Source organism: Dermochelys coriacea, chromosome 1, assembly GCF_009764565.3.
Source record: "Dermochelys coriacea isolate rDerCor1 chromosome 1, rDerCor1.pri.v4, whole genome shotgun sequence".
Classification (NCBI taxonomy): domain Eukaryota; kingdom Metazoa; phylum Chordata; order Testudines; family Dermochelyidae; genus Dermochelys; species Dermochelys coriacea.
This window is the reverse complement of record NC_050068.2, coordinates 259,280,313-259,414,298: the sequence shown is the minus strand read 5'-3', so window position 1 is coordinate 259,414,298 and position 133,986 is coordinate 259,280,313. Positions and strand designations below refer to the sequence as shown.

At 47.4% G+C, this 133,986-nt stretch overlaps 3 protein-coding genes across 5 annotated transcripts; all 3 read left to right on the top strand.

The window, feature by feature from the left end:
- The first annotated feature begins 28,736 nt into the window (after nucleotides 1-28,736).
- Nucleotides 28,737-81,394, top strand: NPTXR (neuronal pentraxin receptor). Its single transcript, XM_038389513.2, has 9 exons — nucleotides 28,737-28,880; nucleotides 29,009-29,150; nucleotides 30,075-30,274; nucleotides 30,362-30,659; nucleotides 53,374-54,365; nucleotides 73,129-73,351; nucleotides 74,003-74,256; nucleotides 74,834-75,013; nucleotides 75,826-81,394. The coding sequence occupies exons 1-9, from the start codon at nucleotides 28,737-28,739 to the stop codon at nucleotides 76,048-76,050; spliced, it is 2,658 nt and encodes an 885-aa protein (XP_038245441.2). The 3' UTR covers nucleotides 76,051-81,394.
- A 15,602-nt stretch (nucleotides 81,395-96,996) lies between these two features.
- DNAL4 (dynein axonemal light chain 4) lies at nucleotides 96,997-103,399 on the top strand. 3 transcript variants are annotated; one of them, XM_038411113.2, is made up of 4 exons: nucleotides 96,997-97,107; nucleotides 99,184-99,406; nucleotides 100,995-101,078; nucleotides 102,148-103,399. In XM_038411113.2, exons 2-4 carry the CDS (start codon nucleotides 99,335-99,337, stop codon nucleotides 102,310-102,312), a joined length of 321 nt encoding a protein of 106 aa, XP_038267041.1. In that variant the 5' UTR covers nucleotides 96,997-97,107; nucleotides 99,184-99,334; the 3' UTR covers nucleotides 102,313-103,399. The 3 variants fall into 3 exon arrangements, with proteins under 3 accessions (XP_038267041.1, XP_043357724.1, XP_043357732.1); XM_043501789.1 differs by lacking the exon at nucleotides 96,997-97,107 and having other exon boundaries at nucleotides 99,143-99,406; XM_043501797.1 differs by lacking the exons at nucleotides 96,997-97,107; nucleotides 99,184-99,406 and adding an exon at nucleotides 99,413-100,593.
- A 3,521-nt stretch (nucleotides 103,400-106,920) lies between these two features.
- LOC119862879 (extracellular serine/threonine protein kinase FAM20C-like) lies at nucleotides 106,921-126,507 on the top strand. Its single transcript, XM_038420341.2, has 10 exons — nucleotides 106,921-108,837; nucleotides 111,711-111,886; nucleotides 112,036-112,114; nucleotides 114,228-114,320; nucleotides 115,901-116,016; nucleotides 116,680-116,860; nucleotides 118,366-118,475; nucleotides 124,494-124,575; nucleotides 124,820-124,879; nucleotides 125,246-126,507. Exons 1-10 carry the CDS (start codon nucleotides 108,341-108,343, stop codon nucleotides 125,517-125,519), a joined length of 1,668 nt encoding a protein of 555 aa, XP_038276269.1. The 5' UTR covers nucleotides 106,921-108,340; the 3' UTR covers nucleotides 125,520-126,507.
- Nucleotides 126,508-133,986: the final 7,479 nt, after the last annotated feature.

Below are 133,986 nucleotides of genomic sequence, written 5' to 3'. Positions count from 1 at the left end.
TCAGTATAGCTTTTGCCAGCCCAGAGGTTGGGCAGCCAATGTCTTATGTTTTCACAATGTTTTGTCCAACTTTCATACACGGTTAATATGAGTTAAAAAGGCCAGGGACACTTCCTTGTGAAGAATCTGTGCAGCAGATCATGCTAGAGCTGTGAAAATGTAAGTTTTTGATGGAACTTTAGAGGCAGTGATTTATCATGTATTTCTGGCCGTGCCCAAAATGTGCTGCTATTGCTAATGTCTTTCCAAACAAAAATAAGGCACAATAGGATTTCTGTAACATTTCTGTGCTACCTTAATCTAGATGAGATGATTCTGTGCTGACTTCATTTTGGTCACTTTGTGCTTTACCTAGGAGTAAAACTAGGGTTATATTTTGCCACTGTTTGGAAACCCAGCTTATTAAACTGGATAATGCTATTGATCTAGTTACAGTATAAGGTTGATAGAGATTGGTAACTAGCATTAAGACTGATGCCCACTATACATTTTAAAACTAAAAAGTGGCTTTGTAAAAATGACATGGGTTTCCAGCTCTACTGTGTCTCAGACAGGGTGGAGCGCCTTGTGAGGTGGTGTCCTGCACTCAAGGTCACAGACTCACGACTATCCTATATTAGTTATTTTAAATAATATTTCTGATAATTTAAACAGTTATTTCTTTAAAAAACACCCTTATTAGTTATGTCGTATCAAAAACAACTTTCTGGGTCACAAAAAAGAAAATGGAAAGATGAAATAGGATTAGCTGTACAAGCACAGAAGGGTTCTCTACTTAAAACAATAAAGTTCATAAAGATCATCAAGTAACTGCCGAAGAAAATTTTTATGCAGATGAAGCTCAAGAAATGCAACAACACACAGAACAATCATTTGAAACAGATGCAGACACAAAACAAGAAATTACTACCGTTGACACTGTACTAGCATGGGATATAGATGACATTGGCACATGGCCGCAACCTTTAAACAACGAATTCCATGCCATTATACTTGAGAATAAAAGGTATACTGGGAGAATAAGAGGTCTTGAATATCCTAAAGACATTAGAGGTAGGAAATTCACAGAAAACAATTACTACAAAAGACTTTCTAATGGTGAAATTGTAAACAGACGGTGGCTTGTGTACTCTAAATGGAAGGATCGCTATATTTTGTTTCCCATGCAAGCTTTTCAATAGTTGCAATTTTAAGATAGCAGCCATGGGTATTAATGATTGGAAAAATCTTAGTCACATATTACCACAACATGAAAAGGCACAACACCACACTAAAAGTATGCACAGCTGAGTGTAAGGTTAAAAAATCAGACAACTCTTGACACCCAAAATCAAAGATTGCTGGAGTCAGAGAAGCCGCATTGGCATCGTGTTCTTGAACGTCTATTATCTATTGTTGAATATCTATCAACAATCAATCTTGCTTTTAGAGGAAGTGTTGAGAAATTATTCCAGCCCCAAAATGGCAATTTTTGTGGGTCTTGTACAACTGCTGGGAAAATTTGACACAGTGATGAGTGAACATCTCTGAAGAGTAACTGAAAATGAAATACTCGAGCCCTATTTGGGACCAAAAATTCAAAATGAATTGATCATGCTAATGAGTGATAAACTGAGAGACAAAATTGTTTCATTGGTTACTTTGGCAAAATATTTTGCCGTAATTATAGATTGCACTCTGGACATAAGTCATCAAGAACAGATGTCATTAGTAGTGAGATTGGTCGATATTAATGATTCAGCACAGATTACAGTTAAGAAATCATTTATCACATTTTTAGAAGTAGAGGACACTACAGATTTTGGACTTCTTCAAGCTCTCCTTGATGAACTAAAACGAATGGGATTGTCCATAATGAACATTAGAGGACAAGGCTATGATAATGGTGCCAATATGAGAGGATGCATTTCTGGTGTGCAAGCTAGATTGCTGGCAGAAAATCCACGAGCATTTTTTGTTCTGTGTGCATGCCACAGCCTTAATTTGATTTTGTGTGATATGGCCAAGTGTTCTGTAGAAGCTATTTCTTTTTTTGGTTTGCTGCAATGCATTTACGTGCTCTTTTCAGCTTCCACTCAACGATGGCAAATATTCAAAGCACATGTCAATGGTATTACCACTGGGAAAGCAGAGTAGAAAGTGCAAAGACATTGAGATATCAATTTGAGGAAGTTTACGAAGCACTGGTTGCTATTTCGGAAGAAGCCAGAGATCCAAAAGCTAAAAGTGAAGCACAGTCACTGGCCTCTGAAATATCCAACTTCAAGTTTCTAACATCTGTCATAATCTGGTATGACATTCTTGTTAAAATCTCAAGTGTAAGCAAAATAATGCAGAGTCCAATGATGCAGCTTGATTCAACACTTATCTTACTAAAGAACACACAAGACTTTTTAATGAAATACAGAGAAAATGGATTCAAAGAAGCACAGGTTACAGCAAGAGAGCTTGCACAGGCACTCAGTATAGAACCAAAATTTCCATGTCCGAACGTGAAATGAGTTTGAAGGAAAAAACGGCAAGCAAAATATGAAGGCGCAGATGAGCCCATAGAGGATCCAGAAAAGAAGTTTGAGGTTGAATTTTTTAATGTTGTCATGGATAAAGCAATATCTGCAGTTGATGAAAGGTTTAATACCTTACGAACACACCACGAACAGTTTGGATTTTTGTATGACGTAACTAAATTCAATGAAATAGGAAAACAAGAGCAGCAAATGACAAAGTGCAAGAACCTAGAATGCCTCCTGAAGCACGGTGATAGTTTTGATTTAAATGGACTTGAACTGTACGAAGAATTGAGTACATTGTCATCAATGTTGCCATATGCAAAATCGGCGATGGACAGTTTATTCATATCAGCAAACTTGTTGACATATATCCTAATGTGTACATTGCCACTCATATTCTCCTGACAATTCCTGTAACAGTAGCATCAGGAGAATGGAGTTTCTCAAAACTAAAGCTCATTAAAAGTTATCTCTGTTCTACAATGAGTCAGGAACGACTGACTGGTCTTGGTATTCTTGCAATCGATCAAGACATCACTTTGTCTTTGTCATACATTATTACTGATTTTGCAGCCAAAAAAGCCAGAAAAATCGCTTTTAATTAAAAACAAATCCTTGTTTCAATACCTCTTCATAGATATTTCCAATAAAATGTTGACAAATTTAAAAAATTATTTGAATCATTCTGTCAATAAATCAGAATTTTTTTCTTTAGCGCTACTTCTTTAGTGCTAGTGCATCAGCATTACAGTGTGGTTAATTAAGTTAAACTGTTTTTAATAAAGTGCATGTGGCAAGTTTTCCAGTACTCAGGACAGGAGTACTTGTGGCACTTTAGAGACTAACAAATTTATTAGAGCATAAGCTTTCGTGAGCTACAGCTCACTTCATTGGATACAAGGAATGGAACATATAGTAAGATTATACACACACACACACACACATGCAGATAAGTTGGAAGTTTTTGCAACAGAAAAGCTTCAAAAACAGACTCCAATGAGAAACTGCTGAGCTTGACAGGTTTCAGAGTAGTAGCCGTGTTAGTCTGTATTCGCAAAAAGAAAAGGAGTACTTGTGGCACCTTAGAGACTAACAAATTTATTAGAGCATAAGCTTTCGTGAGCTACAGCTCACTTGAATTAATATGCAAACTAGATACCATTAACTTGGGTTTGAACAGAGACTGGGAGTGGCTGGGTCATTACACATATTGAATCTATTTCCTTAAGTTAAGTATCCTCACAACGTCTTGTCAATTGTCTAAATGGGCCATCTTGATTATCACTACAAAAGTTTTTTTTCTCCTGCTGATAATAGCTCATCTTAACTAATTAGCCTCTCACAGTTTGTAAGGTTTCAGAGTAGCAGCCCTGTTAGTCTGTTCAGTTTGTATGGTAACTTCCAATTTGTGTGTGTGTGTGTGTGTGTGTGTGTGTGTGTGTGTGTGTATGCATCTTACTATATGTTCCATTCTGTGTATCCAATGAAGTGAGCTGTAGCTCACAAAAGCTTATGCTCTAATAAATTTAGTAGTCTGTAAGGTGCCACAAGTACTCCTGTTCTTTTGTGGATTCAGAATAACACGGCTGCTACTCTGAAACTTTTCCAGTACTGTAAGCTTATGTTTGTGTTGCTAAGAGCAAGTCAGGCATAGGGGCACCAGTTTAATAATCCCACCTAGGACGCCATAAATCCTAAGGATGGCCCTGGCTGCCCCTGTGATGGATTTCCTGACTGACCTATAACAATCGGCATTGCAAGTTTCCACAGTCCAATCACCACTCACTTCTCAACTGACAGTGTGGCTCTCGTTTCGGTGTCCCTGTGCTGGAGGATTGGGGTGAGCTTGGCATACAAATCTAGGAATGTGGCCTTGCGCATCCAAGAGTTCTGCAACCACTGCTAGTCATCCCAAACTTGCTTGACAATGCGATCCCACCAGTCAGTGTTGTGAAATTTCAATTAATTTAGGCTTGAATAGAGACTGGGAATGGATGAGTCATTACACAAAGTAAAACTATTTCCCCATGGTATTTCTCCCCCCCACCCCACCCCCCACTGTTCCTCAGATATTCTTAAAAAGAAAAGGAGTACTTGTGGCACCTTAGAGACTAACAAATTTATTAGAGCATAAGCTTTTGTGAGCTACAGCTCACTTCATCGGACGCAGTTTGTATGTTAACTTCCAATTTGTGTGTGTGTGTGTCTTACTATATGTTCCATTCTATGCATCCGATGAAGTGAGCTGTAGCTCACGAAAGCTTAAGCTCTAATAAATTTGTTAGTCTCTAAGGTGCCACAAGTACTCCTTTTCTTTTTGGAAATTAAAAGTGTTATGTAATCTAAGGCTACATCTACACTACGCCCTACTTTCAGCAGGGTGTAGTGTACAGGCAACCCCCAGTAAAAATCACACTGTGTTCACACTGCAGTGTGTAGCTACACGTGCCAGGGAAAGGCTTCAGCGACAGCATCTCCCTGCTGCTAGAGCCTTTCACTGCAGCAAGGAAAGGCTCTGGCAGGGGGGATGTGGCCAGGGAAAACCTGAGCCTTTTCCTTCACTGCCTTCTCTGCTAGAGCTTTCCCTGCTGCTGGAATTGCCCTATTGCCGGAGTCTCTTCCTGAGGAGGTGAAAGCATCCAGTAGTAGAAGACAGCAGGACACTATACTGCTAAAAATAACAGTGCAGGTGGGAGGCACTGCTTGGCTAGTAGAGAAAGTGTAGAGTATGTATTCCGGATATGTAGCCACAACCTTCAGGTATGCCTTTACTAGCTTAATCCATGCTTTACTGTCTATGTTGTTAGTGCTGTGTATACCTGTGCTGGGGGGGGCTATATGTTTATGCACACTACATGCCACCAAAAGAATCTTACAGTGTAGACACACCCTATTTGCTGTAAGCGGTCAGGATTTTGACTTTAAGTCTTAGCTGAAAGTTGGTGCTGTTCCACTGTTTTCTCATTCAAGCGCTGACCAGACACTGCTCTGTTTAATTTGTGATGGCTCCTTCCACACCCCTAACTCCATTGCAGTAGAACAACTGGAGTTGCTTTAGTTAACCTCTTCCTTATTAGATGAAAGTTCCATCCCCCAATCCCATCATCATCACTGGTTTGTTTGCCCTCTTATCTTGCAGAAACTCCCCCTCCTCTTCCTTTCCAAAGTAGGTAATCTATTTGGGAAGGTGCTTTCCTGAGTTGTGGTGGTAAGAGATACCAGAGTGCTACAGCTGGCCTTCCCTCAGCTAGCCAGGAAGCTGTAGAACCTACACTGGCAATATCACTTTAACATACCATGGTACCAATTTTACATCGGTGCTCATGAAATAAGTGCATACGGAATGTGTAAAGTATGTGCTATTCCATACAACCTCCAGCCTTGTCAATTTCAGTGCTGTCCCCTTTCAACATGACTGGGATATGAGGCTCCCATTGGTCCTGCTAGGATATCAGATCAGGGTTCATTCCTCCTTTGCATTATCTTCTTTTTAAGGGTGTGGATGGTTGCAGTGTTTCTACCTCTCCACCCCAGTGTTAAAAATCATGAGTCAGGCCTCTCCCTCTCAAAAAATTATGAGATTGGCTTAAAGCTAAAAAAAAAATTAAAGTGAATTCTTTTTATTGACCTGGTTTCTGAGCATTTAGGTTGCACTCAATTCATATTTTCAGGCTTTTCTCTGTAACCATCTGTCATGGTGCCTAGAGCGGGTCACAACTGAGAATGCCCAACTCAGGACAGACTGAGAAAATAGGGCAGATACACCCACACTGATGGTATATTCTACAATTAGATTTAACAAAACCAGCAACAAATGAGTACTCCTGTATTACTACACCAACTTAACATGGAGTCACAAACAGTCTCCCCTTAGTTCAATCCAGCCCCTGGTTTACCACCCAGACAAACTGGACTTCTGTGATAAATGATTATTACAACCAGAAATCACATATAGTAGGTTCTCCCAACTCCCAGGAGCTGGCCACATACCTCAGGTCAAAATATATTCCAGATCTCAAATACAACGCTGAACCCAATTCTTTAGTAATCTGAAATGAAAATTTATTAATTAAGAAAAGGAATGAGTTATTAAAAAGTTAAAGCAGAAAAGATTCATTACAGTTGGATCAGGCTATATGAGTCCAGTTGTTAGCCACATAGGTGCCGATTCTGTGGGTGCTTCAGGGCTGGAGCACCCATGGGGAAAAATGGTGGGTGCTTAGCAGCAGCCCCCCATCAGCACCTCCCCCTTCCTCCCTCCCTGCTCCTCCTGCCCCCCACAATCAGCTGTTTCACAGCATACAGGAGGCTGGGGGCGGGAAGAGGGATGATGCAGTACACTCAGAGGAGGGGGCAGGAAGAGGCGGGGTGGGGGTGAAGTGGGGGTGGGAAGAGATGGGGCGGGGGCAAGGTGTGGTGTGGCCTTAAGGGAAGGGGTGGAGTGGGGTCGGATATGGGGCAGAACCGGAGGTCGAGCACCTCCCCAGCACAATGGAAAGTCAGTGCCTGTGGTTAGCAGAGAAATAATGTCTGCTAATTCTGCATAAGACTTGTAGAGTCCTTTCATAAGTGCCTCAGGGTTTTTTCGAAATGGATTTGGGGAGTTCTGTCATGCATCTAGAATAGCCCTCTAACAGTACCCAGAAAGATCAGAGCTGCAGGATTATGCCCAAGGTTTCTCTTTTATAGTTGAAACAGGCTGACAAGCTGACAGGCATCCTCACCATATGGGCTTTGATGAAAAGCGAATGCCCACAGTCTGTGATCCGTAGCCAATGAGCCATTCAATGACAATGCACTTAATAATAGCCATTCACGCTACCAAGACGGTTTGCAGGTGGTCCACAATGTAGATTCACAAGTTTCAAAGAGAGATGAGGACAATAAAATTAGTACTTCACCAGTTTCATCTAAATGCCAACACATCCTTTTTGAACTAGAAACAATTGAGTACAGTAATGCAGCGTTACAAGACATGAAAAAAGAAAAGGAGTACTTGTGGCACCTTAGAGACTAACAAATTTATTTGAGCATAAGCTTTCATGAGCTACAGCTCACATGAAAAGGATTTAGCAACTGCAAGCTAATTTGGTTACTCTGATACACTTCTAACAAGATGTAGGTAAATACAGACAAATACAATTAGCATTTAGTCTTGATTATCAACGCAAATGAATGGGTCTATGTTTACCAGCCCATTTAACATCCCTTTGTTAGGTATACACAATGAAACAATTGGCCTGACTATCTTGCAATATCTCCTGAGATGTTTTTAAGGTTCATACATAGCTTATTTGGTCTGCTGGTTTTAACCTGACCTGGTTTGCCAGTGTCACCCCCGCCAATACAAAATTGATGCAGAAAAGGGTGTCCCAGACACTGCTGGATGCATCTTAGGAATTCCCCATTCTCAGCAGTGCATCTGCACTACATTTTTATTCCCTTTAATATGAATTATGTTCCAGCGAAGCAACCTGGAATTGGTTCCTTTAGCTCTATGTAGCCGTATGAGAGGTGCATGATCTCTTAATGTGGTGAACCTTCTGTTGTACAAATAGGGTATAAGTTGCTTAACAGCCAGGGGTGAAAGTAACTTAAAGGACTTGCCTCCGATACTCCGGAGTCCTGGGGAGGGGGCGGGGCCTCAACCAGAAGAGGCGGGGCCTTTAAATCCCCAGGCCCTTTAAACCAGGATTTAAAGGACCAGGGCTAGGGCTGTGGTAGCAGCAGCTGGAAGCCCCGGGCCCTTTAAATGACCCCCTGAGCTCCCAGGTGCAGAGGTGGCTGGGAGCCCTGGAGCTCCTTAAAGGGGGCAATTTAAAGGGACCGGGGCTCTAGCTGCCGCTACCACAGCAGAGCCCCAGGCCCTTTAAATTGCTGACAGAGCCCCGGGGGTCCAGCAGCAGGGCCCAGGGCTCCAGCTGCCACTACCCTCCAGGGCCCTTTAAATCGTCCCCAGAGCCCTGGGTAGCAGCGGCTGGACTCCGGCAGCTATTTAAAGGATCCGGGGTGGTAGAGGCAGCAGGAGCCCCGGACCTTTATATAGCCACTGGAGCCCCGCCTCCGCTACCCCAGGACTCCGGCAGGCTCCGGGGCCTATTTAAAGGGCCTGGGGCTCCAGCTGCCTCTACCGCCCTGGGCCCTTTAAATCATCCCTGGAGCCCTGGGGTAGCGGCAGTGGGGCTACAGCGGCAATTTAAAGGGCCCAGGGCTAGCCCAGGATTCCAGCAGCGGGGCTCTGGAGGCAATATAAAGGGCCTGGGGCTCCAGCCACTGCTGGGAGCCCCAAGCCCTTTAAATTGCCGCCTCGGGAAGCTGGTCCGCCCCGGAACGGCGCACTGGCTCTTGCCAGCAGGTGTGGCAGGTTTATAGAAATTTTGGTGGTGCCCAGAACCTGCCCCTGCCCAAACTCTGCCCCCCCCAACTCCACCCCCTACCTGTGCTGATGACGTGCTCCTCGTGGTCCAGGACCCGGGCGACTTGGTGCGGGTGGAGGCTTGCCAGGCCATCTATTCGGCAGCCTCCTCCGCATGGGTCAACTGGGTCAAGAGCTCTGGCTTGGTGGTAGGGGACTGGTGGCAGGCGAGTTCCCTCCCACCCGCACTTCAGGCCATCCGGTGGAGCACGGGTCTGCTGCTCTATCTCGGCGTTTACCTTTCTGCCACGCATCCCTCTCCACCGGAGAACTGGCAGAATTTAGAGAGCGGGGTGACATTTAGAGAGCAGGGTGAGGAGCCCTGGTGGGCCAGCCTATATCCCACCTTAGTCCCGAGGCCCACCGGGGATGTCAGTTGGCAGCTCCTTCACGGAGCCGTGAGCACGGGCATGTACTTGGCATGGTTCACCTCAATCCCAGACACCTGCCCCTTTTGCGGCGTGAGGGAAACCCTGGCACATATATACCTGGAGTGTGCCAGGCTGCAGCCCCTATTCCGGCTCCTCACCAATATTTTATTATGCTTTTGGTTGCACTTTTCCCCTCACCTTCTTATCTATGCACTCCCTATCTGTGGCCCCACAAAGTCACAGGATCTCCTGGTCATCCTCCTCCTGGCCCTAGCTAAAATGGCCATCTATAAATCCAGAGTGAGGAAGTTGGCCGATGGAGTCTCCTGTGACTGTGGGGCCTATTTCCGATCCTCGGTCTGTTCACGTATCCGGGCAGAGTTCCTCTGGGCGGCGTCCTCTGACTCCCTTGACGCCTTTGAGGAGCAGTGGGTGCTGTCCGGGGTTGTCCCCATCCGGTTCCCTTGGTTTGACCCTTTGACCACACTCCTGTCCCTGTTATTTCCCCTGGAATTTTTTGGTATCTAGGTCCTGTGGATCCCCCTTTTAGGCTGGGGGGGATCCTTTAGCGGTGGACGGGCTTGGCCCGCCCACTTCCCGGATCACAGTAAGATCACTCTCCTGTAGCCATCTGGCCCAACCCTGTCACAGGTGTTTCTTACCATCCTCCCCTTCTTACATGAGTACTGCACAAAATCCAATAATGGAAGCATCCAAGTACAGCAGGAATGGTTTCTCAAAATCAGGGCTGGCTAAGACAGGTTCTATTGATAAAGCTTCATTTTACTCTGGAAGCCCTGTTCAAAGGCCTTTGTCCACATCACCTTGTCTGGTTTTCCTTTCTTTGTAAGGTCTGTTGTGGGAGCAACAATGTCCCTGAACCCCTTTACAAACCTCCTGTAGTAGTTAGCCAGACCAATAAAGGATTTGACCTGCTTCTTTGTTTTAGGGGCAGGTCAGCTTTTAATGGCTTCTACTTTCAAGGATTTGGGGCGAACCAGCCCACTGCCCACCCTGTGTCCCAGGACTGACCCCTCTGAGGCTCCCATTTGTATTTAGAAACTTTAACAGTCAGGTTGGCTTCTCTGAGCTTTCGTAACACAATCTCCATGTGATTTATGTGATCTCGTCAAGAGCTGCTGAAGATGGCTAGATCATCTAGGTAAGCCCTTACAAAAGATTCCAATCCCTGTAGGACTTCACTTATGAGCCTTCTGAATTCTGCAATCCAAATGGTAAAAATCTTTCATTCATATAGACCAGATTCCACTATGAAAGCTGATTTTTCTTGGGTATCAGCATCTAAGGAAATTTGTTAAAGTTAAACAAATCCTTAAGTTAAATCCAGTGTGCTTATGAATTTTGCTCCTCCCAGTATATCTAGCAGATCCTCTATTCTGGACGTGGGGTAAGGATCAGGTTGAGTGATAGCATTCAGCTTCCTATAATCCACACAAAACCTCAAGGGTTTGTCCTTTTGGGGTACTATCACAATAGGAGATGCCCATGAGCTTTTGGACCTAGTAACTATTCTCATTGATCTCCACCTCTTCCTGAATCTGTTTCTGCATGTCTCCCTTGGCTCGGTAAACCGTGCTCAGAGCTGGATGGGGACCTGTGGTTTGAATGGAGTGCATCTTCTTGCTAGTTAACCATTGCCGATTTGAGAATGTCTGCCTATGATGCTTCAATAGAGCTAATATTTCCTCCTTTTGAGCTGGAGTTAAACCCTTCCCCAATTCAATGCTTTCAAGCTGTGTCTCCTCTTTGATCTCTGTAACCATATCAATTAAAGGAACAGACAAAGCCGACAAAGTCTCTTCCTCAGCTCAGCAAATCATATTCACAACTTTCCTTTCATGGTAAGTCTTCAATCTATTGACATGCACTGTTTGTACAACTCCTCTGCCAATGGGGCTTCCTCACATTATCGGTAACCTCGTTAACTCTTTCCACTACCTCTGAGGGTCCATTTCAAATATCTTGCATTTTATTCTTTCTCACAGGATCTAGTATAGGCACCATATCTCCAATTTCAAACACCCTTTCCTAAGTATGCCTATCACACCACGCCTTCTGAATTTCCTGGCTTTTCTTAAGATTCTGCTGAACCAAATCCATCATGGCTTGTAAATTCTGTTTAAATTGAGACACATACTCCACCACTGTCTGCTCTGTCTTCTCAGTATTGCCTTCCCAAGAATCAGGGATCAGATCGAGGCATCCCCTGACCTGCCTTCCATGCAGTAGCTCAAAGGGAGCAAACCCTGTAGATTCTTGATATACACTCCTGTACGCATACAGGAAATATGGAAGCAAAATGTCCCAGTCATTCTGGTGCCTGGTCACATACATTTTCAGCATAGATTTCAATGTTCCATTGAATCTTTCCACCAGACTATTGGTCTCTGGGTGGTAAGGAGCAGCTTTTCTGTGTTTAACTTCACACATCTCCCATAACTGCTTAAAAACAACAGACATAAAATTTGCACCACGGTCTCACAAAATGTATCTTGGAAAGCCCACTCTGCTAAAAATAGTAAGCGGTGCTTTGGCCACTGTCTTTGCCTCAATATTAGACAATGCTGCAGCCTCAGGGTTGTCTGGTAGCAAAATCAACCAAGATAAGAATATCTCTCTTCCCATTACTGGAAGGTTTAGAGAGTGGTTCCACAATATCCACAAAAAGAAAAGGATTCAGAGTAGCAGCCGTGTTAGTCTGTATTCGCAAAAAGAAAAGGAGTACTTGTGGCACCTTAGAGACTAACAAATTTATTAGAGCATAAGCTTTCGTGAGCTACAGCTCACTTCATTTGAAAAAGAAAAGGAGTACTTGTGGCACCTTAGAGACTAACAAATTTATTAGAGCATAAGCTTTCGTGAGCTACAGCTCACTTCATCGGATGCATTTCAATATCCACAAACACTTTTGCAAATGCCTCCCGCGATAATAGGTAACCGCTGCAGGGATACCTTACTAGGTCCCTTTGCACTTCTGACACAAATCACAGCTTCTGCAATAATCCCTCACTGTTTCAAAAAGATAAGGCCAGTAGAAATTTTGCTTTAGCCTGTCACACATTCTTTCCACTCCCAGGTGCCATGCAAATGGACCATTATGAGTTAACTTTTCTATATCCCTCTGGTATCACAAGCTGTTTGTAAATACTGCCATGATGATGCTTTTTCCCTGTAGAGATTTGCTATACAGCAAACCATCTTGCATGAAAAATCTGCCTTTCCCTTCCCCAGCTGGGGCTTGATTCTGAGCATCAATTCTGGCCCTCTCTGATGAAAGATAGTTTTTCTGCATCATAATAAATTCGTTCTGTGTTCCATTCTAGTTCAGAGCCATTTCTGACACATCAGACAAATTCTCAATCCGCACAAGCTGAGATACACTCTCTGCCTGTTCACAGTTTCCCTTACTGACATCATGCAGGGTATCTGCATCAGAGTCATACTTTCCCTGTGACCTGGTCACGATAACCTGATTAAACATAGCTGAAAGATCATTACCAATTAAGATATCAGAAGGTAACAAATCTCTAATACGAACCACCATATCACCTTCAAAACCTAGATTCTGACCAAAGGCACTTTTACAGAAACCTCAGAGAGAGACAATATGTTCACACTTATCTGACAACAAAGCAGTTCCTCTCTGACCAATTCCCCTTTAACTAAAGTAATATCAGATGCAGTGTCTCACTATTCCACTGACACACAATTCCACTGACCTTTGCACTCTTTATGAATTCCTCATTACCCTTCCACATCTCACTCCTAATATAATTTGAGGTTATTTTCCTCTTTCACCACCTCATTTGGAATTAAAGTGCTAGCATTAACACCTGCAAAAAAGGTTAGCATTTGTACTCAAAGGGGCAGTGTTGGTGCTTATCTGGTTAGCCTCTGTATTCAGAGTAACAGCATTGGAATTTATTATGGGTGCAGATTGTGGGGTGTTTTTAACGTTTGGGCAGTTCGGTTTTATATGACCAGAGGTCCCACAGGCAGATAACCTGTTTCCCCTTAGGGTGAGAGGTTTAATGTTCTGGACTCCCAGTAGTCTTTCTAATAAAATTGAAGTTTTGTTCACTCTAAAGCCCTTCATCCCTTTTAAATTGGGGTGCATAGAGACTACCCTTCCTGGGGTTTATGCTCATCATGAACCCTGTTTTCTATGTATTCATCAGCAATTATTTCTGCCTGTAGGACTGAATCAGGTTTTGTATCACAGACTGCTACTCTGATTTCTTCAGGAGCCATCTTTAACAACTTTTCTAGTAGATTTATTTGAGCATAAGCTTTCGTGAGCTATGAAGTGAGCTGTAGCTCACAAAAGCTTATGCTCAAATAAATTCGTTAGTCTCTAAGATGCCACAAGTACTCCTTTTCTTTTTGCGAATACAGACTAACACGGCTGCTATTCTGAAACTTTTCTAGTGTAATTAACAGTTTATCAAAGTCACCCTAAGCTCCTGTATTCCACTTTTTAACAAAACCAAGCAATTTATAAGTACATTCCACATAAGCTGCATATTCAGACATTCTGAGATGTATAAATTTCAATCTATAAAACTCAGGAGTAATCTTAAAACATTTCAACATCATTTCTTTTAACTTTCTGTGATCCAAAGCCTCCTCTGCCCCCATTTCATTGAACACTTGCCTTGCTTTACCAGTCAGTTTGGTCAGGAGAAACCCCATCGTTTTTTCATCTGGAATTTTCTAGACATCACACAGATGCTCAAAGGTGGATAAAAATTCTTCAGAATCTTTATAAATTGGACAGACTTTATCCATGTCTCTGCTGTTGAGAGGGGATGGAATTCCCGGCTGTGGCAGCCTCGTTGCACTCCCACGACTTGAATTTGGAGTGTGGCAGCTTCCATCTGGTTTTGATTTGCTTCTTTCTCAACTTGCAGCGGTTCCATTTGCCTCTTGTGAGCTTTTTTCCTCACTTGCTAGCTTCTCCCTCAATCAAAGGTCTGCCATTTTTTTTCATGCTCAAGATGCTGCTTGTCTGCTATCATCTGCATTCAAATTGCTTCTGCTGCTGCCTTTTGATCACATTCCATGAGCAAATCTCTCATCTTTGACCCGAGATATTCCCTGTAAAGGGCTATTTTCTTAGCTTTACATACTTATTGAACTTCTTTTGTGTTCATAGCCTCATAGGATCATGACTGACTCATAGTCACTAATCTTTAATCCTTAAAACTTCCTCAGTATCAAATTTAAATTTTGGATATACCCAGCTAGAGCCTAATCTCCAGTGGGTGAAATAGGATATTGAAGGTCCATCTTTCACAGGCTTGGGAAAAGCAAAATGTGTTTTATGATCAGTGCTAATCTAACAAATGCAATTGAAGGAATTATATATCATAGAATCATAGGACTGGAAAGGACCTCTAGAGGTCATCTAGTCCAGTCCCTTTCACTCATTTGATTGAATCAATCCGAACAGTCAAGGCTCCAGGCTTGTTGCATGGGTCTCTAGTGTGTGGAAGCGTATAGAAATGATGACTATCAGCTTTTGCTTTAAGGAGGGAAAAGAAGCAAAGCGGCTTCACTGGTCCACTGTCCAAAGAAGCATCACCATTTTGTCCATGAAGGTGGAAAGAGGGGCACAGAATTGATGGGAGAGGGTAAAGAGAAGAGGGATTTTTGGTGGAGAACAGTTTAGAATATACTTCACCAGACTTTGAGATTGGAGAAGTTATGGGATCACAGGGTCCAGAACATAGGTGCAGCCACGGAAAAAAATTAGTGGGTGCTTATCACCAGCAGCCAGTTCCCTAGCTACCCCCTCCTCCCAGCACCTCCCGTCCGCCAGCTCTTCCCCCTCCCTCCCAGCGCCTCCTGCCTACCATGATCAGCTGTTCTGCCAGCTCTTCCCCCTCCCTCCCAGCGCCTCCTGCCTACCATGATCAGCTGTTCTGCGGCGTGCAGGAGGGGCTGGGAGAGAAAGGGAAGAGCGGGGATGGGGCACACTCAGAGGAGGGGGCGGAACTGGGTGGGAAAGAGGTGAGGCGAGGCAGGGTGGTGATTTGGGGGAAGGGGGCAGGGCCGGGGCTGGAGCGGGGGGTTGAGCACCCCCAGGGCTCAGAGGAAGCTGGTGTCTGTGGTCCAGAAACAAGACACTTTGGCCCGCCAGCGAAGGTGAACTGCTTAGGAATGAGTCACCTATAGAAGCAGTGCACGGCTGGAGAATTCAAGCCAATGGCACAATTAGATCTGCCATATTGCAGACACTCAACAAGCCCAAAACTACACCACCACCACAATGAGCTGGAAAATCGCCACATAACTAACTTTAGACGGTTGCTTACTTCCCACCCACTCCCCTCTCCTTCGCTGGTTTCCACTCAGAGCCAATGAGGTGCTCAAGTGAGCAGGAGTGCTGGGAGTTAGACTCTCTCAGGTCACTGTGTTCTGGACTCAGAGGAGCTCTCGGGAGCCAAAGGGAGGCCTATCAGATGTGGGGGGGTCCCTTGTTCTTAGTATCTTCGGTAACGTTCTAATTCTGAAGATGGCTGTAGCTGGTAGTTCAGTGACATATTCTACAGCCAGATTGCAGGCCTGGTAGCACGAGTCTAACCTCAGTCCAGAGCTGGAGAGCCTGCTGCCTCTGCTTTGTATGGATAAGGAGGTTGGAGGCTTTGGAGAGATGTACTGAAGATTCCGCTCTTCCCTTCTCTCATTCTTTTTCTTTTTTTGCCTGGTTCTGGCAGTGCCCCTTGCCTGTGTAATATTTACAAAAAGAAAAGGAGTACTTGTGGCACCTTAGAGACTAACAAATTTATTAGAGCATAAGCTTTCGTGAGCTACAGCTCACTTCATCGGATGCATTTGGTGGAAAAAACAGAGGAGAGATTTATATACACACACACAGAGAACATGAAACAATGGGTTTATCATACACACTGTAAGGAGAGTGATCACTTAAGATAAGCCATCACCAGCAGCAGGGGTGGGGAAAGGAGGAAAACCTTTCATGGTGACAAGCAAGGTAGGCTAATTCCAGCAGTTAACAAGAATATCAGAGGAACAGTGGGGGGGGGGGGGGGGAGGGAGAAATACCATGGGGAAATAGTTTTACTTTGTGTAATGACTCATCCATTCCCAGTCTCTATTCAAGCCTAAGTTAATTGTATCCAGTTTGCAAATTAATTCCAATTCAGCAGTCTCTCGTTGGAGTCTGTTTTTGAAGCTTTTTTGTTGAAGTATAGCCACTCTTAGGTCTGTGATCGAGTGACCAGAGAGATTGAAGAGTTCTCCAACTGGTTTTTGAACGTTATAATTCTTGACGTCTGATTTGTGTCCATTCATTCTTTTACGTAGAGACTGTCCAGTTTGGCCAATGTACATGGCAGAGGGGAATTGCTGGCACATGATGGCATATATCACATTGGTAGATGCGCAGGTGAACGAGCCTCTGATAGTGTGGCTGATGTGATTCGGCCCTATGATGGTATCCCCTGAATAGATATGTGGACAGAGTTGGCAACGGGCTTTGTTGCAAGGATAGGTTCCTGGGTTAGTGGTTCTGTTGTGTGGTGTGTGGTTGCTGGTGAGTATTTGCTTCAGATTGGGGGGCTATCTGTAAGCAAGGACTGGTCTGTCTCCCAAGATCTGTGAGAGTGATGGGTCATCCTTCAGGATAGGTTGTAGATCCTTGATGATGCGTTGGAGAGGTTTTAGTTGGGGGCTGAAGGTGATGGCTAGTGGCGTTCTGTTGTTTTCTTTGTTGGGCCTGTCCTGTAGTAGGTGACTTCTGGGTACTCTTCTGGCTCTGTCAATCTGTTTCTTCACTTCAGCAGGTGGGTATTGTAGTTGTAGGAATGCATGATAGAGATCTTGTAGGTGTTTGTCTCTGTCTGAGGGGTTGGAGCAAATGCGGTTATATCGTAGCGCTTGGCTGTAGACAATGGATCCCCCACTGTTCCTCTGATATTCTTGTTAACTGCTGGAATTAGCCTACCTTGCTTGTCACCATGAAAGGTTTTCCTCCTTTCCCCCCCCTGCTGCTGGTGATGGCTTATCTTAAGTGATCACTCTCCTTACAGTGTGTATGATAAACCCATTGTTTCATGTTCTCTGTGTGTGTGTATATAAATCTCTCCTCTGTTTTTTCCACCAAATGCATCCGATGAAGTGAGCTGTAGCTCACGAAAGCTTATGCTCTAATAAATTTGTTAGTCTCTAAGGTGCCACAAGTACTCCTTTTCTTTTTGCGAATACAGGCTAACACGGCTGCTACTCTGAAACCTGTGTAATATTTAGTCACTGGTAAATTCCTTCCCACAGAGGGCACCAAAGCCCTCATTTCCTTCCCCTCTGATAAAGACTTTGCTATGTGGCATGCAATGACTTGAGCTGCAGAGTGACCCACACCCCCCTTTTCCTTGTCTCCTGTCAACGTGCCACAGAGAGGGGAAGCAAAAATTGCTTTCTTGCCTTCAGGGCAGCTCAAAGACTAGCATCGCAGCCCTCAAAGCTCCTTTCATAGAATTCATTATCATCAGCCGGCAGAGAGCGATCCAGCTGTGACATGCTCCGTTTCTCATCCCCCTGAGCTAATCACGCTCCCTGACTGTGGGCCGAATTGGAACGAGTGGCTAAACTGAAGGGTTTTGGATATGATCCCAAGTCCTTTGAATCATGCAGGCCCCATGAGGCAGGCCTGTACTGGAATTAGTGATCTAGAGTGGAAAGGCTCTGACTCCGGTTACCAGTTCCAGGCAAGCAGGCCCATCGCTAGGGGGAGGAGGTGGACAACAGCTACTTTCCTGGTTGCCTCTTGTCACTGCACCTGGACCACATCTCTGCCCCTACAAACACCAGCCCCTTTTCATCCCTATGCCTGGAACTCAACTGTTCCCTTCCCCAGTCCTCAATCTCCACCACCTTTTCTCTATATTAGCCTTTAACTAGACAACCCACCTGATTTCCTCACACCTTCTCCCACTTTTCCTTCCCCCCCTCTATGGCCTCCCAGAGAGGGTGGAAAGCAGAGACACCCCTATGTGCAGAGGCGCTGGAACAATTTGTAGAGTGGGGGTGCTGAGAGCCATTGAACCAAACTGTAAACCCTGGATATGATGGAAACCACTTCAAGCCAGGGGCTGCAGCAGCCCCCCCAGCACCGTTAGTTCCAGCACCTATGCTTGTGAGTCTAGGAAAGGACAGCAGCTCCCCTGTTGCTGTGGTGCAAAATCTAATAGGGGAACATAGACTCTGAAGAAAAGCCAGCTGGCCAGGAGGGACTGCCGATGTAGCCAGCAGTGGTGAGTGGGAGGAGACAGGTCAGAGATAAGGAGAGGCCACAGCTGAATTATTTTGAGGGGTTTGAATTGAGTACTATAGAAGAAGGAATGTGTGTGTGTGGGCGGGAGGTGTCTACTGAATAGATTGGGGAGGGGTCTGGAATTGATGGCAGGGGTCAAGAGGAGAGGGGATTTTTGGTGGGAAACAGTTTAGTGCGTGAGGAGGAGAAAAGAGGCCAAAAGACCAGATTGGGTAGGAAAATAGGGGAAAACCAGAAGGGTGCAATTGGGGGAAATAGTGAGTGGATTTCAGGAGGATGGAGAGGGAGAGAGATCAGGTGTGTGGAGGCAGGGCCCATTCAACACAGTCTGGAGAGCCTCTGTGAAGTCACTTGGTTGGGTCCCCAGCTGCAAGGCCCAGGATTGAGCGTGCAGCCCTGCATTGAGCATGCAGCAATCTCGTCTGCCCTGCCAGCCGGCAGAGGGATCCAACCCCACCGGGGCAGGGAGAATAAGAAACGTCCAGATCTGGAGGAGGAGGGGCTGTTTGTGGAGGGTGTTACTGGAAAAGCAGATGGAGGCTTCCTCTCAAACGGGGAGGCGGGAAGACAGCTCTGTGCCCCAGCCAGGGCTGCAATAATGAGAATACATTCCTCTTCCCCAAGGGCACCTGCTGGAGCGCTTTCAGTTAGCGCAGAGCAGCTCTTTCTCCTCACCACACACAGCACTGGAACATGAGTACATCGCACTATTACTGTAGCCCAGCCTTGGTGGGCAGGAGCCCCCCATAAGCTCTTGGGGCTGCAGGTTTGGCAGCATTTGTCTGAACAGCCTCTCCGGAGGAGCAGGAGGGATGAGAGTGAGGGTGGAATCTCACAAAGGAAATGGGAGCAGTGGGGAAAGAAGAGGAGAGGGAATATTTGTTAGAGTGCTGCCCAGAGGCAAGGGCACTTGGGCCCCAGTGGTTCAGGAGTGCACTGTTTGCTGACAAGTTCAGAGCATGATTTGGCCCTGGCAAGCTACTGTAGTAAAACATTCTTTTTAAGCACCAGGTGGATGTGCTTAGATGCATGCGTGTTTGTTTTGAAAGGCTCCAGATTGTGGGAAATCGCACCCAGAGTCTCACAATATATATATTGGGGGGAGAGGAGAGGGAAGAACCCCCAGGCTATGAACCCTCATGCTTCAGGGCATCACAAACATCTCATCGACTATCCCTTCTCCCCCAATTTAATATTTCCTCCCCTCCCCATAGCTCCCCCAAGTCCTCCTCCCTTCTGTTTGGCCAGCTCATGAGCTGTCTGGTCCTCTGTGGGGACTGTTTCATAGCACACAGTCAGTGGGTCTGCCTGGCATGAGGGGCAGCTTTGCTGGTTTCTTTCCCCTTGTGCCAATGATCCTCAGCCCAGTTTCCCTCATCTGCATCTCCTAATACAAAGGCCCCAGTGGAGCTGGCATGCTTGACAGCTTTGCCCTGTCAGATTCAGCTCCTCCAGAAGAGCTGCCAGTTGAAGATACTGATTGGCCATTAATTACAGATGAGCTTCAGAAAGAAATCCCTTAATCTCCCCATCTAGATTGAACCTAAAAGCTGCTGTTAAAACAGGCTTCTGTCACCAATCCTGCCTGTCACTGCTCCTTCCCTTCTAAACAGGGGCTGTCTCCTCCTGTTTTCACCCCACTCCACCCCAACAGAAAGGCCATAAGGGCTGAGACTAAACTCCAGAGCCTACCCATGCAGCTTATTGCTAATAAAGATCTTATGGCATTATTTACAAGTCTAGGAGGCAGGCCCTGACAGCCTGGGTAGATTCCAGTCTGTGTTATCTGCCAAGCTCCATTTTTGCCTTGCAGTTTCAATGGAAAAGTTGTTGTATGTATTATGGTAGCACCTAGAGGCTCCAGCTGAGATCACAGCCCCTATCAACTGTGCTGTACACCCAGAGAAGGACTGTCCCTGCCTTATAGAATCACTGACGTGTAGGGGTGGAAGGGACCTTGAGAGATCATCAAGTCCAGCCCCCTGTGCTGAGGCAGGACCAAAGGAACTGAGACCATCCCTGACAGGTGTTTAACTAACCTGTTCTTAAAAAACTCCAAGGCTGGGATTCCACAACCTCCCTTGGTAACCTGTTCTGGTACTTAAATACCCTGATCGCTAGAAAGTTCTGAATAGCTAACCTAAGTCTCTCTTGCTCAGATTAAGCCCATTACTTCTTATCTGTCCTTCAGTGGATGTTGAGAACAATTGATCCCTGTCCTCTTTATAAAAGCCTTCAGCATAGCTGAAGACTATTATATCCCCCCTCAGTCTTCTTTTCTCAAGACAGAACATGCCCAGTGTTTTTAACCTTTCCTAATAGATCAGGTTTTCCAAACCTTTCATCATTTTTGTTGCTCTCCTTTGGACTCTCTCTGATTTGTCCACATCTCTCCTAACACGTGGCACCCAGAACTGGACCCAGTATTCCAGCTGAAGCCTCACCAGTGCAGAGTAGAGTGGAACAGTTACCTCCCATGTCTCCCTGTTCATATATCCCAGAATGACATTAGCCTTTTTTGCAACAGCATCACATTGTTGGCTCATATTTAGGGCTGTCAAGTGATTAAAAAATTTATCGTGATTAATTGCACAGTTAAAAAAATTAATCTCAATTAATCTCATGATTAATCACGCTGTTAAACAATAATAGAATACCATTTATATAAATATTTTTTGATATTTTCAAATATATTAATTTCAATTATAACACAGAATACAAAGTGTACAGTGCTCACTGTATATTCATTTTTTATTATAAATGCACTGTAAAAATAAAAGAAATAGTTTTTTCAATTTACTTAATACAAGTACTGTAGTGCAATCTCTTTATCATGAAAGTTGAAGTTACAAATGTAGACTTATGTACAAAAAATAACTGCATTCAAAAATAAAACAATGTAAAACTTTAGCGCCTCCAAGTCCACTCAGATTTACTTCTGGTTCAGCCAATCGCTCAGACAAACAAGTTTGTTTACATTTGCAGGAGGTAATGCTGCTTCTTGTTTACAATGTCACCTGAAAATGAGAACAGGTTTTCTCATGGCACTGTTGTAGCTGACGTTGCAAGATATTTATGTGCCAGTTGTGCAAAAGATTCATATGTCCCTTCATGCTTCAACTACCATTCCAGAGGACATGCATCCATGCTGATGACAGGTTCTGCTCAATAACAATCCACAGCAATGCGGACCAACCCATGTTCATTTTCATCATCTGAGTCAGATGCCACCAGCAGAAGGCAGATTTTCTTTTTTGGTGGTTCGGGTTCTGTAGTTTCCACATCGGAGTGTTGCTCTTTTAAGACTTCTGAAAGCATACTCCACACCCCATCCCTCTCATATTTTGGAAGGCACTTCAGATTCTTAAACCTTGGGTCTAATGCTGTAGCTGTCTTTAGAAATCTCACATTGGTACCTACTTTGCATTTTGTCAGATCTGCAGTGAAAGTGTTCTTAAAACGAACAACATGCTGGGCCATCATATGAGACTGCTATGATATGAAATATATGGCAGAATGCGGGTAAAACACGGAACAGGAGACATACAATTCTCCCCCCCAAGGAATTCAGTCACAAGTTTAATTAATGCATTTTTTTTTAATGAGCGTCATCAGCATGGAAGCATGTCCTCTGGAGTGGTGGCTGAAGCATAAAGGAGCATACGAATGTTTAGCATATCTGGCACGTAAATACCTTGCAATGCCGGCTACAAAAGTTCCATGTGAATATCTGTTCTCACTTTCAGGTGACATTGTAAACAAGAAGCAGGCAGCAGTATCTCCTGTAAATGTATGCAAATTTGTTTCTCTTAGCAATTGGCTGAACAAGAAATAGGACTGAGTGAATGTTAGAGAGCTTATTCCTTCACTCTCCCACTTCCCTGGTCCTTTTCACATGAGCAGAGAGCAACAATACCCAAAGTCTGAACGTGCAAACAATTCGATGTTTATTGAGGTGAACTTCCAGAAAGCTTAAATCCAAGTTCCTTTTCCCTTATTTTCGAATCCCACTTACTTCCTGTTTGCCCCTAATTTTTATAATAATATTCTTAGCTATACCTTAACCAATCATTCTACTGAAATTTACCTAACCAATCCTAACATATTGTAACATGATTAGCTAACCAATTATATCCCACCACCTTAGTTAGTTTACACCCAGCAAAATTAATTATACAGCAGACAGAAACAATCACAGAACCAGACACAGACCATGCAAATAAACAATAGCAAAGTGGGAACTACAGTGACAAAACAATACAGAAGTGAGGATTTCACAATTACATCTATAAAGACATAAGGGTTTCCCAGCTGTGTCTATTGATAAGCGAGTTCTTACCAGACAGAAAACTATCAACCTAAATTTCCTTTTACATCTTTTAATCTCTTCCCTATCTCTGGAGGTGATAGATCGGCTCACCTTCCTAACAGCCCCATATTGACTAGTTTGGAATGTGAGGATGTGACTGTTCACTTCCCAGCTTATGGCTGCCTCTGCTGCTTAGCCAAAGGCATTGGCCTAAGAACAGGGCTTCAGACTGTCACAGTGAGAGAAGGCCCTTACACAGATTCTTTCTTGTATACCTCTATTACTAGCTAAATGATAAACATATACCTACATTCTTAAAGTATAGGCCTTTACTGGCAGGCCTGAATATCAATATCCTAACAGTGGACTTGTAGGCTCTAAAGTTTTACATAGTTTTGTTTTTGAGTGGAGTTATGTAAAGAAAAAAACATTTGTAAGTTGCGCTTTCATGATAAAGAGATTGCATTATGGTACTTCTATGAGGTGAATTGCAAAATACTATTTCTTTTGTTTATCATTTTTACAGTGCAAATATTTGTAATCAAAAATAATATAAAGTGAGCACTGTACACTTTGTATTCTGTGCTGTAATTGAAATCAATATACTTGAAAATGTTGAAAAACATCCAAAATATTTAATAAATTTCAGTTGGTATTCTATTGTTTTAACAGTGCGACTAAAACTGCAATTAATCACAATTAATTTTTTTTATTCACAATTTTTTTGAGTTAATCGTGTGAGTTAACTGCGATTAATTGACAGCCCTACTCATATTCAATTCGTGATCCGCTATAACCACCACATCCTTTTCAGCAGTACTATCAGCTAGCCAGTTATTCCATTTTGTAGTTGTGCATTTGATTTTTCTTTCCTAAGTGTAGTACTTTGCACTTGTCTTCATTGACTTTCATCCTGTTGAATTCCAAGCAATTCTCCAATTTTTCAAGGTTGTTTTGAATTCTAATCCTGTCCTCCAAAGTGCTTGCACTCCTCCCAGTTGGTGTCATCTGCAAATTTTATAAGCATATTCTCCACTCCTTTATCCAAGTCATTAATGCCAGTTTTGAACAGTACTAGACCCAAGACTGATCTCTGCAGCAACCTTCTTGATACATCCTCCCACTTTCATAGCAAACCATTGATAACTACTCTGGGTACAGTCTTTCAACCAATTGTGCACCCACACTATAGTAATTTCATCTAGACCACATTTCCCTAGTTTGCTGATTATAATGTCATGCGGGACTGTTTAAAAAGCCTTACTAAAATCAAGATATATCACATCTACTGCTTCTCCCATTCACTAGGCCAGTAACCCTGTCAAAGGTGGAAATCAGGTTGGTTTGGGATGATTTGTTCTTGACAAATCCATGCTGGGTATTTCTTACAACCCTATTATCTTCTAGGTGCTTACAAACTGATTGTTTTATCATTTGTTCCAGTATTTTGCTAGATATCTAATTAGGTTGTTGGGTCTCTAATTCCCCATGTCCTCTTTGTTCCCCCTTTTAAAGAGAGGTCCTATATTTGCCCTTCATCAGTCCTCTGGGACCTCACCCATACTCCAGAAGTTCTCAAAGATAATCGCTAACAGGTCTAAGGTTGCTTCAGCTTTTTCCTCAAGTACCCTAGGATGAATTTATTCAGGCTCTGCCAACTTGAATACATTTAACTTATCTAAATAGTCTATAACCTGTTCTTTCCCTATTCTGGCTTGTGTTTCTTGCCCCTTGTTGCTAATATTACTTGTATTCTGTCTCTGGTCACCATTAACTTTTTTAGTGAAGACTGAAGCAAAATAAGCACGTCTATCTCTTGCTTCTAATGAATTTAAGAACCTCTTCTTATTACCTGGTATGTCCCTTGCTAGGTGTTACTCATTTTGTGTCTTAGGCTATGTCTATACTACAGCTTCTGTTGGCAGAACTTATGTCGCTGTGAATCGATGTGAATAAACCACCCCCAGGCGCTATAAGTTACACTGACATAAGTGGCAGGGTGGACAGCGGCAGGAGAGCTTCTCCCATTGACATAGCTTCTGCAGCTCACAGAGGCGGTTTTATTATGCCAATGGGAGAGCTCTCTCCTGTCAGCATAGAGCATCTTCGCCAGACATGCTGAAGCGGTGCAGCTGCATCAGTACAGCGCTGTACATGTAGACATGCCCTTAGCTTTTCTGATTTTGTCCCCACATGCTTGTGCTGTTCTTTTCTACTCCTCCTTAGCAATGTGTCCGTGTTTCCACTTTTTGTAGGATTTCTTTTTGATTTTCAGGTCATTAAAGAGCTCCTGATGGAGTCATAGTGACCTCTTACTATTCTTCCTGTTTTTCCTTTGCATGGGGATAGTTTGCAGTTATGCCTTTAATATTATCCCTTTGAGAAACTGCCAGCTCTCCTGAACTCCTTTTCCCTTAGATTTTCTTTCCATAAGACCTTACCTGACAGTTTTCTGAATTTGTTAAAGTCCGCTTTTTTGAAGTCTGTTGTCCTCATTCTGCTGCCTTGGGGAGCCTTATAATCTGAATAGACAAAATGGATGACAAGGGAAGTATCTCCATGTTGTGTGTGTGTATAATAGAAGCTCAGAGAGATGAAGGCCACGGTAAAGGTATTTAAGCTCCTAACTCCCACTGATTTCAATGGAAGTTAAGAGCTTGAATACCTTTGAGGATCTAGGACAAGGTGACGCAGGGACTCTGTGTCTGACCCAGAAATTGAACCTAAATCTCAGTGTCCCATCCATAGATGTCGACCTTCCAATCTTTCGGTGGATGCTCAAACCCTGGCTTTGCCCCAGGCCCCGCCTCCACTCCACCCCTTCCCCCAAGTCCCCACCCTGCCTCTTCCCACCCCACCCCTCCCCCTCCCCTGAGCATGCTGCATCCTTGCTCATCCCCCCTAGAGCCTCTTGCATGCGGCAAAACAGCTGATTGCGGTGGGCAGGAGGCATGGGGAAGGAGGGGGAAGCGCTGATCGGTGGGACTGCGAGTGGGCAGGAGGCACAGAGGAGGAAGGGAGGGAGGGCTGATAGGTGGCTGCCGGTGAGTGCTCAGCACTCACCATTTTTTACCCATGGGTGCTCCAGCCCTGGAGCACCCACAGAGTCGGCACCTATGGTCCTATTCATTGCCCCAATCATAAGACCATCCTTCCTCTCTATCAAGCTATTCCTCATTTTCCTCCTACTTGATGCTTGCATAGCATCACTGAGAGGGAGAAGGAGATGCACCTATCTACAGATTTATACAGCACACACATTTATGTAGATATATATAAAACACTTGCGGTTCCTTGAGAAGGAAAGGCATTCAGATGCTGGTACCCAGCCTTTAGCAGCTGGAGATGCTCTTCATCATTCAATAGCCTTGCAAAAAGACAGGAATCACACTCATCCTAATAGCCTGATGTTGCAGTGTCTTTTATTATTTTATAATTATTATAAATTACTGTAGTGCCTTGGAGCCCCAGCCATGGACCAGAGTCCCATTGGTGCCGGGTTCTGTACAAAAACAGAGAGAGGTGGTCTCTCCCCAAAAGTGATGTTGCATTAATCTGCAATGATGTTCTGTTGAAACAACTCAGTGTTATCCAACATTGAAACAAAAACAATACAGTCCTGTTAGAGCGCCTTTCATCGAAGGACCACCCACAGCTTTGCAAAGGTAGGTGAGATGTTTCATCCCCATTTTACTGATAGGAAAACTGAGGCACCAAGACATGAAGTAACTTGCCTTGGGTGACTGTGAGTTAGTGACAGATCTCAAGTCACCTGACTCGCAGGCCCCAGACCTAGTGATTAGATTGTGCTGCTCTCTCTCTACAGCTAGCCACACCTTTGTATGCAACATGCACTGTCGTGATCAGAGCTGGGTGATTAGAGCAAAAAGAACATTTGAATATTTGTGGGGATTGCAAATAGTTGTTGGTTTGGCTATGTCCCTGCCCCTTCTTACTGAATGCTTATTCAAGGGGTTTCAGTCTAGGGGATGGTGACTTGGGAACAGGGGTTTGTTCATATGAACAAACAAGAATATTTGTGCACAAACAAGTATTTTCTGTTTTAAAAGTGCCATCCAGTCAGTGGGCAGAAACAATAGCATGGAGATTTAGCTGGCTAAGCAGACATCATGAGCAGCCAGTAAAAGTGACCAGAACATCAACAATCCCTGGGTTGAAAGCTGTTCAGTAAATACCTATGGTCACCAAATACACTCACAGTAAACAGAAAGGAGGGCTGGATTCAGAGCATAATTTGTTTACAGTGAGTAGATCAGCAAAGCTCTAGCCACGCAATGATCACAGGACGTATCTTGTTAGCGCTGTATTCACCTTTCCATGGCTGATGAGACACAGCAGGGTGTTTCTCCTTTCTCTTTCATTCTCAAGGCTGCTGGGAATGAGGGCTTGTCTACACTTAACAAGCTGGCTGCTTTAACTGTACCAGTATAGTTAAAGTGGCAAATCAAATCCTAGTGCAGACAGTTATACCAGTATAAGAGCGCTTAGACCAGTTTAGCTCATTCCAGTTCAGGAACCACTCAGGTGTCTTTGAGACTAACAAATTTATTTGGGCATAAGCTTTCGTGCCCAAATAAATTTGTTAGTCTCTAAGGTGCCACAAGGACTCCTCTTTGTTTTTGCTGATACAGACTAACACGGCTGCCCCTCTGAAACCTGTCAGGTATCTTTGTAACAGTAACTGCATCTATACCAGGGGCTCATACTTGCATAACTATCTTAGCAAAATAAATAAATACATCACATTCCTAACAGAGTTATACTGGTAAAACTTTTAATTGCAGAGCAGGCTTGAGAGCAGAATGCACCACTGGCTTCTTTGCTCCTTCCCATCACATTTGCTCAGCTCTATCCTTAAGATAACGGGCCAGGTCCTCGGCTGGTGTATATCAGCAAAGCTGCATTGTCACTTTAGTGATTCACACCAGCTGAGGAGCTGGCCTAGGGATTTTAGAGTACAGTCTCAAATTTGTTTTAAATCAGGTCTCCCCTGACTATAAATATGTTTTTTCTCTTCCAAAACAAGCGTGTCCTTTCTTGTTTACACAAAAATTGTGGGGACACTTGATGAAATGAAAAGGTGACCACTTTAAAACAAAGATTTTTTTTTTTTACATGCGCCATTGTTCTGGTCCACGGTGCTGGAAGCACAGGTCCAGCAGGAGTACTCTGAGAAAAACGAGGCTTACACACAGCTGTGAGTTATTAGCTTTATTGAAGGTTAGTGACCCACCCGCAATGTGGACTCCAAGCGTTGCAGTCACGGAGGCGGGGAACCCAGCACACCGGAGCTTTGCCTGGGACGGAGTCCCCATTGTGGGTGAGTCACTAACCTTCAATAAAGCCAATAACTCACAGCTGTGTGTAAGCCTCATTTTTCTCAGAGTACTCCTGCCAGACCTGTGGTGCTTCGAGCACCGTGGCCCAGAACATTTGGCACAGAGAGCAGGGTACTCTGAGAAGTGATGCCGCTTTGGCTGAAGGTAGGGGAAGTGGGGAAGCTGTCGCTGTCCCTACAGCGCATACTAGGATGGCCCTCGACGGAGCACTGGGGGCCGGTCGCTTGGGTTATGGCCAGGTGGGCTGCCCCGTTGGACTGGCCGGAGTTCCAACGGGCTGCAGGGGTCACGCCCGTGCAGCTGGTAGAGGGGTTACAACGGTTACGAGCGAACTGGCGCTCTGGGACGGAGCGGCGGGCGATGGGGGAGCTAGGGTGGCTCCGCCTGACCGCCGTCCGGGCCCAGGATGAGGAGGTGCTCCGCTTACAGTGGGCACTGGAAGGGAAGACTCAGGAATGCACTGCACCGTGGCTCAAGAAGTCGTCATCTCCCAGGCGGAGCACGCCCAGGAGCTGACACAATGCTGTGAAGTGTTGATTGCCTGGGTAGTGAATAAAAGGTGCCTCAGGCACGGGCGGCAGCTGGTCACCATCGCCCAGGTGCGTGCGGTGACCGCTGCCCCCTCCTGGGACCCCGAGACTTGGGATGGGAACATTTGGGACTCCTCATCCTCGGATGGGGGGGGAAGGAGTCCCCTGCTCTGGCTCTGGCGCGCCCGGTCCGGGAGTTGCGGGTGCAAGGAGGCACCCTACAACCAGAAGTCGTCTGCACATTTAAAACGAGTGAGTTGCAGGAAATTGTGAAGACATTCCGCCAGGAGTCCGGGGAGAGCATCCTGCAGTGGCTTGTGAGGGTCTGGGACACTGCAGGTAATACGGTTTTGTTGCTTGCTTATGAATTTCAACAGTTGGGAGTCCTATCGCAAGACTCTCAGGTACGTGCACAATTGGCAAACCCGCCATGGCCGCAGGCCGGGGGGCAAGACATCGAAAGCCCCTCGTTGTACCGCTGGCTGGCGGCTGCAGTGGAGGCGGCCTACCCCTCGGTGGGGGAGTTGGAGGCACAGGCGCGCCCCTGGAAGACCGTTCCAGAAGGGGTGCAAACTTAATTGGGAATGTCCTGCGCTGTCTCCAGGGGCAGGGAGATGGGGCCGGACGATGTACCGGTGACAAAATCGATTAAAACCACAGTGTTACGCCTGGCCCCTGATGAGTTAAAACCTTCCCTCCTCGTCGTTGTCATGGCAGAGAATGGGCGTGTGGGAGACTTGGCAGCCACCCTTATGCAATTGGAAGCCGCCTTGGCGGGTGCTAGGCCAAGAGGCATACGGGCTGCAAAGGGACAGCAAGGTGGGGGACAGGAGAAAGGGGAGTTGTGGGTGCCCCAGAAGACCTTGTGGCTAGATCTCTTGCAGGCTGGTGTCCCTCATGAGGAAATCAATGGAAAGCCGACGGCGGACTTATACAAGCGGTGTATGCAGCTGCCCCTTACCAAACGTAGTGCCAGAGGAAAAGGGGAGAAGAGTGTGGAGCGAACCAAGCCTGCGGAGCCCTCTGCTCCGCCAGCCGAGTGGAAACTGCCACGCCCATATTGAAGGCATGGCAGGTCCTCCGTTCCATGTGTCGCGGTGGCCACCCCCTGGAGGGAGGCGGGGGAACGACGCCCCTATGTTCCCCTTGCGATTTGCTGGCCGAGGGGAGGAGTCCAACACGTGTTGGCATTGATAGATACGGGCGCTGAGGTCACCATCTTGCACTCCGTGCAGACCCAGGGCTGAGCCACTGTCATTAAAGGCCTCGGAGAAGCGGAGTATGAGGTTACTGTCACTCTGACCCTGGGGAAGGCTCCCTCGTTCCGGGCCACTGTTTTGGTAGCCGCTATTGGAGAATACATACTGGGCATCGACGTCCTGTGGGGTCACTCTGTGGATACCCAGTACGGCCTCTTCACATTCGGACATCCCCGATATGTAAGTGTGCCTCGGGTACAGGAGGTACGGGCATTGACAATCCTACGGGGCTCCCCTCGTTGGGAGCCCGTGGTGTTGCCTCTCTCTACTGCTGTAGTATCTAAATGACAGTATTGCCTCCCTGGAGGGGAGGAGGAGATCACCCAGACAATCAGCGCGCTGTTAGAGGCCAAGATTATTTGGCCCATCTTAAGCCCGTACAATAGCCCCCTTTGGCCAGTGCGGAAACCGGATGGGACTTGGCGTATGACGGTAGACTATCGTGAGTTGAACAGGGTCACCCCTCCGCTGACGGCGGTCTTTCCGGATATGGTGACCCTGATCGAGCACATCGCGGCAGCTGCCTTGCCCTGGCATGCCATAATTGACCTTGCAAATGCCTTCTTTTCTATCGCCATTGCCCCTGAGAGTCAGGAGCAGTTTGCCTTTTCGTGGCAGGCCCGCCAATATACTTTCTGTCTTCTGCCACAGGGCTGGAAGCACTCCCCAACTATTTGCCACCAGTTGGTGAGTGCTGACCTTGCCCGAATACGGCTGCCGGACATGACCCATTGTTACCATTACATTGACGACGTGATGGTATTCGGCCCCTTCCGTGAACTGGTGGCGGATGCGTTACACGCAGTCGTTACTGGCTTGGAGGCGCGTGGATTGACTCTGAACCCCCAGAAAATACAGGGCCCCGCTCAGACGGTAGTCTATCTAGGTATTATGTGGGTGGGACCAGATCGGCAAATTCCTCGGAAGGTACAACAAACGGTGCAGGGTTATCCCCCACCCCAGACGAAGAAAGAGTTGCATGCTTTCCTCGGTCTACTTGGGTTCTGGCGTGCCTTCATTCCTCATCTAGCCTTCCTTATGCGGCCTTTGCAGGCCTTAGTACGAAAGGCAGCACCCTGGCAATGGCAGCGGAGCCATCAAACTGCCTTTGACCTGTGTAAAGAGACCCTGCTCACTGCGCCAAATGTTCTGGGCCACAGTGCTCGAAGCACCACAGGTCCGGCAGGAGTACTCTGAGAAAAACGAGGCTTACACACAGCTATGAGTTATTGGCTTTATTGAAGGTTAGTGACCCACCCACAATGGGGACTCCGTCCCAGGCAAAGCTTCGGTATGCTGGGTTCCCCGCCTCCGTGACTGCAACGCTTGGAGTCCATGTTTCGGGTGGGTCACTAACCTTCAATAAAGCCAATAACTCACAGCTGTGTGTAAGCCTCATTTTTCTCAGAGTACTCCTGCCGGACCTGTGCTTCGAGCACCGTGGCCCAGAACAGCCATAGAATTAGCATGTGACACTCACTGCTACAGGAAACTAAGGTAAATAGCTTAGTTAAAATTTCAAAAAGATCAGGCATCTCTAAGACTAAAAGCAGCATCTGTAGGGTGACCATATTTCCCAAAGGGAAAATAGGATTCTGCGTAGGGCTGGCCTGAGCCCTTCCATCCCCCACCCCTGTGCGGGGCTTGCCCAAGGTCACTGGCCTGAGCCTTGCTGCCTACCCCACTGCACAGGGCTGGCATTGCCACTCACCCCTCCCCCGCACGCTCCTCTGCACTACACCACACTTTTTTGACAAAAGTGGGCATTTGTCCCGGTTGCTCTTTCAACTGATCAAATCGGCCAGAGCAAATGGGACAAATGCCCACTTCTGCCAAAAAAGTCAGGACAGCCTGGACAGGGCTTAAAAAAGGGACTGTTCTGGCCAAAATGGGATCTATGGTCACCCTGAACATCCGCAGTAACATTAGCTAGGATCAAATGACAAGGGCTATTAACTCTCATGCTTCAGGGCATCATACGCTGATTACCAGCTGAAGTCAGGATGAAATTACCTATCGGCCTTTGAAAATGAAAAATGTTAAGATGCTGGCATCCTTCCTGTCACAGGGGGCTCTCTCAGCTACCCAGTGTGCTCTACAGTATAGCCCAGTTCTGTCAGCTCACAGCTGGTTTCCTTGTACCATGTGTGTCTTTTATTCCTCTGTTCCTCTGCTTTTTTTTTTTTAAACACCTTGACCATGTAACTGGCACTTTCCACACAGCCAGCCTCCGTCCCCAGCACAGCTCAGCTTCTGAACTGCCTCTTGCTTCCTGTTCCTTCTACTTAGACCTTCCCAATGACATCATTAGCCCCAGTAGTTACCACTCAGGTGCTGGCAATCTCCCAACAGAGAGTTTAATGCTCACAGTTGAGCCTGAAGCCAACCTCATGTTGCAGCAATGTCAGCGATCCGGATGCAGCTGCTAGCACTCAGTTACATTTCCCCTACTACATCCCAGGGCTCTAGACAAATGTTCCACCCACACCCAGCAGCTGCAACCAGTGCACCTCTTGCTTCTCAGCTCCCCTTTTCTGCCAAGGATACACCTTTCATTGCAATGGGTTTTAACATTGAATGAGTGTATACAACCTTTCATTTGGGTGCATCTTCACTCTGCCTTTCTCCTCCCATTTCTATAGTCCAAGCTCCTTTCCTCCTTTCTCTTTATTTCCGTGTTTCTTGTTTCTCTCCTGAAGTTTTCCTCGTGTCTCTCCCCTCTTTCTGGCTTTTAATCCCCCCACCCTCTGCCCCAACGTCTTTTTCCATCTTCTCTTTTACTCACCAGACTTTCCCTTTTCCATCCTGCTTCTCTGCTCCTCTCCTTTGTGGTGCTGTGTATTGCTCTTCCCCTGGCTTTGGCTACTTCTCCATGGTCCCATTCTCTCAATCCTTTCTCCTGCTAGTATCTTCACTTGACAACTTCATCTCTCTACCCTTCCCCTTGGGATCACAACAACCTCATCTCTTCTTTGATAATGGAGGACTGCAAGTTTTTGCTCGTTCCATCCCATGAGTGCATCTCCGAGGAGGCTTTCTTCCAGGGAGGATGGATTTCCAGAAGCAGAGAGCGTGCCAAAAACCCTGGATAACAAGGACTAACTCTCTGCAATTATATCTGAAGGGTGTGAATCCTAAGGTATGAAAGAGATTCTGTATGCAGGGCCAAAGGAGATCTGGTAGTAATGGAACAGAACAAATGGGATTATAAAGAATAGCAGGAAATAGCTTTTGATAGTGAGAGTTCATCCTGCATTTTGGTAAGCCAGGGCCCGGGCTAGGATCTGAATCCATCCTTGGCTCACTACTGGCAAACAGAATCCCTGCCTGATGGCTCTCACAGGCATAAATCTTCATGCATCAGAGCATAAGCCAGTTGCTGACTGTTAAGGTTAGAAAGGAACTTTTCATATGGACTGCCATATTTGGGTTCAGGAAGGAATTTCCCCCCAGGTCAGATCGGCAGAGTCCCTGAGCGGAGAGGGGGTTTCGCATTCCTCTGCAGCATGGGGCACGGGTCACTTGCAGGTTTAAATAAGAGTAAATGGTGGATTTTCTGTAACTTGAAGTCTTTAAACCATGATTTGAGGACTTCAGTAATTCAGCCGGAGGTTAGATGTCTGTTACAGGAGTGGGTGGGTGAGGTTATGTGGGCCTGCAATAAGCAGGAGGTCAGACTAGATGATCACAATGGCCCTTCTGGCCTTAAAGTCTATGATTCTATAATTGTCCACTATAGGATTTCTTGCTCTGGAGCATGTGGTCCTGGTTGCTGTCTGAGAAGTGGTATTGGCCTAGATAGACATCTGGTTTGAACTGGTCTGGCAGTTCATATGGGTATCGTACAATGCAAGAAGCAATCACAGTGATGGGGTGGGTTGCTTACAGTAGCTGGAAAGAATGTACTTGTTCTGTAGGGAACAATTCTGCATTAACCAGAGTTCAATATTCTGTTTCCATCTCTTTTGATTCTATGAACACTGACTCTGTGGCTATGTCTACACTATGAAATTAGGTTGATTTTATAGAAGGCAATTTTTAGAAATCAGTTTTATACAGTCGATTGGGTATGTCCCCACTAAGCGTATCAAGTCGACGAAGTGTGTCCTCAATACCGTGGCTAGCATCGACTTACGGAGCAGTGCACTGTGGGTAGCTATCCCATTGGAATTCCGGGTTAATCTCCCAGTGCCTGATGGGGCGAAAACATTGTCGAGGGTGTTTTTGGGTACATGTCATCAGTTGCCCCTCCCTCCCTCCGTGAAAGCAACGGAAGACAATCGTTTAGCACCTTTTTTCCTGGGTTACCCATGCAGACACCATACCATGGCAAGCATGGAGCCCATTCAGCTCACCACTGCTGTTGTGAGCATTGTAAACACCTCATGCATTATCCTGGAGTATATGCAGAACTGGGCTAAGAGACACCAGCACGAGGACGATTGTGATGAGGACATGGACACAGACGTTCCTGAAAGCACGGACTGTGGCAATTGGGACATCATGGCGGCAGTGGGGCTGGTTGATACAGTGGAACACCAATTCTCGGCCCAGCAAACAAGCACAGACTGGTGGGACCACATAGTGTTGCAGGTATGGGATGATTCCCAGTGGCTGTGAAACTTTTGCATGCGTAAGGCCAGTTTCCTGGAACTCTGTGAGTTGCTTTACCCCACCCTGAAGCGCAGGAATACCAAGATGAGAGCTACCCTGACAGTTAAGAAGCGAGTGGTGATAGCCCTGTGGAAGCTTGCAATGCCTGTCTGCTACCTGTCAGTTGGGAATCAATTTGGAGTGGGAAAGTCTACTGTGGGGACTGCTGTGATCCAAGTAGCCAATCCAATCACTGACGTTCTGCTCTCAAGGGTAGTGACTCTGGGAAATGTGCAGGTCATACTGGATGGCTTTGCTGCAATGGGGTTCCCTAACTGTGGTGGGGTGATAGACGGAACACATATCCCTATCTTGGCACCAGACCACCTTGCCAACCAGTATATAAACCGCAAGGGGTACTTCTCAATGGTGCTGCAAGCACTGGTGGATCACAAGGGATGTTTCATCAACATCAGCATGGTATGGCCAGGAAAAGTGCATGACACTCGCATCTTTAGGAACTCTGGGCTGTTCGAGCATTTGCAAGAAGGGACTTACTTCCCAGACCAGAAAATTACCATTGGGGATGTTGAAATGTCAATAGTTATCCTTGGGGACCCAGCCTACCCCTTGCTCCCATGGCTCATGAAGCCGTACACAGGCAGCCTAGACAGTAGTAAGGAGCAGTTCAACTATAGGCTGAGCAAGTTCAGAATGGTGGTAGAATGTGCCTTTGGATGTTTAAAAGCTCGCTGGCGCTGTTTGCTGACTAGGTTAGACCTCAGCGCAACCAACATTCCCATTGTTACTGCTTGCTGTGTGCTCCATAATATCTGTGAGAATAAGGGGGAGACATTTATGGCGGGGTGGGAGGTTGAGGCATATCGCCTGGCAGCCGATTTTGAGCAGCCAGACACCAGGGCAATTAGAAGAGCACAGCTAGGTGCACTGCACATCAGAGAGGCTTTGAAAACCAGTTTCATGACTGGCCAGGCTACAGTGTGACAGCTGTGTGTGTTTCTCCTTGCTGCAAACCCTCCCCCTTTGTTGATTTTAATTCCCTGTAAGCCAACCACCCTCCCCGCTTCAATCACAGCTGGCAAAGGAAATAAAGTAACTACTGTTTTGAAACCATGCATTCTTTCTTTATTAATTAAAAAAAAAGTGAGATAACTGACAAGGTAGCCCAGGTGGGGTGTGGTGCGGGAGGAAGGAAGGACAAAGCCACGTTGCTTATTGTAGCCACACTAAAAATCAAACTGTTTGAATGACAGCCTTCTGTTGCTTGGCCATCCTCTGTAGTGGAGTGGCTGGGTGCCCGTAGCCTCCCACCCCACATTCTTGGGCATCTGGGTGAGGAGGATATGGAACTTGGGGAGGAGGGCAGGTGGTTATACAATGGATGCAGCGGGGGTCTGTGCTCTTGTTGGCTTTCCTGCAGCTCCAACAGATGCCTCATCATGTCCGTTTACTCCCCCATTAGCCTCAGCATCGCCTTCTACTTCTGCTTTTCACACTCACTTAATACTTTCCTGGCCTCTGCCACTGAATGCCTCCATGCATTAAGCTCTGTCCTATCAGTGCGGGAGGACTGCATGAGCTCAGAAAACATGTCATCGCGAGTGCGTTTTTTTCACCTTCTAATCTGCGATAACCTCAGGGATCGAGATGATAGGGGGAGCATAAAAACATTTGCACCTGGGGGGAGATAAAAAGGGAGAGTAAAATTTAAGATGATACATTTCTGAGAACAAAAGGGATACTCTTGCACAGTGAATCAAGCAATTCACCAAAGACCGCACATGTGCTTTAGGTACAAGGTCGCATTTTGCCTTTTATATTGAGCGCCTGCTGGTGGTGACACATCACAATGGCTGGGCAACAGAATTCGGTTTCCAGGCAGCCATGGTAAGCCTTTTGGTATGCGGGGTTGACTTCTTCTGCCTTCATAACATGTGGGAATGGTTTCAAACTGCAGCACCATCCTTTCCCATAGCAAACAATGTCAGTTGGGTTTCACATTTAAAAGGAGGGGCTACAGTTTTCGAGTGGATGTGCATCACACACCTTCCCCCACCCCACTACATGGCTATTCTCCAGGATGATTCCTTTTAGCCAACCACAAACAACCCAGCATGAATGGGGTCCTTTTACTGTTCCCTTACAAAAATTCCCCTATTTCAACTAGGTGACCATGAATGATATCACTCTCCTGAGGCTAACACAGAAAGATAAAGACTGAATGTTACTTGAATGCGACCAAAACCCAGGACCATTCGCTGCTATGCTTTGTGCTGCAATGATTCCAGACTACTTGCTACTGGCTTGGCATGGTAAAGTGTCCTACTGTGGAGGGCGAAATCAGGCAGCCCTCCCCAGAAACCTTCTGCAAAGGCTTTCAGAGTACCTCCAGGAGAGCTTCATGGAGATATCCCTGGAGGATTCCTGCACCATCCCCAGACACGTTAACAGACTTTTCCATTAGCTGTACTGGCTGCAAATGCATCCCAATTCTTCAGGGCAAATCAAACATTAAACACTATTGCTTTTAAACCCTGTACTGTAGTTACAAATGTGCACTCACCAGAGGTGCCTTCTCCAGCTTCAGGGTCGGGGATCCCGCCTTGGGAGGGTATTGGCTCCAGGGTGATGAAAAGGTCCTGGCTGCCGGGGAGAACAGATTCACCGCTTACTTGTTGCGCATTCTCCTCCCCTTCCTCTTCCTCATCCACAAAATCCTCCTCCCTGTTGCGAGAGACTCCCCCCTTGCAGGTGTCCATGGACAGTGGTGGGGTAGTGGTAGGGTCCCCCCCAGAATGCCATCAGCTGATCATAGAAGCTGCATGTATGGGGCTCTGATCCGGAGCAACCGTTTGCCTCCTTTGTCTTTTGGTAGGCTTGCCTGAGCTCCTTAACTTTCATGCAGCACTGCTGTGTGTCCCTGTTGTAGCCTCTCTCCACCATGCTCTGTGCGATTTTGGCATATATATTAGCATTTCTTCTTTTTGGCCTGTACAGATTCTTCTCCCCATACAGCAATCAGATCCAGTGTCTCCCTTTCAGTCCATGCTGGAGCTCGTTTGCAATTCTGGGGGGACTGCAGGGTCATCTGTGCTGCTGAGCTCGCCACGCTGACCAAACAGGAAATGAAATTCAAAATTTCCCGGGGCTTTTACTGTGTACCTGTGCATCGGAGTTCAAAGTGCAGTCACACTGGAGCACTCTGGGATAACTCCTGGAGGCCAATACTGTCGAATTGTGTGTGCACTACCCCAAATTCGACCCTCGCTGGGGAGGAATACAGAAGTCGATTTTAAGAGCCCTTTAGGTTGACGGAACGGGGTTGGTTGTGTAGACGCATTCATTTTAAAATTGCCCTAACCTGGCTAAATTTGACCTAACCCCATAGTGTAGACCAGGGCTGTGTCATGCTGGCCCTGGGGAGGATTTGTGCCTCCTCATTCTGCTTATATACAGTAAAACAAGCCTGGGCACTTACTGCTTGTGGTACTAAATGTAGACTTTGATATTTCATGTCCACTGTTAGAGCTATTTTCACCCCCTCTGCCAACTGGAAGAATATTTCATGCTGTTATTGAGTAGTGCTTAAAATTAATTTCATTTGGTTTCCATCCATCTCTTCTCTCTGCTTTAGTTCTTCATTTGTATACCGGCATATTGGTGATATCAGCCTGTCAAGGAGGGGAAGCGTGTGTGTTCATGGCCTATAACAGGCTAGGTTATTAACAGTAACTGCTACAAGAGAAGCTATCAAGGAGAAAGAAACCATGGGAACAGAGCGTGTTGTTTAGATCCACTGTAATGTGATGATTGTGGTTTTTTATTTCTTAAATACAGAAAAAACATCTCACTCCTTCTCTGGGTGGCGTAAGTCTTGAGCCCAACAGCAGAGTGGTAGCCATCAAACTAGCAGAAGGAGGCAATCTCTGAATAGGCTCTTTTGATTAAAAAAATCACTTGGATAAATTGTCTGAAAACTTTGCACCTACTGCTTCTCCTGTACTTGCAGAGAGGGGAGAATAGAAATAGGCAGTACAGGGATAGAAAAAGCATGTGTAGCTTTGTATAAGTCAAACACTACAGTGCAAAGGACTTTCATAGATTCATAGATACTAAGGTCAGAAGGGACCATTCTGATCATCTAGTCCGACCTCCTGCACAACGCAGGCCACAGAATCTCACCCACCCACTCCTACGAAAAACCTCACCTATGTCTGAGCTATTGAAGTCCTCAAATCGTGGTTTAAAGACTTCAAGGAGCAGAGAATCCTCCATCAAGTGACCTATGCCCCATGCTACAGAGGAAGACAAAAAACCTCCAGGGCCTCTTCCAATCTGCCCTGGAAGAAAATTCCTTCCCGACCCCAAATATGGCGATCAGCTAAACCCTGAGCATATGGGCAAGATTCACCAGCCAGATACTACAGAAAATTCTTTCCTGGGTAACTCAGATCCCATCCATCTAATATCCCATCTCAGGGGATTAGGCCTATTTACCATGAATATTTAAAGATCAATTAATTACCAAAATCACATTATCCCATCATACCATCTCCTCCATAAACTTATCGAGTAGAATCTTAAAGCCAGATAGATCTTTTGCCCCCACTGTTTCCCTTAGAAGGCTATTCCAAAACTTCACTCCTCTGATGGTTAGAAACCTTCGTCTAATTTCAAGTCTAAACTTCCTGGTGGCCAGTTTATACCCATTTGTTCTTGTGTCCACATTGGTGCTGAGCTGAAATAATTCCTCTCCCTCTCCTGTATTTATCCCTCTGATATATTTATAGAGAGCAATCATATCTCCCCTCAACCTTCTTTTAGTTAGGCTAAACAAGCCAAGCTCCTTAAGTCTCCCTTCATAAGACAAGTTTTCCATTCCTCGGATCATCCTAGTAGCCCTTCTCTGTACCTGTTCCAGTTTGAATTCATCCTCTTAAACATGGGAGACCAGAACTGCATGCAGTATTCCAAGTGAGGTCTTACCAGTGCCATGTATAATGGTACTAACACCTCCTTATCTCTATTGGAAATACCTCGCCTGATGCATCCCAAGACCGTGTTAGCTTTTTTCACGGCCATATCACATGGGCGGCTTATAGTCATCCTGTGGTCAACCAATACTCCAAGGTCCTTCTCCTCCTCCGTTACTTCTAATTGATGCGTCCCCAGCTTATAACTAAAATTCTTGTTATTAATCCCTAAATGCATGACCTTAAACTTTTCACTATTAAATTTCATCTATTACTATTACTCCAGTTTACAAGGTCATCCAGATCCTGCTGTATGATATCCCGGTCCTTCTCTAAATTGGCAATACCTCCCAGCTTTGTATCATCTGCAAACTTTATTAGCACACTCCCACTTTTTGTGCCAAGGTCAGTAATAAAAAGATTAAATAAGATTGGTCCCAAAACCTATCCCTGAGGAACTCCACTGCTAACCTTCCTCCAGCCTGACAGTTCGCCTTTCAGTAGGACCCGTTGTAGTCTCCCCTTTAACCAATTCCTTATCCACCTTTTGATGTTCATATTGATCCCCATCTTTTCCAATTTAGCTAATAATTCCCCATGTGGCATGGTATCAAACGCCTTACTGAAATCTAGGTAAATTAGATCCACTGCGTTTCCTTTATCTAAAAAATCTGTTACTTTCTCAAAGAAGGAGATCAGGTTGGTTTGGCACAATATACCTTTTGTAAAACCATGTTGTATTTTGTCCCATTTACCATTGGCTTCAATGTCCTTAACTAATTTCTCCTTCAAAATTTTTTCCAGGACCTTGCATACTACAGATGTCAAACTAACTGGCCTGTAGTTACCCGGATCACTTTTTTTTCCTTTCTTAAAAATAGGAACTATATTAGCAATTCTCCAATCATTCGGTACAACTCCTGAGTTTACAGATTCATTAAAAATTCTTGCTAATGGGCTTGCAATTTCAGGTGCCAATTTCTTTAATATTCTTGGATGAAGATTATCTGGGCCCCCCGAGTTAGTCCCATTAAGATGTTTGAGTTTCGCTTCTACCTCAGATATGGTAATATCTACCTCCATATCCTCATTCCCATTTGTCATGCTACCATTATCCCCAAGATCCTCTTTAGCCTTATTAAAGACTGAGGCAAAGTATTTGTTTAGATATTGGGCCATGGCTAGATTATCTTTAACCTCCACTCCATCCTCAGTGTTTAGTGGCCCCACTTCTTCTTTCTTAGTTTTCTTCTTATTTATATGGCTATAGAACCTTTTACTATTGGTTTTAATTCCCTTTGCAAGGTCCAACTCTACTCGACTTTTAGCCTGTCTCACTTTATCCCTACATGTTCTGACCTCAATAAGGTAGCTTTCCTTGCTGATCCCTCCCATCTTCCACTCCCTGTATGTTTTCTGCTTCTTCTTAATCACCTCTCTAAGATGCTTGCTCATCCAGCTTGGTCTACAACTCCTGCCTATGAATTTTTTCCCCTTTCTTGGGATACAGGCTTCCGATAGCTTCTGCAGCTTTGATTTAAAGTAATCCCAGGCCTCCTCTACCTTTAGATCCATAAATTCTTCAGGCCAATCCACTTTCCTAACTAGTCTCCTTAATTTTTGAAAGTCAGCCCTTTTGAAATCAAAAACTCTAGTTGCAGATTTATTTTTGTTCATCCTTCTGTTCAGTTTGAACTGAATTAGCTCATGATCACTTGAACCAAGATTATCCCCTACAACCATTTCTTCTATGAGGTCCTCGCTACTCACCAAAATAAATTTAAAATGGCATCCCCTCTAGTCAGTTCAGCAACTACTTGATGAAGGAATCCATCAGCTATCGCATCTAGGAAAATCTGAGCCCTATTATTATTACTCGCACTGGTCCTCCAGTCTGTATCTGGGAAGTTAAAGTCTCCCATGACCACGCGGTTTCCATTAGTATTTACTTTATTAAAAACATTAAAAAGGGCTCTATCCATATCCAAATTAGATCCCAGAGGTCTATAGCACACCCCAAGCACTATCGTAGGAGAGGCTCTATTAGTTATCTTCCCCAATGTAATTTTTGCCCAGATGGACTCTGTCTTATCCATTGCATCGCTTCTTATTTCTTTACATTCTACCTCATCATTAATGTACAATGCTACTCCACCACCTTTACCTTTATTTCTGTCTTTCCTAAACAGCACATACCCTTCAATATCTGTAGTCCAGTCATGACTACTATTCCACCATGTTTCTGTTATCCCTATAATATCTGGTTTCACTTCCTGCACCAGTAGCTCTAGTTCCTCCATTTTGTTACCTAGACTCCTCGCATTGGTGTACAAACATCTTAATTTTTGCTGTTTGGCCTCGCTCACATTTTGTACCCTATTAGGCACAGTCATTCTACAGCCAGTATAACCTATTAGACAGTATCCACACTGCCCTCGCTCCTTATATACATTCTCCTACCCACGTCTGTATCCTTTCTTACTTCATCTTCTTCCCTCTCAATGCTAAGATCTGGCATGGAGATTACCTGGACATCTCCCAACCATCTCCCCCAAATTCCTAGTTTAAAGCTCTCTTTATCAGTTGTGCCAGCCTCCATCCTAGAAGTCTATTTCCTTCCCTACTCAGATGAAGTCCATCCCGAGAGAACTGTCCTCTGTCCATGAATGCCTCCCAGTGGCCATACATCCCAAAGCCCTCTTTATAGCACCACTGCCTAAGCCATCTGTTGACAGTTATAATCTTTTCACACCTTTGTTGCCCTTCTCTAGGAACAGGCAGGATCCCACTAAAGATCACCTGAGCCTCGATTTCCTTAAGCGTCTTCCCCAGCCTAGCATAGTCTCCCTTAATACTTCCAGTGAGAATCTAGCCGTATCATTTGTTCTCACATGAAGGATAATTAGGGGATTCTTTCCCGCTCCCTTTAGGATCCTTTTCAACTTCAGGTCTACATCCCATATCTTAGCACCTGGAAGACAGCACACCCTTCTATTCTCTGGATCAGCTCTAGTTACAGGCCTGTCTATTCTTCTCAATAAAGAGTCCCCGATCACATAGACCTGCCTTTTCCTGGTGACAGTGCTATTCTCCAGTGTCTCCCCTGTTCCCTCTGGGCTGCAAGTTCTTTCCATTCCTATTTTCCCTTATAATCCTCTTCAACACATCCTGTATCCTCCTGGGGCTCATATTTGGTGTAGTATCCCTTGACTCTTCCCCTTTTCCTATCGGACTAGCCTCTCTTCTCTTCTTCCTTGCCCTTCCATGTTCAGCGACTACCTGCTGAGCCACTTCTTCATTTTCCAACTCTGCAAACCTGTTCCTAAGCTCTATTTCTCCTTCACTAGCCTGTCTTTTCCTCTGCCTGGTTCTTTTAGTCACATGCTTCCACTGACCACTTTCCTCACCCAGTCTCCCCTCAAAATTCCCCAGCCCTGCTTCGATCTGTAAGTCTGAGCTTTTCCCTTCAGATACCTCGTGTCTTTGCTCCATCATCTGCTCAAACCCCCTCCTAAACTCAACCAGACTTTCCACCTGCATCTCCAGACCTCGGATCTTCTCCTCCATCAGCTCTATCAGACGGCATTTCATGCAGAAAAAAACTCTTACCAGGTCCCCCCTCCAGGATCATGTACATATCACAGCTTCCACATCCAGTCATCCTCATTGTATCTTCTGCTACAGGAGTCACTCCCACAGCTGCCTCCTTATTCGTCATTGCCTTCCCACCTAAATCCTGTTAATCTGGGAAACACAAGCCACACCAAAAAGACCACCCCCCACAGCAAAAACAAACCCCAAACAAGCACCACAATACAAACTCCCCTCACAAACTCCCGTTTCCAGCTCTGTTTGCTAGCTCTGTCTGTGCCGCTGCCTGGCTGGCTGGCTACCTTTATAGGACCCCTATGACTTTAAAGTCATACTTAATGTAAAGAACACTTATAAGGGGAACATTAACACAGGGTTATTACTCTCAAGATAGCAGCAGATTTCCTTGTACTTCTGAATAAAGACTTGTCAGTCTGATATTCTCTGTTAAGTTGCCCTGACATCTTTCCTCCAAGGAAGAGAGCTCTGCTCACTATGCTCTCTCTTTCACAAGAGTTAGAGAAAATACTTATTAATGTAGGTCACGTCTTGTCTGTACTTCCCCACCTCTGGCTAATGCAGGTATATTCCCTATAGTATGTTCTCCAGTGTTCCATTCCATCCTTTTTTAAATGAGTCAAGTCACTGGGGGTAGGATCCACAAAGTTACTTAAGTGCCTAAGTCTGGGATATTGATGCCAAAGTTACAATTTTAAACTCTGCTACATCCACAAAATCCTGCCAAACACCATAGGCACCTAAACTCACTTGGTGCCTTAATTTGCAGGGTAAAAGTTCCCTAGGCGCTTAAGTTTCTGCCTCTGGGTATACGCACTGCTGCTTCACAATAGCTGTCCAGGTGCCTATCTCCTCCCTAGGCCCCAGAGCTATTCACAAACCTGGGGAAGACAGGCATTCAGCCATCTAAGTTGCATGGGGCTCAATCCGGTAGGTGTGTTGCTTACCATTCAAGATGAGGAGTAGGAGGAGGTGGTGGTGCTGCACACTTAATAGCTTTTAGCCCAGTGGTTAGAGAACTCATCTGGGATGTGGGAGACCCAGGTTCAATTCCCCCCACTCTGCCAGAGGAGGAGATGAGACACCTTGTTCAAATCCTGTCTCTCAGCAGAGAGCTCCTCTAACCACTGGGCTAGGGGACATTCTGATGTAGGGTTCCCTCAGTCTCTCCTGTTGAAGTCATTCAGCTCTGGATAAATAGTGAAAGAGAGATTGGAGCAGGGGGGACTGGACCATGGGTCTTCCACCTCCTAAGAAGGGGTCCTGATCACCGGACTACAGAACCTCTCTCTCTCTCTCTCTCTGGCCTAATGACTATTTAACTATTTATCCCTAGTGGAACAGTCAATAGGCCAGAGAGAGAGATTGGCTCTGTAGTCCAGTGTTTAGCCCACCCACCTGGGAGGTAGGAGAGCTGGGGCAGCCAGTCCTCCTGCTCCAGGAGTTGTTAATTGTTCAACTGTAAATAAGCTTTGGCAGGAGAGGCTGAGGGAGCCTCACATCGGCCTATCCCATAGTTCAGTGCTTAGAGTTAGGGATAGGATTTGAATGGGGGGGCGGCGGGTGATAAATGAAGGGGCGGGAGCTCCCATTTATGGACACCCAGCCAGACAGTTAGCTATAAATAGGGTGACCATATTTCCCTATGCTGAATATGGGACACCTGGTAAAATTACTCATATTCAAGCGAATTCAATGGCAATCAATCAGAATTCTGCAGTACAGATATTCAAATTAACATCAAGTTGACTGATCCCCTGTTAAAAAGAAATACTGTGTAGTTGGGTTCTTTTTATTTACCTTCTTATCTTTAAGGCTGTAGAGTTCACACAGGGAGATGTCACACACACACACACACACACACACACATTCCTGTACACCTCTCTCACACGGGGGGTGACTAACCGACCTGACCGTCCCTGCCCGGCACTCTCTGCCCTCCATGCCTTGCTGGGGCCCCGGGATGGACCTGCCTCTCCTGGTGCCTGGCAACGCGTCTCCTTGAGGCAACACATGGGCAGGGGGCACACAGGTTCACATGCCCCCCTCCCGAGATTTCTGCCAGGATTCACACCAAAATGTGGCCAGCAGCAGCCTTTTGGGACTTTGTGGGAGGGAAGGGACGGGAGCTGCTTCCAGCCACAGGGGAGTCAGGAGAAGGGATGACCTGCCAAGGACTTTGCAGAGCTCATCTCTTTCCCCACCTCCCCACTCTCCTATGGCTGGAAGCAGCTTGTCCTTTCCTGCCTTAACAGTGTTGAAAGGCAGCTAACACCTCCAGGCTGCTGCTGGCCACCAACATACACAGCCATCTCCTGTCCCCCAGCTACAGCGCAGGCAGTAAGTGGTTAAGTCCTAAGGATTCATTGTGCACCAGGGCTCAGGAAACCTGACTGCAGGGGCTTCAGCGAATCTGGCCAGAGAGGTGGCTCAGCAGGGTATCTAGGGGACAGAGCAATCCAGCACTCCTTGGGGGCAAGACCTAGGGCAGAGGGCTGGAGAGTGAAGAAGGTGCTAAGCCCCTGCCCAGGGGACTGCTGTGGAGTTTGCAGGGTTGGGGCGCAAACAGGCTGGAAATTGCTCCCCGCCCCCGCCACTCCAGAGCTTAGCTGAGGAGCAAAGAGGCTTCCTTGTGTCAGTACTATGCAGGGCTTTCGCACATGCAGAACTCAGCTCCTCCTGGCCAGCGCCTTAAGCCAGAGGGTCTTGGGCTTTTCTGGGTCACCGACCCAGCCACAGGCAGTGGGAGAAGGAAGGAGTCTGCCAGCCAGGCTGTTGGTGAGCTGAGTGCTCCGATCAGGGGCTGGTTCTCCACACAGCACTGGAAGCAGGAGGTGCCCCAAAAGAGGATGGGGGGCATATGGAGGACAGTGGGGTTGGGGGGAGTGAAGGGTAAAGCAGGAAGAGGACAGGAAGAGGGGCGACATGTAACCGGCTGATACCTGGCGCCTACTCGCACTCACCAGCCACCGCAGCTCATAGCCAGTGCCGGTCAGAAACAGAATGCGGGGGGGGGATGAGGCCCTGGCACACAGTGGGGGCTGTGCTGATGGAGCAGCAGGGGGAGCGCTGCAGCTTTGCCCCACCACCAGCCTTGCACAAGCACCCCCATCGCTGGCCAATGGACCCCCCATCCCCACTGCTGATGGGACCCACCAGTGCTGATAGGAAGGGGAGACAGAAAATATGAAACAATTTACCAGTTTTTAAGAAAAAGTTGGGAGACCCACAGGAGGGCTTAAATATGGGACTGTCCCTTTAAAAACAGGACATCTGATCATCCTAGTATAAAGTCCCTCTTGGTGGCTGTTCTGTGCTTGCTTTACCTGTAAAGGGTTAACAAAGTCCCGCAGGTAAAGAAAAGGGCACCTACCAAAAGAGCCAATGGGAAGACTAGAACTTTTTAAAAACAGAAAAGAATCTTTTCCTTTGTGTCTGTTCTCCGGAGAGCGGACACACAAAGAAGCAATGCTGTAAGCAGCTTTAAGCCAGGTATAATCATAAATTATCAGATCGTATTTAGAATTACTTATCTGAAACTCCCAAATGTGTAAGTAGATCAGGAATGTTTAGAAAGACGTGATTAGGGTTATTTCTGTTTATTTCTTATGGCTAATGGACGCCTCTGTGCTAACCCCAGATGCTTTAGTTTGCTTCATCACAGGTTTCAGAGTAGCAGCCGTGTTAGTCTGTATTCGCAAAAAGAAAAGGAGTACTTGTGGCACCTTAGAGACTAACAAATTTATTAGAGCATAAGCTTTCGTGAGCTACAGCTCACTTCATCGGATGCATTTGGTGGAAAAAACAGAGGAGAGATTTATATACACACACACAGAGAACATGAAACAATGGGTTTATCATACACATTGTAAGGAGAGTGATCACTTAAGATAAGCCATCACCAACAGCAGGGGGGGGAAAGGAGGAAAACCTTCCATGGAGACAAGCAGGTAGGCTAATTCCAGCAGTTAACAAGAATATCAGAGGAACAGTGGGGGGTGGGGTGGGGGGGGAGAAATACCATGGGGAAATAGAAAAGGAGTACTTGTGGCACCTTAGAGACTAACAAATTTATTAGAGCATAAGCTTTCGTGAGCTACAGCTCACTTCATCGGATGCATCCGATGAAGTGAGCTGTAGCTCACGAAAGCTTATGCTCTAATAAATTTGTTAGTCTCTAAGGTGCCACAAGTACTCCTTTTCTTTTTGCGAATACAGACTAACATGGCTGCTACTCTGAAACATGGGGAAATAGTTTTACTTTGTGTAATGACTCATCCATTCCCAGTCTCTATTCAAGCCTAAGTTAATTGTATCCAGTTTGCAAATTAATTCCAATTCAGCAGTCTCTCGTTGGAGTCTGTTTTTGAAGCTTTTTTGTTGAAGTATAGCCACTCTTAGGTCTGTGATCGAGTGACCAGAGAGATTGAAGTGTTCTCCAACTGGTTTTTGAATGTTATAATTCTTGACGTCTGATTTGTGTCCATTCATTCTTTTACGTAGAGACTGTCCAGTTTGGCCAATGTACATGGCAGAGGGGCATTGCTGGCACATGATGGCATATATCACATTGGTAGATGCGCAGGTGAACGAGCCTCTGATAGTGTGGCTGATGTGATTCGGCCCTATGATGGTATCCCCTGAATAGATATGTGGACAGAGTTGGCAACGGGCTTTGTTGCAAGGATAGGTTCCTGGGTTAGTGGTTCTGTTGTGTGGTGTGTGGTTGCTGGTGAGTATTTGCTTCAGATTGGGGGGCTGTCTGTAAGCAAGGACTGGTCTATCTCCCAAGATCTGAGAGAGCAATGGCTCGTCCTTCAGGATAGGTTGTAGATCCTTGATGATGCGTTGGAGAGGTTTTAGTTGGGGGCTGAAGGTGATGGCTAGTGGCGTTCTGTTGTTTTCTTTGTTGGGCCTGTCCTGTAGTAGGTGACTTCTGGGTACTCTTCTGGCTCTGTCAATCTGTTTCTTCACTTCAGCAGGTGGGTATTGTAGTTGTAGGAATGCATGATAGAGATCTTGTAGATGTTTGTCTCTGTCTGAGGGGTTGGAGCAAATGCGGTTATATCGTAGCGCTTGGCTGTAGACAATGGATCGAGTGGTATGATCAGGATGAAAGCTAGAGGCATGTAGGTAGGAATAGCGGTCAGTAGGTTTCCGATATAGGGTGGTGTTTATGTGACCATCGCTTATTAGCACCGTAGTGTCCAGGAAGTGGATCTCTTGTGTGGACTGGTCCAGGCTGAGGTTGATGGTGGGATGGAAATTGTTGAAATCATGGTGGAATTCCTCAAGGGCTTCTTTTCCATGGGTCCAGATGCTGAAGATGTCATCAATGTAGCGCAAGTAGAGTAGGGGCATTAGGGGACGAGAGCTGAGGAAGCGTTGTTCTAAGTCAGCCATAAAAATGTTGGCATACTGTGGGGCCATGCGGGTACCCATCGCAGTGCCGCTGATTTGAAGGTATACATTGTCACCAAATGTGAAATAGTTATGGGTCAGGACAAAGTCTCAAAGTTCTGCCACCAGGTTAGCTGTGACAGTATCGGGGATACTGTTCCTGATGGCTTGTAGTCCATCTTTGTGTGGAATGTTGGTGTAGAGGGCTTCTACATCCATAGTGGCTAGGATGGTGTTTTTAGGAAGATCACCAATGGACTGTAGTTTCCTCAGGAAATCGGTGGTGTCTCGAAGATAGCTGGGAGTGCTGGTAACGAAGGGCCTGAGGAGGGAGTCTACATAGCCAGACAATCCTGCTGTCAGGGTGCCAATGCCTGAGATGATGGGGCGTCCAGGATTTCCAGGTTTATGGATCTTGGGTAGCAGATAGAATACCCCAGGTCGGGGCTCCAGGGGTGTGTCTGTGCGGATTTGTTCTTGTGCTTTTTTTTTTTTTTTTTGTTCCTCTGATATTCTTGTTAACTGCTGGAATTAGCCTACCTGCTTGTCTCCATGGAAGGTTTTCCTCCTTTCCCCCCCCTGCTGTTGGTGATGGCTTATCTTAAGTGATCACTCTCCTTACAATGTGTATGATAAACCCATTGTTTCATGTTCTCTGTGTGTGTGTGTATATAAATCTCTCCTCTGTTTTTTCCACCAAATGCATCCGATGAAGTGAGCTGTAGCTCACGAAAGCTTATGCTCTAATAAATTTGTTAGTCTCTAAGGTGCCACAAGTACTCCTTTTCTTTTTAGTTTGCTTGTAACCTTTAATCTGAACCCCCCAAAAAAAGGTATTTTGGGTGCTTAATTTTTGGAATTCCTCTTTTTAAAATCTAGCGAAAGCCTAAATTCCAGATGCATTTTCTTTCTTTTTTGTTTTTAATAAAATTTACCTTTTTTTTAAGAGCAGGATTGAATTTTGGTGTCCTAAGAGGTTTGTGCATGTTGTTTGATTAGCTAGTAGCAACAGCTAATTTCCTTTGTTTTCTTTCTCAGCTCTTCCCTGGAGGGGGTTTGTGTGAAAGGGCTTTAGGGTACCCCACAGAGAGGAATTCCCAAGTGCTTATTCCTGTGTCCAAGGGGTTTTTTTGCATTTGGGTGGTGGCAGCGTTTACCAAGCCATGGTCAGAGAAAACCTGTAACCTTGGGAGTTTAATACAAGCCTGGAGTGGCCAGTATTAATTTTTAAAATCCTTGCGGGCCCTCACCTTCTGCACTCAAAGTGCCAGAGTGAGGATTCAGCCTTGACAGGGGTTCCCTTCTCCCACTCTGTCAGAGAGGGGGAAATTGAACTTAGATCTCCTACATCCCAAGCAAGTGCTATAAACACTGGGCTAAAGTTATAACAGAGGTAGTGCTACCTCCTCCTCTAGACATACTGTGTGGTGCAACGCAGGCACCTAACTCTTTGCCACAAGAAATACCTTGGATGCATGAGCTGCTGGACTCCAGGCGGTGTCTCCCCATTCATAGACAACTAAGCAGAGATAGGCACCTCCTTAGCACACACCCTTCTCCTCAGCATCCCCCATTGGCTAGCTTAGGTGACTCCCTACTTAGCATGTTGGCTTTTATGGGTCATGAACTAAGGTGCCTATTTCTCCCTATTCATTGTATAGGAGTTTAGACCTCTAACTCAGGCTTTATGGGTCAGCTGAAATCAGGAAGAGCAAGCACTCTTGCAGGAAGGGGAAAACATGCATCTCACAAGATCTCCAGCCCCTTTCATTTGTGGACCAAAGAACAACACTCTGAACAATTCCTACCCCTCCTTGGCGTTTACCTTTCATATACTTGAAAAGAATGATCATATCTTCATTGGGATCCTCCCTCAGAAAAGCACTAAACTTTGGCAAATCTAGACATATTTAGGTAGTTTAGTCTTTTCTCATAAGTCAAATTCCTCCAAAACCTATTGCCCAGACCAGGGAAATGGTTCATGTTCTAAAGGAAAAGACTGAGAGTGTATTTACTTTTATGTTAAGGATAATTGGTGCCACAAGTTTTCACTGAGAATTCTGATAACTTATCTTCCCTGAGGTTCTAAAATTTGGGTATTTCATTTATGGTTGAACTACTTAAGACTTTAATTCCTTGGTAACTAGTGACCAATTTGGGAAGAATATAGAGAAATGCATGTTTAGATTCCTCCCCACTATTTAAAGAAAAAGCTAAATAGGCTATATTAGAAGTCTCTTTGGGGGGGAGGGATAGCTCAGTGTTTTGCGCATTGGCCTGTTAAACCCAGGGTTGTGAGTTCAATCCCTGAGAGGGCCATTTATGGATCTGGGGCAAAAACTGGGGATTGGTCCTGCTTTGAGCAGGGGGTTGGACTAAATGATCTCCTGAGGTCTCTTCCAACCCTGATAGTCTATGATTCTAAGAACATCCCATTGGAGGCTGCTTCTCCATGGGAATTGAGGCTTCTTCCTCTCCTTTTATCTCTATTAATGTTGACTGTGCCTTTTATATCTGTAAACCCTCATCATCCTAATAGGCCAAATTCAAAGATGACAAATGGTGTAGCAGGTTACATGTTGTAAGTCAGCACAAGCTGGTTGAAGTGGATGAACTTACACTCCATCAGGGCAGAAAGAGAGGGTGTAGCAAGAAAAGCAAGGAGCTGGAGAGTGTAGATGTAACAAGGTGGTCTGCCCCATTAAGGGTCAGGGGGCCTAGGAGCAGCCAGCCTTGTTCTATTATCACACCCAGCTGAGAAGGCGACAGGAGATCCCTATAAAAGACTGAGAAAGCTCAGGGAGAGCTGTGGAATGAGAGTTAGCTCCTGTGAATGGCCCTGGAGCAGAGGGAGGCAGGCAAAGTGAAAGGCCTCTAGGCCTCTATGGATAATTGTTGGTTAGCAAAATAACTTTGTCATGTGTTTCTTTGTGAGTTTTTGCTTGAGTTAATAAACCATTCCCTGAGGGAAGGACCTGAAAGAGATCTGGACATCCTTCCTGGGCTGGGAAGACAGGCCAACAGTTTACAGTTAAATAAAGCAAGGAGAGCATCCAGTTTTTTTTCCACCAAATGCATCCGATGAAGTGAGCTGTAGCTCACGAAAGCTTATGCTCTAATAAATTTGTTAGTCTCTAAGGTGCCACAAGTACTCCTTTTCATCCAGCTACTGACATCCAAAAGCTAGACCCCATCACACTCCTATACAGGTTCCAACACCCAAGCATGCTAACACTCCTGCATCCATGTGATGACAAGATGCCACATGGATGGCTCCTCACATGACACATCTACACTCATGCTAGCACCCACCCACCAAGAGGACACCCAGACCCTCAGGCACCCATCAGATGGGGCTGGATCCACAGCCCATTGCAGCCAATGGGAGTCTTTCCACTGACACCACTGGGATCTGGGTCAGGCACATAAACAACCTTGGAAGAGTTTGATTTTTGACCACATAATTTTGACTGAAAAGATCAAGGTTTATTTTAAAGCATTTTTAATTGTTATCAATTTAAATGTTCACAAATGCAGGAAATTGGGAGTGGGGTCATATCATTATTTAATGACGGTTGATGCTTCAATTCAAAAAGTTAAAGCTTTATAAACTGTGAAAACATGAGTTGTCAACATCATGTGTTCAAATACACAAAGTAAATATCTTTAAATCAACAAACCAGACCTGTTTTTACTGTCCATTTGCTAGTCCCTTTATAGAAAGCCCAATTCAAAAGTCTAAATAATTTAATAAGGTCTCAAGCAGCATTTTCTTACTTTGCCTATCTGTACATTTTAATTATTATTTAATGGAAACATGTTCTCATTGGTCTAGTGGTATAGTAAAATCATTAGGTATAGTAAAATCAACATTTACCAATAAAAATCTAATCCTTCCAGTCCTACCCATAGACATCTCCTAAACTCCTGAACACATGTGATCCTGGGAAGGCTGCCTGTGGGCTGCTATGATTTTATTTAATTATCTTTAGCCTTCCGGTGTGCATGGCCCTTCAGTAATGTTGAATAGAGGAGGAACTGCTTTCTATTTCTGGGTATAGTTATTTACCTTTAATAATTTTTAAAGGAAGAAAGCAATTCGTTTTAGACTCAGAGACACATAACCCCACTCATGTGTCTAATATTTTGAAATGCTCAACATCTCCCAGAAGACAAGGCCTTTTCCTATTTGACATAGCAATAAAGAAAATAAGAGGGAATAGAACAAACCTCTTATGGGTTTTTATTGGCAGCTTCTTGTTGGGTTCTTGTTGGCAGCTCTTAGCTGTTGTTTTAAAATGATTCGTATTGCATGATTCCCCACCTCCACCCCCTTGCAGGCTTGCCAACCCTCCAGGACTGTCGTGGAGTCTCCAGGCGTTAAAGATTAATCTTTAATTAAAGATGATGCTATGTGATGAAACCTACCGAAATTGACAACCCTACCCCCTTGCTTAAAGAAATGTGTTTAACAGCCCAAGCTAGGTGGGCTGCAGGGGGCCACGTGGTGGATTCTGGGAGTGGGGCCCCAATCCATGAAGTTGCAGCCCCCGTTTGCCCAGGGAGGGGGCGATGCCAGCTCCCAGCTGGGTGGGAGGGTTCTGGGGATTGTATTTGATCGCCTGCGCTGGCTGGGGCTGCGATGCTCAGCCGCAGCAGCAGCAGCTCCAGGGCTGGGTCTCTGCCCTTTCCCCTCCCACCGCCTCTGAGCGCGGGAGCGAGTGGGGAGCGAGGCGGGCAGCCCCGGCAGCGGGCTGCGCTCCCGGGCCGGCGCCGAACGGGTGCGGGGAAGGGCGGGGAGGGAACCCGGAGGGGCAGAGTCAGTGACGTGCCCATCAGCCCCCTCCTCCCCCCCCCAGCTCCAGCCCCTGCCGGAGACACTCGGCGCAGCGCTGGTTCCAGCGGCACAAGGCAGCCGGGGGCTCCTCAGGCAGCGCCCGCTCCGCCTCGCGCCCTCTCGCTCCCGGGGCGCCCTCCCTCCGCTCCCCCCGGCCGCCCGCCCGCCCGCCTTGTTTTCTCCGGGCCGGGCCCCCCTCGCAGCTGCCACCCTGAAGTTTCTGGCCGTGCTCCTGGCCGCAGGGATGCTCGCTTTCCTTGGTGCAATCATTTGCATCATCGCGAGCGTCCACCCTGCGGCCAGCCCCGCCGGAGCTCTCCAGGGTGCTGACAATGACTCCAGCGCCGCCGCCGCCCTGCTGCCGGCCTCCGCCGCCGCCAAGGGGCCGGGCGCTCTCCACGGTGCTGGGCAGAGCTTCTCGGGCGGCCCCCAGGACTCCCTGCTGGAGCTGCTCTCCAGCAGCGCCCGGCCCCGCCAGCAGCAGCAGCAGCACCAGCAGCTCTTCAGCCGCTTCCTCTGCACCCCTCTGCCGGCCGAGTGCCCCTCCGACAGCCCCCCGCCGGGGGACGGCCCCGCGCCCGCCGGGGACCTCTTCTTCCTGCACGCCGCGGCCGAGCAGCTGAGGCAGACGGCGCTGCAGCAGAAGGACCAGATCCTGAGCGACCAGGAGACCATCCGCGAGCTGACGGGCAAGCTGAGCCAGTGCGAGAGCGGGCTGGAGCTGAGCTTCCAGGACAGCGCCTCTCTCTGGGGCGGGCCCCGGAAAGACACCATGGGCGACCTGCCCTGGGACTCGCCTGCCATGGTCCAGGAGCTGGAGGATGCTGTCCGGTCGCTGAAAGACAGGATCGACAAGATAGAGGCAAGGCGTGAACCCCCCATCCCATCCCCCCGCAGCCCCGCGCCCGCCCCTGCCGATCTCCCCTCTTCCCCCTCCTCTCCTTCCTCCTCACTCCGTGCCCCTCAGCCTGTCAGCTCCCACGGCTGAGCCTTCTCCTCCCTCCCTTTGCACGGCCCTCTCCAGGCTTTTACTAGATTGCCAATGCCTGGGGGGTTGGGGGGTTTAGTGTATTTGAATGCTTCATGTAATTAAATCAGAGATGTAATGTACTCTGGTAAATCAGACCCAGCGAGGCAAGCCCTGACTGTTGGCTCTGGGAGCTGTGGGTCCATGGGTGGGTGGCTGGCTGTGTGGGCAGTGGTGGTGAAATGGGGACACAGTATAATGGATTGAATATGTGTGTGTGTGTTTGATTCCTTGCCACCTTTTCTCTGGTTTCTCCCTACTCTTTGATGTGAGATTTCCTCTGATAAATAGCTTTCACTGAAATAAAATAAGTAGCTTTCATAGAATTCAGAGATGGAAATTATAGGGATATTGCGTGTGTATATATATATATACAATATATAATACATAAAAATGGATATTTCATGCCCTCTTCTCACACTTCCAGGTGCCCCACCAATGTTGGATTGTTCCCCACAGAATACTCCAGCCTAGTTTTAATTGACTCTCAGGGGAAGGGGCTTTCATCACTTCCCTTCAAAGACTATTACTTATGTAAAAGACCTTAGGAAATTTTATAGATATCCATTGAAACATTTTGTATACATCTCTTCTTCATAAATGCGGACGTGTGTCCCTTTCAACTCCACCATCGAGTTTATTTTGAACCCATGTTTTCTCCATTCCCTACATATCTATACTACTAATTGCCCAGGGCCAGAGCAGGCCACCAATGCTCCCACAGAGTAGTACCTCACTCTGCCCATAGTCCTATTGCTGTGGGTGAGGGTAGCACCATGGAGTTAGAAGGGCTAGATTCTGCTGCCTTCACACATAATGTGTAGTTCCTTAGTTATCCAGTTATGTCACTGATTGCAATGGGACTGCTTGCAGAATAAGGCTTTGTACTGCTCACTGGGAGCAAAGGTGGCAGAATATTTCCTAACAATAATGAATATTGCTTACATAAGAAATAATGGATTATGAAAGTGAGGCCATGGACATTTTTGTTTACATTCAAGAAAGGGCTCTGTGTCATTTTCTGCTTGCCTGCAGTGCTATTACTCTTCTTGTCCCTGCTTTGGGGTCACTGCCAGTGTTTCAGTCTCCAGTCTGGTTACAAGTGGATGAAAGCTGACTTTCATCCTTACATAAAGACATACAATAGCTGTTCCCCTTGGTGGGTGGGTGTGGGGGGTCTGTGTGTGGAAACTGAATTTTCATGTTGTTAGTGGCTGGTGACAATCACAGAGATGATATACACCTTTGCAAAGTGAGTTAAATGTCTCTTTTCTTTCTGGAATGCCCTCTGGCTAGATCTCAAGCTGGGAGATACTGATGGATTTGTGTACCTTCAAGGGGTGAAATCCTGGCCCCATTGAAGTCCATGACTTTGGTGAGGTCAGGATTTTACTCAAGGTGGGTAGCATGTCATCTGGGTACTTAATGAGGAGACATGTTTCTTATAGCAAGCAAAGGGTTGCCCCTTCCCTGTGGAATGAGCATGGGTTTGCCACTCAGAACCCAAGGATCTTCCCAAGATCTGTTTGGATCTCAGGAGATCTGTCAGAGGCCAGGGCCATCTGTATAGAAACCTGGATGTCATGACTGACTCCAGGGCCCACTGATCCCCCTGCATCTGACTCCCTTGCAAGGGATTCCCCACCCATTTCTATCTCTGAATGAAAAGGGGGCTCTCAGCATGGGAAAGTGAAAAGTTAACCCAGGCTGATGTCAGAGCCTGTCCTGACTCACCTGTCCACACCAATGTCTCTCAACCCCTGGAGGGCTCTCAGTGGATTCATGGGGGAGAAGAGTGTGCCATGAAGGCAGCTCATCATCTTCCACACAGGAAGGCGGAGAGCTATATGTTGGGGGAATCCTATAAGCATGGAATCTAGAGATGGGTGGACAGGGATGATCCCTCTCCCAGAGACACTGTCATCAGGAATAACTTTCTTTGTGCAACAAAGAGAGAAAAGGAGAGAAACACACTTAGGCACATATGGTGAGAGAGAGAGAGGCTGATACACACACAGAGAGAAAGAGCTAACATATTACACGAAGCCACTCAGATTATCCATGCAACAGATGTGAAGAGATAGAGACAAACAAAGACACGGAGAGAGACATCTATGCAGGAAGGTGAGACAAAGAGAAAGGTAAGTGCACACACGTAGGAACAGACTGAAACACACATGGAATTACAGATCCACACAGACATGCAGAGTGAGAAGAACTAGTGAGCTCCCAGAGAACAACATGCACACAGAGGAGAGAAGGAGGCACACATAGGAACTGAGGAAAAGACTGTCACACACACGGTGCGAGACAGACACACCAAGACACACATGCAAGGAGACAAAGACCCATCTAGAGAGAGAGCCAGACACACCATACCCAAAGAAACCCTTCAGAAAGGAGAGACACATGGGCAGAGGGTCAGAAAGATTCAAAGATTGAGTGAGAGAAACACACAAACACAACTGGACACACGCAGAGGCGTAGAGAGGAAAAGTCTCTCTCTCTCTCTCTTTCACACACACACACACACACACACACACACACACACACACACACACACACACACAGAAGGACAGTACAACACACAGAAATCCAGAGAGAGAGAGTGAGTATACATGATTGTGGGTGTGCATTACATTTCATCTCATTGAACATCATGAGATGACAAGGTGGATAATGTGATGCCTTTTAGCTGTACCATTATGTGCCATGACATAAGTCACAATTCTTTGCCTCCAAAAAGTAGCTCCCCATTTCAGAAGCCGTTGGGGTGTTGTATAATATATGAGCTATTTTGACCTGTTTCCTGTGATTTCAAATGGCAGTTGCAAGCTGTCCCGGCGGGGGGAGGGCAAGATGAGGGAAAGTACTGTCATTGGTAGACCTTCCTTCTTCTGTTTCTTTATTTCTGTTTGCACTGACATAGTAAAGAGAGGGAGACAGATATGCACACAGAGGGCCAAATTCTGCTCTCAGTTGCACCAGTGAAACCTAAATAGCTTAAGTGAGTCTACAAATGAAAGTAGCATTTGGCAGAGAGGCACAAACATGTAAAAAGTATCCACTTGATGAGGCTAATATCAATGCATCAAAGGATGGTGGCAAGTGGACCAAGAGTGTGCTCTGTATTGTATCTTCTGGGAGTCAAGAGTGTTTATACTTTGCAGTAAATTCTCAGCACCTCACAGACGCAGGCCAAGGGATCAAGCAATTGAGTAAATAGGGTAGTATGTCACAGACAGGTTGGAATAAGGCTTCCCTGGCTCTAACCTGAAAAGCATGTCAGTTAGAACTTACTGTATGTGATGGTCCAATATAATATCAAACCCTAGAAGTCAGAAGTGGAGACAGTCTATTAGATTACACCTAATCTCCGTGCTGCTAGGCTGTTGACTGTAACGTACTATCCAGTTGTTTGTCTGGTGCAGTAAGAAATGTTGGAAACTACTGAGCTTCTCCACTTCCCCTGAGAGGCTATTCCACAGTCCAAGATTTCTCTGTTCCTACAGAGCCCAGACAATGGGCTTGCACTTGGTCACACCTAATTAAGGTGACCAGACATCCATTTTTAAAGGGACAGTCCCATGTTTAAACCCTCCTGCAGGCATCCTGACTTTTTCTTAAAAACAGGCAAATTGTTCTGTTTTTTCTGTCTCCCTGCCCCTGTCAGTATTGGTGGGTTCTGCTGCTGGCCAGATCTCTGCTTGCCAGCCGCCCACCCCCTGCAGTGAATGGGGGCATTCAGTGGCCAACGATGGAGGTGGGTGTGCAAGGCTGGTGGCGGGGCGAAGATGCAGCATGCGGGGTCAGCTGCTCCCCGAGCTGATCCATCAGCACAGCCCCTGCTGCGTGCCGGCTCTCAGCCAGCAGGACCCTGCCCCCTGTCCTGTTTCCAGCAGACACTGGCTGTGCACTGCGAGCTGCGGTGGCTGCTGAGTGCGGGCAGGTGCCATGCAGTGGCTGGTGACATGTCCCCTCTGCTGCCCACCCATCGGCCCTTTTCATGCTTCCCTTCTCGCTGTCCTCTCCCTGCTTTGCCTCTTCACCCCCCACAACCCCACTGCTCTTCCATATCCACCCCGGCAGGATGCGTCCCATTCCCAGCGCTGTGCAGAGAACCAGCCCCTGGTCGGAGCGTTCAGCTCACCAACAGCCTGGCTGGCAGGCTCCTTTCTTCCCCACTGGCCCTGTCTCTGGCAGGGCCAGTGCTCTGGGAAAGTCCAAGACCCTCTGGCCCAGGGCGCTGGCCAGGAGGAGCCAAGCCCTGCATGTGCCAAAGCCCTCCATAGCTCTGGCATGGGGAAGCCTCTCCATCCCTCAGCTAAACTTGGATTGGTGGCAGAGGGAAGGGAAAAGCAATTTCCAGTCCATTCACAACCCGACCCTGCAGGCTTCACAGCAGACCCCCGGGGCAGGGGCTTAGCATCCTCTTCACCCCCGTCCTCCCACGCCCCGGGTCCTGCCCCCCACCAGGGAGCACAGGACTGCTCCATCCCCTAGGCACCCTCCCCTGCTGAGCCATCTCTCTGGCCCACTTCACTGAAGGCCCAGCAGTCAGGTTCCCTGGGTCCTGGTGCACAATGCATCCTTAGGGCTTAACCCCTTCCTGCCCGCACTGTAGCCAGGGGTCAGGAGGCAGCTGGCCTATGTCGGTGGCCAGCAGCAGCCTGGAGGTGTTAGCTGCCTTGACACTGTGCATGCAGGAAGGGACAAGCTGCTTCCAGCCACATGGGAGTGGAGGTGGTGGGGAGAGAAGAGCTCTGCAAAGGCACAAGCCAGATCATCCCTTCCCTCCCTCCTGCTCCCCTGTGGCTGGAAGCAGCTCCCATCCCTTCCCCCTGCACAGTGTGGAAAAGCTTCTGCTGGCCACATTCTGGTGTGAACCCTGGCAGAAATCTGAGGAGGGAGGCTTGTGACCATGCATGTCCCCACCCAATATGTTGCCTTGGGAAGACGCGGCGCAAAGTACCAGGACAAGCAGGTCTGTCTTGGGGGCCCAGCCAGGCATGGAGGGTGGAGAGCACTGGGCAGGGAAGATCGGGTCATTTAGTCCCCCCTGCCCGTGTACGGGAGTGAGTGTCTGTCACCCCTCCCCTTGTGTGTGGGAGGGGAAGGGGTATGTGTGTCACCCCTCCCCATGTGAACCTTAAAGCCTTAAAGATAAGACGGTAAATAAAAATAATCCAGCTACTCAGTATTTCTTTTTAACAGGGGCTCAGTCAACTTGATGTTAGTTTGAACGTTTGTACAATTGATTGCCATTGAACTCGCTTGAATACGAGTAATGGTTGCCAGGGGTCCCATATGCAGCATAGGGAAATATGGTCACCCTACACCTAATACAAGACAAAACATCCCATTATGAAGCAGAAAAATGATAGTCCCTCTTGACACAGCTTGATTAGTCAGCCTCTAAAATACTGCATTCAATTTTTGGCACCTGAAAGGCCAAGAAGAGGGCAGAGGAAGAGGAAGTTGTCAGCAACCTGGAGGAAGCAACCAAAATTATTGGGGATGGGAGTGATTGACCAAAGAAGGAAGATTAAAAGAGTTGAGCTCATAACAGACCACAAGTATTTGAAAGGTGTTGCTTTTAAGGAGGGGGAGGAATTGTTCAATGAGGGTATCACTAGGAGCAATAGGATGGAATTGAGCAAAGGATAAACTTCACCTGAATCTTAAGAAACATTCTCTAAGGGCAAGATTTCTTCGCCTGTGGAACAGTCTTCCAAGGGAAGTAGTGGAAGCTCTAGCAAGTTGGCATTTTTAGATAGGATTGGGCAAAGCTCTAGAAAATAAACTATGTGGGGAATATTCTGCAGTAGTTGGAGATGAGGGGAGTTGGACAAGATATGGCCTAATATGTCTCTTCTAATTGTGATTTCTATGCTTTTTGATCCAGATTGTGATGCCAGGTTGTGTCTCTGCACCTCAGCTTCCAGTTTTATTTGCTTTCTGCTAAGGATTTTTTTTAAAGATAAAAATTCTGTGTGTGTGTAAGAGAGGGATAAAGTGGGGGGAAAGGATCAATTGGTGGGGATATGTCATGTCAGAAGTCTTTCTTTGGGACTGACAGAGCTCTTGGCACTGAATAAGGAATAGAAAAAAAGCTGTTCCCTGCCCTCAGGAGCTTAGTCTCAATAGACAGACAAAACCAAATGAACTGGGAGACTCATAGGAAGGTTCTGTCTTAGAGCATCTATCTGGTAACAAGCACATTAAGTGACAGTCTTTTTATTGACATGGGTTAACATTTGCAGGTTTTGCAGGAGAAGTGAGTTTTGGGAGGGATTTGAAAGAAGATTATTAATATAATCTGGATGCTGTTAGTGTGGCTGTCAGACATAACAGGATTTATTGGTGCTTTAAAAACCTCTATTAAGTAGTTTCGTTCTTAATTTTTTTTAAAGTGATTTACCTGTGGTGAAACAGGCTGGCTTGATAATCCTGGAGGCTGGAATCCTCTATCCCCAAAGAACAGGGGCACAACAGAAAGAACCAATAACACTTTCCAGGCACACCACCCTCAGTAACTGTGCACCCCGCTCGCTCTGAAGAGACCCCTACCAGCTGAGGGTATCGTCGGGCCTCTCAGTTCCCAGCCTTCCTGCTGAGACTGCAGATGGAGAAGGGAAGAACAGTGTCCATTGTGTTGGATTTGTGTGTGGAATGTGGACACCTGCCCACTATGGAAATGGAATGGGTTACCTAACTCATTTCACATAGGCTATCAGACAGCCATCCTCAGATGGGAACAACTCTTCTGACACTACCAACCTCAGGCTAAATTCAAACAGGTGCCTAGAGATAAAAACTTCTATAACCAATTGCTTAATCCCGCCAGCCACTCAGTCTGCCAAGAGAGTCTTCCTTTCTTCTTCCTGTGCAGTATTTTTTTCTCATTTTCTCACGTTCCCTCCATGTCTCTCTAAACACCCACATGCATACCTATGCTTGGCCATCTGTTCTTGGCTTGCAAAGCCAGTGATGCCAGAGGCACCAGTTACATTATTTTAATTTCAGGCCCAAACTTAAGAGAAAACAATTAACCTTAACCCAATTTGCTGCTTTCAGTCTGTGGAGCCTTCTCCACTCCCGCACCCATCTGAGATGGGTAAAGGAGGAAGGGAAATGGACAGGCCAATGCAGAGTTTTATAAAGGAACTAACCCTTATTAAACCACAATACTATTCTGCACTAATCACCCAGTTACCATCATGTCATTGTTGTAAACTGTAATGTTTTGGCCCATTACATAAATTACTAGCGTACCTTTGTCTAAGGGAATCTGCTATGGAGAAAAACAGGCATATCAATCCCATTTCAGTTCATGGCAAAGCAGAGAAATTGGGCCTCTAACCGGGAAAAAAAGATCCTAGGTGGAAAAAGTCATTATGTCACATCTGGTCCACTCTCCACCCCCACCTCCACTGTAAGGTGGTTCTCTATGGTACGTCTGTAGTGGCTTTTTCTCGGTGAGTTTTAAGTGACTTCAGCACCAGGGCTTTCTACCTCTTCCCCTGGGAGACTAGTCTGCTGTCTAACAAGCCTCTCTGATAGGAGTCAGAGTAGCAGCCGTGTTAGTCTGTATTCACAAAAAGAACAGGAGGACTTGTGGCACCTTAGAGACGAACAAATTGATTTGAGCATATGCTTTCCTGAGCTACAGCTCACTTGGTTTCTTGTCATTCATATAGAGCCAGTGTACTGAGGCAGTGTCCAGCCCCAGGCTGCAGAGTGGCTGTAGGAAGGCTGTGCTCAGGCTAATGCAGTCCTCATGCTGCAGTAGCACCTGTGGCCATCTCCATGGGGGAGAGGAGGAAGTGAGGCTTGGCGGGGCGGGGCAGGGGGGAATCCATGTAGGAGCAGAATCTCTTTTGCTATGTGTATTTACAGTGCCTAGCACAATGGAGCCCTAGTCTCAGCTGGAGCCTCTAGGTCCTACTGTGATAACAAGAATTCTCCAGCCCCATTTTTTCCGCAAACCACTTCAATCCCACCTGCCCCCTGCATGCCAGTGTGCATGGGTCCCCACAAAGCTGAGCTCCCTTTATGGACCTCTGCTACACCCCCTTGCACAGTGGAACCACAATGGTGTTGCTTCCAGAGGAGTCTCTGCAAAGACAGGAGGAGGACTGGTCCCATGGCTCCCAAGCTGATGCAATCTAGACTGAGAGGTTTCCCGTGAATATACGGGGCATTAGTCCTTGGTCCTGTCCTCTTTATCTTAGTAGTTAAGGTGAACATATTGGAGGAAGGGAATGGGGAGGGGAGATTGTAACAAAAGCAGTGGAAACAGATTTTGTAATGCATTAGTTAAACGAGGGGCTTTGATCTCCTTATATAAATGAAAGTGCATTTGCTTGACAACAAATAGAAACCAATCAAGTCCCAAGACTCACAGATTGCCAAGGTGTTGGCTCCCCCCCAACCCCCCCCCCGCCACTCCAGACATTGACTTTTAACGTGGTTAATATTAACTGGCAAATTTCAATCTTTTTGTTGGTTTGGCAGCACAGAAGCATAACGAAGCCCCCGCTGCCCACCCCCCCTTGCTGCCTTCGCTTTGGCAGGTGGGTAGCACTGAGCTGAAAGAACAGCTTTTCAGATTTCATTCCGTACATTCCCTCCTCCCAAAAGGGCAGTGGAAAATGACATCAGTGCAGCAGTTACGGCTTTGAAGTCATTTGGTCTAAGGGGAAAGGTGCTAGACTGGCAGCCCTAGAAACTGAAATCGCCAGCACAGGGCACAGCTCAACCGGTGGCAGTGAAAATTTCCAGCACACCACTGTATCTCAATGCTGACTGTAGGGGAAGCTCTTTACGTTTGATGTGGGGAGTTCAGTGTCCATGGCCCTGTCAATCCTGGGCCTCTCTGGTGAGCAGAGCAATTAAGCCCCCAATGGGATGATGGTTTTGTGCTGTGAAAATCTGTCCCACTAGGAATGAGATTGAAACACCGTTCAGCTAATTCTGCACAAGCCACTGACCACATGTCAGGAGGTATTTATTTCCTGGTCCACTGGCCTGGGACCAGGCTAAAACTGCTGACCTGTAGGTGAAAGGCTGCAGGAATCATTCACCATCCAATCGTTTGGCAAATACATTTTTGTCTCTTCCCGCAAAGAATGAGGCTAACATGATAGTTCCAGGGAGAGCTGTAAATGATGTCCTCATACTCCGGAAACCTCCTGTCTTGCTTCCCACCTGGGCCAAGCAGAGTCCTTATAGGAATGGCCAGACAGATCCCACTAGTCAATCCCTCTCCTATGAGATGAGCTAACCCTGAGGAGCCTGTCCAAAAATCATGCTCCTTGCTGCCAACCCCAAGCACAAGCCAAGTTTTGAGATGCAGGGGCCCTTGTTGGCATCTCCCAACCTAGCACAAACCTTCCCATCTGGCTGACCCCCCCACTTCCATGTGAAAGGTGATGTAGAGCGGAACCCTCTTTAACACTCCCAGGGACAAGCACCATCATCCAAAACCCCAATCAGCTTCTGAAGTCCTCTCTACTTGCAGCCCCAAACTGACCCTCTCACAGCTTCTGAAAACTTCCCTCCCTGCTCTCCAGAGACAAACCCCCTCCCAGCTGCCAAAACCTTATGCTCTGCTCCACAGTGACAGTTTCCACTGTCTCCTGCCCAGTTGCCAAGCCCTTCCCACCCACCACTGATTTCTGTTGCTTTCTGAAGTTGTCTGGGGCTCTTCAGGTCTGATTTTGCACCGCCCCCTGCTAGGGTTGATTGAGGTTCTCTGCTAGGGAAGTGGGATGACATGCTTACTGTCCCTTTCAGTCAGCACACAGGGAAAGTGGTGACAAGTGAATGCTCCGTGTGTGGGCAGGTTACGGGGGCTCGTCGTCCCATATGCTGGCAGTGCCAGAGCCAATACTGCAGTCTGGTTCTCCTTAGATCGGATACAAGATCATCTTTGTGGCCCATCCAGGAATCAGTGGAGTAAGGGGAGAGAACAGATAAACTGAGCTAGAGAAATCAATACAAAAAGAGACAGAAAAGGTAGGGGAGAGAGACAAAAATAATTAGAGAGAGAATGTGGTATGAAGGGAGCTAGAGAAAGAGAGAAAAGTTTCAGAGAGAGAGAGAGAAATGGAGGAAGCTGCCAGAAGAAAGAAAAGACGTTACAGAGAAAGAAAGGAACGAAGGAAAAGAAAGAAAAGGCAGTCAGTCAGAGGGAACGAAGGAGAGAAACAAACCTTTATTGGTCTGTGTAGGGCAGATTGTCATTATGCTAACAACGGTGACAAGAGCTCTTTTCTATTAACAGACGGAGCTGAACATATAAACAGGGACATGGCATTTAAATCCAGAGCTAGAACAATCAAAGGGTGTAGCAGACAGTATCTCTGCAGCCTTTGTAATATCCAAGCAGCCTAAATGGATTAGAAAAGCCCTCAAAATCCACAGCAACAGTAATAGTAAATAAATAAATAAAAGCTAAAACCAACAGGGAGCACAAGTAAATAACCCCACCAAAACAAAGCAGGGCACACCCTACACACACCTGATCATAAATTATTCCTCTCATGGGCATGTAAATGACTCATTCAGCTTTCCCTCCTCTCCATCCATCCCCCTTCCCTGATGTTCCTCTCCTCGGCTTTCTCTTCTCCTTTCTGTGTCTTTATCAACGTGTCATTTTGCCCCCACCAAAAGCACCATGTGCCCAATGGGGAGTAACTAGAAGTAATGGCACAAATTTAAGAAGAGGGAAAATGTGGCTGGAGATCAGGAAATGTGTTCCTAACAGTGAGAACTTCAAAGGCTGTAGAATAGTCTCCGAAGGAAAGCGGTGGGAGCCCTGTTGTTTGGGACAATTAAAGCTAGAATGGAAATACCACCAGGGAATAGATTTTAGAAGACAATCCTGCATTGGCTGGTGGCAGGGGGTGGAACTAGATAGCATAATAGATCTTTTCCATCTTTAATGCTTACAATTCTCTGAGTGTTATTGCAATTAAAGCATCTTTTGCCCTGAAGGAGGCCAGGATAGAGAAGTACTCAGCAGGCAGTTGACTAAACAGAGAATTCACCCCCCTCTAACCATCACCTCTTTGCTGATGGATCATTTTCTTGTTAATTCATCTGTATTTTAAAAGTATATTCTATGCCTCATTTTACCCACAGTGGGGATGTTTTTTCCCTTGATAGAATAACCAGAGAAGTGATGTAGTTTATGATGGTTTTTTAAATGATTATTATTCAAAAAGAGGTTCCGTTATCACTGGCTTAGCTAAAAAAGCCCATCAGAGGCAGCTGATCTTCTCCCACCTAATAGGTTGCTAGGAAGTCCATCTCTCTGCATGAGTCTTTGCCGGACAGTCCTGGAATTGTTGCTCTATTATTAATGCTATTATTATTAATGCGAAGAAGATGAGAAAGAAAGTTGTTCACTGGTAGCCCTCCCTGCTCTTTCCCAGGAAATAGATTGTGTGGAATATGCCTTCCTGATCCTAGACCATCCCAGTTCACCATTCCAAAGAAAGGAGACATACCCAAGATCCTGAAGGGCAGGACTCCATCCTAATTTCTGATCTGAAAGGAGACAGATCTTTGACTTAGCAGAACAAGGCAGAGCAAGACCCAGTGGTTGGAGAATGAAGTCAGACAAATTTAGACTAGAAATAAGGTCCACATTTTTAACAGTGAGGTAATTAACCAGTGAATAAATTACCAAGGAATGTGGTGGATTCTCCATTGTTTGAAGTCTTGAAATCAAGACTGGATATCTTTCTCTCAAACGGAAGTTATGAGCTTGATTCAGGAATTACTGGGTGAGGTTTTATGGCTTGTGTTTTGCAGGAGGCATACTATTTGACCATGAAGGTTCCTCCTGGCCTTAAACTCAATGAATCTAATGATTTTCTAAGGTGACCTGCTTAATATTAAAAAGAGCTTGTGCCCTTTCTTTGCTTCTTTTGGATCAGAGTCGGTTGGCAAATTTCTGACCAAACATTTTTTCATCAGAGTTTGCTGATTCACCGAGTCAAAATGTTTTGCTCGGTAGATTTCAAAACTGCCTTGTTTCCCACAAGATTGCCCCCGCCTAGCTCCTCAGCAGCCTGCCTGCTGGACTGCCCAGGCCTGGAGACCCCAGTACTTCCTGGGTCTGCAGCTTCAGGGTATCTCGCCACACTGCCTTGGGGCTGGGAAGCCCAGGGCTTCCAGGGCCCATAGCTCCATGGCAACACACAAGGCAGACTTCCCGGGGGCAGAGGCTTCATTTGCAAAGAATTTTCTTTTCATTCCTAATTGGAATGACACCAGATTTCAAAGTATCTAAAGCCTGTGTGAAAGTGGATGCCCTTTCTCCACCCAGCTCTACTGATGATGAATAAAGAAGGCCTGAAAGTGTGTGTGTGAGAGGTTTCTGCTTGTTTGTTTACATTAAAAATTCAGGTCTTGTTTGCCCTGGAAAGCTCTTGAACAAATGACTTCACACAGCCAGTAGAGAGGAGAAGCTGATTTTAGTCAGACTATTTAAAAACCCTTTGGACCAGACCATCAGCTGAAGAGCTGGCTCTATAATTTTAGTTTGTTTATCTGGACACCTACATCACTGCTATGACTAATGAAGATTTTGATGAAGGAACATCCTTGTTAAAGTTTCAACACCATCCAACACTTCAGTCAAGATCTGAGAGCTCACAACATACATGATCTGAGACCCGCACGAGCTCCTGCACCAAAACCTGGAAGGGGGGCAGAGAATGCCAAACACTGATCTCCCTTTGAGGGGAAAAAGACCGTGTGTGGATTAACTACAGGAAGAGACTATTCTAGCCACCACTAACTGAAGAGAGCAGGAGTGAGGAAATTCAATATGTACCTGAGCATGCTAGTGAGAGCTTAGGGAAGAGCTGGTAGGAGGAGAAGAAGGTGGAGGCGCTGTTCCATTTGTATAGGTTTGCTTGAATGGAGTCCACTTAAACCCTACAGCCTGTTTGCTTATTTCAATCTAATTACACAGAGCTGCTTTGTTTTAAATTTCCGGGCATGCTAATGAGTTCTTTTGTTGATGCTTAGCTTGAATATCTCCTATTCCAAGTCTGTGATTCCCTTGGGATTACTTTTGTTGCCAGCAGTGAGAAAGCTGCATGCAAGACATTCCCAGATAGGGTCTCCTACCTGTTTAAACCTTCCAGTTAGACTCCCAGACAGAGGGCCTGACTCTCCTCTCACTCACACCGGCTTTATGCCAGTGTGACTCCACTGAGCTCAGCAGCAGGACTCCTGATTTGCACCAATGTGAGGGAAATCAGAACCAGGCCTCGAATCTTCTGTGCCTGTTTATCAAATTGAATAGACTTCTCTTAGAACCCTGAGAGAGCTGTTCTCATGTTAGCCAAAGGAGCCACTACAGGGGTGCAGGAACCTCCTTCCCCTTCCCCCTGAGCCAGAGGTCTAGGACGGGAATCCAGCTGGGATCTTTCTCTGACCCAGCACTGCAATGTATGTCACCCTTATAAAAATATAATTGCTGATAGATAGATTAGATAGATAAATAGGGCACAAGTCAAACAACACATCTGTCTATCCAAGTGTCAGCACTTTGCACAGCAGTCCAGTGGACCTCGGTTTAATTCCCAGCTCTGGTCTTTGTTCCACAGACTGAAATACTGTGGAATAGTGTTCTTAGCCCCCAGTGCAGGAAAAGGGCCTCGTGTCCCCTTAACAGCAAATCCCCTTCTGGCCAGTAAAGGGTATGTCTACACAGTAAAAAAAAAACCCACAGAAGCAAGACTCAGAGCCCACGTCAACTGACTTGGGCTCACGAGGCTCAGGTTGTGGGGCTAAAAACAGCAGTGTCAATGTTTGTGCTCTGGCTGGAGCCTGGGCTCCAAACTTGGCGACTGGGGAGGGTCTCAGAGCCTAAGCTCCAGCCTGAGCCGGAACATCTGTACTGCTACTTTTAGCCACACAGTGCGAGCCCCATGAGCTCAAGTCAATTGATCCTGGCTCGGAGACTTGCTGCCCCTGGGAGGTGAGGGGGAGGTTTGCTGTGTCGATATATTCCAAGAAGCAGAGATAAATGATGGTGGGGGATCCTCAGGGCGTTGACAGGGAAATAGAAACTGTCCTGCAGCATGGGATGAAATTACGCTGGCATTGGATTCTAGAGTCCAAGGAAAGATGGATTTCAACATGTTAATGCGTCACATACTGGTGTCTACTAGCCACACTTCTGAGTCTCAGTGTTCCTCCCTAAGCTCTGGGTGCTGGAGGAGTGGAGCACAGAATGGAGCTAGCCTGGGTGGGGCCCGCTTTGTGTGTGAGTAGAAATGCTTGGCTTAGAGGGCACTGCTGGAGATCCCCATTTGGATTCTGGGCAATACCAGTTCTTCCCAGCTAGGGAACCGGAAGTGCTGCTGGCAGTGATAATAAAAATCAGCCAGAAATCCACTTTTGCTGGCCTTTGCGGAAGCTTCTAGGCTGTGAAAACACAGGAAGTCACCGCCCTGTGACAGTTTCCAATGAAGCAAAGCAGAAAATGGAGAATTTTCTCTGGATTCCTTTCCTAGCCCACGGGGTGGTAAGGTGCCTGTTGGCAGGCAGTCTGGGCTCAGACCAAGCCAGTTTGCAGTAGAACAGCCTACAGGCCCATCAGTTTCCTTAACATCTAAGCAGGGTGGAAGGAAAATAGCTTGTTTAAGAGGTTTTTTCTGTTGATGACAAATGGATTTTTGAACAGTGTGAAAAATGTGTTTGAAATGTTTCCAGTTTTCCCACTTAAGAATTTAAAGGAAAAAAATCATTCTGAGTCATTTGGTTGATGAAGTGGAAAATTCCACACACAAAAAAATTAAAACAAATTCATTTCATTCAAAATATGTATGGAAAATAATTCCCTTTTTTTCAACCAGCTCTACATTGAAACTCTCACTGAACATTAGCATTCAGTTTCTAGTCTTTAGGGCTGTGGAAGAGATCTTCAGAACCCAGACCCAATGCAGTCTGGAGAGAAATGATAATGCTATGTATGGGGGAGGTGGCCTAGTGGTTAGAGCACAGACAAGGACTTAGGACACCTGGATTCTATTCCCAGCTCTGCCATTGGCCTGATGGGTGACTTGGGTAAATCACTTCACCTCTCTATGCCTCTGTTTTCCCATCTGTAAAATGGGGACAGTCATGTAATGTGCTTTGAGATCTACTGATGAAGAACATTAGACATTGCTGCTGCTCTTATGTTGCAAATGCTGCCCCAATCCTTTCAGCACTGATGGTCTTAAGTACAGTGGAACTAACTGCTGTGGGTTTCGCTGCGTGTTGGGGTGGGGAGGCAGGTGACTCTATGTCAAGGTGTGGGCGGGTGGAGGTGCAGTGAAATGGCCTGCAGATTCATAGAAGCACAGGAGTTGCCAGACCGTCTACCCCAGTATCTTGTCTCTGACCGTCAGCAGCAGCAGATGCTTCAGAGGACGGTGCAAGAACCCCACCACTGCATGCCCAGGGGTCTCATCCTCAATCACAGCCCTGCAGAGGAGCATCTGTGGCCCAGCCCACCATGTGGTGTGTACAGAGATTCCTTTTCCATTCACTTTTGCTCATTGATCCTATGCACAAAGCAGCCTTTTGGTCTTGAGAGTGGCATTAAGAGCTCCTGTTCCTGTCACTGGGGGTTGATTCTAACCCTAAAGATGTCAGTTTCAGTTATGAACTATTTCATGTCTGGTCCTTTTATCAGACCTCTAGCTACTCTGGGATTGTGGGTGGAGTTGGGGATTTTTGGTGGGGCGTGGGTAGGGCTTCACCACTCCCCCTGCCGTGCCCTATCCCCAGTCAGACCTCGGAGCACAGCAACTGACAGAGCGAGCACATGGCCTGGGATAATGGAGCCTGTTTTATTGTGAGGAAAAGATTTCCTTGGGCATCAGAATTAGCCCCCGAATTTTTCCAAAAGGGCCAGAGGATCCTTCACTCCCAACTGGACAAGCCACTGGAGAGGGACAGAAGCGACGTTGCTGTAACGTCTCACTAGAGATGGGTGGAAGGGACTTTCATGTAATGCTTCATTGGAGGTGGATGCAAGGCGCTCAGTTTAACATCCCAGCTGGTCAGTGAATGGTGTTTTGTGTCCTTCCTCTCTCTAGTCTAGGTCTGTAGCAGGAATTATCAATTGAGGGATGTCTCAATGAGGAAGGTTTTTCCAACCATCAATACTTCTTGCAAATCCAACTCTAAAAGAGGCAGGAGGCTTTGATGGAAAAGCAGGACAGATGTACATGTGTATAAAAACAGACCAATGTGCCACAGGTAGGGGTGGGGCAGGCCATCAGAGATGGATTGGTTACCTGTAAACAGACAAACTAGTTGGGGGAGGAAACTGTGCTTCAGACACATGGAAAGAGAGCAAGAGACAGAGACAGTGTTTGATCTTTCAGGTCAGTTTCCCTGCCCCTGGCACGTTTTCCTTCCTCGCCTGCCACCTTGAGCCGATATCAGTGCTCACCTGAGCTGGTCGTACTCCCAAATGCCCTCTCCCCACGTCATTAACTAGGCAGTGATTATCCAGAAGCCTTGAGTGCCATGACCTCATCTCAGGCCAGCTCTGGGGGGCAAAGGCTGAGCGTCACAGCTGTTCTTTCCCACCCGATCCCTGCGTCTGTAGGAGAGCCTAAGCTTAACATAGCAAGAGGGATACACGGGGGAAATAAAAGAAGGTTGTTTCTCTGGGGGAAGAGAATGGGAGATAGCATGAGGCAGCTCCTCAGTTCTGCATGGGCAGGAGGAGGGCTGGAATGGGCAGAGGGTGGAAGGTGACCACGGTTACACACCCACACACATACAGACACCCCGGCCCTGGCATAAGTAGCCTTGAGAGGATTTGTGAAGCCCAGCACAAAGGGAGGCAGAGAGCGTAAGCTAGTCCAGAGAAGAGCTGATATTTGAAGGGGAATGAGTCCCGGCAGCAGCCACCTTGCCGGTGTTAAGAGCAGGAGGCGTGTGGGATGGTGTGGAGCGCTGACTCCCACAGCACCATCTGCCGTCACCAACCTGATTATGCAGAGGACGCAGCACGTTTTAGGCTAAGACAATACCCTGCCCTTGCGAACAATGGCAGCTGGGGATGGGGCTGAATAGGAGGGTTTCTCTGGCTGAAACTGAGCCCTTCTGCCAGAACGGACAGGGGCACAGACAAATGTTGTACAGCAGGGCCCCCCGAGGGCAACACCCTCTCATTCAGCTCTCCCCTCTCACCGCAGCTTCCACCACCACTGGTTAACACCATCCCCTTCTCCCGTCTGGCCTGGTGTCCACGAGGGAGCCTGCAGGATGATGGTTGGATCTTTTGAAAATGCCATAACATCTTGGGACATGCCCTCAATGTTCCCGACCAGGCCTTTGCAATAGCCAAAGCAGAGCCTGCCTCAAAGAGTCTAGTGCAGGTTTTACTCTGAGCCTGGTCCATGGGGAGATAGGACTTTGGGAGTTTGGGGTGTGCAGCGCAGGCATGATCTGTAAATCTCAGCCCTGGGATTTAAACTTCCAGCAACTGGAGACCCTGTAGGTGCAGCCACTACACCCCAAGATTCTGTTATACAAGTTACTACACACCCTGGTGGGGAGCTTTAACAGCTGGGGCCTTCTCTCCTGTTGGGGTCCGCCCCACACTTTGCCATGTACTACCTGCTGTGACCTCACACACAAACACAGAGAGAGAGCAGCCACTGAGCTGAGCTAAGAGGATTACAGCACTACTTTGTGATGTTACAATGACAGTCGCCTGAAAGTCAGAGATGAAAGCGGCAGGGAGGGAGAGGACCTCTGATCTTTCCTTGCTCAGCCCTAGCCACTGTTATAGGCTCAGAGCCTTTAAGGTCAGAAGGGACCATTGTGATCATGTAGTCGGACCTCCTGCACATCACAGGCTACAGAACCTCACCCTCCCTCTCCTGTGATAGACCCCCTAACCACTGGCTGATTTACTGGAGTCCTCACATCATGATTTAAAGACTTCAAGTTACAGCAAATTCACCATTTACACCAGTTTAAGCCAGCAAGTGACCCATGCCCCATGCTGAAGGGGAAGGCAAAAAAGCCCCTGAGTCTCTGCCAATCTGACATGAGGGAAAATTCCTTCCTGACCCCAAATATGGCGATTTGTTGGACCCTGAGCATATGGGCCAGACACCTGGGAAAGAATTCTCTGTAGTAACTCAGAGACCCCCCCATCTAGTGTCCAACACTGGCCATTGGGGAATCCTCACAACATTTCCAGTCATAGTCCCATGGTCTCTTGAGAAAGTTTGTCCAAAGACAGAACTGACGTCCATGGAAGTCGCTTTCTCTATTCAACCCCAAGGTAACAGGGAAGGATCATGAAGGGTAACCAGTTGACGTGCTTAATGTCAGAGATGTTGTAATGAAACTAAAGGTGAGGGTCACATGAAGATGGAGGCCTTTAAAGACCAACCAGTTTGACTTGGAAGTCCAGGGCTTTATCCCCAGGTGACTCTGAAGTGATGGGGCTGGGTAATTTGTTTTCATCTTTGTGGTTATGTTTATCCCTGATTTTTGTCTTTCTTCCTTTCCCTCTCCCCTCCCCGTTCTTCACCTCTCTTCCCAAGTGCAGCAGGAGCTCCCAGCACGAGCCAACATCTCCACCGCTTCCTCCCCTGTGCTAACCCGAGATGTGCTCCACACTGAGATGGAGGAGCTAGAGGAGCAGCTCCTCTCCAAGATACTGTCTCTGGAGAAAGAACACTCCTCTGTTACCAGCAACAATGACCAGCAGCAACAAGAGGTGGAGAAGGAGCTGAGTGTTCTCCAGAGCCGGGTCTCTGAGTTGGAACAGGGTCAGTACTGGTAGGGGAGAGTCTGATTAAATCATGATCTGCTCCTGGCTGATTCAAAAAATCCTATCCCCCGCCTGCCCTCTATGCACATGACGGTGCCTCACTATTCTTAATCAGGAGGAAGGGTAGATGCTTTGGGCTAGAGTCACTCTAACGATTATTTATCAGTGTATCTGACTCTGTAAAAATAAGTAGAAACACAGCCTGTGGTCTAAGGAGATTACAATCTAACCTGGACTCAGGCCAGGTTCAAATATAGGGCACAGAGTCTGAAGGGCCAGACATTGAGCAGTAAGGGTGTTCTTTCAAATCTCTCCTATGCACTGTGCTCATTGAGCTATTGCTGCCTGGCCTGTTTGATTGCACCATACCCTTTCAATGCGGCCTTGTCTATGCCACGAAACAGAACCACCACTGACAATGGTTGTTAACAGTAGCAGCTGAGCTGGTGCTGTACATGGAGGCAGGATGGTTCTGAGCTGCAAGTGCTGTCAGTGGCCGTTGTCAGTGAGGGTTCCATTCTGTAGGGTTGATTTCAGTGTTGGATTGGTTTAATTTTCAGTGTTTCCACGTGGGACAGTCCCTCTGCAGCTCCCACAGTTACTCACTTGTAGCCCTGTTTCTTTCCCCCTTCTCTTTTGTTTGCCCAAGAGCACCCAGTAGCACTAGACTTCAACCCTCCAGATGCCTACAAGGTGACCATCCCTGTACGGACCAACTACATGTACGCTCGCATGAAGAAGAGCCTGCCGGAGCTTTTCGCCTTCACAATCTGCATGTGGCTGAAGTCCAAGGCCTCCTCTGGGCTGGGCACTCCTTTCTCCTATTCTGCCCCTGGACAAGCCAATGAGATTGTGCTGATGGAGTGGGGACACAACCCCATGGAGCTGCTCATCAACGACAAGGTCAGGAGGGGTTAGAGCCTCCGAGCAGGGAGCATAGGCGGAAGTAAGCATGTATGCCACCCTTTCCTGAGGGGGGAGTGGGGGGAGGGAGGAGCCTCCCATCCTACTCCCATTGATCAGGATTACTTCCATGCTTCCCCTTGTCCTGGAGAGGGGAGAGGCGTGACTACCAGACCCTGTTGTTTCTAACTCAGAAACCTTATTTACCCACCCTGCTCTTTCCTTCTCCCTGCTCCTTCCTCCTCCCCTTTCCTACCTCACCCTTCTTCTCTGATTTGCCTCCTTTCTTTTTCCCCTCTCTCCACCTCCTTCCTCCTGAGGGGATCCTCATCTTTCCAGGCACAGTCCTGAGGATCTATCCTCCACCCCCTCCCTGTATCTCCCAGTTCCCCTCTACACTATCCCTGAACATCAGGCTGAAGCGTGTCAGAGCCAGTGGGAGAAGGTCTGTGCAGGACTCCTGACCTGCTGCTGTAAGTGACTGCTGGGAGAGATTGTCCCACAACATGCCAAGGGTGCACTGTGGGTTTTAAGGAAGCCCCATGACACGCCTGGTTTGGTTTTGTTTTTTTTTAAGGTTGCCCAGCTGCCTCTAAATCTGAAGGATGGGACATGGCACCACATCTGCATCGCCTGGACCACGCGGGATGGCGTGTGGTGGGCGTATGAGGACGGTGAGCCGCGTGGGTCCAGTGAGAACCTGGCTGCCTGGCATCCCATCAAACCCCACGGGGTGATAATCCTGGGCCAGGAGCAGGTAGGTTGCAGTTGTTCCATCATCTTGGGAACAATTAACCTGGTATTCTGTGGAATATGCACATTTGGGGTACTTGTAAGCCTCAAAAGCAGAAAACTGGTGTCCCCTCTAGCACTCTCCCCAGACTGCAGCTACCACCCTATCTGGAGCTGGTCAGGACAGCTCCTCAGCTGATCAGAGGGACCACTGTTGACTGATGCAGTGTGCGCCTCCCTCAGCCTCTCCTCAGTGGTGTTGGGACGGAGCGGAGAAGAGGGTGCTGAGCATACTACCTGTGTCAGCCCTGCACAGCAAGAGCCCGGGTTCTTTTTGGAATCCCCTCCCTGATTGCTTCCAGGTCCAAGCTCAGTTATAGCCCCCGGATGGTTGTAGAGAACCTGGGAGTGTGGGTGGGAGTTCGCTTGGCAATGCCGTATTCAGCCTGCAGCCGTTGTTGGCTGGGTGTGTTTACAGTAACAGCGCCCCTCCGGATCACCTGGGAAAGGAGGATCATGCAGTGGTCATATTCATTCAGTGTATTCGCTCTACCCTTGTCTGTCTCTCTCTCACTTTCTCTCCATGTCTCTCTCTTTCATTTGTTCACACTTGCCATTTATTTTCCTTTGTTTTTTCTCCATTTCTGTCTGTTTCTTCTTTTTCCCTCTCTATTTCACCTTTTCTCTCCTCTCACTTTTCCTTTCTCTCTCTCTCTCTCTCTCTTTCCCTCCCCCTCATTTCCTTTGTATATATCTTATTCACTGTCTCTCCCTCTCATGTTCTACCATTTCTCTGTTAATGGGCTGATACCCCCCACCCCCAATGTGCTGGTGCAGGATACGCTGGGAGGTCGATTTGACGCAACCCAGGCCTTCGTCGGCGAGATAGCTCAGTTCAACGTATGGGACCACATCCTGATGCCCATGGAGATCCTGGGCCTGGCCAACTGCACCTCCCACCTGCAAGGCAACGTGATCCAGTGGGACAACGAACTAGTGGAGGTCCTTGGGGGTGCCACCAAGTGGAGCTTTGAGATGTGTGAGGAGAGGATGAAGGCATGAGAACCCCCCTCCACCCCCATCCACGGAAAGGAACATGACAGCGACTTCCCCTGCCTCCACGTCACCTAAGGAATGAGGTGGCAGGGATCCCCCTTTTCCCAAATAGAAACATCTTGAGTTCTGAATCCACTCGGGGAGGGAGGAACAAGAAAACCATCTGAACTCAAAGAAATTTGACGCTGTTTGTTTGATTGTGCCAGTTAAGACCTATTTGACTCCTAACAAGTGAGTGGCAAGGCCCTCCACCAACCATCCATACAATGGCGCCACGAGGGAGGGGGTGGCTCTGGTGTGAGGATGAGGGAGCCATAGGTACACTGAGAACTCCCGAGCCAACATTTCTTCTCTCTGCACATCCTGTTGCTAGCATCGCCAGTCTGGCGTGGGTACTGAGTAGAACTGCAAAGGCCATGGAGTCTAGCTGGCGGGGCACTGGTCCTGGGGAAGCCACTGGCTGGCTGGGAATACCCAGCCTAATATTTTTTTGGTCACTGCATGTTCCACTAGGAGTGTCACAGTGAAAAACCCTCTTCCAGATATTAGCTCCATGGTCCTGCCAGCTGGGATTCCCCTTGGATTCCCCCGTCTCCTATAGATACCAACGCCTGAGTTCCACAGGGGACTCAACAGGTTTTGTTCATTTCCTCTTGCCACAAATGGGCCAAACTCATCCTGGGTAGAACTTAATGCTTTAAGGCTGAGTTTCCCACAGCTGCCCTAGGGGCATTTGGATGCTTAAATCCCATTTAGTTTGGGCTTCTCCATCCTGTAGGCAGATTTGAGAAACTCAGACTTTTAATATTCACTACATGAAAAAGTCTTGTAACCTCTGAACGATGGGGGACAAGAACAAGCCCCTGATTGATTCTCAAAAGCTGTCCCATTCCTGTTTCCTTTCTTAAAATAGGATTGTTCATTTCCTCCACTCCTCCCACATCCCCTTTAAATCCCCTGAAAGAGAGATTGTCAGTGCAAAACTCACAGGCCAGATTCATTCCACTGGCCCAGGCCCTGGTGGACTGCTCACAGCGGGAGGAAGCAGCCTGAAATGGAGGGGGAGGGTGATGCAAGGAACTCCCTGCCTGGGATCAATCCAGTCTCAGAAGTGAATGGTGCGGGGGTAGGGGAAGGGTGAAAGCAGGACAGGGTAATAGCTGGTGCGGCTTCCGTGTGTTGGAGCTGCGGGTAGACTGTGTGGACCCCCCCACCTTCCTCCCATGGAGCACACATTGGGGATACTAATTGCCTTCTCCTGGAGGTGCTCTCTCCCGTTAGCCTGGTACTTCCTGCAGAAGCAGGGGGCAAATCTGTCCCACAGACTTAAAACCAAAGCCTTGACTGTGTTACACCTGCTAGCTCCTCCTAGTACTGAAGCCAACAGAGTCAGAACATGTGAAGGGCTTGAGTACCCCAGAAAGTTTTGCTGGGTTAACTGTACCATTATAGTTAAAGTAGCAAACAAAACAAACTAACCCCGACCATAGTGTGGATGCAGTTATACGAGTATCAAAATACGTGTACTGGCATGGCTTATTCTGGTTCAGGGAGTGGAATAAGCTCTGCTTGTATAAGGCACTTTATACTGGTACAACTATAACAACTTTTGTTAAAAAAAATCACACACATCCCCATCCAACATGGTTATCCTGTAAAACTTTTAAATGTAGACCAGGCCTTTGACTGGGATTTGCAAAGGAAGCTAGGCATTCAGTTCCCATTGAAATTCAATGGGATTTGGGCACATAACTCCTTTAGGCTCTTCTGCAAATCCCAGCCTGATTGCCTTATTCTCACTGATGCAGTTTGTTTGCTTTTTGCATGTCACTGAGCTGGGACCAGGAAACAAGCCTAGTCAGTTTCACTTTCTGCTTTAGTTTCACTTCCTAATTCCCATACCCTAGCCTGATGCTGTTGTCAGGGCCGGCTTCAGGCACCAGCTTTCCAAGCAAGTGCTTGGGGCGGCATTCAGAATGGGAAGGCAGTCCGTGTCCCGCAGCAGCAATTCGGTGGTGGCTCTGCCACTCTTCCCTCCGCGGCGGCTTTTGGGCAGCAGCCCACCTCTCTTCCGGGCGCAGCAGCAATTCGGCGGCGACTGCTTGGGGCAGCAAGATTGGTAGAGCCGGCCCTGGCTGTTGTGTTTGGGTTTCCAATAGTCCAGTCCTCCTTGAAAAGCATTGTTTTCCCCCCCGCAATGCCCTGACATTTGTCATTGTAAACTTTGTGAGGCCATGCTTTTACCACACTTAAATGCTGGGCCTAAAGCTACTTGACAGCATTGCCTTCAACCTATTACTGTCCCTACCCATCAACCCCCTCCAATCCTAGTCAATCAAATATATCTTACACCCTCTTGGAAAGCAAGTAGTTACAGCCAATAGGATGGGTGGCAAAGCTAATGCCAACTTTACTGATACTTTTTTTTTATGTATAGCTATATTTATATAATATGACTCAAACTCCATCTCATCAGCAAACCCTTTTTATTCCTAAGAATACAGTAAATGCAAACATACACACACATTTATACTATATAGGGAGTGGTGATAGCCACATGAAAGATGCATTTATCAGGCACTGTTGGCTTCCTCCCCTGCACTCTGCCCAATAAGCCATCTCCACGGGAAATACTTCTAACATTCCAAACTTCTGAAGCAATTTAAACAGCTGCCTTCAAAAACCAGCCAAGCTGCCAAGAAATGTTCCCTAATTCTCCCTGCTCTAGAGGTGGAATGTTCCCCCCACCAAAATTACAAAGCTGGAGGCTCAGGATGCCCACCCACAGACAAGGTCCAATATCTTGTGACACACCAAAGTTAAAATCAGATGCTTTTACCACTGACAAGGAGTTTTTGTTTCCAGCTCTAATAGCTCAGGAGGTATCTTGACCTCAAAATCATGACGTGATGGTGTATTAGAAAGGCCTTTTAGAGGTTTTAGAAAAGCACAAGTTGCCCTTTCCCTCTGGGTGGTAAAAAAGTAGATGGAAACCGCACAAGGAGCTTTCTCTGCACCAGGGGAGAGGGATGGGGGAGCTGGGAGGCCACATATTTGCTCTAGGTAAGGAGAGAAAGGGGAGCACTCCCTCTGCTTTTAGCAGGGGGATGGAACTGTGCTCTGTCCTTTACTTTCACCACTGCCTTTGAAACATGTACAGTTAGACTCCTGGTATGCAGGGAACCTGACTACAAGCAGAGGGTTACAAGGTAGTTTCAATAATGTTAACACCTCTCCACCATTTCTTAAAGCATTTTTCTGTGGCCTTAAAAGGCTCTCTGATGGGGTGGGGTGATCTGAGTGTTCTATTGGTACTGAATTAGGATGACCTGAATAACTTGCTCAGAGCCGTGCCACCCAGGAATAATGTGGTCATCCCATGCTGATCAAGCCTCTCTACCACACCAGCATGCGTTCTCTTTCTATGCTATATATTTTCCTATCTGCTGTATGTATGGAGAGATTGAGCCAGATTCAACTCTGTCTTATGTTAAAGCAGCTCCATTGTAGTCAACTGAGTTTCATTTGCACCAGGTCCAAATCTGATTGGCTGTAGCATAGAAACTGGTGTGTTCTCTCTGAGCCACTCAGAATGCAGCTTTTCAAACCTGGGATTGCAGCTGGGTGTGTTTCTTTGCTCAGCCTTCTTTCTCCACGCCCCCCCCCCCAGCCATGCAGGGATTTGAGTGGGCATGTCCCACTTGCAGCCAGGACTGGGAAGCATGCAGACAAAAAGCAAACTGTGTTCCCAAATCCTTCCCCCTAAAACAAGTTCAGGGCCTGATTCTTCTCTCTGGCACCAGCCTGATATAACTCCACTGACTTGACAGAAGTTGCTTTGGAGTGTCACTGGTAGAGTGAGAGATGAATCAGGACCTTTGGGGTTTGAAGGCTTCTTCTTGTATTTTATCTGACCCTGAACACTTAGATGCTTGGTCAGTAACCAGCTGTTCCCCACTCTGCTGCTGGAAAAGCCTCAGTTACAGCCCTCGGTGGGGAAAAGCGAAGCAAGCCATTACACCCTGGTCTCAGGGTTGCAACTGGAGTCTCTTTTGAAATAGAGCCAATATGTTTCCTCTTTCCATTTGGCCAACAATCTGCATTTCCCCTTCTTCACTGACTCCCCTTGGTAGGCTGCGGGCAGAGGGTATTTTCCTTGGTGGGAGTGCTCATGGTTGGCTGTTGCACCTGCTTTGCTAGACTCTGTGCTGCCCTCTGGTGGAGGATCTTTGGGGCAGAAAAGGTTCTACACATCAAGTTCAAAGGCAGTTGGGAGTTGGGAAAGGGCCAGCATGGCTGGGTTAGCTAGGGCACTGCTTTCCTGGGCTTCCCACCAAGTGGTGGGTGCTACCTCCGTAGTGAGCAAACCAAAGGAAAGGGGGAAGAGGTGCTCCCTGGGGCATGTTTCCCAGATCATGGTCAACAGCTTGTGGGGAGACAACATTAGAGAGCAAGAAGGAGAGTAGGTGGAATCCAAGATGAATTCCCTGGGGCCAGAGTACAGAAATGAAGGGAAAACAATATCCCAAGGGATAGATAGTCCAGTCTGAGTAGTCATGCCTGCTCCATAGCGTCACTTGCTAATGGCATGTGGATGTAGCCTGCCTGTGCTTCTTAGCTGCTCAGCAGGTGTGGGGGGAAAGGGGAGTTGATGATGGACTTTCACCAGAGTGCAGGGAAAGAGCCAGCACCCTTAGAGGGGAAGCAGCTTGGGGGCGCGGTATTGAAAGCTGCTGGACTTGAAGCTGTGGGTGGGGGAGTTCATTTTCCTTTGCAGTGCCTGACCACTCAGTGTTTCCAAGCTGCGTGAAGCCACTGATGTCTGCATACATGGTTGGGGGTGGGGGGTTGTATTTTGGGGTTTTGTGATTGCTCGTGTCGTATTTTGCTTCCCCCTCCTCAAAACCTTCCACTTTCCATGTCTGGTGGTTCCACCTGCAGGATCTTTTCCCTGTTCTCTCTCAACTACACAGGGTGGGGAAGTGAGGGTGCAGGGGAGACAGACAAATACATTGTTGTTTCCTGGATTATTCTAGTGTCTGTTCTGACTGGATCTCCTGCCTCTCCTCTAGCTGCCCTATGCTCACACTGAGATGCAGCTAACGCCTTGCTGGAGGGAGGGATGTATGGTGGGGGGGCTCAAACACAATCATGTTCAAATTGTAAAACACTGTGATCTTAGTGTACCATGACTGAGGGGGGGGGGGAGACAACTACGCCAAGCCGCTCTCTCTCTCTCTCTCTTTTCTACATCTGTGACATGAGATTCCACATGCGCATGCGTGTATATGTATCATATCTATTTTTCTTTTGTAAAGTTGTGAACAATAAATGTGATGTTTATGTTTGATTCCCTCTGGGGGCTTAAGAACCATCCAGTGATTTGCCAACTTGAGGCAAAGGTGGTGGAGCTGCCGAGACACCTAGACAACAGCTAGTGAGCGCCGCGTTCCTGGTACGGATTGGTATGAAAGAGAGGTCCTGGAAGCTAAACTTAGGGCATGGCTACAGTTGCATATGTAGAGCGCTTTGAGTTAAATCAGCCTTCAGAGAGTGCAGTAGGGAAAGCGCTGCAGTCTGTCCACACTGACAGCTGACAGCGCACTGGCGTGGCCACATTTGCGGCATTTGCAGCTGCATTGGGAGCGGTGCATTATGGGCAGCTGTCCCAGCATGCAAGTGCTGCAACATGCTTTTCAAATGGGGGGTGGGGAGTGGGGTGGAGTGTGACAGGGAGCGTGTTGTGTGTATGCAGGGGGGAAGAAAGTGGGTTTTTGGGGGGGCTGAGAGCATGTCAGTATGCTGTCTTGTAAGTTCAGACAGCAGCAGACTCCCCTGACCCTGGCTTCTCTCTCACACACACAGCATTCCACACTAATGGTTGCTTTGTCTCAGAACAGATAAACAGCCAGCTGTCAGAAACGGAGCTTTCAAAGGGCATATCTGCATTCCTGCAGTGATACAAAAACAATGACAAAAGTGGCCACTTGACTTAAGAGGATCGTGGGATGTTTCCAGAGGCCAATCAGAGTGCAGTAGTGCAACACCTCGTTCACACTGACACCCGCGTTTCAGCCAAGATGCAGCAAGTGTTACTCTTCTCGCCAAGGTGGAGTACCAGGAGTTCTCTAGCTGTGGAATCCGGGCGCTGTACATGCCTTGCCAGTGTGGTCGGGTAGTGAGTGAGGGCACCTGGGGTTGCTTTAATGCACTCTTACTCGCAAATGTAGCCAAGCCCTTAGATTATTGGGACGAAGGCTTAAATCCAGGGCTTTTATGGTAGCTTTTTCTGTAATGCTTCCAGTTCCTCACAAAGGGCAAGCTAGACAGAAGGACCATCCAGGATTCAACACATAGATGAGAAAACATTATAAAGAAGAAGGGGGTAATGTGTATTGGGGTAGCACCTAGGAGCCCTAGTCCTGGACCAGGACCCCATTGTACTAGATGCGGTACAAACACAGCACAAAAAGAGGATCCCTGCCCAAAGAGCTCACAGTCTAAATGTAAGGTTTCAGAGTAGCAGCCATGTTAGTCTGTATCCGCAAAAAGAAAAGGAGGACTTGTGGCACCTTAGAGACTAACAAATTTATTTGAGCATAAGCTTTCGTGAGCTATAGCTCACTTCATCTAAATGTAAGGCACCAGGGCACTTTTGAGAAAGGAGAGAGCTGCTATAGAAGTGGTGGGCCTCACCTTAACCAAAGTGGAACCAGGTTGCTAGTGCAGCAAAATGCCAAGATTTATTTAGCCTACAAGCAGAGAGAAAGCTGACAGTTGTCAAGGCGCATTCAGGTTGGAGCAAGGTGTCTGTTGGGGATATCAGGCCTACAAAGTTGACTCTCTATTTGATACTAGGACAGAAATTTCAGCTGCCATGGAGGAGAAGCAGAGCTGGATCAAAGAGAGGGACTTTCTAGAAAAGTAACAGGGTGTCAGATAAAGGGGCTAATTAAAAATAGGTGCACTGTCACAAATAAAAGCTATAAATATCCATAGACCAATGTGGAAAGCATAAAGACAAAACAGACATAAACTAGATGGGAGAGGCGTTTGTTATAACAGACATTTCTGAAACAAACAAAACAAAAAATGGGATACTGTCCTGCTTTGGTATAAACTATACAGGAAGAACTGGCTAGCTAGGGGCCCAGGTGGAAGAGGAAAAGATTCTATAGGATCAAAAGAGAACACTTCTGCACAGAGAGGGCTATCTGATGAAAGCGGTAGGAATACAAATGCTAGAATACAAATCTTCGAGGAGGATGGTGCTACCAGCCTCTTGATCAGAAAATAGCATTGAGTATGTGTGTATGTGTCATGCTCATGTGCTCCCATGCTGAGGGAGCTCAGCTGAGCAAGAAATCTAATCAAACAGTAATAACGGGTGTTTTTAGCTACCTACATGTAAACTGGTCATACCGGGACAAGGTTGACAGGAGAAACTTCTTAGAACAGCTAGTTCAAAACAATGGCTGGGTCTACGCTAAACTTTTTTCCTTAATATTTCTCACTATTGCTGTCACTGGCACAGCTCCACCAGGGGTAGCAATAGTGGGGGTGCTAGTAGAGATGAGGCACTGGCATCTGCTAGAGTTTTACCCATAGTATCATCCGAACCTGCTCTGAGCAGGGCTTGACAAGATGGTGGTTAAAATACTGGCAGCCAGTCTGCACAAGCTCTCCACTGTTGCTTCTGCTCATGGAGCTGTGTCTGGTGCTAGCTCGGGTAGGAAATTTTAAGGCTAGGTCTGTGGCAGCCACAGCCAAGGAAAAGGTATTCTCAGTTTAGGCCCTGACTCAGCGAAGCACTTAGGCTCAGATGCTCAAAGGGATTTAGGCACCTAATTCCCATTGAAATCAATTAGCATTAGGTGCCTAAATGCCTTTGAGGATCTGGCCTGTAAGCATGTGCTTAGGTGCTTTGCTGAATTGGAGTCTTACTCCTCAGCAATCCACAGGAGCTAGTTCAAGACGTAGCCATAACTGAGCCATTAAGTAATAGGGATCTTCCATATAACTAGAGCAGCATCTTCTAGGGAGACATCATCCAAAAGTGACCACTGTGGTGCTAAACAGTAGAAAAGGGGATTTAAAGAAATAAAGAGGAAACCAGTCAAAAAGACACTATAGTCAAAACCCCAGGACACTACAATCCTTAGACTCATCCTGGAGGCTTCTGGGATGATACCCTGGCTCCACTGAAGTCAACGGCAAGCTGTCCATCAATGTCACAGAAGGCATGCATGCCCCTGTGCTGGGGTGTCCGCCCCACACAAACCCTGAGCAGGTTAATGTGGGCAAGGAGAGGCCAATTAACTTAGATGCTGCACCTGGAGGGGAACCAGAGACTGACAGGGCCTAATGGCAGATGAAGTGGAGCTGGGGGAGGAGCTGGGCTAGCATTATAAGCCTGGAAGTGAGTGCAGGAAGAGGCTGCAGGGAGAACAACTGCAGTCACTCCCTGGAGGGGGAAAGGAGTTAGTCAGGGACAAGAAGGAGATCCAGCAGAAGAGTAAGACCTAGATCCTGCCCTGGACTGGGAAGTCTGGCAAGAGGTTGAGAAGGGTAGAGTAGCCATGGAGAGCAGAGGAATCTCTGATGATAAACCAGGGATAGGCTAGGAGATAGGGAGGTGGGATAGGAAGATGCCTAACAAACAGCAACAGGGTCTGAGTCTGCTAGTCATAGGGTCTCTGGGTTGGAACCCAGAATAGCGGGCAGCCCCAGGATCCCCTACCAGACACTGGCAAAAGGGTCCAGGGCTGGGAAATGTGAACTGGAAGACTGTCTGAGGCAGCATCTGGACAGTATGTCTGGTGGGACTACATCATGACCTAGTTGGAGGGCTGAGTCACAAAGAGGGAACATCCTGAGTCATGGAGAGGGGCCACAGCATGAACAACTGACAAATGGGGGCATCAGACAGCAAGAGAGCTAATTCCTAGACCCAGCCACAAGGAGTTGACCCTGTAATGAGTGGACCCCTTCACAACTCCTAGACAAAAAAGAATCCTGGAAAGCAAGGAGCAAAGCAGTCTGGTTAACTGGCAAGGTTGTAGGGGTTATTGGAGCCAAATAGGTATCCCTTCAGACCTAGAAATCCAACCTAAGGGGAAACAATAGAAAAGAACAAAAACTGCCACAAGTAAAATGTGAGGTGGAAATTAGAAAGCAAGTGGAACAGCAAATAGCCAAAGGCATAGAAATCAATAAGAAATTCCTTAAGTATATTAGGAACAGGAAGCCGGCAAAAGATCAGGAGCATCTGTTGTATTACCAGACAGTAAGGGAAGCAATTAAGGAGGATAAGGCAGAGCAGCCTTGATTTCTTTGCCATCATCCTTCACTGTATCCAGCACTGGAGAGATATTTCACCCAGACCTACTTTATTCAGGTAACCAAGATGAGGCGCAATCAGACTGAGGTGTCAAAAAAGGAGGTGCGGGGCAAACTGATCAACCAAAGAAGAGCAAGTCACCAGCACCCAATGATATTTCATCAAGGAGTTCTGAAGGAATGGAGGAGTGACGTTGAGCTGCTAATAAAAATATGGCAGGTTTCAGAGTAGCAGCCGTGTTAGTCTGTATTCGCAAAAAGAAAAGGAGTACTTGTGGCACCTTAGAGACTAACAAATTTATTTGAGCATAAGCTTTCATGAGCTACAGCTCACTTCATCGGACATCATCTCATTAAAATCAGCCGTTGCACAAGAGGACTGGAGGTTTGCACGTGTACTTCTCTTGACAAAGGTGCTATGAGTGATCCGGGCAAAATTACACTCACGTCACTACCAGGTAGCGTTATAATATAACTTAGATGAATATGCTCTGCTAGGGACAAACCAGCACCAGTACAGCACAGGCTGTACAAAGGAAAGCCGTATCGCTCTCATTTTTTAGAATTCTTTGGGGATGTCAACAAAAAGGTGGATAAAGACGACCTGGTTGATATAATTTATCTAGCTATTCAAAAAGCCTTTGACAAAGTCCTCTATATGCAGCTATTAAGGAAAATAAATAGTCATGGCATGAGAGATCAAATACTGCAATGGATTAGAAACTGGTTGAGAGACAGAAGACAAACAATAGGGACAAATGGTCAATTTTCAACATGGCAAAATGTTAATAGGAGGTGCCCCAATGTGCTGTGCTAGAATCAGTGTTGTTAGTTTATTTATTAGTGATCAGGAAAGGAGGTGAAGGGTGAAGTGGCAATATGTTCCAATGACAGAACATTTTGTTGGTTAGTCAAGCAATTAAAAACAGAAGTTCCAGAGGGACCAAAAAAGTCGATTGGGCAGCATGGTGACAGATAAGTCCAAGGTAATTCACACTGGAAGGCATAATTGGAACTACTTATACACACCACTGTGTTCTAAATTAAATGTGGCACTCAGGAAAAAGATCTGAGCACCATTGTGGCCACTCAGTGAAAACCTCTGCTCTTTATGCGGCCGCAGCCAAAAAAAAAATTAAAATTAAAATTAAAAGCAAACAAAATGTCAGGATGCATAAAGGAGGGAATAAAAAAATCATAGTGAAAATATTATGATGCAACTATATAAATTGACAGCACAGTCTCACCTTGAATACTGGCTTCAGTTCTGGTCACCCCAAATCAAAAGCCATAGCAGAAATAAAAGACTCCAGAGCTGGGACAATGCTCAGAGAGCTGGTGGAAAGACTTGTACATGAAGAGAGATTGAAAAGATTGGTACTGTTTAACTTAGAGAAGAGGTGATTAAAAGAGGACAAGACAGAGAAAGAAAGAACAAGGAATGGTGTAGAGAAGATAAAGTGAACTCTCTTCTTTACCCTCTCTCAGCAAGTCATTCAATGAACATGAGAGGCAACACTATTAAAAGTGATCAAAAGAAACATTTTTGTATACTGCCACATAGCTAACTCATCACCACAAATATCACTGAGGCCAAGAATCATAGAATCATAGAATCATAGAATATCAGGGTTGGAAGGGACCCCAGAAGGTCATCTAGTCCAACCCCCTGCTCAAAGCAGGACCAAGTCCCAGTTAAATCATCCCAGCTAGGGCTTTGTCAAGCCTGACCTTAAAAACCTCTAAGGAAGGAGATTCTACCACCTCCCTAGGTAACGCATTCCAGTGTTTCACCACCCTCTTAGTGAAAAAGTTTTTCCTAATATCCAATCTAAACCTCCCCCATTGCAACTTGAGACCATTACTCCTCGTTCTGTCATCTGCTACCATTGAGAACAGTCTAGAGCCATCCTCTTTGAAACCCCCTTTCAGGTAGTTGAAAGCAGCTATCAAATCCCCCCTCATTCTTCTCTTCTGCAGACTAAACAATCCCAGCTCCCTCAGCCTCTCCTCATAAGTCATGTGCTCTAGACCCCTAATCATTTTCGTTGCCCTTCGTTGTACTCTTTCCAATTTATCCACATCCTTCCTGTAGTGTGGGGCCCAAAACTAGACACAGTACTCCAGATGAGGCCTCACCAGTGTCGAATAGAGGGGAACGATCACGTCCCTCGATCTGCTCGCTATGCCCCTACTTATACATCCCAAAATGCCATTGGCCTTCTTGGCAACAAGGGCACACTGCTGACTCATATCCAGCTTCTCGTCCACTGTCACCCCTAGGTCCTTTTCCGCAGAACTGCTGCCGAGCCATTCGGTCCCTAGTCTGTAGCGGTGCATTGGATTCTTCCATCCTAAGTGCAGGACCCTGCACTTATCCTTATTGAACCTCATTAGATTTCTTTTGGCCCAATCCTCCAATTTGTCTAGGTCCTTCTGTATCCTATCCCTCCCCTCCAGCGTATCTACCACTCCTCCCAGTTTAGTATCATCCGCAAATTTGCTGAGAGTGCAATCCACACCATCCTCCAGATCATTTATGAAGATATTGAACAAAACGGGCCCCAGGACCGACCCCTGGGGCACTCCACTTGACACCGGCTGCCAACTAGACATGGAGCCATTGATCACTACCCGTTGAGCCCGACAATCTAGCCAGCTTTCTACCCACCTTATAGTGCATTCATCCAGCCCATACTTCCTTAACTTGCTGACAAGAATGCTGTGGGAGACCGTGTCAAAAGCTTTGCTAAAGTCAAGAAACAATACATCCACTGCTTTCCCTTCATCCACAGAACCAGTAATCTCATCATAAAAGGCGATTAGATTAGTCAGGCATGACCTTCCCTTGGTGAATCCATGCTGACTGTTCCTGATCACTTTCCTCTCCTCTAAGTGCTTCAGGATTGATTCTTTGAGGACCTGCTCCATGATTTTTCCAGGGACTGAGGTGAGGCTGACCGGCCTGTAGTTCCCAGGATCCTCCTTCTTCCCTTTTTTAAAGATGGGCACTACATTAGCCTTTTTCCAGTCATCCGGGACTTCCCCCGTTCGCCACGAGTTTTCAAAGATAATGGCCAAGGGCTCTGCAATCACAGCCGCCAATTCCTTCAGCACTCTCGGATGCAATTCGTCCGGCCCCATGGACTTGTGCACGTCCAGCTTTTCTAAATAGTCCCTAACCACCTCTATCTCTACAGAGGGCTGGCCATCTCTTCCCCATTTTGTGTTGCCCAGCACAGCAGTCTGGGAGCTGACCTTGTTAGTGAAAACAGAGGCAAAAAAAGCATTGAGTACATTAGCTTTTTCCACATCCTCTGTCACTAGCTTGCCTCCCTCATTCAGTAAGGGGCCCACACTTTCCTTGGCTTTCTTCTTGTTGCCAACATACCTGAAGAAACCCTTCTTGTTACTCTTGACATCTCTTGCTAGCTGCAGCTCCAGGTGCGATTTGGCCCTCCTGATATCTTTCCTACATGCCCGAGCAATATTTTTATACTCTTCCCTGGTCATATGTCCAAGCTTCCACTTCTTGTAAGCTTCTTTTTTATGTTTAAGATCCGCTAGGATTTCACCATTAAGCCAAGCTGGTCGCCTGCCATATTTACTATTCTTTCGACTCATCGGGATGGTTTGTCCCTGTAACCTCAACAGGGATTCCTGAAATACAGCCAGCTCTCCTGGACTCCCTTCCCTTTCATGTTAGTCCCCCAGGGGATCCTGGCCATCTGTTCCCTGAGGGAGTCAAAGTCTGCTTTCCTGAAGTCCAGGGTCCGTATCCTGCTGCTTACCTTTCTTCCCTGCGTCAGGATCCTGAACTCAACCAACTCATGGTCACTGCCTCCCAGATTCCCATCCACTTTTGCTTCCCCCACTAATTCTACCCGGTTTGTGAGCAGCAGTCAGAAAAGTCGCTCCCCCTAGTGGCTCCCCCTAGCACTTGCAACCAGGAAATTGTCCCCTACGCTTTCCAAAAAAACCCTTCCTGGATTGTCTATGCAACCGCTGTAATTGCTCTCCAAGCAGATATCATGAAAAATTAAAGTCACCCATGAGAATCAGGCATGCGATTCTATAGCTTCCGTGAGTTGCCTGGAAGAAAGCCTCAATCCACCTCATCCCCCTGGTCCGGTGGTCTAATAGCAGACTCCCACCATGACATCACTCGTGTTGCACACACTTCTAAACTTAATCCAGAGACACTCAGGTTTTTCCACAGTTTCGTACCGGAGCTCTGAGCAGTCATACTGCTCCCTTACATACAGTGCTACTCCCCCACCTTTTCTGCCCTGCCTGTCCTTCCTGAACAGTTTATAACCATCCATGACTGTACTCCAGTCATGTGAGTTATCCCACCAAGTCTCTGTTATTCCAATCACGTCATAATTCCTTGACATCACCAGGACCTCCAGTTCTCCCTGCTTGTTTCCAAGGCTTTGTGCATTTGTATATAAGCACTTGAGATAACCTGTTGATCGCCCCTCATTCCCAGTATGAGGCAGGAGCCCTCCCCTCACAGACCTTCCTGCCTGTGCTTCCTCCCGGTATCCCGCTTTCCCACTTACCTCAGGGCTTTGGTCTCCTTCCCCCGGTGAACCTAGTTTAAAGCCCTCCTCACTAGGTTAGCCAGCCTGCTGGCAAAGATGTTCTTCCCTCTCTTCGTAAGATGGAGCCCGTCTCTGCCCAGCACTCCTCCTTCATGGAACACCATCCCATGGTCAAAGAATCCAAAGCCTTCTCTCCGACACCACCTGCGTAGCCATTCGTTGACCTCCACGATTCGACGGTCCCTACCCAGGCCTTTTCCTTCCACGGGGAGGATGGACGAGAACACCACTTGCGCCTCCAACTCCTTTATCCTTCTTCCCAGAGCCACATAGTCCGCAGTGATCCGCTCAAGGTCATTCTTGGCAGTATCATTGGTGCCCACGTGGAGAAGCAGGAAGGGGTAGCGATCCGAGGGCTTGATGAGTCTCGGCAGTCTCTCCGTCACATCACGAATCTTAGCCCCTGGCAAGCAGCAGACTTCTCGGTTTTCCCGGTCAGGGCGGCAGATAGATGACTCAGTCCCCCGGAGGAGAGAGTCCCCGACCACCACCACCCGCCTTCTCCTCTTGGGAGTGGTGGTCGTGGAACCTCCAACCTCAGGACATCGCATCTCATGCCTCCCAACCAGCGGAGTCTCCTTCTGCTTTCTCCCCCCAGACATATCATCTGGTCCACTCTCCGCATTGGTACCTGTGGAGAGAACATGAAAGCGGTTAGTTACCTGTGTCTGTGTTACTGGAACCCGGACATTCCGCTTACCTCTTCTGGAGGTCACATGTTGCCAAGCTTCTTCACTGGCCTCTTGGCTCCTCTGTGCAACCTGCTCTATATCTTTAGAGCTTTGTGCCCCTAGAAGGCTATCCTGAGTTTGGTCCAGAAAATCCTCAGTCTCTCGTATACAACGCAGGGTCGTTACCTGTTGCTCCAGACCTTCAATCTTCTCTTCCAATATGGAGACCAGCTTGCACTTTGTACAGACAAAGTCGCTTCTGTCCTGTGGAAGAAAGACAAACATGGCACATCCAGTGCAGGTCACAACAGCTGAATTCCCCCCTTCCATATCACCTACCTACTACGGAGCTTCCTCAGAGACGTTGGCAAGATGTAAGCCTCACTGGGCTCACTCCAGGCGAACTCCCAGGCAAACTCCTGCTGTGAGCTGCTCTGCTGTCCCCGCTGCTCCAAGAGCTTAGGATTAGATCAAACAAAGGGTTAGACTCGATCATAGTCCATATGGGGACCTACAGGGGGAACAAAAATTTGATAATGGGCTCTTCAATCTAGCAGACAAAGGTACAACAAAAGCCAATGGCTTGAAAGTTGAAGCTATGACATTTCAGACCAACACATTTTTAAGGTGAGGAAATGAACCACTGGGACAATTTACCTGAGGGGTTGTGGTGGATTCTCCATCCACTCTGGCAATTTTTCAAATCAGATTGGCTGTTTTCCTAAAAGATCTGCTCTAGTTCAAAGAGGAGTTAATTCTGGGAAGTCCTATGGCCCGTGTTATACAGGAGGACAAATTAGATGATGACAATCATCCCTGCTGACTTTATAAGCTCTGATAAAGAGACTACATTTACAAATACAAGGGATATAAATCCACACGCTGCAGGGCATAAGCCAACTACTAACTGGCAGAGGGCTAGAAGAAACATCCCCTATTTACTATCAGTATTGCAGCAGCCTCTAGAGGCACCAGCTGCATCTAGAGCTCTATTGTGCTAGGCTCTGCACATGCACATAATAGGCTGCCCCTGTCCTGAAGAGCTGTTGGGCCAGTTATTCATTATAGACTTTCTTGGACTTTCCTCTGGAGCATCTGCTACTGACCCCTGCTGTTGACAGGATACAGGACTAGATAACCAGTGGTCTGATATGAATTGAGGTTACAGTAACCTCTCTGCTCTGTCGTGGTGTCAGTTTTATCTCTGTGGCGCTTGTTAGAGGCAGAGAGGGAGTGCTCAGCACAGGGAGCAGACGACTTTCCATTTGGGAGCAGGGTAGGGCAAGCATTATGCTGTGTTCCAGGCCTTTTGTGAGACAAGCTCTCACCAGCCCATTTATCTAGGCCGGGAGCTCCCAATGTCCTGAGCTGGAGGATTCGCACAGTACCTCCCTATCCACCTGCTTCAGAGCTGCCTCTGCTCCAAGTGAAACTCGACTATGGCATTTCTGTCGGCTAGCCAAAGAGGTCCTGCTGACCCAAATGAACCAAGATCAGAGCTCCTGCTCTGAAGTGGCTGGAGAGATCTTGCTGCCCTATGCATGACTGAATCACAGCACCTCCCACTCGCCAAGCTGAGAGTGCGTGGTGTGGGAAAAACTTGATCACAGTGCCCTATCCTGACTGGCTCGAGAGCTCCCACTGCTCCATGGAAAACGTGTTTCTAGCACAGAGAGCACACCTCTGAGAGCTGATGCTCCCTAAATGAGAAGAGAGGCCAGCACCTTTTTGAGCCAGCCAGGGTTTCCATTGCCCCAAACTAAACACAAAAAGAAAAGGAGTACTTGTGGCACCTTAGAGACTAACAAATTTATTAGAGCATAAGCTTTCGTGAGCTACAGCTCACGAAAGCTTATGCTCTAATAAATTTGTTAGTCTCTAAGGTGCCTCTAGTACTCCTTTTCTTTTTGCGAATACAGACTAACACGGCTGCTACTCTGAAACTAAACACAGCTAGAGAAGCTCCTGTGGAGTTTATAGAGTCAAAGATTATAAGGTCAGAAGGGACCTCTGCGATCATCTAATCTGACCTCCTGCACACCACAGGCTATAGGAGAGGCCAACTTCAGCAAGACGAGAGAACTTTAGGATTTCCCTCCACATTGGAGCAGAGACACCAACAGAAGTCTAGCCTTTGCTTACAGCCATTGATCAGGAGGATATCATGAACATTGAAAGAAAACTCCCATTAGCCGGAGGATCCAGAACTCACCCTCTGTGGGGTTAATAATTTAGGAGCTGACAAGCAGGCAATGCCAAAAGGCAGTGACTATTTTTCAACAGAGGCCATTAAATTTTTTTTTAAAATCAACATTTACTGCAATTAATGGTTAAATTTCCCATTCCAAAAAAAAAGCAATTCCACAAACACCATGATACAATTACCTCCCATGCTGCAGAATATATTGATTTTTTTCTTTATTGAACGTCACTATATACAGATTGGTAAGAGACTTTGGTCTGAACTAAGACTGGGTGGAATGAAGCAGCTGATCTAGGCCCTGAGCTCCAGAGAGACCCCCAACTCTCCCCCCCCCCCGCCAAAAAAAACAACATTTCAGAAAAGGAGTCTCCCTCTATATGTGGCCACTCCACCCACCTCACTTGGAAACATGCACATGTGAGTACACGTGTTCCCAAAGAAGCACCTACATTTTGTGGCTGCCAATGACTAATCATTGCAAGTAGGCCTCAGGATATCCTGAAAAGCATCCTCTCTGGCCACTTTCTTTGAACGCCCAAAGGAGCCTAGTCCCATCTGTCATATCCTGAGCCTTCATACAGTGGGATCTATTCACTCGGCAGCATCAAAGATTGAGGGGGAAAAAAAGAAGAAGAAATCCTCTCTAACTTGCTGCTTAATGACAGGGGTGGGTGAACTACACAGGGATTAGAGCATTTAAAAAACAACTGACTCTAGAGTTCATTGCATCCCTGGAGAGATTACAGCAGCTGCCTGGAAACAAAATCGCAATAAAAAGATCTCCTTCCTCCCAGAAGTCCTGTTCCTAATTATCTATCTATTGCAAAAGAGATGATCTCCAGCTTTTACCCATCCCTGGATGGCCAGGGTGCTGCTACTGCCTCATTCCAAGAGAACAGTGACATTAAAAAAGGGGAAGAGGTGAGTAAAACATCAAGTGGTGAAAGGAATTGAAGTGATTGTAAACAAGTGAAGGACAAGAGGCAGCATTAAGTTTCTATCCTTTATGGTGGCAGAAAATGTTTCCTAATGTGAATCAAATGAGACCACTGCAGTATCATCTTCCTGAGTCTGCAGACAGACAGCTCCAGTGCCTCTACTGCTTTGTCAGGAAACAGGAAAATGATATTAATAAAGCTCTGATCAGTTTCATTGCTGCAGTATAGAAACCTGGGGCCAGCAGTTAAATTGTCAAGAGTCAGGGCACTCTCCTATTGTTTGGGAAAGGCATAAGCAGCAGCAGATGAGCACTGAAGTTATTCAGAGGGGAAGAAGACCCATGTGGAGGCTGGGGATAGGGGCATCTGACTACACCTTTCATGTTCTTCTCTCATGCTCACCTCTGTGCCTTCTTTTGGGTGGCTCCTTATCTCTAGAAATCACTCCTGGATACAATAGCACAAAGAACTCCTCCCCACTCATCTCTGGGGAGAGAGAGCTCCTTCTTTCAGCTGCTAGACAGGGGTAAGGGAAGCTTCAAACGCATACTAGCCAAAAGCTGATAGGAAAGATGAAGCCTGCAAGCAGAGTGCAAGTACAGCATCCCAGTAAAAAGGCCTGTACCTTGCCTAGCAGTTGGGTTTGGGGAGCTAAATTTCTTCTCAGGGTGTTGCTGTTGGAGATTGCTGGTGGGGATGCCATTCATGTATTGACTTTAGGCTAATCTAAGGCCCTATTAAATTGTTCAACCTCTAGTTTAGAAGGGAGTCAATGCTTGGCTAACTGGACAGTAGAGCTGATCAGCATTTTCTGAAGGAATAGTTTTCCATCCGAAAATGCTGATTCCTCATAATCAAAATGTTTCACAGGAACATATTGATTTTGTGCAAATTTTCAATGGGAAATCATTAAAACTGTTTGATTACTTAATATTATATTATATTATAGTCAAAATGAAATGTTTCAACCTTATTGAAATGAAACATTTTCATAAGGTGGCGACAAAATATTTTCAAAATATTTCATTTTGCAAAAACTGCTGAGCTTTCAACTATTCATCCCAATTCAGGACTAAATGAAATTTCAAAATCTTGGAATTTCTGACAGGACAGAAATTCTGTTTGTTTGTTTTTTACCAGACCTACTCTATAGCAAGAAATGCATCACTTTGGGGACGCAGAGGATTTCATAGACAATTACAGGTATAGAAAACCTTCAAAGCAAGCAGAAATGAAATGTATAAAGGTCTTTGCTGGGGTTGGGGGGGAGAGTGGTTAGTGTCACACCAGCTCCTTGCTGAACCATAACACCCTTCCCCTACCCCTCCTCACCCCCCCCCCAGGTTCATACAGGCATTTTTCTCCTCCCCAACATGAAAGTCTTAGGGTTCTCCCAAATGAGTTTACAATGAGAAACTCAAAAGCTTGAGATTTTCCAGACCCTTCCCAGCCGCACTCTCTGCTATTTAAAAGGGGTGGAGGCCTAATATCAAAAATGTTTTTTTAAACCCCAAAACATTACATCCAAAATTTAAGAGGGTTCAGATAATGGTAGAGCTCAAGGTCTATTGTCTTTGCAGTCTGTCTGATCCGAATGCACAGTTCAGGGTCTTTAGGTTTTGATAGCTGATTAGAAAAGTCTCCTTCTCAAGCCAAAAGCCTGAGGTTAGGTAGCAATGGTCCCTCCCCTACAGTTCTGGTATCCAGGGACATCCCTCTCCCAGGCCACAACTGTCCTTAATCATGCTAAGGAAGTGGCATAGCCATGGGCGAAAGTGGGTTAAAGCTAAACAGGAACAAAGCACTCGTATTCCAGACTAAGAGAGTTATTCAGGAACAGCTATTGGTCTATACATTCACATCTTGCCTTAATCTTAATTAACTTTCAAGTGTAGACAAGCCCTAAAGTATTGGTTTGCAACCTTTTTGGGCTCAGTACCCATTTGTAAACCTTGATGGCCTGTGGCAATGCTGTAAATAGCATATAAAGCCCTCAAGTGGCCCCAGAACTGCCCTGATCTATTTGAAAAATTGTCTCTTGAAAATATTACACTCCCCATCTCCAAGGGGGAAGGAGGTGGCATTGCAGCACTGCTGCTAATGCAATGATCTTGTTGCAGAGGACTAATGAACAGGGATGGGAACCTCGAGGTAACGTCAGACGAGAAGACAAGGTGTTGGGGTGGCATAGAAGTGTCATGACGTCACAGCATGGCAGGTCTGCACATTGCAGCAGCATGAAGGCATCTTGGAGTGGGTAGTGCTGTGGCACAGTGATGTCCAGGCATGATGTCCTCACAGTGTTGTGACAGTAGGGCAGTTTTATGAATTGCCAGTCTCAGTGGCGCCATGGCATGCATAGCGTTGTGGCATGGACATGGCAATGTGATGGTATGCAGGTCTCACGGTGCCATGCAGAGGCTGCTCTAGCTATATATCAGCTAGGCATCTGCCTAGGGTAGCAGATTCCTGGGCAGCTGTCAAGGGTGGAAGATTTGATCCAGCTGGCCCCTCCATCATGACCGAGGGGCCGCCGGGCCAATTTGAGTGATATTGCAATGCTGTACTCCAGGGTGCGACGCCACTTGTAGCTAGCACATCGCATTTGGACTGACCGCCCCTTTGTCATGACAGATCGGCAGCCAGGCCAATTTGAGGGGTATGGGGCGGTGGCACATGGAAGTGTTGCCTAGGGCTGTAGATTTTGTTGAGCAGCCTCTGGTGCTGTACTGTCATGGCATGGGTGGTGCCAGGGCGTGGAAGTGCACAGTGCAGCAGTCTCCCCACACCCTGGTGCCGTGGCATGGAAGTGCATGGTGCGGCTGTCTCGCAGCACCCTACTATCTCAATGTGGGTGGTGCTGTGCACACCACTGGCATGGCATGACAGCCGGAGTGTCATGCTCTTGCAGGCAGGGTTATGCTATGTGGGTGGCACTGTGTTGTCAGGGTGCCGTGCCAGGGCGTGGGAGCTCTATCCCGTGACGCTGAGGGGCTAGTGCCTGCTCTGAGCACAACCCCTCAAGAACCTGAACCACTGACACAGGGGCTCCCTCCCAATACTTTGAGCTCACATGTGATCAGGCAGGTACTGGACGCCTACCACCCCAGCCCCGAGGAGGAGGAGGAAGGACCCTTTCACGCCATCGACAAACCTTAGAACCAATAAGACATTTCGAATTTTCCAAACCAACCAATGAAAAAGGGGAGGCGGGACTTCCGGCGCTGGTTGCTAAGACAAGCACGTCTCTCTCCTTAACAACCGAGCGAAGCTGATATTTTGGGTTCAGAGTCGAGGAGGCGCAGGTGAGACCGAGTCCCGCCCCCGCCCCCGCCGGACCCCTGCTCAGCCCCCCTCCCCCAGCCAGGCCTGTCAGCGCGCAGGCCCCCGCCGCGGATCGCGCCGTCCCCGCCCCGCAGTCCCGTCTAGGTTCTGGTGATAGCCCCTCCCCCGGCCTGTGCGGGCTGCTGGGCCCCTCCGGGATGGGCTGTGGGGAGGCTCTTCTCCTTATATGGCTTGATGGCTCTAGCCACCAAGTGGGGTCTCCACTGTGCTCTGGGCGGGGGGGGGGGGCTCTGATAACCCGCCCATCACCCAGTGAGGATCCCTGCATAAAACACCAAGGCCCAAAACAGTGTGTGTGAGAGAGAGAGAGAGAGAGAGATTATTTTTCCTCCATCCAGGCCACCTTTTCCCTCTACCCCCCCGTCGCCCCCATGTCAGGTGGGTCTGATGCCTGGAGCAGGGGGCGTGTGAAGGAGGTGCAGTGCTCAGAAGTGGGTCGGATGCCGCAGAACAGGAACGGGTCTCCAAGGGCGCTTCCGTGGGGTTGTCCTAAACCAGCTCTATTTAAAATTAAAAGACTTTCATGGGTGAAATGCCTCTCGACAGCATTTCTTCCCAACCTGTTTATGTGTTTAAACTGTCTGCTGTATGTGAAGGACGCGGAGCTGGATTGCGTATGTCATGGGGCCTGGGGTTGTGGGTGAGATGTTTGGGAGATAAACCTGAAACACCTCAACAACTCAAAGGAGTTGCCTCATTCCAGCCACCTAGTTTGCTATCCTATCTTCCGCCATCTGTGACTCAGTGAGCTGTAGCTCCCGAAAGCTTATGCTCTAATAAATTTGTTAGTCTCTAAGGTGCCCCAAGTCCTCCTTTTCTTTTTGCGAATACAGACTCACACGGCTGCTACTCTGAAACCTGTCAGTGCTGAGTATTTCAGAGGGATGTGTAAAACTCCCACAATCCCTTCTGGGAGAACCTGTAGCCCTAGTACTTGTTATTTCAGTTAGTGTGTCTGTAGACCGGCTTTACTATGGCCTCCCAGAGGTGCTGGGTATGTCATTGCCCAGTGATGGATCATTAGCTCATCAGAACCTCTTATAAAAAGAAAAGGAGGACTTGTGGCACCTTAGAGACTAAGAAATTTATTAGAGCATAAGCTTTCGTGAGCTACAGCTCACTTCATCGCTCTTGTTTTCTCTGAGGGGATAGGGGAGTGTCTTATGCCAGATAGGAGAACCAGAGAAGAGACCAAGGTGAAATGTTCTGAATTTGCCCATCAGAGAGTGCTGTAGGACTGCATCACCTTCTGAGCGACTGGCCAGGCATAGGCCCAGACAAGTGGTGCAATAGAGTCTGATGTGGCACTCCCCTGATTGACAAACCCTGGAGTTGAAAAAAGAAGTCAAAAAACAAACCAAAACAACCCATTAACTATTTCCATCCTGAAATGCACACAAAATCTGTTCCTGTTGCATGCACACTTTGGCTGCATTGCAAACTGTATTGTGTCCTGAACTGGACAACAGCCTAAGGCAGGGGATGGTTGATCCTATGCTCTTTGTTTGGCTATTGGAAAGCACTGCTGTAATTTCACCGTGTCCTGCCCCCCCACTAGCAACCAAGCTACCATCAAGTCAGAGCCCTATGTCTCTTTATGGAGTTGTGCCCCTGAGAGTTGTGCAGCACATTGGAAGTCTTGACTATGGAAAGTGACAACTTTTTGTAAGTTCTTTGTCTCTGTAATAGCTTGTAATAGAGTTCTCCAGGTTAATTTATATACCCTGGAAAAGGTATGGAGAAGCAGTAAGCAATGGAGGAGATGGCAGGATTCACATCTTGCTTCTCATAGTGATCAAACTGAACCTTTTAAAAATTAAAGGAGTACTTGTGGCACCTTAGAGACTAACAAATTTATTTGCGCATAAGCTTTCATGAGCTACAGCTTAGCTCACGAAAGCTTATGCTCAAATAAATTTGTTAGTCTCTAAGGTGCCACAAGTACTCCTTTTCTTTTTGCGAATACAGACTAACACGGCTGCTACTCTGAAACCTTTAAAAATTAAACTTTCTTTTCCCCCCCCCCCCTTAACCAGTATTTTTTGGGCAGAGAACCACCTGCTTCTGCTGAAACTGTGTTCTCCCTGATTCTCGAGAGTTCCATCGCTCTCGCCCACCTGCACTGCAGCATCTGGCTGGTCCTAAGTAGGCACCTCTGCCTCCTCTCAGGGTCACGGTGGAAGGACCATGGCAGACACTGGGGAGGGGAAGAAGGAGGAGGCAGATTATAAAAGACTTCACAGCTTCCCGCTGATTAGGGTAAGAACAAGGGTGGGCATGTATGATCATGAGACTGTCAAGGTACAAGAATGGGAGATAAATGTATTTCATTCGTACCTACCCTCCAAACCAGTTTGTCCTCAACTTCTGAGTAGCTACAAGAATATGATTGTATTATACCAATTCTGTCTGAGGACTGCACCTTCCTACCATTTCCCCATGTTCCACTCTACTGTGAGACAACTTGGAAGCAGCCTGCTCCAAAGTTTAGTAATGTTGCCACTCAGTCAGCCACAGCGAGCTAGGGCAATAGAAAGCAATCCCTTTCTGACCCCACTCCTTCAGCGCTGAACATGCTGCCTTTACAGCACTCCCACCACATTCAGGATACTCTGTGCAGCTTGGGGTTTTTCAGAGGAGCTTGGAAAAGAGACATCTCTAGGCAATGAGATAATAGAACAGACAGGAAACTATGTGTAACTTAGATTTCCCTGTAGGGCTTATTGCAATAATATCCAAGGGCTGCCTATCTACTTTTACCAAAATATGAGCACAAAATATTATGATCTATGAGGAAAGGTTAAGATAAATAAATCTTAAATTCAGCTTGGAATAAACACTCCATGGGAGTGTCAGGACTATAATCAGCAGTGTTGTAAATAGTGGTATAAATTGTTCAGAAACTAGTTGTAAATAGTAACGGAGCATAACTTTTACCTATTTGGCATTGAGTGGCTGTGCAGAAATGAGTGCAGCTGACATGTTGAGGCTGTACAGGAGAGGGTGGGATGTATAAGAAAAAGACATTAGAAGGAGAGCAACTAACACACCTTTCCTTTATCTTAATTCCCCCTTTAGTTATTTTTTTCTCTTATACTTCCCTCTTCTCACCCCTTTATTCTGCTCTCACTTACTCTGGTCTCCCATTGATGCAACTGAGAGCAGACCTTGACTCATTGTATGTGTCACGTTTGTCTTGGAAACACAAGGAATGCCAAATTGTTACAAGTCTCGTTGCTTTGTCACTTACACCCATTTTCTTCTCCAACTCTCCCCACTGCTCCCAACACTCCTGAATTTGGCCCTAAATATGTCTAACTTGGCTATGTGGCGATGAAGCACACCAAGAAGGGAAAGGAATGGTTTAGGAGGATCCCAGAGGTACAGCTAGGAGTGAAAGGATGAAACTGAGCGAAGGGAAAGCCTCAGATGGCTATCACTGCAAGGTATGTTAGGCTATGGAATACTCTCCTAAAGGAAAAATAGGAAACTTCATCACTTGTAACTTAAATCACTGAATCTCTGGAATATAAGAAGGGAACAATTCTGCATTGACTGGGAGGGAGGGATGAACAGAGGTGACCTAATAAGCCTCTTCCATCTTGAACATTTGCATTTCTCCAAAGGCAGAGTTATTTCTGATCTCAAGCCCTTGGCATTTGAGCTATCCTATTGGTGATGCTCTTGTGTCCTCTGCAGTACAGATCAGAGGAGCTAGCATGTGTGATTTGTAGGGCACAGCTGAGGCATGATGGAGGGAGCAGGTGACACCAGTTTATCTGCTCTTCTGTCTTGTGCCCAGCTCTTTGGGTTGCTGAGCTCCCTCTTGTTTGCTTGTTTTTCCCAGCACACAGACATGCCAGAGGAGATGCGAGTGGAGGCCATGGAGCTGTGTGTCACCGCCTGTGAGAAATACGCTACCAACAATGAGGTAACAGTCAGTGCTAAGAAGGTTATTTTTGTCTGGACATGCTGGTTGCAATCACTCTGTCTCCATACTTGGAGAATCTTCTGGAGCAAGAGTAAAGGGGGAGGCAGAAAGGAGGTCAGACACTCTGGTCCCGATTTTCTGTTGCTTTGTTCCTGCACTGGGCACAAGGAGAAAAGGGATGGGGGAGGAAAGGTGACTGGAGTCTCAGACTAGGCTCCGAGCATTGAGAGAAGCTTCAGGCCTGTTCTAACTTAGTCTGCGTCCCATCGGCTCTTGTAAGCCAGTTTTCTGTATTCTGAGTGAAGTGGGAGAGAGGTCTCTGATCCAAGTATCACTTGGGGGCGCTGTAAAGGTAGAGGGGTTTTGCTCCCTCCTGAATTAACATACTTGGTCTAGTACATCCCTTTATCCCTTAGTCTCAGATGATTTCTGGCTGAGCAACAGGGGACAGTCTTCTTGTTACAATGCATGTTCAGTGCTGGGAATGAGTAAGAACTAGAAGGGAGAGTGGGGGAGTTTTTCATATCTTCCATTTGCCCCCCAGGCTGGGAAAAATGCCTTGTGCCACTCTCCAGCATCTCCCCACATCTCCCACCCCTTCTCTAGTTGATGCGTGGTGTGGTGTGGTGTGGTGTGGTGTGGGGGGAAGGAGGTATTCACAGCCTGGCCCAGTCACAAAAGTTGTGTCTTGCTGATTCACTGCAAGGAAAAAGGAATTTCCTCAAAAACAATAAAGAATAGTGATCTGATTCTCCTGTCAAACTCATTCTTGTGTGACTTAAATGGGCCAAGTCCTGATTCAAACCAGTGTGAGTGAGAGGAGAATTGGGTTCTAAATACAGACCTCTAATATCTCCTACTGGGTTTTCAGAAGTCTGCAGCAAAGGAGTCTGGGTGCTCCTCAGTGGAGCTCTGCCCTAGCCCTCACCCTAGTTCTCACCCTCCTCCTGAGAGTCATGTTAAAGAGAGGGCAACAGTGGGGAATTTGTATGCACAAACACACCCCTCCCATCTCTCTGACCTGCTGCTCCCTCTGCATACTCCTGGACTCTTTCTCTTTATTCCTCAGAGTGCTGCTAAGATGATCAAAGAGACAATGGACAAGAAGTTTGGCTCTTCGTGGCATGTAGTGATTGGGGAGGGCTTTGGCTTTGAGATCACCCACGAGGTGAAGAACCTGCTGTACATGTTCTTTGGCGGCAGCCTGGCTGTTTGTGTCTGGAAGTGCTCCTGATACATCTCCTCATGTCCAAGGCTCACCACATACAAGGGATTTCTTCATTTCTTTCACAGGTTTTTGTACAATCTTGAGGCAGGACTTTATTTTTAATAGGAAAATTTGGGGATTTTTTTTCATACTTATGTACTAGTTCCCTGGGATACGCTGTGTGTGCATGTGTAAATCTGCTGAGCTATCTAATCCAAGTTCAAGGGGTATCTCACTTTGATCCCGTGTGTCTCTTTGCTTAAACAATAAGGTTAGGCAGCAAGGGATCTGGTGGGTAGGTAATCCTGTGGGATGCTGTTTATGAAGCCATACATCAGAGCTAGGAGTGTGTGTGAAAGGGAAAAGGGTGCTAATCCAGCCATGCCATCTTCTTCTCCTATCTTTCCACACTATTTTCTCTCTTCTCTGAAGTACCTCCTACAGCATGGAAAGGTTCTGGTGACCAGTGTCTGCCCTGCTCCGACGATCAATGTTGACAGTATTTCTCCCGTCTCATTTTCTTTCTGTCCCTATCTAGGATGACCTTTTGGGACAGGTCATGTGAAGGATCCTCCCCCACTGTCCCAAACAGTGCTGGGTGCTAAGTCTGCTGTCCTGCACCTCTCTCCCACTCTCTGGGACAAGAACATGACAGCTGAGCTGCCTGGGTGTGAGAAGAAAGTGACAATTTAGAAATCCAAACCCAGTGGGTGGTTGCTATGCAAACTGACCCCTCCTTTTCACACCCACTGAGCAGTGGCATAGCTCTAAAATGTTTGCAGTTTCTGGCACACGGGGGCGTGGGTGAAAACTCAATACAGCATTTGAATGCATCCTTAAGAGAGGCAAAAACTCTCTGCACACCATGGGTGCCAGTATTGTGCACACTCCATATCTTGTTTAGAGGCTGGTAGTAGGGGGGGCTCCATGTGAGCTGCCAGTTTGTCAGTCATCAGAGTTTTAATATACATTTGTTCTTGAGTCTGTTTTATCTTTTTAAAGCTGTGGGGAAGGTGTTAAGAGAGAGAATGAACCTACTTGTATTTTACATATATGGCTTATTTATATGAATATGGGGATTTTTTTTAACAATAAAAAGTTTATTACAATGGTGGCTTTTGTGTTTGAGGTTTTTGTTTAGAACCCATCAAGGTGGGGGCCCAAAGGGAAGGCAGCCAACTGTAACTTAGTTCAGACTTCATGCTTGGGACATGTCTTCACTATTCTGCTGTTGGCTGGGTGACTTGTAGCAGTGGGAGGAAGGAGTTCTGTCCTCTTTAATTTTGGTTTTGTGCTGGTGGAAGGATTCAGTGCTGAGGGAAGGTTGCCAGATCAACAATGCTGGAGAGCAAAGTCGTCTGTTTATCTATAGGGCAGGTTCGATATGAGCAGCAGCAGGGCAAGCTCCCACACTCCACACCTTCTGCCAATCTGCCTCAGTCCTGATCTAAAGGGGCAACCTCTAAAGAGGATTTGAGTCTCTGTGGCTCATTGAATTGTTGGCATTCTCAGACGAGAGCCCAACAATGCTACAGTCCATGCCAGTTCTTGTCTATCCACAAGGCCTTTGGAAAGAAAAAAGTGGAACTGATTGACTTGCATTTAAAAAAAAATCCCCATTTGTCCCCTAATCTCTGTTTTGCTTTAGACTGTTAGCTCTAAGGACAGGGCCCATCCTTTCTTGAACATCTGAAAAATGCTTGGCATACCATGGGTTCTACTGTAAACAAATAATCTAGTAATACAAAAACCATCAGAATTTATTTTTTAAATGAGACTATCTGTGCCACTTGCAGTAGGAGCAAAGGCCCTGTGTCCATTCACATAGGCCTCACCTGTCAGATGGGAAATAAATTTTCCCCTCCTGCCAATGTGGAAGTGGGGACTTAGAGTAGCAAATCCCCATATCCCCTGAGCCATCTACTCCTGTTTCTCTTACCTCATAGGAACTAAAGGATGCATCCCACAAATGAGCCAGCTCCTTCTTTTCTAAACCGAACGTAGCGCTACTGGAAAGGGTTCCAGGGTGATCCAGACATTTAGCCAATGAAAATCTTGGTCCTTTTGTTCTAAGTCTTCCATCCTCCTCAGTGCTATGTTTACGTTCCGTAGGGCCCAGAGGGTAAGTAAGGCAAGTGACTCTGGAAGGCCCTGCCTCTTGTGGGTTTGCAAGCTGTTATGGTGTTTCTGAAACACACTTCAGTTTCTTTAATTTTATTTCTTTCATGCTAATGAATAGTTAATAGCTGTGCACACACACACGCATCCTGGTCATGGGTGCCCATGCTAGGGTCAGGTTGACCTGCAGAGATCAGATAGAGGGAGGGGGGTTACCTCTGCAAACAATCTCTTGGCCCCACCAGCCGTCTGTTATCTGGCCGGTGGTCATGTGGCTGCAGCTATGTCTCTGTGACCTGCACAAAACAAGCACATTCTGCTGAAGTTGGCTGGTCCCCAGCAATTAGACCCCACGTCAGGAAGATAAAACCCCTCGGTTACCCCAGTTGCATGTGCTTTAGGAATCTGGGAGGGTTCCCATGTTCTATGCCTTTCCCAACAAGCACTTCCCTCTACAGACAGCAATCTTGGGCCTTTCTGGGGCCTACCCTGTTCTGGGAGTATCTACAGTCATTTTCGCTATTGGCTGGAGTGCGCACCTTACAAACATGTTCCATGAGTGCGTCAGCAATGGAGTTTCAAGGAGAAGCCTATTGGGCTGGCAGCAAGTGTGTTTCTCCTGTGGTAAGGGGCAGGGAGAGGAGAGGTTTGTCCTAGTGTAACTTTTCTGGCACCCAGTCCATGTGCTGTTACCATCATCCTACCATCGAACAGTGCTTGAGTCACAGGTGGGGAGGGAGATAGAAAACTGCAGGGTGGCATGTATCGGCACCAATCAGCATGACCCTTCCTATCTGCCAGTTGGGAAAGGCCACAATCCTCCAAAATTCGATTATAAGCAGTGAATCATTTGTGACTTACTTTACTGCGAAGGGGAGCAGGGATCCATAACGTTCTGCTATTGGACTGCATGGTGGGGAGTCCTGAGTCCATGAAAGCACTGGAAAGGTCGCAGAGGGAATGACCATCATGGACTCCCTGCCCCAAGGGTAACTCAACTCCAGCAGGCAGGGGATGGGAGGCAGGAATCTGATCACTTCCCTGCAATGATGTCATGGCAACAAGATTCACTGCTACACAGCCAGATGAAGAGTGTTGGCTTTGAAGCTCTCCATCTCTCGTTTCGCTGCAGGCTCAGACCTGACTTAATGAAAAATCTTTTGGTTAATATTTAATGCTGGCATTGAAGTGATGCAGAGCCTGAGGGTTGCAAGCGCCGCGCCCAGCCTATTTTCTGCTTCCCCACTGTGACGCTAACTCTCTGTTGTCACAAGGGATGAGGATTTTGAACACTTCTAATGTAAGGCTGGGATCTCTGATAATGGGCAGGCTCCCACACATACAGTGATGATGATGAGCCCACAAGCTGGGTATGGAATCCCTGCACACAGACTGACCTCAAACCCAGCTCTGTGACCCGGGGAGGTGTGGGGTCCCCACACACCAACCCAGCTCAGACCTGGCACTGTGACATAGGAGATAACCCCACTGCTCAATTGTGGGGGGTCCCCACTCACAAAGCAGTGACCAACTCATTTGACATAAGCCACTGAATAGCTACCAGGTAGTAAAAACTTTTGGGAAGCAGGACCCTAATGGGTCTGTATTCCATTCATAATCCCTTTGAGCCACTTTGTTCCCCCAGGCCAGGGCCAGCTTGGAACCAGTGACTGCCCTGTGAAAGGCTCTGTAGCCCTTCCCCAGTCCCTCAGCATTATCCACTCCCTGCTGCCTGGCTAGGTCAGCAGGACTTTGAAGTCAGTCATTTAGCTAGAAAGCTCTGCTCATGTGAGCCCAGAACACAGATGCACTTAAGAGTTAATGTCTTTAGCACAGACTAAAGGGGGAAATAAGACCTGTGCATTTACTATCGGCCATGTTATTACTGCAGCGCAAAGGAATGAAATATAGCATTGTCAGAATCTGGGGCGGCCGAAAGCATCAGCTGGAGACAGTTACTAGGCAACCATTGCACCATGGGACATGAGCAAGCAGAGAACTCATCGTTCTCTCCACAGCAGCTCTGTGTGTATGTGTTCAAGAGAATGTGCATGTGTCTTAGCGAATGTATGACTGTGTCAGAAAGAAAAGTGTGAAAGGGAGGGAAGTGATACTGAGTCAGAGGAATGTGGGTAAAGAAAGTGGGGCTCTGTGTGTGCCCACTGGTGCCATCCAGCCCCCTGGACCTGGGTCCAGGTTGAATCTGCTGATATGGCCACGAAGGGCTTCACATCTTAGCCCCAGCCTCCTGAGTTATCTATTCTCCTTTCCCCAGATCTCTTAGGTGAAAGGAAGATTTAAAAGGGAAAACTGGCATCTCTTTGACTCCTATACCCCAGTGCTGGCCTCTCACCCCCAAGATGGTCTGCGTCCCACTGCCTATTGCATTAAGTTTGTGATCGCAAGCTTTGCAGAGTTGGTTAAATCCGGGAAGCTCTCCCTTCTATTTACCTCCTTGGCCTTCCTGATGCAACCAGCCTTGTGTGACTATACGTCACTGGAAAGGTGAATTTCCTGCAGGAAGGTTTCCCAGCGTTAAGGAACTCTTCAAAAAGATTGAAATCCTCCATACCCATTTGGCTTAGAAAGTTGCTAGCAAGCTCATATGGAATGGAGTGAAGATGCAGCTTTCTCTCTCACACTTCTGATTCCTACTTGTCCCATTCTGTAAAGTGCGGTATCAGCAGAAACAATGTAGTGCAAGGGCAGGTATATATATATATATATATATATATATATATATTGCAGGTACTTGAATAACTCTTCCGTGGTACCTTGAGCATGACATCAACACCCCTTGCTATTCCAGTGCTGGAACCCCACCCCAGAATTGATGATGCACCTAAATTCTGACCCAAAACATCCTCTATTATTCCAGTTCTAGGATGCCCAAAGTAGTTGTACCATCCACCTTGCTCCTGACTTACAGCACCAAGCCTGGGACCCCTAAAGCAGCTTTGCCAGCACACCTCACTCCTGATCTGCTGCCACCCTTGATGTGCCAGTCCCGTCCCTCTCTTCTAGCTCTGCCAATACTTAAATTGTTGATATATCCAGTATGAGTGTCTCTGTATGTACATGTCAGTGAAGAGGTTGGTATGTTCAAGAAGCCTTGTAGGTATGAGGGGGTATGTTAGTGTATATGTGGTTGAGTGAATATATTTACATGTGTGTGTGGTTATCTGTGAGTGTCCCATTATGAGCAGGAGGTGGGAGCAAGTTCTTTATAGGTGGATGAATATGTAAGTGCATGCATGTAGATATAAATGCAGATGTAGATGTGGGCATATTAGTGTATATGTCAAGTTGACTGGGGGGTATGTGAGTGGGTATGTCAGGGTGAGTGTGTGGGGCTATGTACGATTGTATGTCAGTGTGAACGGGGGGGGGGTCCTTGAGTGAGTATGTGAAGAACAGTCTGGGAGAGAGGCTGAAGGGTGGATTAGGTGAGGGGATTGTCTGCAGTCACTTCTGTCATTGAACAATTTGCTGAAACTGATCTGGAACTTGCCCCGTTCACTCTAACCTTGGCACTGCCTGCTCTTCTCTTATCAACACTGATAAGCCAAATTGCAACCTCCCTTCTTCTCTCTGTCCTGCTAACAGCTGCCACATCCAGGGGGTCCTCTCCACAAGGGACCTTGGAGCTGCTCCGGACTCACTGCCATGGACAGACACAATCACCTTTTGTCCTGAAACAGCAACAGCAGCAGACGAGAAGGTGACAGGTGTTGCTAGCTTAGTTTTCACCTGCAAACCCCAACTTCTGCATTGCCCTTGTTTTTTAACGCTGAAACTCTAAATCCAGGGTGCTACCCTGCTTGGGACTTCTCCATCCTTCTTGTTTTTGGCAAGGGGATCACACTGCATAAGTATTAACTCTTTCCTACCCACACGTGGATGTTCGCTCCTTGTCACGTATATCAGCCTGGAGAGGATGTTACGCCGACTGCAGACTCTGCTCCAGAGGAAGTTTAAAATTTTGCTCTTCTTTCTCCTCCTCTTGGCTCTCTTGATGCACATTGTTTTGGATTTGGCTCTCCCAGCTGTTCCCAGCTCCTGCAGCTGTATCCCAAAAGCAGCAAACCCCTTGGGCCTCCCACCATCTGGCCCGTTAGTCTCAGTTCAAAAAAAGTTGAACCTGCGGATCCTTCAGGATTTCAGTGGCAGCAATGGCTCCTTGGAAAAAGGCTCCCGCTCACTAGAAGGGAGGCCACCAGAAGGTGGTGGAAGCAAAACGGTTCTCAGAGATGGTGACTTTAAGCACCAGTGGGCAGATGTGAAGTCGGCATGGACAGGGCGGTCAAAGATGGCAGCACTCTTTGCACATCCCCTCTATAAGATCCCAATTCCGGAACTGGTGAAGAAAGACAAGCTCTTCAGTGTCAACCCCAAAGAGAAGTTCACGCTGAAAAACAGTGCGAGTGATGAATGGTGAGAGACCACCTGACCCAGAGTATTCTTTAGGAACACAGTAACCAGACCAGCCTATGGTTCATCTAACTTGGTATCACGGCCAGGGCTGGCCCTAAATGTATTTGGACCCTGGGTAAATAATTATTTTGATGTTCCAACTCATTCTTCTCCCCTCAGTTTAGAAGAGCCAGGTCCCAATTCCTAAATGTGAGGATGCAATGCCAGCTGGCCAGCCAGCCTTGCAGGGCTTGTGTTCTAGCACAGAGCTGTGACCATAAATGTGGCATCCTAAGCTGCTACTCATGTATAGATAAAGCCAGCCATGGGCCTTCCTCCGTTAGTGGCCACTGTCAGATCCTTTGCAGGAAGGCACAAAACCCCCATAATGCACCTAACTGTGCAATACCATACCATATTTTGGTGGGGATAGGGATGTTTTGAATTCAATGGGTGATCAGCTTTTTCCCAGGAGCATGAGCCATTGTAACTTTATCCTAGTCAGAGTCACTGTTATTCCACATCTCATAAAGGGCCTCCTTTTGAACTTTACTAAACTATTTGCCTCAGCTGTCCCGCGTCAGTAAATTCCACAGGTTATTGGCTATGGCCTGTGTTTTCAGAAGTGATTAGTGATTTTGCAAGCCGCACTGGAGGCTCCTCAGAGGGCAGGTGCATGGCACTTTCTGACAATCAGGCCCCTTTTAAAGTGACTCACGGGCTGCCAACATCAGATGATGTGAGTAAGTATTTCCTTTAGTTCATTTTAAATGTACTTCCTTGTAATGGGAGGGCCCCTTGTCCTGTCTCCTGAAAGGAAGTCAAATGGGAGCTTTTGGGCTGGCCACCTCTAACAGTTCTTATATTATATAAGGTACCCTTTATTCTATCGCTCATCTCCTTTCCAAACTCAATAGTTTTTAATCTCGCAGTGCATAGGAAGTCCTCTTCCCCCTCTCCATAGTGCTCACCATTTGCGTTCCCGTTCTCCATTTCAAATATCATTTGAAATGAGATGACCAACAGTTAAGTTACCTACAATCTCAGCGTTACTTCCTGCCTTGCATTTCATGAGATGTTCTCTGATCTGCAAGGGACTTGGTGGTGCAACGATCACACTGTTGGAATGTCGTTATTTGCATCCCCACATGCCTGGGGTCACCACTATTCCTAGATGAAGAAATAAAAGCCAGTGGGTACTTAATATTGTAAATGCGTAGTAGCTACTTTAAAGGAACCACACTGTAGTTATTAAAAATAAAAGAAAGAATGGAAATTCAGAGCTATATTCCACAAACAATCTTAACCCTATCTATCTCAGAGAATTAGTTTGTCGTATGTCTATAACGTAACCTGAAAGATGGGTATGTGTTGTTTAAGGTATAACTATTAGATGATGTAGTTTCAGTATACTTCCAGGGGAGGGGAGTAGATTTAGAGTATAAACTCTTTTGGGGGTGGGACTGTCTCTTTGTTCTATGCTTGTACAGTACCTGGCACAATGGGGCCCTATTCTCAAGTGCCCAGATCCTCAAAGCTATTTAGGCTTCTAAGTACATTTAAGGCTCTGGGCCTAGGTGCTACTGTAATATAACATCATAATGCAAGTGTGCAGAAACTACACTGTATGATAGTTTTAACAGAGATAGCATGAACTCCTCTCCCCAGGTAAATCAGAGGTATAGGACAAACTAATCAAAGGGAAATAGTGGGTCAGGATAAAGGGTCGGTGTTAAGGTTGTTTCTGGAAAATAACTATGAATCTCCTTGTTCTAACATTTTAAAATATATAAATACAGGTGCCTCCTTTAAAGTAATTGGTATCATACAATTAACTGTACACACTGGTGGTAATCCTTATGCTGGGGGAAATTCAGTTAGATTTGGACTCCAAGTAAAAATACATGCAAAGCAGGACTAAGAGGTTTAAACCTATTGTGTCTTAAAGTGATATTGTGGAATCCTTCTCGGATCATCAAATAATGCATCCTCCCTCTTCTGTGCCCATCATTTTAGTCTGCCCTAAAATACTTGTCATCTGGTAAGACCAGATGCAGAGGGTACTTTGGAGAGGCCCAGTCCAGGAAGAGCCAGGGATGGTGTAGGTCAGGAGGTGTGGTAGGAGCCTAGGCCTGGAAGAGCAGGGAGTGCTCTCCCACCCTCCCTTTGTATTGCCATTCCTCCTATCTCCTTTCCATCGGCCGCGCATGACTCTTGTGTTTGGGGAGGCTGGATCTGAGTGCTGGAAGCTCCTTAGAAGTGGGTCAGGGGCACCGGCGCCCGCACTGTAGCCCCTGCTCCTGCTCGGCCTCCTCCCCCTGATGCCCCACACACCTGACGCTCACTTCTCTCTGCCCCCTCCTGCCTTAGGGGCAAGCAACAGAGTGGGAGGGGGTGGAGAGGAGCAAGCGGTGGGCGGGGAGGGACCTTGAGGCGAAGCGTGGGCAGGGCCATGGTCCAGGTGCTGGTGGCATCCCCACCTCTCAGGAGCTTCTGCCAGCTAGGGTGACCAGATGTCCCGATTTTGGGGTCTTTTTTCTTATATAGGCTCCTATTACCTCCCACCCCCGTCCCGATTTTTCACATTTGCTGTCTGGTCACTCTACTGCTGGCAGTGCTCCAAAGGAGGCAGGTCAACGCGCCTCCAAAGGGAGGTGCGCCACATCCGGTATTGCTTGTCCCGTATGGTGAGGCTTAGCCTCCCCAAGCCTCGTATACCCGCCACCCATGTTCCTCTCCACCCGGTTCCCTCCCAGCTTCTTGTTTGCTGATAGATGTGTGAGAAGGGGCTGATCTTGTCTTGGTGTGACCATACGGGAACACTTTGGAGATGAAGAGTACATTGTGCATGTCCTAAACCCTGTTGTTATGCGGTGGTGGCTTTGGGGCTGCAGGGTCAGCAGCAGTAAAGCAGAGATGGTCCTTCCGACCGGGAAGACCCCATATGATACCTACCCCACGTGGCTCAGGTTCCACATTGGCATCAATCGCTATGAGCTGTACTCCCGGAAGGACCCCATCACTCCTACCCTGCTGGAGGAACTGGCTACCCAGAAAATCATCGGCTCAGGTACCAGTCTCACTTGCCTCCCCCCGTGTGCCCTCCGTGCCTGCGTTACTTTTTGTCCCTCTCTCTGAGTCTGTCTGTCTGTCCCTCTCCTCATTCTCTTTTTCCCTTTTCTCCTGCCCTGGCCCTGATTCTCGTCTGTATCATTTCAGTCCAGAAACCTGGAGGGACCCAGCTGAAGTTGATCATGACGTTCCCAAATTACGGGGAGGCACTCTTCAAACCCATGAAGTGAGTAAGGCCAGCAGGAGAGGTGCCAGGGCCCTGTCAGTTCCAGAAATGGGCCTGTACCAACATCCTAGATCTAAACACCCTGGGCTTTGGCTCAGGCTCATCGTAAATCATTTCATTACCTGGTGAGGAAATCCAGCTAGGAGACTGAGGGAGGCGGGGACTCTAGCCTTATTCCATGAGTTCACTTACTAGGGACCCTATAAGGGAAGCTGGTGGGGACCTGAGGTGACCTCCCCCACTGACACCTCCTTCCTGGGAACAAATGAGAAGTGCTGTTCAGCTGTTTGTTTCTGATGGGGCGGTGCGACCTCTAGTGGTAGAGGGGAGCAAATCCTCAGAGTGGATCATTTTGTATATTGTTTGCACAACTTGCAGGACTTACAAGAGGTGGGGGGCTGGGAGGACAGTTGTACCAGGGGGTCCCGAGCAGAGTGCCCTCCAAAACATTTGTAATATCTGTTTCAGAGTAGAGCCATGTTAGTCTGTATTCTCAAAAAGAAAAGTAGTACTTGTGGCACCCTAGAGACTAACAAATTTATATGAACATAAGCTTCCGATGAAGTGAGCTGTAGCTCACGAAAGCTTATGCTCAAACAAATTTGTTAGTCTCTAAGGTGCCACAAGTCCTCTTTTTGTAATATCTGTGTAAATAAATAAAGAAATGGGAGGGGTGAGGCCCCAGCCAACATGATGTACTGGGGCTGCTAATTTGTCTCTACAGGCCTGACAGCATGTTAGGGTGACCAGATAGAAAGTGTGAAAAATTGGGACAGGAGGTGGTGGGTAATAGGCACCTATATAAGAAATAGCCCCAAATATCAGGACTGTCCCTATAAAATCGGGACATCTGATCACCCTACAGCATGTATATGTAAAGAATAACAGGAGGAATGTCAGGATGGGGGACTCTAAGCAGTGACTGAAAAAGGGTGGGGTCCTAGTGCATAATAAGCTGAACTGGAGCTCCCTGTGTGATGCTGTGGCTAAAAGACCTAATGCAGTTCTGGGATGTATAAACAGGGGAATCTCAAGTAGTAGTAGAGAAGTTATTTTATCTGTGTATTTGGGATTGGTGCAAGCGCTGCTGGAGTACTGTGTCCAGTTCTGGTGCCCACAGATCAAGAAGGATGTTGATAGATTGGAGAGGGTTCAGAAAAAAGCCATGAGAATAATTAAAAGATTAGGAAACATGCCTGACACAGTGATAGACTCAAAAAGCTCTATCTGTTTATCTTAAAAAAGAGACAGTTAAGGTGATTTGTTTATAGGCTATTAGGGTGACCAGATGTCCCGATTTTATAGGGACAGTCCTGATTTTGGAGTCTTTTTCTTATATAGGCTCCTATTACCCCCTACCCCCTGTCCCGATTTTTCACACTTGCTGTCTGGTCACCCTATAGGCTATAAGTATCTTCAGTCTAGCAGAGAAAGGTATAACATGACCCAATGGCTGGAAGTGGAAGCTAGACAAATGCAGACTGGAAATAAGGTGTAAATTTTGAATGGTGAGAGTAATCAATCATTGGGATAATTTACAGAGGACCATGGTGGATTTTCCATCACTGGCAATTTTTTAAATCAAGATTGGCTGTTTTTCTAAAGATCTGCTTGAGGAATGATTTTGGGGGAGTTCTGTGGCCTGGGTTATACAGGAGGTCAGTCTAGATCAGTGGTTCTCAACCTATTTACCATTGTGGGCCACATATGCAGCTCTCTATGTATTATGTGGGCTGCAGCTGTGTGCTGTATAGCCCTGTGGGCGTCACATGGGCTGCAGCTGTGTGCTGATTGGGCCACAAGCAGCCCCAGGGGTTGAGAACCACTGAGTTAGATGCTTGTAATAGTCTCTCCTGGCCTTGGAATCTATGAATCTTTGAAACATAGAGCAAATGATGGGGTGACACTGGGGCAGTTAATGAATGGGGATGGGAGGTGGTTTTCACAGCTTTGGTGTCCGCAGTGAGTTTGGAGAGGGAAGTGACATAAAACATGCACCTAGATCAGAAAGTGAATGATTCTAAGTTTCTCCCATAGTTGTGAGCAGGCTTAGACTTGGCACTGGAGGCTTTAACCTCCTCTGTCCCATCCCTGCCCTTCCCTTTCATTTCAGGCAGACCCGGGACCAAGAGACCCCACCAGATTTCTTTTACTTCTCAGACTTTGAACGACACAATGCAGAAATAGCAGCCTTTCACCTGGACAGGTGAGTGCCTCAAAGCCCTTCCAGCTCCCAGCTCTGTTCTTCAGGGGACAGAGAGTACATCTATTAAAAGGGGCTGGCAGCAGCTCTGAGATCTTAGCCACAGGATCTGCCGTCTGCAGGGAGCCCCCTTTCTCCATCTGGTGGAGAAAGAGGGGAATCCTAATTCAGACTGTTAGCACCTTGGGGAAATAATTGTGTGTGGCACCAAAACATCATGCACATCTACGATGCTATGTAGATCAGCTCCACGTTCATTCATTCATAAGACCCTGCACACACATTGCTTATTCAATGGGCCCAAACCTGGCCCTGGAAGGCATATGCCTTTACCAATGCCCCTCAGTCTTGACCTGCAGCATTTCCTACTTTAGCAGTCCTGGGACCCCCAGATACAAGCAGCTGTCAATACCCTTCAATCCTGACATTAGAGCACCCCTTGCCTCCCCCCCAATCCAGCTCTGTCCATGTACTCTTGTCCGGACTCATAGGATCTGCACTGGCCTACCCCTGGCCAGTTCTGGGCCTGCCACACAGCTCTGCTGATGTACCCTAATACTGACCCCAGGCACTTCCAGTACAGGCCTCTCCTAAACACAGATAGTCTGAAGCCCCGTGACTGGGGGATGGAGCACAAAGCCATGTGGCCAGAACCTGGGGCCCCGCTACTGCGCAGCCAGAGCCTGGGTCTGGAGACCAAAGCCCTGTGGCCAGAGCCTGCTGCCCCGCCACCCCAGGGCTGAAGCCCAAAGCCTGAGCCCCACTACCCATGGGAAGGTGGGGAACTCACTGGCTGCCTGCTCCTTCAGTGTTGTGCCTCAAGTGTCTCCAGAGTGGGGCATGGCCCAGTCCCTGCTGGCAGCTCTCGCAACCAATACCAAGCATCCGATGAAGTGAGCTGTAGCTCACGAAAGCTTATGCTCAGATAAATTTGTTAGTCTCTAAGGTGCCAGAAGTACTCCTTTTCTTTTTGCGAATAGAGACTAACACGGCTGCTACTCTAATACCAAGGGAGTGTATCTTGGCACACCAGGGAGGGGGAGGGGCTGCTCCTTTGCTCCCCATCACATCCCCCCCAGTCACAGTCCAGGAGGCTGTGGCTGCAAGAAAAGCCGCTGGTGGCCCCATGTGGCTAGGGTGGCTGCATTTGAGAAACACTGCATTAGCATATCTTCTCCAGGAACTTGGGAGTTGCTGTATTGGATCAGATCACCTGTAAACAACCTCCACCTAAGGGAGAGCACGGCAATGACCCATGGGCGCCATCTAGCCTGGAAACCCGTGTCCAACACCTGTCAGTATCTGAAGCTTCAGAGGAAGGTGCAAAATCCCTGTGATTTGCACCTAATTTGTACAATACTATGACAGTGGGGTAGCGGAGATTTTCCTGAGCCCACATCTTATACACCAGATCATGGTGATCAATAGCCCTTGTCATTTTTACTCTAGCTAAAGTCACTGCAGATGCTGTTCTTATTGCTGCTTCTTCCATCTCATTGTGAAACAAGCACTCAGTTTAGGGAAGAAACTGCTTTGGTCCTGCGTTTTGTTTAGTTTCTTGTGTGCTCTCCTTGTCCCTGAAGGATCCTGGATTTCCGGAGAATCCCCCCAGTGTCTGGCCGTTTGGTGAATATAACTAAGGAGATTCGTGACATCACAACTGACAAGAAACTGGCTAGAACCTTCTTCATTTCCCCAGGTGAGTGTTCTCTGTCACAAGTTCCCCGGCTGGGCTGCTGCGGGGGGAACTGCAACTCCAGTGACAGGCAGCTTCACGCCCCACTTGCCACTGCTCAACCCACATGTGATTAAGGAATGATTTGCAGTGCACCTGGATAGAGAACACTTGACTGAGTGCTCTGGAGCCGTTCCCGGGTTATCTGTCTGGGTTCTATGTCTTCCTCCAATCCAGATTATCAGTCTGGTTGCTCCATCTCACTAGGGATTACCTGCCCAGGAATCCCATCTTCCCTTGAAGTTACCTGCCTGAATGCCTCTTTCCCAAGATACAAGACTTCCCAGCAACTTTACCCAGTGGGCATGTCCTCTCCCCAAGCCCATTGATCTCCTGCTAGCCATGTATTTCAGTCTGTGGGTGTGATAGTGGGATCCCAGCTATGTCCTTGCTGCGTTCCAGCCACATTGGAGCCCTTTTAGGTTAAGTGCACAATGAGAGCAGACCTGCTCTCTTCTAATCTAGATCAATTGCTGTACAGAATTACTGTCCACGTTCTGCAGCTGAGCTCTCCTCAGCCAGCATGCCATCGCACTCACTGGATAGGCACTGTTACTCCTTGGGTGGGTTGGGACTGCTGCTCTTTGCTGACCTTTGCTCTGTCATGATTTGACTGGCTCCCCCCAGCCAGCAATGTCTGCTTCTTCGGGGAGTGCTCCTACTACTGTTCCACGGAGCACGCCCTGTGTGGCAAACCAGACCAGCTCGAGGGCTCCATGGCGGCCCTCCTGCCAGACAAGGAACTGGCCAAACGCCACTCCTGGCGCAGCCCCTGGAGACGCTCATACCACAAGAGCAAGAAGGCGGAGTAAGTGTGTTGGAGGGGAGGTTAGGGGTGCAGGTGGGGTTGGTGGTGATTATGGCAATGAGATGGGGGCTGCAGGAGAGATGTGGCGGTGGGACAGCAAGACTGACAGCTGTGTGGGGAAGAGGAGGGAGTGGGGAAGGTGGTACAGACAGTGTCAAGGCACTGGGTCAGGGATGCAAGCTGAAAGTGGTGGTGTTCCCCACACCATGGCAACACATGAGAGGGGACATGAGGGTTGCCAGGTGTCCGGTTTTTGACTGGAATGCCCGGTCAAAAAGGGATCCTGGTGGCTCCAGTCAGCAATACTGACTGGGCCATTAAAAGTCCGGTCGATGGCACAGCAGGGCTAAGGCAGGCTCCCTGCCTGCCGTGGCTCCATGCAGCTCCTGGAAGCAGCAGCGTGTCCCCCCTCTGGCTCCTATGTGTAGGGGCATCCAGGGGGCTCCGTGTGCTGCCGCCGCCCCAAGCACCAGCTCCTCAGCTCCAATTAACCGGGAACTGCGGCCAATGGGAGCTACAAGGGTGGTGCCTGTGGATGGGGCAGTGCGCAGAGCCGTCTGGCTGCATGGGAACCTGAGAGGGGACATGCCACTGCTTCAGGGAGTTGCTTGAGGTAAGCACTACACGGAGCCTGCACCCCCCCATGCCCCAACCCCATGCCCCAGCCCTGATCCCCCTTCTATCCTCCGGACCCCTCAGTCCCAGCCTGGAGCACCCTCCTTCACCACAAACCCCTCATCCCCAGCCCCACCCAAAGTCTGCACCCCCACCCAGAGCCCTCACACACACCCGGCACTCCAACCCCCTGTCCCAGTCCAGAGTCCCCTCCCACACTCTGAACTGCTCATTTCTGACCCCACCCCAGAATCCACACCCCCAGTTCAAAGCCCTCACCCCTTCCCACATCCCAACCCTCTCCCTCAGCCCCTGCCTCAGCCCGGAGCCACCTCTCATACTCCGAACCCCTCAGTTCCAACTCCCATCCCAGAGCCCCCTCCTGCACCCCAAGCCCCTCATTCCTGGCCCGACCCCAGAGCTCATACCCCTAGCTGGAGCCCTCAACCCCTCCTACATCCCAACCCACTGCCTCAGCCCGGAACCCCCCCCGCACCTGAAACCCCTCATCCCTGACCCCACCCCAGAGCCCACACCCCCAGCAAGAGCCCTCACTCCCTCCCACACCCCAACTTCCTGCTCCAGCCTAGTGAAAATAAGCAAGTAAGTGAGGGTGGGATGGAGTGAGTGGCGGGTGGAGCCTTGGAGAAGGGGTGGGGCCTCAAAGGAGAGGTGGGGCAAGGGTGTTCAGTTTTGGGCGAGTAGAAAGTTGGCAACCCTAGACATCTACCATGGACTGTCCTTTGAAATCTGTTCCTGGGGGTGGGGGTTGAGAAGGCCCAGGGAAGCCCAAATGGTTAAAAAGAGTCATCCAAAGTTTCTGTGATGATCTCCCCACTCCTGGAGCCCAGGACACCCTGTGATTTCCTCCCTTCGGCCTCTCTTCTAAGGTGGGAGCTGAATCAGAATTACTGTGCTCAGGTGAGAAAGACACCACCTTACGACAGTGGCTCCCGCCTGCTCAACCTCATAGACATGACTGTGCTTGACTTCCTGATGGGTGAGTGTGTGCCCTCTAACAACCTGCCTATGCCCTCCCAGGCCTGGGGCTACAGATCTGCCCACGTGTGACACACTCGTGCCTGTAAGGAGGTTCTGAGGCTTTTGCATAGATATTTTTATTCACAGACGACTAGGGTTGCCAGTTTTGGTTGGATATATTCTTGGAAATTTCATCACATGACATAATCTTTAATTAAAGATTAATCTTTAATTCCTGGAAACTCCAGGCCAATCCTGGAGGGTTGGCAACCCTACAGACGACCCCTGCCTGCGGATAGTAGGGGGGCAGAGTCAGGACAGCTGGCTTCAGCAGTGTTACTGAGCATGCTCAGTCTGTGTGAGCATGCTCAGTACAAGCCAAGCAGCAAATCGGGGAAGGCACGTGATCCTGCATGCCACTTCCGCTTTTATTTATAGATCAGACAGAACTCACAGGGCAATGACAGGGCCCCTTCCGGGGAACTTGTCTGTCTCCCTGCCTGCTTTCCCAGGCTACCCCTTCACAGCTGTTACTCAGTGTTACTGCATGAGTCCCTTGCTCTGCCCCCTATTGGCTGCACTCTGGTATTGCACTTCACACCATATTAAGTATTTCCATCATTACACTTAATTTTCACTTTTAACTTCCAGAATTTTGTTTTAATTCTGTTTTAAACCAAATGAACCCTGGGCTCATCCACTCTCCCCCATTCTGAAATGTCGTTCTTAGCACTCCGGTTATATATTACACTTTCTCCATTACCAGCAGAAAGCCGTTTCCTTCTTGACTGTTATTAATGCCACTGGCACCATAATGACCTGCCCTACATCACTGAGGTTCAGGTTGTTGTTTGGGAGGATGAAGTGCAGCTTGTCAAGTGTTCCAGGGTAACATTCACAACAGTGGATATAATATTGTCCTTTCACATGCTTCCTTGTTGACCAACCTACAGCATTGTTGGTCTACACCACATTGGGAGAGCTACTTTCCTTTTAGTAAAGGGGCCTTTTTATCTTATCTGTGTCAAGGTTTGCATTCCCACATATCTAACTTCTGCATCCTGCTTTGCTTAGCTAGCCAACATTTTCTACATCTGTTTTTGCATCCTCCGGGCTGAAGTGTACAGCCAATGGCTCTCCCCTTCGAGCACTGCCAACAAGTCACAATTTCCCGTACAAAGGTCATAGAAATAGTAGCAACTAATGAAAATAGCTGTGCTGAAATTATCCCGTTCTCGAGCTGTTGTGGCCCTGGGAACTCCTTAAATTGAGGCAATAAGGCTCGATAGCATCTATGAGCTTTGTCGTTCATCTGTCTTCTCCCTTCTCACAATAGGCATTCAGAGCATTATGGTGCCATCTATTGGGAAGCAAGGGTCAAAAAAATGGTTAAATCCTGCTGTTACAGTAGCCACAGAGAGTATGTCTACACAGCAAAGAAAAACCTGTGGCTGGCCCATGCCTGCCAACTTGGGCTCGCGGAACTTGGGCTGCAGGGCTGTTTCATTGCTGTGTAGACTTCTTGGCTCTGGCTGGAGCCCAAGCTCTCGGTCTCTGCAGGGTGGGAGGATCCCAGAGTTTGGGCTGTGGCCCAAGCCTGGAAGTCCGCAAAGCAATGAAACAGCCCTGTGAGCCCAAGTTGGCTAGCACAGGCCAGCCACAGGTTTTGATTTGCTGGGTAGACATCCGGATTCAGTGCATCCTGACCCCTGCCATGTGACAGGGACCTGATCTTTTGTAACCCCACATCTGATGACTGAAGCCAGGAATAAAAACCAGTTGGTTATGTTCTGAATGTCTGTCATAGGATGGGAGAAGAACTTATATTTACTTCAGTGGGGCCATGTGGGATGTAAATCTATGTGGCCTATATTTCTTGTGTTCTTACACTGGGTGGCTAGTGTTTTTAACTTATCTCCAAGCTGTTAAACCTTTGATACAGACAATATACAGCATTTGCTGCACAGGGGCATTCAGCCAAAAGACAATGATGGCTATTGCCCAGTCATTGGCTAATTCTATTAGGGTTTTTTTCCCTACCACTCTCATTCCTACCCCTCCTGTTTCAGACCCTTCTTCTTTGCCATGGACATATTCCAGTGCTTTGCCTCGGTGCTGTTCACAATGTTCTGTTCACTGAGGGATCTGAAGAGCATGTCTTGATCACTGCTTGTTTGTTGTCTCTGCTGAGTCCCAATCTCTTTAACTGGTTACATAACTTGGATAAAAAGAAAAGGAGTACTTGTGGCACCTTAGAGACTAACAAATTTATTAGAGCATAAGCTTTCGTGAGCTACAGCTCACTAGCTCACGAAAGCTTATGCTCTAATAAATTTGTTAGTCTCTAAGGTGCCACAAGTACTCCTTTTCTTTTTGCGAATACAGACTAACACGGCTGCTACTCTGAAACATAACTTGGATAGTTTCCCTTTTCCACTATGTTTTGTCACTGATGCAAGCAGTTAGGCTGATTTTGCGACTGGTGCCATTGGACTTACTTCTGCTCCATTTATGGCTATTGTCCGTTGATAGCTTTCAGGGTGCCCCAGATTGTTGCAGTGAGAATAGTTGGAGGCCTTCAGTCTCAGCTCCATGCTGAGGACAGATGGATCCTCCAAGTCCCACACACAACTTAGACTTGGAAATTAATGTCTTAGATTTGTCCTCAGTGATCTCTTCTCTTTCATCCCTTTCTCGATTTTCATTCTGCTACTTATCTGCCTCTTCCTTTTCCGGGATTCAGTTCAGGTTACACCCTATCAAATACCACCAGATGAATTAATGGGGTATTCTGTTGTGGGGCAATAAGACTTATGAATGTATTGTTGATCATTGCAACTTCACTCTCTCTTTGGGAGTTTCCAGTTTCTCTGCAGGCCATTTTCTTCCCTTGACCCTTCTGTTAGCGTTATCCATGTTTTCAAACACTTCTGTCCTTTGACCCCAGAATCCAAGATTGTTCCCTGAAGCAGATGTCTGAATGTTGATTCCCCAAACTGTAAGGGGTCTGTAACAGACCATGCCTCCCTCTCTCTAATTTTCTTCCCCTGGAATAAATGTGGAACTATGGCCAAGACTTTCAAAAGTGTTGAGTGATTTTAGATGCCCCACTTGAGACATCTTAAAGTGGCCTGATTGTCAGAAGGTGCTGAGTACTGGCCCTCTGCAAATCAGGCCATTTAAGCTGTCCCAGATCAGAGACCCCAAATCACTAATCACCACCTTTTAAAATCTTGGCCTGTGTCATTGTGTTAGCCAGTGTTCACCCTCTGGTGCAGGCCTTTTGCTGCACCCGGATGTCTTACGCCTGACAACATACTGGAATAGTAAAAAGAAAAGGAGTACTTGTGGCACCTTAGAGACTAACAAATTTATTTGAGCATAAGCTTATGCTCAAATAAATTTGTTAGTCTCTAAGGTGCCACAAGTACTCCTTTTCTTTTTTGCGAATACAGACTAACATGGCTGCTACTCTGAATACTGGAATAGTGTTCACCATTTTTCTTCTCGACTTTTCTTTCTGCAGCTTGGACAACTGCTACATCCCTGGTATCTCCTTGGCTGGTATCTCACCAGTGTCCTACAAGGGACTTTGGAGATCTTCCCCGTTAGCTTATTTCACTTGTTTCCCCACATAGGTATATTACTGGATAAATTGCCCATTAAGCAAGTGTTATACTTTCCCCTGAAGTGTATTGCACTGGCCATTGCTAAAGAGAGGAGGCTGGATTTGATTGACCGTCAGTCTAATCCCTGTGATTTGTCTGCTTATCTCTGTTGTCATGATTAGCTGTTTAACTCTACGGGAGTTTCCCTGGCCATTTACAGCACCTTACAGTTCTCAGGGTCCTGACATAGTAAGTGTTCCATGAGACTGAATTTTGGTATCAGGAGACAAGCAGATTCAATCAGTTTCTGCTGATTTTTTTGCTTCCAGTACTACCACTGAATCCATGTTTTCAAGCAGAAATTCATCAGACCTTGCTTCTCTTGAGGTCACTGCAGGTGAGGTCTGGGTGCTGCGGTCAATAAATTTGTCAGCAGGGTATGGAAAAACAGTTTGTGGATGTGATCTGCTTCATATTTTGTCCCTGAGCAGGGTCTCCAGGTGCAGACAAAATCAGATTGCCAGGATCCCTAGCATATCCAGCAAAGTCTGATGTGCTCTCTTTAGGGCTCTGTGTCAATCCCACCAGACACTGGTACAATTCTGTCAAAATCCTTGTTCAGCATACTATCTTAACCTATAGCTTTTGCTTTAATTAGAGTGAAGTTGGAATGCGTCTCATGGCAATTCCTTGTGGGGGAACCAGGAACCATGGCTGATTTAGCTATAGCAGTATAGTTAAAGCAGTACAGTTGTAGTGTGTAGACAAGCCCTTAAATTCCTTTTGTTATTTCTCTCTCCTCACTGGGGTTTGCAGCTCTTTCCAGTTTAGTACCATCTGTGAAAACCATTAACATGCTATTCACTCCCTCTTCCAGATGTTAAATAAGATGGCTCCACCACTGATCTCTGCAGTACCCGACTTTAGGCTGCTCCTCTAACTCACTACTGTGCCATTGCTTGTTAGTCTTTTTTAGAGTTTTCATCCAGGTTCCAGTCCACAGGACAGTGACATATCCAAGATGATATTGACATCAATTTTAAGAGTAAGATTCTGTAAGCCACAGTATCCAATGCTTTACTAAGATCCAAATGTGACCCACTGTCATCATCTTTGTCATTCTATCTAAAAAGCAGGAGAGTTTGACTGACAAGATCTATTATTGATAAATCTTGTGCTGTTTATTGCTCATGGCTCCATTATCTTGGGTGGTGATTGTTAGGATCATTCTTGTTTCCTTTTTTTAAAGATCAGCATCTCAGCTGCTTTGTTCTAGTCTCTGATGATCTCCATGGATGTTAAAAAATAATCATCAGGGGTCCAAAAATATGTTAGCTTCTACCTTCACTCCCTGAGGCTCTATAGAAACCAGGCCATCTTCTCCATGTACTTCTCCCTTCACAGTTCCAACCTGCTTCACTCCACTCCCAGCTATTCCAGTCCTGCCCAGTTCCTCCACACTCACAGCTGTACCTTTGCACTTCGGGCCTGGCATGCAGCTCTCTCCTGCAGTTCCATTTCCCCGCACTACAAGCACACAGACCTGAGCTGTAGCATCTCCCACTGTTCTAATCCTGGGACCTCCCCTGAAGAGAAATATCCACTCCTGTCAAACAAGCAGTGATTTTGAGGCCCACCAAACTCATTTCACTGATGACCCACTAGAAGTTCAACCCATGTCTCTAAAGGAGAAAGGCTACATACAGCCCTAACTCAGCCTCTCCCCACCATAAGCCGTGAGACACTTTCTTTGCCCTGATCTACACTACAGAGTTAGGTTGACATAAGGCAGCTTACATCAACCTAACTCTGTAAGTGTTTACGCTAAAATGTTGCTCCCGCCAATGTAACTTAAACTCGCCCACTATGCTGACTTAACAACTCCGCCTTCACGAGAGGTGTAGCGCTTAGGTCAACGTAGTTAGGTTGATGCAGTGTCTATGTAGACACTGCGTTGCTTACATCAACCATTGCTGTCTTTCAGATGCCATTCCACAATGCCCCACACTGACAGTTAAATCAGTGCCCCTGGCTCCTGGTGAGGACATGCACTGCTGACACAAGAAGCATAGTGTGGACAGGCAAAAGTGATGTAATTACTGTGGTGGCTGTTTTCAGAGTAGCAGCCGTGTTAGTCTGTATTTGTTGCCCTCTGTTTTTTCCACCAAATGCATCCGATGAAGTGAGCTGTAGCTCACGAAAGCTTATGCTCTAATAAATTTGTTAGTCTCTAAGGTGCCACAAGTACTCCTTTTCTTTTTGTGGTGGCTGTGTCAACGTAACTTAGGTCAACATAATTTTGTAGTGTAGATGTGCTCTTTGTCTACTCTATCCCTGGAGCGCAGGATGTGCTTGAAGCAGAACGTCTAGTTTATCTTCTCTGCTGCTTTCCCCCTTCCCCTTTCCCCATTCTCCTCTCCCTTCTGCAGGTAACATGGACCGACACCACTATGAGACCTTTGAGAAGTTTGGTAACGACACCTTCCTGCTTCACCTGGACAACGGCCGAGGGTAAGGGTGGGAGATGGACTTCTGCTGACAAGGAGTATGGAGAACAGCAGACACAGGGAGGCCATGGGAAGGTTCTGCCGGGGAGTGTCTCTGCACATGCTGGGAATGATGTGGCAGTCCAGACATTGCTTGTGATGTCATTGCCATATTGCTGTTGAGGTCTCTGGCCCAGGTAGGATGGACAATATTGCACAGCCCATAAGGGGCTCATTCAGGAAATCGACACTCTCTTTGCTCTCCTTAGATTTGGGAGACATTCTTATGATGAAATGTCCATCCTGGCCCCTCTCCAGCAGTGCTGCAGGTAATGGCTTTCTTTACCCCTTCCCTCCTGCCCCATTCCACCCCTGAGGGGGTAGCTTTCTAAGGAATCAGTGGAAGTCTGATTGTTCTGGTTCAGAAAGTGCCCTGTCTGGGCTTGGGCGACTGGATTTTCAAAGTGGAAAAGCAGGATCTCTGTCACATAGAGTAGAGTGGCTGCTGTGGCCCACCCCAGAGGTGTCTGTTTCAGCAGTGGGTGAGTGATCCCTGCACATACTGTCTGCAAAGCACTTTGGGATCAGTCAGGATGGACGGCACTGCATGAATATCAGGTGTTGTTGCAGCTGTCCCTTTACTTGGCTGATTTTTCTTTTCTCCTTTCTTCCCTTTCCCCCTTCCCCACTCTTAGTATCAAGAAGTCGACATTCTTGCGCTTGCAGCTGCTGGCCACGGAGCCATACCGCCTCAGTGATGTCATGCGGGAGTCGCTGGCCTCAGACCACCTCTCGCCAATCCTGTCAGAGCCACATCTGGAGGCACTGGACCGGCGGCTCCAGCGAGTACTGGACATGGTGCGCATGTGCATGGCAAAGGGAGGCCAGAAGGCGGTGCTAGTGGATGACATGGGAAAGCTGCAAAAAGGGATATGGCAGCACCAAGAGACAAGGAGCAAACAAGCGTGATGGGTTGAGCAGACACTCCTTCCCACCATGACCCCTGAGGCTGCCTCTGCAATCTGGACTCTTGCTGAACGAGAATCAGCACTGGTGCAGCCACGGCTAGGTGCCCATATTGGGGGCATAGTCCCTGGATCTATTGATGGTGGGGAGATGGAGACAGTTTAGAGGGGAAACAGAGTGGGGCAAAGAGAGACAAATGGGAGGTCTGGCTGTAATCAAGGGGGGAACCCTACATAGTGAATCCAGGGGAGGGAGGGAAGTAGATTTCAAACTCTGGTAAACATTCAGCTCCTACAGAGTCCTGGAGCCAGCAGGGCCAGTCTGCACTAGAAATTTGCATCAGCACAGTTGCGACGCTGTAGCACTTTGGGTGAAGACGCTCTAAGCCAGTGGGAGAGAGCTCTCCTATAGGCATAATAATTTCATCTCCTTGAGAGGCGGTAGCTATGTCATAACGCTGTCTACATGGTGGGTTAGGTCAGTACAACGACATTGCTCAGGGGAGTGGATTTTTCACATCCCTGAGCGATGCAGTTATAGTCTTGAAGGGAGTGTGTAGTGTAGGCCTGGGTTTAGGTAAGGCTAAGGACCCTGGGTTACTTAGGGAGAAAGGTTGCTCTTGTGGATAAGACACTTTTGGAGACTCAGGAGATCTGGGTTCATTTTTTGGTTCTGCCATCACCTCTGTGATCTTGGGTAGGTCACTCATCTCTCCGTGCCTCCGCTCCCCTTCTATAAAAGGGAGATAATAATCATGCCTTTCTCTCACCTGTGTCTGTTTGTTTGTAAGCTCTTTGGGCAAGAGACTCTCTCTCACTATATATTTGCACAGCACCTAGTACAATGGGGCCCTGATTTTGGTTAGCGTCTTGAAGCACTGCTGGAATACAAGTAAATAACATGAGCATTTTGCAGGAGGAAAGCCTCCAGTGGGAACTTCCTGTCTATACAGTGACAGTCACATTAAAAAATCATAGCTTCTTAGTCTACATTTAAGGTGTTTCAGTGTTTTTGTCACTCAGAGATAAGCCTGTGACGTGTGAGTTAATAAATAACCCTCACCTAGCTGGGAGCGCGCTGCCATGGCTGGAAACTCACGGACACAGTAACTGTGGGGCTATAGGGGTGCATCAGGTCACCAAGGAAGCATGGTGTAGTGATTAGTGTGTGGCTTGGGGGGTTCCATTCATGACTCCTCTACTAGTTTGCTGTGCGCAGCTTGGAGAATTCAGAGAAGAGCTGTGTAAAGCAAAAGCATTCGTTATTGTGATAAAAACAACAAGGAGTCCAGTGGCACCTTTAGTGTTTAAGGTGCCACTGGAGTCCTTGTTGTTTTTGTGGATACAGACTAACACAGCTATCCCCTGATTACTGTGATCGTGGTGGATCTTGTGTTGCCACTGCAGACCTTCACTGGCATCTCAGCCTGTGCCACTGCCATTACACTGTACTCTTCCTTTGCTCAGTATAGATCATTGCCCTCATCCTAGCATGAAAACAAGGTGCTAGTGACTGCTGGCACTTTAAATCTCTAGACCTGTTCTGAGCAGGGTTGGATGATACAGTGGTTAAAAACATTGGCAGATAGCCTACAGGAGAGCTCCTGCCAGTGAAACTGCCCCAGTGACAGCAATGGTGGAAAATTAGTCCAGTGTGGTAGAAAAGCCCCAACGGAGCTGGAATTATCAAATCCCTGGTACACAGAGCCATGGAGAGAATCCACCCCAACCTCCGATAAGGAGGCAAACCTTTGCAGATTCTCATATAATTGCCTTTCACCACTTCTTAATTCTCCTTAATATACAGAACTGTTCACATTCACAACACTTTACCTGCTAGATCCTCACAACCAAAAAAAGAGATAAAAGATAGTCCAGTGCTCCAGGCATCAGCCTGGGGCTGGAGAGAGCTGGATTCAAATCCTTCCTCCGCTGCAGACTTCCTGTGTGACATTGGCCAAGTCACTTAGCCTCCCTGTGCCTCAGTTCCCCCTCTGTAAGATGGAACTAATTGTGCTTCCTTACCTCAGGAGAGGATTTTAAGGAGAACAACATTAAAAACTGGGGTGCTCAGGTGCTGTATTAATCGGGGGTGGGGAACTCAAATCTCCCTTGCAAGGTGGCTAATTCCCATTTACAGATGGGGAACTGGGAGGTGAAGTGACAGGTCAGAGAAGGAGCCATTGGCAGAGCCAGGACTAGCACTCAAGATTTCCCACCCTGTGTCTAAACTATTGGATCACATGTCTCTCCAGATTTTTTCCCTCCTCCCTTTTTCTTGATAAATCCTTCACAAACTCCACCATGGTGACATCACTGCAGCTCTCATGGGAACAAAAGGCATCAGTCTTTTAATTACTGATGGGATTACATGATTTTGCACTTGGAAGAACCTGGACTGTGGGGGTGGGGGTGGGGGGCGGGGAGGAGAGCAAGTGAGCCTGCAGTTCCAGCACAGTTATCTAAAGACACAGCAAAGAGAAATAGAAACTTGCCAGCCAAGGCTTTGGGAGAACAGGGTCACTCATCTGCCTTTCCTCTTCAAATGCCCCCTGCTTGAATTTTCTCTCACACGTGAGAGTTGTTCTTTTAAATGGCACAGATCTATTCAGGGACTAGCACCATATTTAGTCCTGGTGGCTCAGCACCTAGATTATCCCCCTAATCCCTCTAGGGGGAGTTGGAAATTAATCTGCAGTAGGCTGCCGTCAACAAAAGCTGCGATGGGGGCAGGGGGAAGGCAGGTGCTGCTAGCACGGTTGGTCAGGGGTGCTGGTGCTACTATTAGGCTGTGGTAGCGTCCAAGATGTGCTAGGTACTGGTGTTCCTGCTTTAAGGAATGGAGAGCTTGTGTTACAGGGATGATTAAAAGAGTTTAAATACATCTAGTTTGGTCAATGATGATAAATGGGGGATTCAGTCTACGAGTAACAGGGTTGTACACAACAAGGACAGAGGGGCATACGGTGGATTTAAAGGGGTATCACTAAGGCCTTGGTTGCACTGAAGGTATGTCTACACTGCAATAAAAGACCGGCAGCACGGCCGCGGCGGCCCTGGGTCAGTAGACTCAGGCTTGGGGGGCTGTAAAATTGCAGTGTAGACGTTGGGGCTTGGGCTGGTGCCTGGGGGCTCAGACCCAGTGAGGCGGGTGGGTCTCAGAGTCTGGGCTCCGGCCCCAGCCTGACCGTCTACACTGCGATTCTGGCAGCCCAAGCCCAGTGAACCCAAGTCAGCTGACCCAAGCGCTGAGACTCAGCGCCTCAGGTGTTTTCTCGCAGTGTAGCCATACCCTGCAGTCCAGCCCAGCAGTGGGGAAAGCTCTGGTGTAGGCTGGCTGCCAGGGTGTCAGCCCCCATGTTTTCTAGGCCTGCTCTCCGCTGGTTACATGACCCGGCCCTATAAACACCAGAGCCTTGCTCCCACTAAAGCTCTCCCCAGTGCTACTACGGGCTGTGCCCAGGGATGCCCCAAAAGCAAAAAAAAAAGGGCTCCCGGAGATGGGGGGCAGGGGAGTCCGGGGTAAGGGGGGGTCCCGGCCTCTCTTCTCCGCCCCCGTGCGCCCCTGCAGGGGCAGAAGCTCGGTGGTGCTGCGCGCCCGGGCTCTGCCCCGCACCTCCACGGCAGCCAAGCGCCCGCCTCTTCCCCCAGCCTGCTGCGCACTCGGCCCTCCTCCGCTCCCCCTCCCTGCCCTCGCCAGCCGTGTGCCGGGCAGAGAGAGGAGGAAGTGGAGAAGAGGCGGGGGCAGGGCCTTGGGAAAGGGGGTGGAATCGGGGTATACCCTCTCCAGCCGCCTGCTGGGAGCCACTCAGGGCGGGGGCTGGGAGCACCCCCATGACCCCAGCCCACCTCCCTAGCCATGACCCCTGCACCCGCCTCCCGCCATCCCAGCCCTCTGCCCTGACTCCTGCCCCCCACCCACACCCTGCCCCCCACACTCCCAGCCCTCTTCCCTGACTCCTGCCCTCCCACCCACACCCTTCCCTGCCCTCCCCTCCCGCCGTCCCAGCCCTCTGCCCTGACTCCTGCCCCCCACCCACACCCTGCCCCCCACACTCCCAGCCCTCTTCCCTGACTCCTGCCCTCCCACCCACACCCTTCCCTGCCCTCCCCTCCTGCACTCCCAGTCCTCTGCCCTGACTCCTGCACCTCCCACCCACACCCTGCCCTCCCAGCCCTCTGCCCTGACTCCTGCACCTCCCACCCACATTCTGCCCTGACTCCTGCCCCCCACCCACACCCTGCCCTCCCGCACTCCCAGTCCTCTGCCCTGACTCCTGCCCCCCACCCACACCCTGCCCTCCCAGCCCTCTGCCCTGATCCTGCACCCCCCACCCATACCCTGCCCTGCCCTCTCATACTCCCACCCCTCTGCCCTGACTCCTGCACCCCCCACCCACACCCTGCCCTACCCTCCCACCCCTCTGCCCTGACTCCTGCACCCCCCACCCACACCCTGCCCTACCCTCCCACCCCCCTGCTCTGACTCCTGCACTCCCCACCCACACCCTGCCCTCTGCCCTGATTCCTGCCCCCCATCCACACCCTGCCCTCCCAGTCCTCTGCCCTGACTCCTGCACCTCCCACCCACACTCTGCCCTGACTCCTGCCCCCCACCCACACCCTGCCCTCCCAGGCCTCTGCCCTGACTCCTGTCCCCCATTCACACCCTGCCCTCCCAGCCCTCTGCCCTGACTCCTGCACCTCCCACCCACACCCTGCCCTCCTGCACTCCCAGCCCTCTGCCCTGACTCCTGCACCCCCCACCCACACCCTGCCCTGCCCTCCCACCCCTCTGCCCTGACTCCTGCACCCCCCACCCACACCCTGCCCTACCCTCCCACCCCTCTGCCCTGACTCCTGCACCCCCCACCCACACCCTGTCCTGCCCCCATACTCCCAGCCCCTGCCCTGACTCCCGCACCCCCCTCACACACCCCTGCCCTGACTCCCACCCCCCCCACACACCCCAGTCCTGACTCCTGCCTCACCTCACACACCCCAGCCCCCTGCCCTGGCTCCTGCTCCCCCTCACACGCCCCAGCCCTGACTCCTGCACCTCCACACATACCCAGCCCCCACATTCCATGTCCTGATCCTGCACTCCCACACATACCCAGCCCCCCCACACCCCATGGCCTGACTCCTGCACCGCCCCTACATCCCAACCCCCATCCTGAGCACCAAACGGGGAGCTCTTGCACCCTCCTGTCCACATATCCACCTGCACCCCTCGCACCAAATGGGAGCTGCCCCAGGTAAGCGCTCCACACCCCAACCTCCTGCCCCAACACTGAGCCCCCTCCCTCATTCTAGCTCCTGGCCAGACCCTGCACCCCAACCCCCAGCCTGCTCCTGCACCCTAACTGCCTCCCAGACTCTGCAGCCCCTCCCTTGCTCCAGAGACTAACCCTAGCCCCCCCACCCTGCTGTGCTCTTGCCCCCGGTCCCTGCTTTGCTCCAGTCAGCAGGGACTAATCCTCCCCCCATGCTCCACTGTGCTCCTCTTGCCCCGGCCCCTGTCTCACTCCAGCTGGTCACTAACCCCCCCCATTCCCCGCTGTGCACTTGCCCCTGGCCCTTGCCTCGCTCCTGCTGGGGTCTAATCCTCCCCCCCCCGTCCCCACCATGCCCAGCTGTTAGGGTGGATAAAAATTAATGACTTTAAAAAGAAATAAAAAATATTGGATTTTTTTTGTTTAAATTGGATTTTTGAGGAAAAAACATATCTAAAGATAGTTTTAATTAAGATACATTATATCTCATCATGGTATAGGGATTAGAAATTCTAATTCTATAGTATGAGACAATATATTAATGTAATGTTTAAGAACAGTTTTGTAAATTAATTCTAATAGTTCATGGATTAGGGACCCAATCGTATGGATTCCACAGGCTTCTATATAGATTATTTAGGTTAATCTTTCTATCTACCCAATGGGACTCAGTGCTCAGTCTAGAAGATACCATCAGAAATGCTTAGTTTTGCAGCTGTATTATGTTGTATTATGCAATAAGCGACGAATTGCGTAATATAGATGTTGTCGAAATGTATAGAAAGCCTGCGTTCACTCGTGGCATGCGTCCCCGCTACTGCGGCGCCGCATTACCATTGGTCCTCCCCTCCCCCTCTGACTACTATTCTAGAAAATTCTTTGACCTATATAAGCGGCCGGGTCAGGCATGCCCAGTGCAGTGTCTACAGTGTTTGTAATCTTTGTTGCATGTACTCTACTGAAATAACGTAACAAGCCTGTGGCTTTATGTTTTAATTCAATCGTATGATACCCCCTTTTAATTTTAAATATGGATCGGTTTCGTTCTTAATATAAGAAAAGGAGCAGACAAACTGAATTATAATGGATGTGCTGATAGTAGTGCAAATACTTTGGACTCCTCGGTTAAGAACTTATATGAAGATAATGCCGCCACCAGTTCCAGTGTGTGCAATAAACTGAGTAATGACCAACAGAAACAGACTTTGTCTCTTAGTTCAGGTCAGTGTAGTTCCTATTCAAAGCCATCAAACATTCCTTCTGATGACCTGGTCTGTGATATTCCAAAAAATAGATTAGAATGCCAGTCTCGATTATCTAGAGGTCCTTATCAGCCTAGATTGAGTATATTTCCTAGAAGTAAAATAGGGAATAAACAAAGACATTTTCAGTCCTATTGGTATGAAAAGTATAAGTGGTTAGAATATAGTCCATCAAAGGACGCAGCATTTTGCTTTTACTGCCATTTCGTCTCCTTTAATGATGCAGCAAACAAAAGTCACACTGATCCAGCATTTATTGATAAGGGATTCAGAAACTGGCATAGGGCTAATGAATATTTTAAAAACCACCAACTGTCAAAATCTTATGTGTTGAGCTGTTCTTCATGGTCAAGTTTTAATGAAGGGAAACCTATTGATGTATTGTTGGATGAGGGCAAGCAGGCTTATCTGTCTAAACAAGAAGAAGAACGGTACAATAACCGACGTGTAATGGAGCAACTGATTGACATTGTTCTTTGTTTGGTGAAAGGTGGGAGACCATTCAGGGGTCACAATGAAAAAGCTGACAGTTTTGAGAGAGGCTTATTTCTAAATCTTGTCAATATGCTCCAAAAATCTGATCCTGTAATGGCAAAGCACATACAACAATCTCCTTGAAACGCTAGCTATCTGAGTAATCACATCCAAAATGATTTAATTATAGCCTTGCACAACGGTGTGCAACCAAAGATTGTGTCTTTACTAAATGGAAAAATGGTCTCACTAATTGCCGATGACACTACTGACTGTGGACACCATGAACAGATGTCCATTGTGGTGCGGTATTTTGACAATGAAAAACATAGTCCAGTTGAACATTTTGTGTCAGTTCAGAGACTATTAACAGTTGATGCTCAGTCTATTTTTGACCAGTTAAATGATGTCCTTGGCATTCTTAAAATTAACTGGTCATCAGTGATGTCTGTCTGTTTTGATGGCGCATTTACTATGTCTGGATGTACTGTGGGAGTTCAAATGAAATGTAAAGAAAGAAACAGTGAAATACTCTATGTATGCTGCTATTCGCATTGTTTGAACCTTGTCCTAGAAGATGAATGCACCGCAAGTAAACAAAACAGAACTGTCTTTGATTTTTTTTGTGTTATTCAGACTCTTTATGCCTTCATGGAGGGGAGTCCTGTGCAACATGCAGTAATGGAGAAGATTTCACAAGAAGTAGGATCCCAGCTGAAGACTTTGAAGTCCCTGTCAAACACAAGATGGGCATGCAGAGCAGAAGGAGTGGCTGCTGTAAAACAAAACTACTCCATCATTTTACAAGCTTTACAAGAGATTATCGAAACAACTCGCCTTGCTGATGCAAAATAAAAGCCAGGGGCCTTATCCATGAACTAAATTCATTCAAAAAAACAAAACAAAAACAGGAGTACTTGTGGCACCTTAGAGCCTAACAAATTTATTTTGAGCATAAGCTTTTATGGGCTACAGCCCACTTCACTGGATGCATGCAGTGGAAAATATAGTAGGAAGATTTTATATACATGTGTATATATAGAGAGAACATGAAACAATGGGTGTTACCATACAACTATAATGTAAATTAGGCTTGAATAAAGACTGGGAGTGGATGTATCATTACACAGAGTAAAACTATTTCCCCATGTTTATTTTTCCCCCCTTACTGTTCCTCACACATTCTTGTCAACTGCTAGAAATGGCCCATCTTGATTATCACTACAAAAGATTTTTTTTCTCTCATGCTGGTAATAGCTCACCTTACCTGATCACTCTCCTTATAGTGTGTATGGTAACACCCATTGTTTCATGTTCTCTGTGTATATAAAATCTTCCTACTGTATTTTCCACTGCATGCATCTGATGAAGTGGGCTGTAGCCCACGAAAGCTTATGCTCAATGTGACGGGGAAAGGCCAGATGGCTATAGAAAAGTAGTGGGATATAGATATATTAGC

Coding starts and splice junctions, on each gene's coding strand:
- NPTXR (XM_038389513.2), top strand. CDS start 28,737: ATGCACTGCACCGTGGCTCAAGAAGTCGTCATCTCCCAGGCGGAGCAC. Junction 29,151..30,074: donor GAGGGTCTGGGACACTGCAG/GTAATACGGTTT, acceptor CTGTCATTAAAG/GCCTCGGAGAAGCGGAGTAT. Junction 75,014..75,825: donor TAATCCTGGGCCAGGAGCAG/GTAGGTTGCAGT, acceptor GTGCTGGTGCAG/GATACGCTGGGAGGTCGATT.
- DNAL4 (XM_038411113.2), top strand. CDS start 99,335: ATGGCAGACACTGGGGAGGGGAAGAAGGAGGAGGCAGATTATAAAAGA. Junction 99,407..100,994: donor ACAGCTTCCCGCTGATTAGG/GTAAGAACAAGG, acceptor TGTTTTTCCCAG/CACACAGACATGCCAGAGGA. Junction 101,079..102,147: donor AATACGCTACCAACAATGAG/GTAACAGTCAGT, acceptor TTTATTCCTCAG/AGTGCTGCTAAGATGATCAA.
- LOC119862879 (XM_038420341.2), top strand. CDS start 108,341: ATGTTACGCCGACTGCAGACTCTGCTCCAGAGGAAGTTTAAAATTTTG. Junction 116,861..118,365: donor CACAAGAGCAAGAAGGCGGA/GTAAGTGTGTTG, acceptor CTCTCTTCTAAG/GTGGGAGCTGAATCAGAATT. Junction 118,476..124,493: donor TGTGCTTGACTTCCTGATGG/GTGAGTGTGTGC, acceptor TCCCTTCTGCAG/GTAACATGGACCGACACCAC.